The 138826-nt window shown below is 48.7% G+C and overlaps 6 protein-coding genes, 2 long non-coding RNA genes, 1 other non-coding gene and 2 pseudogenes across 33 annotated transcripts; 3 read left to right on the forward strand and 8 right to left on the reverse strand.

Moving 5' to 3' along the window:
* Nucleotides 1–12369: 12369 nt before the first annotated feature.
* On the reverse strand, nucleotides 12370–36640 carry LOC145516646 (uncharacterized). The gene is made up of 4 exons (XR_014061580.1): nucleotides 36171–36640; nucleotides 28628–28751; nucleotides 14969–15095; nucleotides 12370–14436 (listed from the first exon to the last, which is right to left on the reverse strand). It is a non-coding gene; the product is annotated as an uncharacterized LOC145516646 (long non-coding RNA).
* On the reverse strand, nucleotides 16862–17407 carry LOC145516645 (histone deacetylase complex subunit SAP30L-like; annotated as a pseudogene).
* On the reverse strand, nucleotides 24520–27113 carry MUC21 (mucin 21, cell surface associated). The gene is made up of 3 exons (XM_081519348.1): nucleotides 27089–27113; nucleotides 25065–26248; nucleotides 24520–24708 (listed from the first exon to the last, which is right to left on the reverse strand). Exons 1-3 carry the CDS (start codon nucleotides 27111–27113, stop codon nucleotides 24520–24522), a joined length of 1398 nt encoding a protein of 465 aa, XP_081375474.1.
* A 5386-nt stretch (nucleotides 36641–42026) lies between the features above and the next one.
* Nucleotides 42027–50931, reverse strand: MUCL3 (mucin like 3). The gene is made up of 4 exons (XM_081524274.1): nucleotides 50850–50931; nucleotides 43459–44159; nucleotides 42679–43200; nucleotides 42027–42170 (listed from the first exon to the last, which is right to left on the reverse strand). The coding sequence occupies exons 1-4, from the start codon at nucleotides 50929–50931 to the stop codon at nucleotides 42027–42029; spliced, it is 1449 nt and encodes a 482-aa protein (XP_081380400.1).
* SFTA2 (surfactant associated 2) lies at nucleotides 42134–60544 on the forward strand. 2 transcript variants are annotated; one of them, XM_081518229.1, is made up of 6 exons: nucleotides 42139–42195; nucleotides 49094–49271; nucleotides 52866–52915; nucleotides 59614–59847; nucleotides 60099–60187; nucleotides 60325–60544. In XM_081518229.1, the coding sequence occupies exons 4-6, from the start codon at nucleotides 59787–59789 to the stop codon at nucleotides 60409–60411; spliced, it is 237 nt and encodes a 78-aa protein (XP_081374355.1). In that variant the 5' UTR covers nucleotides 42139–42195; nucleotides 49094–49271; nucleotides 52866–52915; nucleotides 59614–59786; the 3' UTR covers nucleotides 60412–60544. The 2 variants fall into 2 exon arrangements, with proteins under 2 accessions (XP_081374353.1, XP_081374355.1); XM_081518227.1 differs by lacking the exon at nucleotides 49094–49271 and having other exon boundaries at nucleotides 42134–42195.
* Nucleotides 60545–61365: 821 nt separating this feature from the next.
* Nucleotides 61366–61468, forward strand: LOC145519230 (U6 spliceosomal RNA). The gene has a single exon (XR_014063647.1). It is a non-coding gene; the product is annotated as a U6 spliceosomal RNA (small nuclear RNA).
* A 2527-nt stretch (nucleotides 61469–63995) lies between these two features.
* Nucleotides 63996–76130, reverse strand: VARS2 (valyl-tRNA synthetase 2, mitochondrial). 14 transcript variants are annotated; one of them, XM_081522564.1, is made up of 30 exons: nucleotides 76014–76130; nucleotides 75295–75531; nucleotides 75079–75160; nucleotides 74862–74962; nucleotides 74461–74518; nucleotides 74280–74346; nucleotides 74093–74190; nucleotides 73119–73200; nucleotides 72831–72950; nucleotides 71989–72100; nucleotides 71204–71292; nucleotides 70613–70703; nucleotides 70271–70398; nucleotides 70054–70157; nucleotides 69788–69869; nucleotides 69429–69505; nucleotides 69248–69323; nucleotides 68862–68967; nucleotides 68607–68677; nucleotides 68351–68476; nucleotides 68032–68136; nucleotides 67800–67868; nucleotides 67608–67686; nucleotides 67383–67510; nucleotides 67099–67251; nucleotides 65864–66070; nucleotides 65064–65175; nucleotides 64744–64919; nucleotides 64444–64572; nucleotides 63996–64326 (listed from the first exon to the last, which is right to left on the reverse strand). In XM_081522564.1, exons 6-30 carry the CDS (start codon nucleotides 74337–74339, stop codon nucleotides 64222–64224), a joined length of 2685 nt encoding a protein of 894 aa, XP_081378690.1. In that variant the 5' UTR covers nucleotides 74340–74346; nucleotides 74461–74518; nucleotides 74862–74962; nucleotides 75079–75160; nucleotides 75295–75531; nucleotides 76014–76130; the 3' UTR covers nucleotides 63996–64221. The 14 variants fall into 14 exon arrangements, with proteins under 14 accessions (XP_081378690.1, XP_081378682.1, XP_081378679.1 ...); XM_081522556.1 differs by having other exon boundaries at nucleotides 74461–74577; XM_081522553.1 differs by having other exon boundaries at nucleotides 74461–74582.
* Nucleotides 76131–76274: 144 nt separating this feature from the next.
* Nucleotides 76275–83933, reverse strand: GTF2H4 (general transcription factor IIH subunit 4). Of its 2 annotated transcripts, none has more exons than XM_081522642.1 (14): nucleotides 83714–83933; nucleotides 82953–83095; nucleotides 82582–82686; nucleotides 82102–82233; nucleotides 81744–81840; nucleotides 81563–81651; nucleotides 81018–81129; nucleotides 80804–80872; nucleotides 80520–80603; nucleotides 80149–80281; nucleotides 79829–79959; nucleotides 78695–78742; nucleotides 78440–78518; nucleotides 76275–76593 (listed from the first exon to the last, which is right to left on the reverse strand). In XM_081522642.1, exons 2-14 carry the CDS (start codon nucleotides 83090–83092, stop codon nucleotides 76421–76423), a joined length of 1392 nt encoding a protein of 463 aa, XP_081378768.1. In that variant the 5' UTR covers nucleotides 83093–83095; nucleotides 83714–83933; the 3' UTR covers nucleotides 76275–76420. The 2 variants fall into 2 exon arrangements, with proteins under 2 accessions (XP_081378768.1, XP_081378769.1); XM_081522643.1 differs by having other exon boundaries at nucleotides 83605–83786.
* Nucleotides 83934–91073: 7140 nt separating this feature from the next.
* On the reverse strand, nucleotides 91074–106723 carry DDR1 (discoidin domain receptor tyrosine kinase 1). Of its 10 annotated transcripts, none has more exons than XM_081522571.1 (20): nucleotides 106691–106723; nucleotides 105032–105236; nucleotides 104317–104438; nucleotides 102129–102255; nucleotides 101936–102038; nucleotides 101496–101724; nucleotides 100003–100150; nucleotides 99630–99738; nucleotides 98952–99138; nucleotides 98595–98841; nucleotides 97596–97691; nucleotides 97341–97492; nucleotides 96385–96550; nucleotides 95524–95634; nucleotides 94229–94473; nucleotides 93927–94054; nucleotides 93540–93755; nucleotides 92862–93096; nucleotides 92165–92314; nucleotides 91074–92065 (listed from the first exon to the last, which is right to left on the reverse strand). In XM_081522571.1, exons 4-20 carry the CDS (start codon nucleotides 102211–102213, stop codon nucleotides 91925–91927), a joined length of 2748 nt encoding a protein of 915 aa, XP_081378697.1. In that variant the 5' UTR covers nucleotides 102214–102255; nucleotides 104317–104438; nucleotides 105032–105236; nucleotides 106691–106723; the 3' UTR covers nucleotides 91074–91924. The 10 variants fall into 10 exon arrangements, with proteins under 10 accessions (XP_081378697.1, XP_081378694.1, XP_081378695.1 ...); XM_081522568.1 differs by lacking the exons at nucleotides 104317–104438; nucleotides 106691–106723 and adding exons at nucleotides 106013–106115; nucleotides 106442–106667; XM_081522569.1 differs by lacking the exon at nucleotides 104317–104438.
* LOC145518388 (uncharacterized) lies at nucleotides 105397–117949 on the forward strand. The gene is made up of 3 exons (XR_014062849.1): nucleotides 105397–105474; nucleotides 107409–111008; nucleotides 116950–117949. It is a non-coding gene; the product is annotated as an uncharacterized LOC145518388 (long non-coding RNA).
* A 485-nt stretch (nucleotides 117950–118434) lies between these two features.
* LOC145518391 (large ribosomal subunit protein uL30-like) lies at nucleotides 118435–119456 on the reverse strand (annotated as a pseudogene).
* Nucleotides 119457–138826: the final 19370 nt, after the last annotated feature.

Below are 138826 nucleotides of genomic sequence, written 5' to 3' on the forward strand. Positions count from 1 at the left end.
CCTACCTCACAGAGACTGTGTGAGGATCAAAAGAGACCAAGTGTGTGAAAGTGGCCCAGAGTGCCCATAGACATGTCATAAACCTCAGGTCAGTTACCCTCTCTCCCTTGGGAAGATTTTCTGGGTCTGCAGCAGCTGAGGGACCCACCCTAGGCTTTGGGCTCCAACCCAATACATACCTCTATTAAAGCACCTTACAATGGAATTGTTGGTTTTCTTGTCCTCAAGGGCAAGAACTATGTCATTCATTTCTGTTAGTCTGACATCCTTGTTCTCAAAAGAATCCCTAGAATCTACTGGACACTCATTAAAGGAATTTTAACTTCTTTGTGTTTCCGATCAAGACCAAAACTGAAGAAATATCATCAAAAGCAAGCATGTGTTCATTTGTTTATTCCAAAATATGTTTATTTCATCAACTCTAAAAAGACACTGAGTTTAAGATACACCATTACTCATGTCCCACTAAGAAAGAAAAAATGCTGCCAATTGAAGTAGGACATACCGCCAATGGTAAGACATGTCTCCCTCTTCCTTATTTATTTGCACCTCCTTTCCAGTGTTCTATTTTAATGTCAAACTGAAATTTCAATTTAAAATGATTTGTTTTATAATTTTGAGCACACACACAGATAATAAACCCCCCAAAATGTAGTAAAGAATTAATATGGGAGAGACAATTAGCTAAGTGTTCTGAAGTTGTTCCAAAAGTGGGGAGGAGGGTGGTATATAGATTTTGTATTTTTAGATTCAGGTATTTGTTTATGACATTATTAATTGGAAAATTTTTGTTTGCTCAATACAACATTGATCTAATGATAATTTCATTTAATATTTTTTAAAGGAAAACTGTCTGTTACCTTAATAGTTTGTTTAGAAGTAGAATATGGTATTTTTTATTTCATCACATTTTGGTGGAGATTTTTGGTACTTTTAGATTCAGCACTTATGTGTGGTTACAATTTAAAATCTTAAAGCTTCTGCTGTCTCCGATATCTTACTATTTTTTATAGGAACTTTCATTAATACTAGACAAAGGCAAATACAGCAGTTAAAGGAAAGAGCTTGAATTGAAACTTTTTTTGAATTGAAACTTTTGAGATGAGACTAACTACTCTTTTTTGGGGGGAACTGAGGTATAGTTGAGATACAATATTATGTAAGTTTCAAGTGTACAACATAGTGATTCACAATTTTTAAAGGTTATATTCTGTTTAGAGTTACTATAACTATTGGCTATATTCCCTGTGTTGTATAATATATCCTTGTTTTTTTATTTTATACATGGTAGTTTGTACCTTTTAATCCCCTGCCCCTGTCTTTCCTCTTCCCTCTCCCTTCTCCCTGCTGGTAACCACTAGTTTATTCTCTATGTCTGTGAGCCTGTTTTTGTTGTTGTTGTTGTTATAGTCACTAATTTGTTTTATTTTTTAGATTCCACATGTAAGCCATAGCATATGGTATTTGTCTTTCTCTGTCTGGCATTTCACTTCTTATATTGCAAGTCCATCCATGTTGTTGGAAAAGGTAAAACTTTATTCTTTTTTATGGTTGAGTAATATTCCATTGCATATGTATACCACATTTTCTTTATGCATCCATCTGTTGATGGATTCTTATGGCGCTTCCATATCTTGGCTATTGTAAATGGTGCTGCTATGGACATTGGGGTGCATATATCTTTTTGAATTAGTGTTTTGGGTTTTTTTTTTTAATATATACTGAGGAGTGAAATTGCTGGGTCATATGACAGTTCTATTTTCAGTTTTTTGAGAAATTTCCATACTGTTTTCCACAAGAGGCTACACTAATATACATTCCCACCTACACTGTACAAGGGTTCTCTTTTCTTCACATCCTTGCCAACATTGGTTATTTGGTTCTTTTTGATGACAACCATTTAGATTATGTTTAAAAGTCTAATGTAATGGGAGAGAATGAAGAAAATGATTATTGAATGCCAACTGTTATTTCTTATATTACTCTCAAAATTCCTATTCTCAAGGAACTAACATTCTAGTGGAAGGAGATATACAGTGAACAATGGGAGGAGATATACAGTGAAATTAAAACAGAGATTCAACTTGCGAACTTCTATTGGGATGCTCCATAAAGGAAAAAAGTATGGTGATGTATAGACTCTAGAGTTAGGGGTTTTAGACAAATCATAGAAAAGGTCATGACTAGATTAGAAAAATAACTACGTGTTATTAAGGTATCAAACAACACCTTCTGTAGGGAGAATGTTGAATCACTACTGCTGGACAACTTCACCAAACATTCTCGTTTGTAAAGACAGGAGACCGGGCTGGAATGTGGACTCACAGACATTTCTGTGAGGGGTGACACACCCAAGCAGGCATAAATCCTGTTCAGGCACAATTCTTTAAGGGGTGTGCTTGCTCGGTCTCCCCAGTCTGGGCAGCACAGTAACAGCATCTGGCAGTTGGGGTCACCTGGATTTTGTACTTCTGTGTAACAATACCTAAAGAAAGACTTTCTCGAAACATTGGGCTTTATAAAGAAGAAAAGAGGATTAGCTGAGTGAGGCTGGACTCACACTGGATGAACTGTATACATTCACTAAAGAGACGACATGCATAGATACATGGAATAAATGACAGTGTCACGGCAAGTGTGAGCATAATATGACGTGGAAGCCGCTACCAAGCCTTGTAGGCCAGGGTCCCAGGAGTGGTCAGGGAGGGATTTCCCTGACTCTTTGAGTTTTCCTATTTGTCCTTCGGGATGTTTCTGCAGCATCTTCACCGTGTCCTTTTCTACCTTCAGTACTATCCAGAGACCAGATGGCTGTGCATCTCTCTGTGGGCCCCTGTCCCAGCAGCACCTTGCGAGGTGGTCACATTCTGGGGATGGAGGCTAGATGGTAAGATGAGAGAGGTGGACTTGGCAAAGCCCCTGCGCTTTTGGCAGAACTGCTGACCCAGAGGGACATGGGTGTCTTGGGGGTAATTGATATGGGCCAGTTGGCTCTAAGAGTTTCCTTTACCCTGGGTACCCTTATGCCATTATCCTACGTAGTGATACAACCCCAGGATCTGTGGAAGCAGCAAACAGAATGAAAATTGAATTTCCCTCTAGTCCACCTGGTACTCAGTACATACTTGATGAGTGACTAGTCGGCTTCATCCTGTAGACGACCGTACATCCTTGAATGTGGTGCTCTTGAGAGAACAGAAAGCTGTATCCCTCAGCTAGGTGGACCGAGATGAACAGACAGAAAGGCATGGAGTGTTTGACCCATGCTGGGCTCTTAATAACTGTTTTGTTAAAATGACTGGATTTAGATACATGACCTAGACAGAAACAAGTATTTGCTTCATTTCTTTGATCAGACTTAATGAATATCTTTTATATTTGAGTTATGTGTATCTTCCCCAAATAGTTTTCACATCCAAACCTGGTAGATAGGTAAAGGTAATTTTCCTGAAGACATAAACATGGCCAGAATTAGGTGATACTCAAAGTGGACTGCATTGTTCTGAGTGTCCCTAACATGCTCATTCTCAGGGCTGGCCACCTTCTTCATCTGGTGGTTCCAGGGCTCTAGACGGGGGAAGGAGAGTGGAGGCCTGAGAACACATATTCACACTTCGTGGGGTCCTGTAGAGGCTGAGAGGAGTCTGGTTTGCTCAAGAACCAGCCGTAGGCACTGCTGGGATTCTCCTTATGGTGCACTCCGATCCATGACATGGGGATGATAAATAACTCTGGAGAATGGATTTAACGGCTGCAGGAAATAATTTTTCTAGGGAGAAAGAAAGTGGCTTGTTTTTAAGACTTTGTTCCTCTCTTAATCCTGGTGGTTGTGGTTTATAAAGACCTTCCAACTCATCTCTATGACTCCTTCCTATTTGTCACTTTCTTCAGAGCCTGGGACTTACTGCAAAAGATGCACAGGTTCCAAAAACGCTGAAGTCATGTCAGCAAAATAAAACTATTTTGATCAGCGGATTTGGGGGAGGTATAGAAACACAGATGATTCTTGTTTTTTAAACTTTTTTGGTCAAATATTTAAAAGTTAAGAATTAAGTAAGTTTGGGAATACAAACTTTCCTTTTATTTCCTGTACCCCGAGTCTTTGGAATCGTCTCTTGTTTTCAGTCTCTACAAGAGGTTAAGAAGGTGCGCTTGCTAGTGGCCACTCAGTGCCAGCACTCAGAGGCTGGTTTGGAGGGAGGAAAGTCTCCCCCAGCCTGGAGCAAGAGTATCTGAATTTTCATTGTGAGCCACGTGATCAAAAGGCCACTTGTTTGTAATTCTAGTGACGTCAAGAAGGGCTTCCATCTACTGATGAATATTGAACGTGACTCATGCATGTGTCAAGTACATATGAACGCTTTCATTCCTGTTTTCCTTTTGTCAGCCATCTTTCAGAACGCCCTAGTTTCACAGTGTGCTTTTGGTAGAATTAAACATGAACACCTCAGCTGAATAAAGCATTATGTTTGGCTTAATTACACAAATGGATCCTGGGCTATGAGTTTACCTCTTGGGACAGAGGTCAAGTGCACACTGGCATCAATGACCAACAGGAATGAATGAGGTTTTAATGACCTGCGTGAGCTGGCTAATCATGTAAGCCACCCCTGCTGAGATTCCAATGTGAATTTCATCCTTTAGTCAGGATGGCCCCAAAGGGCTGGCCCTTCTATGTCCAGCAGAGGCCACAAGTTGAAGGCTTGGATTTTAGACCAAAGGTCAACAGAAAGTCTCAGGGCTGGCACAGAGTCCTTTTATCTACTGTTTTAGAAACAAGGCCCCTCAGAGACAGAAAAACATCTAGAGCTCCCCTTTGAGCACTGACACCCATTGTCTCTCCAGGACAGAGTAGCCCTGCTCATAAAAAGCCCTACCCAATCTTGGTTTTGAAAAAATCTTCAGAATTCCCCAGTGGGTAGCAGTTAATACAAAGTAACATAATTTCTGACATGAGTGGATGTCTAAAATGCTTCCATTTTCTCCTCTTCTCTTATCCCTGCCCCAATTTCTCATCTTGTAAAAATTTACAAATTTTTGCATCTGTACTTACGTAATAGTTCAAGCCTTACTCCAGCTCACTTTATGTCTTAATATATTTGTGCTCTTATGGTCTTCTTTCTGGGCTCTTTTTCTCTCTCCACACTTTCTTCCCCTTCCCTCCACTCTCCTTTTCCCTCTGTCTCTCACACTTCCCTTTCTCCCTCAGTTCTGCCCTCAGTTTTTAATGCTTCCTGCTCCTTTTTCTCTCCATCTCTGTGTATCTCTGTATCTTTGCAAAGCTCACTCTCTGTAGGTTTTCTCACCTCTGACGGTTTTTTATGTTTCAGCCCCCCTTGCCCACCTCATCCTCCTCAGATGCTTTCATTCCCATAATGTCCTTCACTTTTCAGGGCCAAATACTCACCACTAGGAAGCCAAATCCAACAAAGAGTGCAACAGTGACAGCGGTGGCAGCCAGGGAAATGAGGATGATTTTGATGGGTGTCAGGAGCCCAGGGGGTTTCACTGCTGTTACTGAGTCTGTTCCCTCTGGTTGAATATCTGGATGTTTAGTGGTGTAGTCATCTGTGGTCCCTGGGTCTAGAGTGCTGTAGTTCTCTGTGGTCCCAGGGTCTGGTGTGGTGTAGTTCTCCGTGATCCTCAGGTCTGGAGTGGTGTAGTTCTCCATGGTCCCGGGGTCTGGAGTGATGTAGTTGTTCGTAGTCCCGGGGTCTGGTGTGGTATAGTTCTCCGTGGTCCCAGGGTCGGAGTGATGTAGTTCTTCGTGGTCCCTGGGTCTGGTGTGGTGTAGTTCTCCGTGGTCCCAGGGTCTGGAGTGATGTAGTTCTCCGTGGTCCCGGGGTCTGGAGTGATGTAGTTGTTCGTAGTCCCGGGGTCTGGTGTGGTGTAGTTCTCCGTGGTCCCAGGGTCGGAGTGATGTAGTTCTTCGTGGTCCCTGGGTCTGGTGTGGTGTAGTTCTCCGTGGTCCCAGGGTCTGGAGTGATGTAGTTCTCCGTGGTCCCGGGGTCTGGAGTGATGTAGTTGTTCGTAGTCCCGGGGTCTGGTGTGGTGTAGTTCTCCGTGGTCCCAGGGTCGGAGTGATGTAGTTCTTCGTGGTCCCTGGGTCTGGTGTGGTGTAGTTCTCCGTGGTCCCAGGGTCTGGAGTGATGTAGTTCTCCGTGGTCCCGGGGTCTGGAGTGATGTAGTTTTTCATAGTCCCTGGGTCTAGTATGGTGTAGTTCTCCATGGTCCCGGGGTCTGGAGTGATGTAGTTTTTCATAGTCCCTGGGTCTAGTATGGTGTAGTTCTCCATGGTCCCAGGGTCTGGAGTGATGTAGTTCTTCGTAGTCCCTGGGTCTAGTATGGTGTAGTTTTCCGTGGTCCCGGGGTCTGGTGTGGTGTAGTTCTCCATGGTCCTGGGGTCTGGAGTGATGTAGTTCTTCGTGGTCCCTGGGTCTGGAGTGGTGTAGTTCTCCGTGGTCCCGGGGTCTGGAGTTATGTAGTTCTCCGTGGTCCCTGGGTCTGGAGTGGTATAGTTCTCCGTGGTCTTGGGGTCTGAAGTGATGTAGTTTTTCGTGGTCCCTGGGTCTGGAGTGGTGTAGTTCTCTGTGATCCTCGGGTCTGGAGTAATGTAGTTCTTCGTAGTCCCTGGGTCTGGAGTGGTGTAGTTCTCCATGATCCTCGGGTCTGGAGTGGTGTAGTTCTCCATGATCCCTAGGTCTGGAGTGGTGTAGTCCTCTGTGATCCCCAGGTCTGGAGTGGTGTAGTCCTCCATGATCCCCAGGTCCGGTGTGGTATTATCCTCTGTGATCCCCAGGTCTGGAATGGTGTAGTCCTCCATGGTCTCTGGATCTGGTGTAGTGTAGTCCTCTGTGGTCCCCAGGTCTGGAGCAGTGTAGTCCTCCATGGTCACTGGATCTGAAGCGATGTAGTCCCCTGTGATTCCCAGGTCTGGAGTGGTGTAGTCCTCCGTGATCCCCAGGTCTGGTGTGATGTAGTCCTCCATGGTCCCCAGGTCTGGAGTGGTGTAATCCTCTGTGATCCCCGGGTCTGGTGTGGTGTAGTCCTCTGTTGTGTCTGGATCTGGAGTGGTGTAGTCCTCCATGATCCCCAGATCTGGAGTGGTGTAATCCTCTGTGATCCCTGGGTCTGGAGTGATGTAGTCCTCTGTTGTGTCTGGATCTGGTGTGATGTAGTCCTCCATGGTCCCCAGGTCTGGAGTGGTGTAATCCTCTGTGATCCCCGGGTCTGGAGTGGTGTAGTCCTCTGTTGTGTCTGGATCTGGTGTGGTGTAGTCCTCCATGGTCCCCAGGTCTGGAGTGGTGTATTCCTCAGTGATCCCCAGGTATGGTGTGGTGTAATCCTCTGTGATCCCTGGTTCTGGAATGATGTAGTCCTCTGTCATGTCTGGGCCCTCAGTGACATGATTCTCAGTGGTCCCTGGGCCAAAAATGACAGGACTTTGGGACTTCTCTGGTGGTCCACTGGTTGAGAATCTGCCTGCCAATACAGGGGACATAGGTTTGATCACTGGTCCAGGAAGATCCCATGTGCTATGGGGCAACTAAGCCCGTGTGCCACAACTACTGAAACCCTGGCAGTCTAGGGCCCATGCTCTGCAACAAGAGAAGCCATCGAACCACAACTAGAGAGTAGCCCCCAATCTCCACAACTAAAGAAAGCACACACTCAGCAAAGACCCAGGGCAGCCAAAAATTAAATTTAAAAATGATAGAGTTTTGTCTTGTGTTTGAGTCTCCAGGGCTGGTCTCTGGGTCTTTAATGGAAACATTTTGGCTTGTTCCTACTCAAAAAAAAAATTCTTCTAATGTGAATCATTGATGGTCGATCATCATCTGCTTTGTTTAATAGTCTTTGTTTAATAGTCTTCACAGCTATCTCACCCTTACAAATAACACATCTCCCTATATAGTTGGACTAGATTTATTTGAGTTAAGGATCATCTGATATTTTAGATTTAATTCTGATAAAACATGTTCCAACAACATGCTTGACAATATGGCATATCTAGAGCTAAGTCATGTCCTTAGAGGATCTTCTCATCCAGCCTTTGATTCTGCCCTCTGTAGTTCTGGTCTCTTCCTAAACTTCACTTCCCCTATTGGTGTTTCAGCAATCTGGTTATTCTGACTCCAGGTTTGTATGTGTCTCCACTCATCCAGTTATGCCTGGGTCTCTGGTAAACAAGTGAGACAGGAACCATGATTTTTACTAGAGACAGAATTCAGGTCATGGTTTGGTATATGATTTAGAATGAGGCAGACCCTGGGTTACATCTGGGGCTGAAGTGGCAAGATTGAGGGCAGGTAATATTCAAGGTGGTTTGAGGTGGTGTGTGTGCTCAGTTGCTGAGTCATGTCTGACTCTGCGACCCTATGGACTGTAGCCTGCCAGGCTTCTCTGTTCATAGAATTTCCCAAACAAGAATACTGGAGTGGATTGCCATTTCTTCCTCCAGGGAATCTTCCCGACCCAGAGATCAAACCCAAGTCTCCTGTGTTTCCTGCATTGACAGGCAGATTCTTTACCACTGAGCCACCTGGGAACCCCCATTTTGAGGGTAGGAGGAATCATAAGGGGCTGTGGATATGGCCTGGTTGGTGTTGACAGCAGCATTGATCTGGGTACAAGTAGATGGAAGAGGTGAATCTTTCCACCTCCCACCACGCCCACCTGCAGGATATCAGAACTGGGAGATCATGCAGCCTACACGGCATACATTTTGGAGTGCTGGGTTCCTCTGCTCAAAACAATTCCTCCCTACCTCTTGCCAATCCCTCCGATTCCTCAAAAAGGGCTCAAGTGTTTCATTTCCCAAGGGGAGTTGAAATACAGAAACTTAACGTCTAAATAATAAAAAACAGAGCATTTCCTTAAAAGAGGATATGGGAAAGATAATGAACAGGCCCATTGGAACCTGCTCCCCTGACCGGGAACTGGGGGCAGGTAAAGGTCCGGAGCTCCCCAAGGTTCTCCCACCTCTTCCACACCCTCCCTCCAGGCAGGCCCTGCCTGAGTCCTAAGAGGTTCCTTCTCCAGGAATCCAGACCCCCAGCTCTCCAGATCCTGGGGAACCTTTGCACTCTTCTGTCCTAAACAGTTCACTCACCCAATTCCAAACACCTGAAGACAAGCAGCAGCAGGAGAAGGGAGGGAGCGGGCCTTTTCTTTTCTTCATCTCAAGAGAATCCACATGGGCTGGAACCCAGGATGCCTTCTCCTCCTTCCTTCTCTCTATGTTTTCTGTCTTTCCTTCTCTGTAAGTGCACAGCGGGTATGGGGTTTATATATGCTGCTACCAAGGAATCCAGGATGTCTGGGTCTTCCTTCCTCCTTTCGGGGAGCAACAGCCTGCTCTTTTACTGTCAATCAAAGGAAGAAGAATCTGACGAGGAGTGGCGGGGTGGAAGAGAGCTGTCCTAAGTGCAAGGAGATCTCGGTGCTGCCCAGAGCCCCGATTTGGGCAGTCACAAGGGATCAAGCTTGTCAGTGTGAGTGGCATCGCTTTCTGACGCAGAGCCCTAGACAGACACCATGAGTTGGTGCTCAGGGAGGGGCTTGGACTCCCTCTTCCACAGGTGGGAGTGGTAAGGTTGGGGTGACCATGGAAGGTTAATGGCAGGCCTGCTTGAGGGATAGGGCATGGTGAGAAGAGAGCAGGACATCCGAGGGCATTCATAGAGCACTCGGTCCTTACCAAAACGGAGGATCATTGATGAAGGGGGAGAAATACCCAATCTCTCTATCTTAGAACTGCCTTTGTCTCTCAATCATTCACGAAAGTCCTTTCCAATAGCTCGTCTCCCACCTGCAGATTCATCTCCTTGCTCCTATTGCATGCCCCCAGCCCACCAAGCTTTCCTCAGTGACTAGATGAAATTAGTTCACCTCCAAAAGTTCCAGTTGTCTTTTAATGAGAATGGCCATGTTCCTTCCTTTTCTGACTCCCACCCCACCTCGTTCAGTGTTGTCCAAAACGGAACTGTCCTCATTCAGAGGCAGGAAGTTTCCTGACGTTTGTGAGGCCTGTCTCTTTCCCAGTGTCCTCTTAGGTGGAAGAGGAACTGGGGAATTACAGGAGGGCTGGGACCACATTCCCCTGTCAGAGGGCAGCTGAGTTCCTGAAAGTCAATTTAACGAATGGTCGGTTTACCAAATTTAATTGATTATTCAACTACTGATTTTATTTGAATGGATTAAATATTTTCAAAGAGAATACTATTTAGATGAATTAAGAAAGTATTCCTGTATGTCTACTATAACTAATGAATATATTTTAAAGGACTATCATAAGGAGTTCAGTTCAGTTGCTCAGTCGTGTCCAACTCTTTGTGATCCCATGGACTGCAACACGCCAGGCTTCCCTGTCCATCACCAACTCCCAGAGTTTGTACCTCTTGACTTATTTTTTAAGTCAAGAGGTACAATTTGCATTTAGTAAGACCCACCTTTTTTCATGTATAGATCTGTGAGGCTTTGTGCTTTATTAAATTTTTTTAAATTTTGAGATAATTTTAGACTTACAGGAGAGTTTCAAAGATAGTAATGAGAAATTTGAAATTAAAAGACACTTGCTCCTTGGAAGAAAGGCTGTGGCAAATCTAGACAGTGTATTAAAAAGCAGAGACATCATTTGCCAGTTAGAGGTTCTAATAGTCAAAGATATGGTTTTCCCAGTAGTCATGTGTGGATGTGAGAGTTGGACCATAAAGAAGGCTGAGTGCCAAAGAATTGATGCTTTTTAACTGTGGTGCTGGCGAAGACTCTTGAGAGTTCTTTGGACTGCAAGGATATCAAACTGTCAATCCTAAAGGAAATCAGTCGTGAATATTCATCTTCCTGACGCTGAAGCTGAAGAAGCTCCAGTACTTTGGCCACTGATGCGAAGAGCCGACTCGCTGGAAAAGACCCTGATGCTGGGAAAGATTGAGGGCATGAGAAGGAGGGGGAGACAGAGGGTTAGATGGTTGAATGGCATCACCAGCTCAGTGGACATGAGTTTGAGCAAACTCCAGGAGTTGGTGAATGACAGGGAAGCCTAGGGTGTTGCAGTCCCTGGAATCAAAAAGAATCGGACACGACTTAGTGACTGAACAACAAATACAATGATAGAAACTAAGAAATTAACGTTGGTATAACACTACTCACTAAATTACAGAACTTATTCAGATTTCACGTGTTTTTCCATTGATGTCATTTTTCTGTTCCAGGATCCAATCCAGAATTCCACATGGCATTTATTTATAGGTCTCCTTAGTCTCTTCAAATCTGTGACAGTTCCTCTGTCTTTGTCTTTCATGATGTTGACACTTTTGAAGAGTATCATCATTTTATAGGATATCCTAAAACTTTTTTTATTTTTTATTAGATTATAGTTGATTTACAATGTTGCATTTGTTTCTGCTGTTCAGCAAGTTGTATCAGGTATACATATACATATACCACTCTTTTTTAGATCTTTTTCCATATAGGTCATGTCATTACAGAGTATTGAGAAGAGTTTCCTGTGCTATATAGTAGGTTGTTATTAGTTATCTATTTATATATATATATATATATATATATATATATATATATGTAGTAGTGTGTTTATGTCAGTCCCAGTCTCCCAATTTATCCCCTACTTTCCTCCCTAGGAACTGTCAATTTGTGTCTTCCTATTAAGAAGGCTCTGGCAAAGGTCCAGACTTTTAGAGAACCACGGCAAAAGCCAAGTTGATGAAACAAAGGTGAGTGATTCATTGACATGAGGAAGGGTCAGCGAATGTGTGTGATGAGCAAGTTGCACCAGAATCCTTAACGAGGCCTTGGCTTTCAGCATCATTGGGTGCTGACTCATGGACTTTTTGTCCCTGTTCTGAGACCTGGCTTTGCAGGAAGTGCCAAGAACTTGGCTCCTGGCCGCGGAGGCTGAGCCCACCCTTGCAGAAACTGGGAGCACACTCTCTCTGCCCAGGACGGCTGCTGGGGCTGCGAGCCCACAGGCGAGACGGGCTGACTCACACCTGTCTTTCCGGTGAAGAGCAGACCTGTGTTGCCAGGGAACCAGGCAGTGTGCCACCTCTAGGGGCAGCCCCATTAGCAACACCTTCTCTGCTTCACTATCTGTGTGAACTCGTGCTCTGAACTCGACAGAAACTGTTTTCTGATTGTGCAACACAAACCTGTGAAACCCAGCACTTTCTCCCCCCACCCTTTCCTGATTCCATTCTTCCATCAGCCTGGAGACTTTCAGGGAATGGGGAAGAAGAGGAGATAAATATACAGTCTGGATTTCACTCTAGGGATTCGAGAGCTGGGAGAACATAGGGAAGAAGGGTCTTTAGGAACCTTTATTCACAGCAATGTATAAACACACACCCACAGTGTCTGGTTCCACATATATTAGATGCATTTTTCAACAATTCAGTCACAGCTACAGCCTCCTTTTGTTGGAAGAATCAAGCTGGGAAGGAGGACTTTCAGAGGCTGAAGAAAAGTTGGGAGGAGCAGGAACAAGAGGGCACTTAACCTCTAGATCCAGGTCAGCAGCCTCTCTGCCCCCGAGGACTCTGGTTCTTCTGCCTTCAAGGACGCTCAGGGCCACGCTAGTCTCCCAGTCAGCTCCCTGGCTGCAGGAGAAAACAGCTCTCCTCTGAAGTCAGTTACGGTCGCCCTGGACCCTTCTGGGACTTCATAACAGCTGTAAGGGCACAGCAGTGGGGGCGGCAAGAGATCTACGTTGAAGAGGTTTCTTAGGTGTGGAGAGTTTCTCTAGAAGACAAGAAGCTGAGTAGTTTCAGAGTCTTGTCCCCCTCCTCCAGTGCTCACCCCCTCCTCATATTTCTTTGGCTCCCGTCTTCCCCTCATCACTTTCCTCTGAATGTCTTGGCTTTTTGACCCTCTCTCTTGCTGACTCTAACCTGCTATTTCTGTCTTTCCTGATTTTCTTATCCCATTATTCCCGCAGTCACCCTGCTGTCTCTTGCCTAGTTCCTCCCTGACTTCCCTGCTCTCTTTCCCTCAGAAAAAAAGGGGTTTCTTACACATCAGACACTCACAAAATAGAAGAGAATCCCAGTGAGGAGAATCACAGTCATCGCAACTGAGGCCAGAGTAACTAGGACGACCTCCCCTGGCCTCAGGTGTCCGCTAGGGTTTTCCTCTTCCCTTGGCGGAGCAGTACTTGAGCTGGTGACACTGGAGATGGTAGTGGTTGTGTCAGTTCCACTGGATAGTGTGGTCAATCCAAGGGAGGTGGTTGTAGTGTTAGCAGTAGAAGTTACAGCTTATTAATAAAGGATGGCTGGTTAGTTCCATTGGAAGTTTTGTTTGATTCTGCAACTACTACTACCACCAACGGCAATAATGTGTGTGTGTGCGCGCACACATACACACGTGCTCAGCCACACAGTCAATAGCAATAATAACTATCATTTATTGAATAATGACTATATTCCAGGTGTTGTTCTAAGTGCCACATATGAATTGGTACTTCAAATACTCACAATACCTCCATGAGATAGGAACTTCTAACACTCCCATTTTGTAGATAGAGAAATTGAGGTTTAGAGAAGTTAAGCCTGGTCCCAAGTTAGACAGCTAGCAGGTCATGGAACAGGAATTTAAACCAAGGCCGATTGACACTAGCTTCAGCCCTTAACCTGTGTATTCCACATCCTAGGTCACATGACCTGGGAAGTCACATGACCTGAGGTCACAGGTATTATTCCTTCTCTAACTATCCATGATACTTTTCAGATAAGGAACATAAAAGAGCTAGTTGAAGGGTCCATGTGTGTATACACGTGTATATATTAAGCTACTCTCCAAACAGAATTGTACCTGTCTTCCAGGGGAGAAATAATCAAGTGGAGGCTTGGGAGGGGAAATAGTATGTATTTTCACTACTATCAGGTAATTCTTATGCACACAAAAGCTTGGGAGCTGCCAGGCATGGGACCCCAAGTGACCTTGACACTTGGCCTGGCAGAGAACTTGCTTCAGGTAGCCAGAAATGATAAGATCTCCCAGGATTCTGGGAAGGGACCCAACTTCCTTACTTAGTGAGTGAGCGTTAAGATGAGGCTTGTGCTTTTTCCCTCTATTTCATGTCTCTTTCCTAACCTGTTCCGATTTTCCATCCCAACAACAACCAAGCTCTTGGCCTCCCAGGTGCCTATATACCCTCACCTCATCTATGGCTCTGTTCTCCTGCTGGGATGTGGTTTTCTTCCTCTTACTTATTCCTTTCATAGTATCATCTGGACTAACATAAATATCACAAATTTAGATTTAGAAGAAGAATCCCAAAATTCCTTGTTAATGCCTCCGATTAGGGTTATGATCAGGGTCAAGAGGAAAAAGAGGAATTTCCTGGCGATCCAGTGCTTAGGACTCTGTGCTTTCAGTGCCAAGGGCGTGGGTTCAATCTGTGGTCAGGGAACTAAAATCCTGCAAATGCAAAAGAGAGAGGGGGGGGGGAGAGAGAGGGAGAGAGAGAGAGAGAAACTAAGTGAGAAATTGAGATGAGAAGTTGGCCTATGGAGAGGGAATAGATTTTTTTTGTTCAGGGGCATAAACAGATGAGTCAAAGTCACAATGGGGCAAATTCTAGAAAGAATTCAATCTGTGTGAGTGTGGAACACTTACAAGCTTAATTAGAGACTAGGTGACCACCGTCTGGGATGTTGGAAATGGGTTCCTGCCTACTGCGGGTGGTCAGACATTAAGATACCTTCCAACTCCAAAGCATCTGTCCTTAGGGTTGATTTATTATAGAGGAAATAGCCCAGACTTCTGGGCAGAAGAGTTGTTACTGGGAACAGAATAGAGAGCAAAGGCTAGGTTGGATGGAAGAGAATAAAGCAAAATATCTGTCCTTACTTCTTTGATGAGAATGAGAGCCAACAGGCGGAGTGTGCATGCCAGGACTGGACAATATTTTCCCCAAACCTTAGTCAGACTTCAAGATTATATCACTCACCATTTCCTAAAAGTAGTAGATGAAAGAACAGCCAGCATTCAAGGGAAAACGCTTTTTCCTTCATCTTAAGATACTCTGCCTGCCACGCCTGGAACGGAGGTTTCCTGAGTCCCAGATGTGATTAGGCCTAGAATGGAAAGAAAAAATTCTGAGATTCTTCTTTCTAAAGAATCTCAAGGTGGAGATCTGAGGCTGGAGTGCTGGGAGTTTGGGTCTCCAAAGAATGGGTCCTCAACCCAAGGAAAAACACCAGTAGGGGGCACCTGGGGCTGCAGACTGGATGCCTGGTCCCTTAGGATTCCGCCACAGAATGTCACCTCTTACTTTCTCTTTCAAAGAAGGTCTTTATAGTATCATCGGGGCTGGGCAGGGGCTGGGTACCTGACCTGTTGTTCTTCCAGCTATGGGCAGGTAACAGAATATCTGAGCTCAGAGAAGAGGGCTGTAGAGGCCAGGAGATGCATGAGAATGGAGGATGACGTGATCCCCTTAGGCAGGGCCTGGGGAGGAGCAGGAAGTTGTACAGTTCAAGGGGATCAAATTGTCATGGTGAAGGGAACTCCTGTGAGGCACAGATGGGGCTAAAAATCTGTTCAGCTCAAGACCTTGCTTCCTGGGGAGAAGTCCTGAGTAACTGGGATGACTGGGCAGGGCAGAGGGTGTAAGAAGAAAGACTTGATGAACAGAACTTAGTTGGGAGGACACATAAAATGAGATTCACTGTCACTGTGAATCTCATTGTCCAGTATCATCCAGACTAACATATCCGGATGATATGTTAACTTATCCACCCCAGGAACTTCAGTTGGTTCTTCTCATCAGTGCTGCATGCCAGACAAGCGGAATGATCAAAGAAATTACTACACTTAGGACAGTGCCAGTTTGCCAGGGAGCTGAGGGCACATTACCACTTTGTTTAGACGGTAGATGAGACCAGCAGAAATGAAACAAAGACAGCTGGAGGAGGAGGATAAAACAAAGACAGTAATGGGGCTAAGGAGATTGACAGTGCCTTCATTCACAGTTCATGGCAAAAAAACCGGGAAGGATTCTATGGGAGTTTTAATTTGATATTATGTGTAATCAAAGCAAGCTGTCTCCACCTGCTCCAGCCACGGAGGTTTTCTGGTAGAGGAACCATTTCAGATTCTTTTTTTTATGGGAGGCCGGGCATCTTATGGGATTTTGTTCCCAACCAGGGATCAAACCTGAGGACTTGGAGTGAGAGTATGGAGTTCTAACCACTGAATCGCTAGGGAATCCCCCCATTTCAGATTCTTTAGATGTTTGGGTGAAAGAATATTCATTGCCTGTGAAGCTGGAGGGAAGTGAGCTGACAAGCAGGAGATGTATATTCACCCCACGAATATTCAGTGATTTCCTACTATGTGTCAGACTTCATACTCCAGTAAACAAAACAAATTTGTGTTATTTTGGAGCTTATATCTAAGATAGAAAAGAACTGTGAATGACTGAGTTTTAAAAGCAGGAAGAGAATGGGTTGTGGTAGAAAATGAGGTATTGGGTGGGAGGAAACAGATTCTAGGATGTCCTAGGAAAGGCCTTGGTTGTTGATCTGCCCACTGTCTGTGATGGGAAGTCCCATGTGGGGATGGATGAAGAGTGTGGTCAGTAACAAGTTGGTACTGGGATCTCAGGTAAAAATCCCAGGAACACTTCTAAGTAGAAAGATGATTTTTCTCTACAACATATTGAAGTAACAGGACTTGTCTTACTGCGCAGGTTTACTGATATATTAGCTGGTTTTCTTTTTTTCATCTTTCAAACTTTTTTATTTACAATAAAATTTAGCAGTCATCATGGACTTAAATGGAGCAGATGCCAGCTGTGTATTAAGCATCATACTTCATTCCTTGAAGGTGTGTTTCATCATCACTCAAGCTGCTTGCCACCCTCTGACTTCTGGTCCAGTCAATTCTTGTTACTCTTACCATGTAGATGAAGAAAGTGAGGGTCTCCATTTCATTCACAGGTATGTTCCTGAAGTGTTGGCTGACAGTTTCTGCTAACTGGGCCTTATTGAAGCCTGATCTGGTCTGCAGTTTGTAGTGTCGTTTATAACGTTGTAGAGTGTTCACCTGCAGCTGGAACAGATCAACCTCAGGAGTGTCTGTGTCGTGCTCAGGAGAATCTCCGCCATCGTCACTTGGCTTCATCTGCCTTTTATTTTGTACACTCTGGATGAAATTTTTGTGGAAATCGCGAACATACAGGTGCCTTACGCTCTTGTTGATGTCCAGCTTGAGTTTCTTCTGTGAGATGCTCTTCTGGACTCTCCTTGAAGGAGGCGTTGCCCTCGGGCGGGACCCAGCGCTTGCCGCCCTCGATGAGGAGGCAGCTCAGGCGGTAGCCCTGGGCGGCGGCGGGGACGGCGGGGGGCCCTTCACGGCAGTTCTTCTCGGTGCTAAAGCCGTTCATCTCCTCGTCCCGGGCCGGCCTCTCTGGGGGAAGGTCCCCTAGGCCACTCCGTAGCCGTGCTCCCCGAGGGGCAGGTCGCCGAGGCCCCCCGCACAAGAGGGTCCCAGAGCCCGTCTCCAGCCGAGGCGCTGCCCAGCCCCACTCGCGGGAGGCCCGGCCCCGCGCCGCCGCGCTCCGGCTCCTTCGGTTCCCCAATCGCGTCTCCACCGAGCCCCTTTCTGCCTGCTCGCAGCCCGGGGGTGGTCTCCCGCGTCTTGCAGGGCCCCCCCGGGAGTCTCCCTGAGGCGCCTTATGCCAGGGGCCCTGAACCGTTACCCTTCCGGGGGACGTCCAGGCGGGCGTCCCAGGAAGCAGCTGCTCCCCGAAGACTCCGGGCCCTGGTTGCCAGAGGGTTCTGAGGGCTCACCCCACCGGCTCCCCCCTTATTTCAGCTGCGAGGCAAACTCGCCGCCGAGCAGCTCCCCCGGGGTGGCGCGGCCTCCCTGCGCGGCGCCTGGCCGCGAACCCGTGGCGCCCGGTCACCTGCTACTCGTCTAGCCGCCCCACCCCTGCAGCGTCTCGGTTACACCCTGAGGCCCGAGTCCAGTCCCGAGGCAGTGCCCGGGCCGGCCGGCCTCCGCCCGCCCAAGGCTCCGCACCTTAGCCGTTTTTATGAGTGACATTTTTCTCATCTACTTAACAGGGATTATAATTTGAACTTCATGGGGTTGCTGTGAGGACTAAATGATGGTATACTAAAAAAAAATCGTAGAAGTCACTCAGAAGAAAAATGATAGCAAAACAAACACAAAGTTAAAAAGATAACCATTTCATCTAGATACAACATGCATTAATAAACTTTTATTTCTTAGAGTATGTTTATTTCTTAGAGTGGCTAGTAATTTTCTTCTTCATCACACAACGTCTGGAGGAGACACAAGAAGGGAGGCAGACCCTTCTTAAAGACAAAGTCAAGCTCTGGAGGGCACTGAAATGAACTGACTTGAGGAAAGATGGGGAAGCAGTGACCATAAGAGTTGTTACTGTGCCCATCCCAATACCCAGTCAAGCAACTTCCTTGATCCTAGAATTCTAAGTTATGAGGAGAGCCCTGGGAACATACTTACTTGACATCATTGCTAAGCCTGATGAAGCTATGAGTCTCTTCTGAAACAACACTCTGCTCCAACACTGTAACTTTGGTTGTCAGACATGAGAAGGCTTTGCTTATTCTTGTCCTTGACACAGGCTATGACCTGTGGCTATTCCCTGGGAGCATTCTGGTCTTCCATCATGACTCACTCCCTCATCATGGTTCTTTGTCTTCACCTCTATGATCCTCTTCTCCATTGAGGTTTCCTCCCTTAAAATGTCTCCCACTCCCCAGCATCTATGGCCATGCCCTCTCCAATGACTCCACTAAGATCTGCTCTGTGGCTGTCACTGGTGTGTCCTCTTCCATGGTTTTGTTCGTGGCCCCAAGCCTGTGGTTTTCATCATGGCCTCTTCAGTAGAAACCCTGATGACTCATTTTCACAATCACCTTCATGACTGTGACTCAATTCATGGGCCACATTGTAGCTTTCTTCATGGCCAAGGCCACAGGCCCCTCCATGACTCAGTTTATTGTCAAGGCTGCAGAACAGTGGGCCCAGGCCAAAATCATGGGTATAATAAGTGTTTTTCAGAGGCAGAAGAGTATCCCTCTAAAAGAGAAAGATGTGAATATTTTAAGAGAGTAATCCTCTCACATTTCACAATCCACCTGGTTGGTTGACTAAAATCACAAACTCTCACTTTTTTTCAGGTATTTATTTTACTGAAACTGAACTTGAAATTAACAACAGTAAGCAAAGCAAAGCACAGCAAATGTATTGTAGAAGATCTAGATTAAAAAGTCAGAGGTACAAAAATGAATGGTTTGTCCTTTTCCAAGTTTTTCCCACCTTGAGGACTTTTTAAAATTGAAGTATAGTTAATTTACAATGTTGTTTCAGTTTCAAGTGTACAGCAATTTGATTCAGTAATATATATATATAATATATATATTATACATATTCTTTTCCAGATTCTTTTCTATTATAGATTATACTGTATTGTTATTATTATAGATATTGAATATAGTTCCCTGTGTTATACAGGAGGTCCTTTGTTGTTTACTTTTTTTTATATATAGTACCATGCATATGTTAATCTCAAACTTCTAATATATCTCCCTCCCCCTGACTGTCTTTTTGGTAACCATAAGTCTGTGAGTCTATTTCTGTTTGGTAAATAAGTTCATTTGTGCCATTTTTTAGGCTCTATATATTTAGGATTGGCTACTATGAATAATTTCAGCAGGCTTGGGCAATAGGGGTGGTCTTTAGTTGTCTGGTACCTGGCTCTTGGTGATGGTGGTTTAGTCTCTCTGTTGTGTCCAGCTCTTGTAACCCCGTGGACTGCAGCCCACCAGTCTTCTCTCTCCATGGAATATCCCAGGGAAGAATACTGAAGTGGCTTGTTATTTCCTTCTCCAGGGGATCTTCCCAATCCAGGGATCAAGCCTGGGTCTCCTGCATTGCAGGTAGATATTTTACTGACTGTGCTACCAGGGAAGCCCCAAACCAAGGAGTCTTCCCATTCCAGGGATCAAACCTGGGTCTCCAGCATTGGCAGGCAAATTCTTTACCACTGAGCCACCTGGGAAGCCATATAAGTGCTATCATATGATATTTGTATTTTTCTGTCTGACTAACTTCACTGAATATGATAATCTCTAGAACCATCCATGTTGCTGCAAATGGCATTATTTCATTATTTTTTTTATGGCTGAGCAATAATCCATTGTATATATATATATACCACATCTTCTTTATCCATTTATCTGTCAGTGGTTATCTTCCATGTCTTCCATGGAAGTTTTCTTCCATGTCTTGGCTGTTGTAAATAGTGCTGCTGTGAATATTGGGGTTCGTGTATCATTTTGAATCAGAGTTTTCTGTGGATATATGCCCAAGAGTGGGATTGCAGGATCATATGGTAACTCTTTTCAGTTTTCTAAGGAACCTCCATACTGTTTTCCATTATGGCTGTACCAATTTACATTCCCACCAACAGTGTAGGAGGGTTCTCTTTTCTCCTTCATTTAATATTTGTAGACTTTTCAAAAATATATTTATTTATTTAGCTGCATCGAGTCTTAGTTGCAACACATGGAATCTTCATTTCATCACGTGGAATCTTTTCTTGTGGCACCTGGGCTTAGTTGCTCTGCGACATGTGGCATCTTAGTCCACCAACCAGGAATTCAACCTGCACCCCCTGCTTTGGCAGGCAGATTCTCAACCACTGGACCAACAGGGAAGTCTGCACCTTGGAATTTTCTGCACCCCAGGGAAATGCACCATAGTAATATAGGGGCTGGAAGGTAAAGGGTGGGTGGCTGTAGAAGGGGAACTAGAAAAGTATAACTAGCTGATGCTTTGACCACAGGCAAAAAAACCCCATATGGAAGTTGAAAATTGGGAAGATGATTCCCACCTGTTAAGACACCCCACTCCTGCATAACGCTCTTTAGAAGCCTTCATATACCTCCAAGAGTATGCACAGACTCCATTTAAAGATCATTGTGCTAGGCCAGCAGTGCGAAAGTGCTTAATCCCATCCACTGCCTAGACCTCTACTTGGGTCAAACCTGCTGGGTGAGCTGGGGTTTTGTCAGGTTAAAATGTGTTTCGATCATGTAAGTGGATCCCACCATGAAAGTTGAGTCATGATGCTTCTTAACCCTACATACACACTCCAGTTGCTGGGAATAATGAGATGTTCACAGCATAACTATGTGAATTAACCACAAGCTGAGTTACTCACTATGGTGCCCTCCCTTTTCATTTCTCTCTATCTTGAAGTGCCTATTGCTGTTTATCTTTGGAAATCAAAATTTTTAGTCACAAGTTATGCCTGCTGGGTAATATTTTTACAGCTTTATTGATATATAATTTATATCGCATATAGTTCATCTGTTTAAAATAGATATATTAATGCGGTTTGCAAAGTCAAGTGGGCTTTAGGAAGTATCACTATGAACAAAGCTAGTGGAAGTGATGGAATTCCAGTTGAGCTATTGCAAATCCTAAAAATGATGCTGTTAAAGGCTGCACTCAATATGACAGCAAATTTGGAAAACTCAGTGGTGGCCACAGGACTGGAAAAGGTCGGTTTTCATTCCAATCCCAAAGAAAGGTAATGACAAAGAATGTTCAAACTACTGCACAATTGTACTCATCTCACACACTAGCAAAGTAATGCTCAAAATTCTCCAAGCCAGGCTTCAACAGTATGTGAATGGTGAACTTCCAGATGTTAAGCTGGGTTTAGAAAAGGCAGAGGAACCAGAGATCAAATTACCAACATCTGTTGGATCATCAAAAAAGCAAGAGAGTTCCAGAAAAATATCTATTTCTGCTTTATTGACTATGCCAAAGCCTTTGACTGTGTGGATCACCACAAATTGTAGAAAATTCTTAAAGAGATGGGACTACCAGACCACCTGACCTGCCTCCCAAGAAATCTGTATGCAAGTCAAGAAGCAACAGTTAGAACCGGACAAGGAACAACTGACTGGTTCCATATTGGGAAAAGAGTACATCAAGGCTGTATATTGTCACCCTGCTTATTTAACTTATATGCAGAGTACAACATGAGAAATGCCGGGCTGGATGAAGCACAAGCTGGAATCAAGATTGCTGGGAGAAATGTCAATAACCTCAGATATCCAGATGATAACATCCTTATGGCAGAAAGCTAAGAAGAACTAAAAAGCCTCTTGATGAAAGTGAAAGAGGAGAATGAAAAAGTTGGGTTAAAGCTCAACATTCAGAAAACTAAGATCATGGCATCTGGTCCCATCACTTCATGGCAAATAGATGGGGAAACAATGAAAACAGTGACAGATTTTATTTTCTTAGGCTCCAAAATCACTGCAGATGGTGACTGCAGCCATGAAATTAAAAGACGCTCGCTCCTTGGAAGAAAAGCTATGACCAACCTAGACAGCATATTAAAAAGCAGAGACATTACTTTGCTAACAAATGTCCATCTAGTCAAAGCTATGGCTTTTCCCATTGTCATGTATGAATGTGAGAGTTGGACTATAAAGAAAGCTGAGTGCCAAAGAATTGATGCTTTTGAACTGTGGTATTGGAGAAGACTCTTGAGAGTCCCTTGGGCTGCAAGGAGATCCAACCAGTCCATCCTAGAGGAAATCAGTCCTGAATATTCATTGGAAGGACTGATGCTGAAGCTGAAACTCCAATACTTTGTCCACCTGATGCAAAGAACTGACTCATTTGAAAAGACCCTGATGCTGGGAAAGATTGAAGGTGGGAGGAGAAGGGGACGGGAGAGGATGAGATGGCTGGCTGGCATCACCGACTCAATGGACATGAGTTTGAGTAAACTCCGGGAGTTGGTGATGGACAGGGAAATGTAGCGTGCTGTGGTCCATGGGTTCGCAAAGAGTCGGACACGACTGAGCGACTGAACTGAACTGAACTGGATGGGGTTTAGTATATTTACAGTCATTAATAAGCCCTTTCAAACTGCAGACTAAATTCTTTCTTCCCTCTTGTTCTTTTACTCCCTCTGGTCTATCTCTTCCTTTTTTCTCTGTTTTGAACTTTACTACTCATGTGGTAGTCCTCCTGAATCAATCCTCTAAGTGTCTTCCATTTTCTGGGTGACTTTCTCTGATTTGTTGTGTCTAATTGAGCTACTTTTCCCACTTGATCTTCCAGATAATTAATTTTATTCTCAGCCAGCTTCCTTAAATTTGTCTATTACAATTTAAATGTGAAAGTGCATGTTTTGCAATTTTTAATTATTTAAATGGACTACCTTTAAATAATTCCCCAATCACATTTATTTTCACATTTTTCACATTATACTTCCCCCAGTTCACACCAGTGGGAGGCAACTTTCTAGGGGGTTCAACTCAGCTTCTCCTTCTGGTTGCTGGGTCTGTTTAGGTAAGAGGATGGGGGTGGTGGTGGTGGTGGGCCTGCGTATGGCTCATCATGGCCTCATTGATTAAAATCAACTGTCTGGTTTGCTGACACTTGAGAAACCCAGTGAGTGGTGGAAGGCAGAGCAGTTCCCACTGTGAGTTGGGGTGAACCCACCAACAACTTGCTAGTTCTTTCCTGAGCGCTCTGTCCCAGGTGGAAGCCCTGTCACTGCCTCATGGATTCAGAGCCACTAGTCTTTTTCAACACAGCTCTTCTCTGTCTTCCAAGACCTGTAGGATCAGGTAGCCTTCTATCCTAGACCTTGAAAGGGGTATGTGCAGTCCCTGTGGAAGGGGAATTCATGAGAATCTCGGCTTTACCCCAGATGTTCCTGCCATGAGCCTCTTGGTAAAGTCAGGAAGTCTTTCCCTCAATAAAAATAGGAAGCACTTTCTGCTTCCAAAGGCAGCACTCTCAGAGGGAAAGTATCAACTAGCACCTTTACTCTGACAAGTAATCCAAGTCAGAACAAATGTAAATGGCCTGGATACCGCGACTTTGAGTGACGCCGCCCTGCCCACAGGAAACCACTACCTGTCATGCTCTGGATTCTGCATGTGCTATAATGTAATCTCTATGAACCACAGGCCTAATCCCATGAGCCTGTAGGATCCTGGCAGCTGCCCTCCTTTCTCATCTCTCCCAATTCAGTTCTGTCAGTCTGGGAGAGTCTTGTGGACATAGGGTTACTGCTTGGGGCAAAAAAGATTAGAAAAAGGGGACAGATATGAATAAGGTGTCCAAATTTTACCACGGAGATTCTGAATGCCAAGTGGATTCCAGCATGGGGTTCTCTCATACAACTGGGAGATTCAACTCAGCGAGGCAGATACCCACTCATGTGCACACACAAGTTCTCTCTGTGATTTAATTTCATGTGTTTATTTCTTAGCTTAAAGACCAACAGACTCTCTTTCCAACATCTGGTAAAAGCAAGAGAGAAAGAGGAAGTGTCTTCCCCAAGCCTGGCAGAGACCCAAATGAAGCTGGGAAGAGGCTCCTGGGGCTGAATGAAAAGACACTCAGATCTCTGGTCCCCCAGGCTGGCTTTCTCTCTGAGGAATGTGGCTCCGTGGCTTCAGCCGCTCAGAACCCACTGTGACTTTCTCTCATCTTCATGGTTACTGAGGATATGGGTCTGTTCCAGCACCTGGCAGGGCTCCACCTAGGCCTGTGATGGGCTCCCTGATTCCCTCCAGGGCCCTGGCCGAGGTTGGGGCCATGGGGGCGGTAGACAGCTGTGTCAAGGACATTTCTCAGGGACAGGGAGTTTCTCTAGAAAAAGAAGGCAGAATCCTTTCAGAATTGGGTCCCCCACCCCCAGCAAGCCTTCACCAGGGACTCTTGCTGGAATCTTCTCCCCCTTTAAACCATCTCCCTCACATGGTAGTTCTTTCACCAGTCTTTACAGTCTTTATTTCTTCTTTTGCCCTCTTTTCCCCACAAGTCGATAGTTTCCTCTGCACATTGATTAGTTCCTCTAACTTGCTGTTTCTCTTTAGAACCTTTCTCCTGATCTTTCTTTCCTCCCTACTCACCCCTAACTTGATGGTCCTACTATTCACACTTCATTTCCTTATGTTCCTGCTACTCCTTCCCCCCAGGCACTTTCCTACGTATTAGGCACTCACCACGCAGAAGAAGAGCCCAACAAAGAATCCCACGACCACTACAACTGAGACCAGAGTGATGAGGAAGATTTCCCATGGCTTCAGGGACCCACTGGGCTTCACTTCCTCCACTGGAGTTCCAGCACTTGTGCTACTTTTGTTAAAAGTTGTGTGTGTTCCAGTCGTAAAAGACGTATCAGAGCCTCCTGTGGTTGCACTGGATCCAGTTTTGGAGGCCATGCTGGTCCCACTGGAGGCTGTGCTGGACCCAGTATCAGAGGTTATGCTGGACCCTCCAGAGGTCCCACTGGATCCAGTGTCAGAGGTTGTGCTGGCCCCTCCAGAGGTCACATTGGATCCAGTACTGGACATTGTGCTGGCCCCTCCAGAGGTCACACTGGATCCAGTACTGGAGGTTGTGCTGGCCCTTCCAGAGGTCACGCTGGATCCAGTGTCAGAGGTTATGCTGGACCCTCCAGAGGTCACATTGGATCCAGTACTGGAGGTTATGCTGGACCCTCCAGAGGTCATGCTGGATCTAGTACTGGAGGTTGTGCTGGCCCTTCCAGAGGTCATGCTGGATCTAGTACTGGAGGTTGTGCTGGCCCCTCCAGAGGTCACACTGGATCCAGTACTGGAGGTTGTGCTGGCCCTTCCAGAGGTCACACTGGATCCAGTGTCAGAGGTTGTGCTGGCCCCTCCAGAGGTCACACTGGATCCAGTGCTGGAGGTTATGCTGGACCCTCCAGAGGTCACGCTGGATCCAGTACTGGAGGTTGTGCTGGCCCTTCCAGAGGTCACACTGGATCCAGTGTCAGAGGTTGTGCTGGCCCCTCCAGAGGTCACACTGGATCCAGTGCTGGAGGTTATGCTGGACCCTCCAGAGGTCACGCTGGATCCAGTGTCAGAGGTTGTGTTGGCCCCTCCAGAGGTCATGCTAGATCCAGTGTCAGAGGTTGTGCTGGATCCTCCAGAGGTCACACTGGGTTCAGTACTGGAGGTTGTGCTGGATCCATTGGAGGTCCCTTGGGATCCAGCATTAGTGGCTGTGCTAGGACTACCATGGGTCGTGCTGGATGCAGTGTTCGAGGCTATACTAGTCTCACTGGAGGTTGCATTGGATCCAGTGGTGGCTGTAGTGGGTTCACTGGAAGCTGGGCTGGATTCATTGTTGACAGCTGTGCTAGTATTACTGGAGGTTATGCCTAATGATAATTATAAATGATGACATATATTGAGCATATATGCTTTCTGCTCAATGCCTGGTTAAATTCATTGCCAGGATAATTCTATTTAATGTTTCACTACAGCCCAATGAAATAGATATTATTATCATCAACAGCTAAGATGAAAAAATTGAGGCTTAGAAATGTCGACACTTGCCCAAGTTTATACAGCTAGTAAGTAGTAGAACAGGAATTTGAACCCAGGCTATTGAATCTGCATTTTTAGCCACCAAGCTAAGTCATCCTCCACATCCACCTCTAAAACCAGGGTTACATGACCTAATTTCACTGAGAAAGAGCTTATTCCATCAACTGCTGTACAATATTTAACACAGATAAAAAGTATTATAAAGGAATTGTAGAACCCAGGTGAAATGTACATATTGGTTAATTCATTTTTAAATTGGTATAGCTTCTTTCTTGAAAAATATTTCTGAGTGTTATTCAGAAACTATCTGTATCAGAATTATCTGGGAAGCTTGTTAAAAATAAAGATTTCTAGGCAAACCACTCCAGACTAAATGAATCAGAATCTGAGATGGGACTAGGTATCTGGGTGATTATATATGTATTCAAGTTCCAGGAGCTCCTTATCACAAGGAAAGATTAGAAAAGAACAAGTTATATATAGCTGAAATATAAAAGATCTCCCAGGATGAAGGTCTGCAAATCAAAATCTACAGGTACAGGGAAGCATTTGCATCTTCCTGAAGGCTCAGGTGGAGTTAAGTTTGTGCCTGTATTTTGCCTCTCTACCTTGAAGGACAAAGACACTCAGGTTCCCCAGATAAGATTTATCTCATTTCTGGTTCATTTTACCACTAACTTGGACCCGAGTGCCCATCACTTCACCCCACACAGGTGTATTTTTCCCTCAAGCTTATTTGAACTAACATAGGATTAGAAAGAAAGCACTAAGTTGTGTCCGACTTTTGGGATCCCATGAACTGTAGCCTGCCAGGCTCCTCTGTCCATGGGATTCTCCAGGCAAGCATACTGGAGTGGGTTGCTATTTCCTTCTCCAGGGTAACTTCCCAACCGAGGAATTGAACCCAGGTCTCCTGCAGTGCAGGTAGATGCTTTACCTACTGAGCTATATAATATATGATTAGAATTTAGCTCTATTTGGGGAGAGCTCTGCTCCCCCCTGAAGTCTGCAGTGGAGTACAAATTGGAGTTTATCAGAATCATGAGTAAAACTAAATAAGAAACTGAGATGAGGACTTCCTTGTGGTCCAGTGGTCGAGAGCGTGCCTGCCAATGCAGGGGCACAGGTTCGATCCCTGGTCTGGAAAGATTCCAGGTGCCACAGGGCAACTAAGCCAGCCCACTTACCACAACTAAGCCAATGTACCACAACTACTGAAGCCTGTGTACTCCAGAGCCCTCAAGCCGCAACAAGAGAAGCCACCACAGTAAGAATCCTGAGCACAGCAACTAGAGAGTAGCCCTCGCTTACTGTAACTAGAGAAAGCCCGCTCATAGCAAGGAAGACCCAGCACAGCCAAAAACATATACATACATAAGGTATAATTTTAAAAAGCAACTGAGATAAACAAGAGTAGGGGTGATATGTAAAAGAGGAAATGGATTTGATCTGAGAAGTTTTGAACAGAATAGATGTGTCAAAATTCTATGAGGGCTAATTTTGATTCAAAATGATGAACTCTCAGGGAGTTTCCTGGTGTCTAGTGGTTAGGATTCAGCACTTTCACTGCCGAATGGCTCAGGTTCATTCCCTCTTTGGGGAACTGAGATCCTGCAAGCCATGTGGCACAGCCAACATAAAAATTAAAGGATTCTCTAAGAAGTCATGCTTCCTAGTTGCACAATAGAAGATGGCCCAAGGAGTGTTTAATAGAGTGTCAGAAGTGTGGAACAGAGTGGGAGTTAGTTTTGACTCTTAAAGCCTTTTCTCCTTGGTCTGAGGCTGACTTAGGCTGATTGGGGAATCAGGGTTAAGGACAGGAGAAAAATTAAGTCTATAGAATATAGAAGAGGGATATTTTTAAATAAGTCAATTTTTCTTGTTATTAGTATTTAGCCCTCTAGCCATACCTCATGGATTATTGCCATTTATAGATGCATAAACTGAGGCACAAAGCAGCTAACTAACCTAAAGTATGTAGGTAACAGATGGAGCCATGATTCAAACATTGACAACTGGAGACCAAAGTCCACAGTTCTAAGCACTGTGCTTGACTGCCTCCTGGATGATACCTTATTAGACTGAAGTGATTGGAGTGAAATGACCCTCAGTCTATGGAGGAAAACCAGAGCTGTTCCTAGTGGTGATCATCATCTCCCACAATCTCTCAAAAGTTCACAGACCACCCACCTTTAAAGAAAAGCACTCACCATGTTGTAATAGTAGGAGATGCAACAGTAAGCAATACTTAAGGTGAATGTTTCTTTTCTGCATCTTGATCTTCTTCTTCGTGGCTGGTAAACAAGGTGCTTGGATCCCAGATGTGGCCAAGACCTAGAAGGCAAAGAACAGTATCTTGAGAAAGGAGAGTTCAAGGTGGAGAGATAAAGGCTGGAGCTTCCAAGAGCTTAGGTCTCCTAAGTATATGCTCTTGGAAAGAATCTTGAGCTTGAGTGGTGGGAGATGAGATGCCTGGGCTACTTAAGCTTTCTTCACACGATGTTGTTGCCTCTTTCTTTATCATGGATAAGCTGCAGGGGCCTTTATAGCTTCATATAGGTCAGGGAGGAGTTGGAAAATTGACCTGTTTTTCAACCTATGAGCAAGTAACAAAACAATACTGAGTCTGGGAAGGAATAGACTGGGGGTCAAGAGGAAGGTGAGAAAGGAGAATGATATGATCACACTAGGCAGGACACTGGGCTGGGTTTGAGCAGGAAGTAGAATTGGATAAGGAGATCAAGATTGTTCGAGTGGAAGGGACCCACCCTTGAGGCAAAAAAGGGGTCAGAAACCTGTTCCAGTTCACGACTTTGTTTGCTAGTCACGAAGTGCTGTGTGTCTGCTTTTAACATAAAAGAAACCCTAACAGACTGAACTGAGGGGGCAGGACCCGACATCTCCAAGTCAAAAAAATATGAGACTTCAAAGAGAGTAGTAACTAGGGATCTGGGCTCCTGGGATACAGGCAGAAGACAGATGGTACATTGCTGAGTATGCAGTAGGCACTCAACAATGCACAATGACTGAACAGGGAAAGAGAGACCCATGGGCAATGTAGTTATCTTTGGGGTCTCTGAAGCATGGGGGATGAGGGTGGGAGAGAGTGTTGAATATGCAGGAACAAACTACTTGTCATATTCATAACAGGTGAAGGGGTAGATATAGGCCCTCTCTTTTAAAAATTTTATTGAAGTATAGTTGATTTACAATGTTGTGTGAATTTCTGCTGTAAAGTGATTCAGTTACACAGATATATAGATTCTTTTTCACTATGATTTAATATAGTTTCTTGGGCTATACAGTAAGACCTTGTTCTTTATCCATCCTATGTATAATAGTTTCTATCTGCTAATCCCAAACTCCCAATCTTTCCCTCCCCACCCCCAAGGGCCGCCTTTTGATTCTCAACCATAGGGGTTCCCTTCTTGTTTGTCTTCAGAGTAATTCATAGGAGCATTTCCTCCCTGGGGCCCTTCAGATGTTCCTTCTCATCAGCCTTAATGAAGCATCTCCCAGGAGGCTATAGCATGGGAACCACATCAGGAGACCTCAACTCTGTTGGGGGAGGGAGACACATGGTCACTCAGCTACAATAAGCTGCAAGAGAGACTGAGATATATAGTCCTTTGCTGGGTGGACATGTGCTCAACTAAAACTTGAGAATTCTATTGTCAAGGATGGAGATTGGATATTAGTAGACAACCATAAAGCTATGACAATACATATGATATTTTGTGGATCTGATCCTGCTATTTGTTTTGTTTTCTTTCTTTCTGGCTTTCACTTGTGGTACCTCATTAGTGCTTTGAGATTTATGACTATAAGTTTATTTTTCTTGTGTTGTTATGTGTGTAAGTCCTCTGAAACCCAAAACGAGTTCTGACCATCCACAGTGAATTTGCATGTTTTTGCCAAGCACAGGGAGGCAATACCACTTGAACATTCCTTTAAATTAAATCATAGGCTTGAGCTCTTTTGAATTACCAAGGTTGCATGATTTGGGGCTGCACCCGTGTTAAGTATTGTGTACAAATTATTTCTCAAAAGGTACTTCCCCATCCTTGCTTTCACTTCACTGAGTTTAGAGGTGGGCAATTTTGCTCACATTTCCTTAGAGGAGGAGTGGGTTAGATTTTACACTCTCCCTGAAGGTTTCAGTTTTATGTGAAGGTCTACCGAGAGAGTCCTTACTTGGGTCAGTCTGACTGAGGCTGTGCTACCGGAAGCTTAAGTTCACTGGTTGGGCAAACGTTGGCTTGAGTATTCCCCTTACTCCTTGGGTTCCTACTTTAACTTTAGTCTTTCCTTTTAGCATTCCTTATTGTCCTGCTGAGTCACTGATACATCTAAAAAGAAGTTTAGTCCACTGTCTTTAGTTTTTCAGCGTATATTAAGTCAAGGCAGCGAGCCCATTATAGAGCCAGACATTTAAGTTTTCATTGGATTGTTCTGAGAAATAAATGATGGTGTATTTAAAGGCACAGCACAGTGTTTAGTGGGGGCTTCCCTGGTGGCTCTTTACTGCTCAGGAGGTAAAGAATCCACCTGCCAATGCAGGAGACGTGGGTTTGATCCCTGGGTCAGGAAGATCCCCTGGAGAAAGAAATGGCAACCCACTCCAGTATTTTTGCCAGGGAAATTCCATGGACAGAGAAGCTGGGCAGGCTACAGTCCATGGGGTGGCAAAAGAGTTGGACATGACTTAGCGACTAAACAGCAGCAACAGTGTTTTGTGCATAATAGGCAAGCAATAATAAAGGACAAAGGAAAAGCATAGATATATAGATGCTAAGTGTATTTTGAGATTTTAATTGTAGCACCTGGCAGTGATTTTCTCCTTACTTGTCATATAGCATTTGGAAAAGAGTGGAGAGTGAGAATCTCCCCCAAAATAAAGGAGACATGGAGGATATGGGTGGGTCAAAGATGGCTTTCTGTCTACCCCGTTTGTATGATTTGAAGCTACAAACCCAAATGAAGACTGTCATGCAATTACAAATTTTCAGGGGAGGTTTTTACCTCCCTCCACTCAGTGTCAAGTTTAGAGAAAAACATTTGTCTCAACCGCCAATATGCAAAGTGGGCAATACAATTTCATTCTAGTTTAACCACAACACTGAAGCTTTAACCCTTTTAGGTCTCAGCTTTCTTTAGAGTCTCCTGTTAGACTCCACACCTTATGTAGGTCCTGGACTTTGTTTCCTGTACCTTAAGTGCAAAGAAGCTGTGAGAAGGTAAGTTTAAATTCACTAAATATGATAAATGCCTTCAATATGAAGGTTGGTTCAAAGCTCTCCTCAGCCTCTCTGAGTCTCTGTATTCTCTTGGTTGTTGATCTAAATATTACTTACTATCTATCCAGCTGATTGATAGCTTCTACCCAGGTGACTGACACATTTACAAAGATTATTTTCAATATTTTATCCAGCAATGTTTGTTTCTTTCATTAAGAGGGGTGGTTAATGCATCCTGTCCACTACCTTGCCAGAAAAGTAGAAGTTCTCAAAAGATTGTTTTGAGATTACAAGTTTCAAACTTGTTAAATAATAGTGCATTTAAAGTTACTTAGTACAATGCTTAGCACGTAGTAAGCACTCAGTAACAAAGGGGAAAATGTGGGGGGAGAGAAAGAATGCTCAAACAGATAAACAAGGAACAAGTCATCTTGCCACTAGAAATACGAGTTGTGTTTTTTTAAACTGTAATATTATCCTTCTTCCTGCCAGTCATATTGTGTCCTGAGGAAATAAAAGACAATTCAAAATTGAAAAAGGCACAGGTGATTACTTGTGCATTACGAGAGCAAAGAGAAATTGGTGCACTGTTGGTCACTGTGACTTCTTAAGAGGTTCTGAACTATGGTGAAGCTTTGGAAGTATCTTAATTTGAGTTCATATCCAAATATGATGAGGCTGCAGGTCTTCTCCAGAACACTCTCTGTATTTCTGGCTGTCCTGCCTCTGTGACCTCTGTCTTTTCTCTGGCTCTTGTTTTCTGTTTTTTCACCTTGCTCATGACCATCTCCATGGCCAATTTTCTGAAGACCATTGGAAGCCCATCTCGACCCATTTTATAATCACTCCCCTCTCCTCTGTAACCCCCTTCTTCTGCGATATTTCCTTTCCAAAGCCTCCCTCATATCCAGTCTATGTCCACACTCCCCATTCCTCTTAGTTTTCCTTGGTGGCCTTGTCTGTGATCAACTTTATGCCCCTCGTCATGGCTCCCTGCATGTCTTTGACTCCCTCCAGGATTCATACCATAACCACCTCCTTGGTTGTTGTTCAGTCACTCAGTTGTGTCCAACTCTATGCAACCTCATGGACTGCAGCATGCCAGGCTTCCCTGTCCTTCACCAATTCGTGGCACTCTCCATGGCCTACCCTGTGTCCAGAGCCTATGCTCCTCCATGAACCAGTTCATTTTCTAGGCCATGGAACATTCCAGAGCCCAATCCTGAGTTAAGGTCCAGACCAATGCCAATTCTGTGGTCATGGAGGTTGTAAATGCCTCTTTTTTATCAGGGAGATAGAAATGTCCTTCTAGGGGCTCCCCTGGTGGCTCAGTGGTAAAGAATCCACCTGCCAAAGCAAGAGACACAGGTTCGATCACTGATCCAAGAAGATCCCACATTCTGCGGAGCATCTGAGCCCGTGCCTACAACTATTGAGCCTGTGCTCTAGAGCCTGGGAGCCGCAACTACTGAAGTCCGTGCATCCTACTAGATTCTGTGCTTCACAAGAGAAGCCACTGAAATGAGAAGCCCGAGCACTATAACTAGAGAGTAGCCCCTGATCTCCACAACTAGAGCAAACCCACACAGCAACAAAGACCCAGCACAGACAAAAATAAATAAAATTATCTTAAAAGTTCTTATAAAAGAGAAAATATATATTATTAAAGTTAAATCCTTTTCTTGTAGATCATTAAAACTTGGATTGCCCAAAATCACAAATTTTCTCTTTTTATCCATTCTTTGTGTGTGTCTCTCTTCCTCTTATTTATTTTTTTCAGCATCTCTGAGAAAACAGCCTTCCTGATTACTGCAGTTACATATTCTCTATGTGAATGCTACTATCATTGCTCTCTCCCTTGGCAAATCCACAGCCAAGAGTAGAGTCTCCCAGAAATAGGGAGGCTTTCATTGTGTTTATCAGCCAAGAAAGTCACATGTTGATGAGGGCAGGTAAAAACAGAAACTTATGAGAGTTCCTAAATTAGAAGTCAGAATAATACTTAGTTGGTCGGGCAGGTATTGCCAGGGAGTAGACACCAGAAACTACTCAGATGCTAGGAATGTTCAATATTTTGAATGGGTTAGTGGTTATTCGGGTGTGTACACATTTTTAAATTAATCAAGGTGTACACTTGAGATCTGTGCACTTCTTGTAAGTTACACTTCATTTTTTTTTTAAGATAAAGGAACTTTATCTTAACGTTCTTTATCTTTTTATCTTTTTTTAAGAACTAAAAGTTGGAGAACCAACTTTAAACACTGAGGTAAGAGCACAGACTCTCCTGTGAAGCAGACTTGGGTTAGAGCCCCAGTTCTGTCACCACCTCACCCTGTGATCTTCAACAAGCACCTTTAGTCTCTGGCTCCAGTGTCCTAGCCTGTAAAATGGAATAATAAGAGTACACGCCCCAAAGGTGGGTAAGCAGAATTAAGGAGAAACAACGCTTTCTTGCACTTTTAGACATGGACCTCGCACCTAGTACACAGTTAATAAAGTACTAGTTATTATTATTACATCTTTACCTTAAACAATTAGAGGATTGTCCGTGGCTGGTAAGTCACATTTTGTTCTCCCCTTTGGGAGGGATCAGAGAATCTGAAATAAGTAATGCAAGTAAGTTGAGTATAAATTATGCCAGCCATTTGTGGCTGGTGTGTGGATTTTTCATTTATTTATTGTGTATTTACTCTGGCTCATCCTACACACGTTAAAGTCTACTTCAGGAATACATACTGCCAAAAAAGGAAAGTATATATTATATATATATCTTTTTACATTTTTCATCTGCACTGGATCTTCGTTGAGATGCACAGGCTTCTCTTTAGTTGTGACTCATGGGCTTATAATAGTTAACCTGTGGCATGTGGGATTTTAGTTCCTCGACCAGGGATTGAACCCACCTCTCCTGCATTGGAAGGTGGATTCTTAATCACTGGACCACCAGGAAGTCCCCAGAAAGTATAAATATGTTTTTAAAAAATAAAACAAGAGGGATATATTAAAGGGTTAAAACTAGGATGGAGAATAGAATGCAGAAATGCCTTCTGCCACTGGCCTGCAGCTGTCACTCCTCTCCCACCCCCAGAGAACTGTAGGGGGCTTTAGACTTCCAAATAGGTCAGCTCTCAAAGCTCAGAAACCTCTCCTATACAAGAAAGAATGGGTGTTTCTGGGGCTCTGTCCTTGCAAAGGGTTTTTTCTTGTTATCCTCCCTTAGTGTGTCCAACTTATTTGAGCTGTGCTAAGAGGTACCCCTGGTGGCTCACACAGTAAAGAATCTGCCTTGCAGCGCAGGAGACCTACGTTCGAAGCCTGTGTCGGGAAGATCTCCTGGAGGAGGGCATGGCAACCCACTCCAGTATTCTTGTCTGGGAAATCCCCTGGACAGAGGAGCCTTGTGGGCTACAGTCCATGGGGTCACAAAGAGTCAGACATGACTGAGTGACTAACGTATACACACACAAGAGGCACCTACAAAAGTGAATTGCTTTTCACTTAGGTAAAATCATAAAAATGGGAAAAGAGCCCCTAACTCTCATCCTAGGAATTAGCACGTGGGGATATCCATGATAGTGAAAAATCTGTTGGGGGCCAAATGTTCATCCCTTTCTAAAGATCCTTTTTTTAGTGCATAGTTCCAGCTTTTTTTTTTTTTTTTTACTGCTAAATGTTATTTTATGTAAAGCTTTATAGCCACACTCTTGGATGTACGTGTTCAACATGAATGGCAGCCGCACTTGAGGATCTACCTGGGAGTACCAAAATGAAAATCACAGCCAGACATCACCTTAAAATTACCGGGATTCGGACGTAGAGAAGGCATTTTGAATTTATACTGCTTCATACTCCATTCTAGACTTAAACCCAGATCTGTGCATAAAGGTCAGGTCATATCAGTTGTTAAAATATTAAAATACTTCTCTACTAGTTGATAAATAACCACTGCACACAGCCCCCTGAGCAAAGTCCCTCCAATCAAAGACCTTCTCTCAGGACCCCAGAACTTGCCACAGTCAGTCAGAGGAAATAACCCTGACACAGTAGGATTCTTCTCAGGCTCTGCACCAAAACCAAAGCCTGTGCCATTCTGCTGGTAAATATTTTAAATATTGCTCCTGAAAGGAGAAATGGAGAACTTGAATGGGCTGGATTTTAGATAAGATCAATTTAAGAAATGCCCCTTTTTATATGTGCTTTGGATCCTTTACAAAATCATAGTGGAAGATAGACTCTATTATGAGTCTACTGTCTCATTACAGAATTTATGTGATAAATTTCTTGATTTCTTTGAGAGTGCCTTTTTTCTGGAAATGCAACTTGCTTCTCAGGAAATCTCTTGTGTCTTTAGTTTGGCAGAAGGAATACATTATAGTGTAGTTGTCTTTTTGCTTTGTCTTTTAGGAATTCCAGAATTAAAATTAATACTCAGTTTTAGATCCAGCTATTTTTTTAAAAAAGATGTGCTTTCCTTTATCCTCGCCTCTATCCACACCACATAGACCCATGTACTTACCTCTCTCTTGGGCCCCCACTTCATCTTTGTTTTCTTTTTTTCTACTTCTTGCTCTATAATCTATCATTTATATTTTCTGTTTTGCTCCCTCTTGTGGCCTTTGTATTATGTTATGTGAAAAAGTAAAAATCTGACGGAGAAGGTAACAGTCTATCTTACAGTTCACCAGGCTGGGATAACAATGTGGATCAAACCAGATGCAAAGATCAATGAAAAGAGTATTTTTCCCAAGGACAAGCTGCAGCTGTGAAGCATCAAAACAGCCCCCTTCTTTGAGTGGCTTATTCACTTTCGATGATTTTGCCAATGAAAAATTTAGTTCTGTGAAATCATCGACTATCGCAAATTTGCCATTTGAAATTTTATCAGTAGGAAGGAAATAGCCCATTCTTATCTGGAGAATCTAAGTTACTCTGCCATAGAGAAGCAGCCTGGAATTCCTACCCCAGGGGTGATGAGACTTTCTGAATAACATTCCAGGTCTCTTTGTAACTTTGTAGTTTCCAAGGAAACCCGGTCCACTTCACAGTCTCCGGTTGCTGTGGATCCTTGTACACACAGTCCTGCTTTGTTCTAAGCTTATTAAAACTGCTTCATTTAACTTGCACCCAAACTCCATGCCTTCCTCAACACTACAGTGCCTCTTCCTTAGTTGGTAAGAAGCTCCTTAGTCCCTCTAGTGTACAGTCTCCTTTGGTGCAACAAGTCAATAAATCTGACTTAGTGAGACTACAAGTTTGCTCCTGCTGCTCTCGTGTTGATGAGGCTAGCATTTGTGTGACTTGCCACACACTGCTTTCTTGTTCTGAATGTCTTACTGGTCCCATTTCTATTATTCTGTTCCCATTCATGATCCATCTTCTACGTGGGTCCCCCCATCTCCATGCACAGTAATTCACCAGACAAAACTCAGTCCTGTGTTTGTCCAACTCAGCCACGGCTGCAGCCAGAGAAATGAGGGTGATGCCTCAGGGCTGCAAATATCCACTTGGTTGAAGCACATGTGTTGGCATGTGGTTCACACTAACTGTGTTTGTGCCCGTGCTGACAGGGCTTGTTTCATGGGAGATGGTGCTGGTTCCAGGGCTGGTGGTTGGCTCATGGGGATATCCTGTCCTGGTGGTCCTAGTACCCAGCACTGTGGTGGTGGATGATGCTCCAATAATAGATGTGCCCAGGCTAGAGGTATATGGAGCATCGGGGCTATCCCAGGGGCGGTACTGCTGGTAGCAGGAGATGTGGAACCCACTCCAGGAGCTGGGGTGACAGAGACGGAGGTATCTGGGTTTTGTTGCAGGGATCCTAGTGCCTAGGAAATAAGTCACCCAACATGATGCACTTGTAGGGGAGAAAATTAATGGAGAGGCAAGTGTCCTTAGAGCAGAGGGGCTGACTCTAACACAACTGTGGTGCTGGTTTGAGGGGAGGTGTTCCGGTGGGAAGAGAGACAGTAGAAAGTGATTCTCCCAAGGCCACGGTCCCCAGAATAGAGGCGAGTGTCTTACAGAAGAGGAGGTAGAATACGTGCATGGATGGTACTGTGGATGGTGGAGGCAGATGATTGAGGAAATGTGACCGTGGCTGATGGAGAAGTGGGAGATCCATTCAATTATGGAAGTGGCCACCCACAGAGAAGAGGGTGTGCTGGGATAAAAGGAACAGGGTCTGGTACTCTTGTGATCTAGTCACTGGGTATAAGGATAGTGCTGGAGGAAGAGACGACAGAATAAGATTTACCCATGGGTGAGGCAGTGGTCACGACTTGGAGCAGAGGTGATATAATTGAACACAGTCATGGTGATCAACAAAGTCAAGCTGAGTATGCTCCAAATCGATGTGACCCACATGAAGAAGACGGTGACCCCAGGGACTAGGGTGGGAGGAGGGGGAACTCAGACAAGGAGGGAGGACCTGATACAGAAGAGGCATTAGAGATGGTGGTGTCTGCAGCAATGTTGTGTTTAGATGAGAAGTGGCTATGCTGATAGAACAGTCTCAGTCACTGGAATAGCAAAAGGTATCAGAACAAAGTGGGTAGAATCAGTTCCATTATGAGTGCTGATGGTAAGTGCAGAGAGGTTTTTTTACAGCAAGTGCCAGAGTATGAAAAAAAAAAAGTTTTGGTCTGGACTAGAACAAGTCTGGTAAACTCTTCCTGTAAAGAGCTGGATGGTAGATTTTTAAGCTATTTGGCCACAGTCTCTGTCATAATTATGCAAAGTAGCTGGAAGGCAGCTATAGATGTAAACGAATAAGTGTGACTGTGTTCCAGCACTTTATTTGGAAAGACAAATAACAGGCAAGATTTGACTTGTGAAGTATCGTTTGCATCCCCTGGATCAATTCCCCCTGGGGTCAGTATTTTGAGATGGCCGCAGTAGTTTCAGAGGCCTGGGTGGGCACAGATTCCACAAGGGTTGCTGAGGCTATGGTAGAATCTGTGGTGGGTGGTCCCAAAGCCTGTGGTGGTTTCATTGGTCGTGACTGTGATGGGCACAGATGCCACCATGGAGGCTGTGATGGTCTCAGTGGGCACTGTGGTAGCTGTGGAGGGCACAGAGGTTTTAGTGGAGACTGCTGTGGTATCAGAGGCTGTGTAGGCAGCTGTCCTGGTCTCAGGGTTGGTGCTCTCAGAAGATGTGGTCCTGATGGTGGAGGCTGTGGTGGACACCGTTGTTGCTGCTGAGGCCAGGTAGTCTCAAAGACTTTGCAGGAGCTGGGTGGATTCAGAGATCAGAGTAGAGGGTGCCAGAACTTTCCCGGTGGTCCAGTGGTTAAGCCTCTAGTGCTTTCAGCACAAGAGGCTGGGGTTCGATCCCTGGTCAGGGAACTAAGATCCCACAGCTTTCCCGCACAGCCCAAAACCAAGTAGAGCAGGTCGTGGGCACAGATGTTACATGGAGGTTGCGGGGCTCTCAGAGACTGGCCGAAGCCAGGAGAGGGGACTCCCCCGAAACAGCCCCCTGCTCGCCTTCTCCCTCGTCAGAGGGGCTTCAGGGCGGTTGGAGGGCATCGGCCAGCGTTTCGCAGGGGGAAGCGAGAGTAGTGAGTCCGCAGCCAGGGACTGTCGCCCTCTGGTGTCGCCCTCCGCCAGACGGTGAGCCGGATTCGGGCTGACGCTGAGCTCTGTTAGGGAGCGAGTTTCGCAGCCGCAGGTCAAGTGGCGCCTCCAGGGAAGGAGGGCTGCGTCCCCGCCTGGGGAACCCGGCGCCCCGGCTGCTCAGGCTTCCCCTCTGCCCTTGCACCCGGAGCCCCCTCCAGCCCTTGGGGTCTTGGGCGCCCCCGGCCAGGGCAGTGCTCTCCTCTCCCCCGGGACTGGGGCCCCAGGAGCAGGGGCGGCGATAAGCCTGTGGGCCGAGAGCCGATTCCCTGGCTTGCCACTTAAGTAATTTTTCCTAACCTGAGCTCCAGAGCTTGTTAAACGACTTGTCCTTAGATTTTCAAGTGATCATTATCCTGGGAGAGACAAGTGGGAAGGGAGACATTCAGGGCTGCGCCCTGGGGCCCATAGTCTCTGTTTGCTTTGGGGAGATGAAGAATCTCCCCCACTCCTCCAAACACGTGCCCTTTGAGCCCCAGTGCTCCATTTTGGTGCCTTGAGGGGGAGGCATTGGTCGGGTTGGCTGTTTTGCTTTATTTTGTTTGAGTTCTTTGATTAGGTTCCGGGCTGGGAAAATTCAGTGTTTAGGGTCTGGAGTTAGGGGGTATCTGCTTTCCTCCCAGGGCGAGTGACCCCCTGTCCTGGCAGCTGTCACATGATCAGTCACCATCTGCCAAGAGTCTGGAAACTCGGCTGCCTCCTCCTTTTTTGCTACAGCACCCTAGCCTTCTCTGGGAACCAGACGTCCCTCTCTGCCTCCAGGCTCTCTCCAGGCACATATGTTGGGGCTCCCTCTGCATCTGGCTTGCCTGCTTTTCAGAACCCACATTACGGATCTGCAGCGGGAGATGCAGAGAGCTCCTCAGGCCTGAGGGCCCTCCCAGCCCGGAGCTGAGTCCTGGCAGATGATCCAGTGACAGGAGGATCCAGACCAGGAGTGGTGTCCGTGATGGCCTTCCAGCCTCCCGCAAAGGGGGTTGCCAAAAAGCTGCCCATGACCCTGCCACTTGATTCTGGACGGAGTCAAGTTTGGAAGGCCTTTGGCAAACTAGAGAGCCTTTCTCTTGCCTTTCTCTCTCACTCTTGCCTTATCCTCTTCTAGCAAGGGTGAGACCCAAGGCTACTTGGATGACGGGCAGATGTTCTGTCGGGACCTACGTCTGGACACAGAATGGTTTTAGAGCAGGGCTGCTGTCTTGACGAGTACTGGACATGGCAGATGTGCATAAATTTGGGCTTAATTCATTGGAGTCTTATTTTATTTTGTGTAGTACTGCCTTGTGATAACTCTTATTGAATTACTTAATTCCTACTTTCCTGTTTTGGTGTCTCAGATGAGAGCAATGTCTTATATTTCTTTGTAATCCTCAACAGAATGTATAATAGGTACTTAGAAATACTTGCTTACTAACCCATTTTCTCCTCATTTTGTCACCATGCAAATGAGCCAAGCATGAATTCAGGCTGGCTTTTCTCGAAATCCAGGAACGAGCCATTTTAGGAGCAATAGAAATTCGGCCTTCTCTTCCTCACCCTCCAAAGAATCCCTGACTTCCAGCCACTCCTGCTCAATGTTCTCTGCAAGGTCACAGCTAAAGCCAGGAACATGTCAGGACTTTCTCCCAACTGATAGTCCAGTAATTATTATGCTTTACTTTATAACTATTTTACACTTTATTATAGAAAGACCAGTGGATAGAAAGAAACTATCTGTCATCAGCTGACTCTCCTTCTGCCCAATCGGTAATAGATGAAAGAGCTTTAATAAATTGGAGAGAAAAACCCAGATGAAATGTCTGTAAGGAGAAAAATCAGAATCTGGGGTGAAGGTGTGAGGAGAGAGGCTAGGGGCAGTAGAGAAGATGGGTGACTCTTACAGGAAAAAGCCAAGACTTTGGGGCTTTAGGGGAAGAGACGGGAAAATAAATGATGAGTAGGGAACACTGTCAAGGAAGGTCTGGGATGGGGATCCATGGAAGAGACTACAGGCCAAACAAATATCCCTCCCTGCATGCCCACCTACAACCTAGCAACATGATGCCCACTAAGACGTTTAGAAAAACTAAGGGATTCAGAAGGAAGAGGGATAAGCCATCTGGGTGGGAGATATCATTCTGTGGGATGATCTTTCCTGGAATTTTTCTGAGAAAGTAGAGGGTGGAGAAGGAAATCCTCTTTTCTTCTCAGATCCTATTTTTTTATTTAATAAAAAAAAAATCAAGGGCCCTGGGAGCTGAGAGACAAACCTGTCCACACACAAACTCTAAGTGAGAGGTGGAAATAATATAGGTTGGTCCTGAAACCCAGAGGCTCTATCTTTTGACTCCCCTTGCCCATAATCCTGACTCGGTCAGGTCTGGAGCATTGCTTTCTTAGGCTTCCCAGCTGTGCTGCCCCTCCCAGGACTCAGAGTCCTATATTGATCTCCACGCCATACATCCATCAAACACCTTTTCATTTTCAGATCATCATCTTCTACAGAGAACACTCGATTGTGTTATTCATTCTTTCTTTTCTATACCCCAAACTCACATCCTTTTTGCTGATCACCTCGCACCTTGACTGGTTTAAATAAGAGCATAGCAGTTGAAGTGTTAGTGTGTTAACTCTCAGTACGTTGCCCTTCTTGGAGTCCAGGAAATAGGAACTGTGGGTCTCACTTGTGGGACTCACAATTGTGGGTCCCTGTTATGGGTCTCACCCAGGAAAGGGATAGGTCATGGAAAATCTGGGGGTGAGCGACTTCTGAATGAGCATCATAGGCCAGGGGTCTGGGATGCGCCCAGAGTCTGTTGCTCCATCAGGTACACTGGGTAGGAATTGGAGCCCCCAACATTCTCTGAGTCATTATTCTCAGTGTTCTGGATCAGTGCACGGCGTGTTCGAGCCAAGTAGGAGGCCTGTGATTGGGAGGAGAAAAGAGAAGTGAGTACCATCTGCCATGCCTTTTGCTTTTATCAACACCCATAACTCAGGGCCTCGATTCCGTTCTCCCTGACCTTGGACTTTTGACTTGCTCCTTTCCCAAGATTCCATTCAAACCCTAATCCTTAATTCCAGTCCCAGATTCAGTATAGAGTTCCAGACTTCATTTCCAGTTTCCTCTTCTGTCCTATTTTCTTTATCCGAATGCTGCCTATTCTCACCCCCCGACTCTGTCTCCAACCCCTACATTTTCCCCGCTTCACAGCTTTTTTTTCTCAGTCACTGCTTGCTTCCCAATTCCACTTTTCATGTCCCATGCATCTATTTTTTTTCCATAGTTTCCACCACCACACTCCCTCTATTATCTTTTCCCACACCATGCCACTTTTTCTTGACTTATCATTCCCTCCAGTTCTGATCCATAACATCATCTCAACTCCCTGTTCCATAGATTCACCCCCACTGGGCATTACTCTCCCTTACCAGGACAATCAGGCCGATGAACACCAGAAGGAGAATCACACTCAACAGGATCACGACCACTATGGCCCATGCGGGGAAGGAATCACTCCCTTCCATTTCTCCCTCATGGACCCCTCCTTGTGACTCATCTTTGTTCTGCTGTGAATGGCTCTTGTTGTCGGGGACTTCTGACACGATCGACCTGGGGGGTGTAAAGGAACCTGTGGGTACATGCCGGGAAGCCTCAGTGTTACTGGTACAAGGAGATTTAGTGCTGATAGATGCGTCTCCTGTGACCTTCACTGGAGGTCTTATGTTCTCTGTGGTTGCTGTGTTTTTTGCTGGATTTTCTGTGAATTTTACTGGAGCTTTTATGGTCTCAGTGACCGATGTGGTCTTTTCTTGATGTCTAGTAGATTTTGCTGAACCTCCTGTGGTCTTATAATGGGTCCATGTGGTCTTTCCTTCATGCTCTGTGGGTGTTTCTGGGGTTCCTGTGGTCTTCTCATGGCCCCCTGTGGTCTTTCCTCCATGTCCTGTGGACTTTACTAGGGTTCCTGTGGTCTTCTCATGGCCTGATGTGATCTTTTCTCCGTGTCCTGTGGGCCCTACAAAGGTTTCAGTGGTCCTCTCGTGGTTTGATGTGGTCTTTCCTTCGTGTCCTGTGGACTTTTCTGAGGCTCCAGTGGTCTTCTCATGGCCCCCTGTGGTCTTTCCTCCATGTCCTGTGGACTTTACTAGGGTTCCTGTGGTCTTCTCATGGCCTGATGTGATCTTTTCTCCGTGTCCTGTGGGCCCTACAAAGGTTTCAGTGGTCCTCTCGTGGTTTGATGTGGTCTTTCCTTCGTGTCCTGTGGACTTTTCTGAGGCTCCAGTGGTCTTCTCATGGCCCCCTGTGGTCTTTCCTTCATGTTCTGTGGACTTTTCTGGGGTTCCTGTGGTCCTCTCATGGTCCCCTGTGGTTGGTTTCTTTTGGTCAGTCAGTTCGCTTGGTTTTTTTGTTGTCTTTTCAGTAGTCTTGTTTGAGGTGGTACTTAGTATTACAGCTTTGGTTGGTTTGCTTGTCACTGTCGATCTGCTTGTTGTGCGCTTAAGACAAGAGGTCTTCTTTCTGTTGGGTACTGGAGTTGTATGTCTTTCCCCATCTGACCCTTTATTTGTATTAGTGGTGTCATTAGATTCAGAAGCACGTTCTTTCCGGGTAATTGGCCCTTTTCCTTGTTTGCTGGGGTTATGTTCAGAAGCAGGAGGAGCAACTTGAGTTGTGGAGCTTTGGGAGTTGTCTGCAGCCTGGTGAACCAGTCTGGAGCGGTGCGTGATAGTGCATTGGTGCTTTGGCTTATGGGTTTCTGTAGATTTCAGGGGGTCTGGAGAGCTGTGTTCTGAGTGAAGAGCAGTGCGGTTAGAGGCGGCAATGGAAACAGGGCCTGGATCCGGAGAGAACAATTGATCAAATGTTGGGGATTCACCAGCTTTTCGGGGTTCTTGAAGTGTGGCAGCACCTGTGAAGGGAGAGAGACAAATAAGAAACTTCCTCCATGCTCTTCCCTGCTTCCCTTCTCACCTCATCTGTAGGGCTCCCTTTGTTATCCCAGATGTGTCTCCCTAGCCAGTCTCTTTGGATTACCCTGCTATCTAATTCCCGTTCTCACCTCCAGTCTCTGGACCTCTGTGGCTGTGCTTTCAGCAGGAATGCTGTCTCTCTCCTCTCCACCTCTGCTCCTCACTCCTCAATTTCAGATTTTCCTAGCTTTATGGCCCTTTTCCTGATCTTTCTCGGCAAATAAGCTCCAACTTCATCTCAGTGCTCAAAAAATTCTTTGTTAGTTACTCTTTCCTGCTACCTTCAATGTGACATGCCAGTTGTTTGTGTGACTGTCAACCTCTACCTCGGCTTCCCAGGTGGCACAGTGGTAAAGAACCCACCTGCCAGTGCAGGAGATGCAAGAGACACGGGTTCAATCCCTGGGTCGGGAAGATCCCCTGGAGGAGGAAATGGCAACCCACTCCAATATTCTTGCCCGGAAAATTCCATGGACAGAGGAGCCTGGTGGGCTACAATCCAGGAGTTGAGTAGAGTTGGACACAACTGAGTGACTGAGCTTACAACCTCTACCCCTGTCCTGTTTATCACATCGTAAGATTTTGAGAGGAATTATTGACTTGTATTTTGCTCTGCAAGTGCTGCGCTAGAGTTTATATACTTATGGAACAGAGTTGTCTTTCCATGGCAGAGCTGAGCAGAAAGGAAATAAATGTCCTAATCTCCTCCATCTTTCTATAAGAGTCCAGCTCCATTCCAGATGTAACTGTGTAAGAGACTAAGTAAGACCTCTAGCAAAACCTCCCACGGTAAGTAGACACCAGTGACTCACGAGAATATAAAAAGAAGGACAGAGCGTGGGTAGAGAAGGGGGCTGTGAAACTGTCATTTTGGTGATGAAGGTTGATCTGTATCCCAGGAAGCAGAAGAGAGGACTCAACCCTTATGGTTCCCCACTGGGTCCCCCTTCTCATATACCTGAAGCCCTCTGAGACAGATGAAGGTGGCCTTTTTGAAAGAAAAAGAGATTTACTTGGGGGTCCTAGGAGGTGTGAACGAGGCAGATGGATTGGCAGGGACTGAATATGTTTAAGGACAGGGTGTGAACCCCGTCAGTGAACAGATATGGGCCTTAATTCCGTGGAAGAACAACCAGTGGAGACAGAGGAGATGTCTCTGATATCTAGCCAGGAGAGTAAGGGCCAGGAGAACACTGAAGAATGAGATAGCATCGTTACATAACTGAGATTTCCAGGCTCTGTTAGCTCAAGGTGGCAACCCGAATCTGGACACACTCCCAATCACAGGAAACCACAATCCACCCACCCACCTGCTGACTGCTTAGAAGGGCTGACGGTTGACGAACTCAGTCCTTGAAAGAAATACGAGTGGACAAGAAGGGGTCAAGAGTGGGAGGGAAGCCCAAGTCCCTTGATGGGATTCGAGGTTGGGGAGAGAGAGGAGGGCTGAACCATCAGGCCCTCACTTCACTGGCTGGAGTCATTCTCCAACTTTCTTGGCAGCAATACTGATCATGTGTGTATATGTGTGTGCTCAGCCGCTCAATTGTGTCCAACTCTTTGCAACCACATTGACTGTAGCTGGCCAGGTTCCTCTGTCCTCAGGATTCTCCGGGCAAGAATACTGAAGTAGGTTACCATGCCCTCTTCCAGGGGATCTTCCTGACCCAGGGATCGAACCTATGTCTCCTGTGGTTCCTACATTGGCAGGAGGGTTCTTTACCACTGAGGCACCAAGGGAAACCCATGGCTATCATTAATTGGGGCCCTTCTTGGGGCCAGGCACTCTGTCAGTTGCCCCATAGCCATTCTTGCTGGGTTGTCTTCTAAGGTAATTGATCTCCCAGCTCCCCACAAGGCATCTCAGAAACTGTCAATGTCCCTGTTTCACAGCAAAGAAACTTGAGTTTCTTGGAGAAATGATGACTTGCATACAATGGTGACTTGGCCATGGCAATGGCCAACCTTTCCGAAACACTTACTGAGAGACAGGCAGGTCTTATGAAGGAGGACATGTATGAACCCATTTACTTTTTACAGCAGCTTTTTGAGTTTGAGAATTTATTATCCTCTCCTTTTTATAGATGAGGAAACAAGGTTAAGAGAGGTTAAGTAATCTCCCCAAGGACACTCAGCAGATAAGAGGTTAAGCCAGAACTGGAACATATTCTGGGCTCCCAGGCCCAGGCTCTTACTGGTGAAGACCACACTCAGTTCAGTTCAGTTCAGTCACTCAGTCATGTCCAACTCTTTGCAACCCCATGGACTGCAGCATGCCAGTCCTCCCTGTCCATCACCAACTCCTGTAGTTTACGCAAACTCATGTCCATTGAGTCGGTGATATAGCCCATAAGTCAGCCCAGTCTCTTGGGGAAGGAAGAACACTGACGTTGGTGGGACCCCTGAAGGATGCTGTTCACATACTTGTTCATTTAATCTTCACCATGAACTTGTGAGGCAAGTATATGATCTTATTATTTTACAGGTGAGAAGAGAGTTCAAAGAGGGTGAGTAGAGACAGGCAAAGACAGGCTTTTCACTACACCCCAGATGCTTTTAAATGTGATAAGGGATGACTAAGTATCCACGGAGTGAAGAAATAGGCAGACAGGCAGTTCAGAACAGCCAATTCCACTAGCCTTAAGGAGTCAGAGGACAGGATGGAGTCCAGGGGCTATCCCTCACTAGGTTTACATCTTCACTCTGGCCATTTAAATGCTCTGAAGGCTCATGTCCTGAACAGTAAATAATGATGTCAACCTATCAGTTTACTGTGAAGACTACAGGAAGTATGGAGCACTGATGATTCTGAAGTGTAGAAGACTCTTTAAAGTGTTTGTTGAATTTGAATTGTAGTCTTTGAAACAATCTCAGACTTTCCTCTATTCTTCTCTTGGTAGTAAGAGAAGCCTGAGCCTGTGGCCTTGCCCTCCAGCCTTCTGCAGCCCCAGATGTCTCTCCTACCTGCCCTGGTTTCTACACCTCTGTGCCTACCTTGACCACACCTCAAAATGGCAGCGCCCCACATTCCTAAGCTGCTTCCTGTTTTATCAACATAGCACTCATCACTTTCTAATGTATAAGAAGTGCAGTTTACTTCCTCCAGTGGCAGGGACTTTTATGTGTTTTATTTATCACTATGTCTTTAGCTTAGAACAATGTCTGGCCCATAGGAGGCATTTCATAAATATTTGTTGAATAGATAAATGAGGGAATTTTTTAAGACTGATGAAAACTTTTCAGAAGCCATGCCAATAGCTTTTTGTTCTGCATATTAAGTAAAAAACAAAAACATAATTGTGACCTCCAAAAGTTGGGAGGCCAAGGGTTAACTTCTGCTGTGTTAAGTAATGGAGCCCTGAGATGAAAAGATGTTGAAAGAATACCTCTCACTCACCAGTTTTGGGATATTGGTTGTTTAACCACAGGAGCCACATAGTCAATAACTAGACCTACATAACTAGATTTTAGAATTCCAGATCTACATCACACAGCTGTGGAACAATTGATTATAAAATCTGGAGCTGAAGCTCAAGGCAACCCATGGTCCTGAGTCTTGAGGCAAATCAGTGACTAAATCTCCAGGTTGAGATGACCGTGTCTTCTGCCCAGTAGATCTACCATTAGCAGCAACTTGCTTTTCCTAGGAAGTTTTCACCATGAGATATTCATTTCACTGACTATAAAAATGATCTGAAGAGAACTGTTTTGGTCACTGAGGTATAGACAGAGAGGAAAACCTGGCTTTAGCACAAGACACTGGAGGTAGTTACTCAGCCTGGATAAATGAATGAAAACAAATCTTACAACATCAAAACTGTGTATACAGTTCCAAAGGTCTGTTACATCTGCTTCTTTCACTAGTTTGAAAAGAACATGGACCTCCTACTAAGTAACTTGTGCCATGGAGTCTCTGTATTTCTGATGTTTCTTGATGTCCCACCCCTCAAAAATGGCTTACTCCATTTGCTTGCTTGTTAAAGTGTCTATATAGTTTAAGCTCAACATGTGACCTAAAACACAGACATAGTAAAAAGATAAAAGAGAAATACACTCAAATATTTGACCGGGCAACTGCGGTTTATTAGAAGAGATTTTCTTTTTCTATTTTTTCCCATTTTCCAGTTTCTAGGATGAGAATATATTATTTTTGTCATAGAAATTAAATCAAATGACACTTACTGTAGGAAAATGTCTTTTTTAGATTCTCCCCAGGACCTCAGCCCCGTCTGTGCTTTCTGCAGTGATGATTTAATCTAGATTCTGCACCTGTGGTTCTGTGGTTGCATGATGCAGACTCTGGGGTTCTAGGATCTAATTATCTGCGTCTGAGTATTGATTGGTCCTGTGGGTAGACAGGGCGTACCCCAGAGCTGCGGGCTAAAGGTCTTCATCCACTCCTCTTGACACTCTTCCCTCCCCACCCCGGCTTCACTCTCTGCTGGACACAGTCATGTCCTGGCCCTGACTCACACTCCACTTCCACCCTGACTCCCTCCCAACCTCACCCTAGCTTCAAGCCCTCCCCACCCATCACCTCCTTGTTCCACTCTGCAGGATCCGAGCACCCAGGGGCCCTTCCTTCCCCACCATCCCCTCGGTCCCAGCCAGCCAAGCTCTAGCGTGGCCCTCTCCCAGACCACACCCACAGAGCCCCGCGTCCTGCTCCAGAATTCAGATTTTAAGTGTGCCCTGCGCCTGTCCTGTGCCCTAGAGCAGGGGTCCCCAACCTCCGGGATCTAAAGCCTGATGATCTGAGGTGGAGCTGATGTAATAATAATAGAAATGAAGTGCATAATAAATGTAATGCACTTGAATCATCCCCAAACCATCCCCCCTCACCATCCGGTCTGTGGAAAAATTTTCTTCCAAGAAACTGGTCCCTGGTGCCAAAGAAGTTGGGGACCGCTGCCCTAGGTTAAATCTCCCTCAGAAGTGAATGTAAGAAAAATAAGTGAATGTGTGCAGAGCTGATTTGAAACTCATTCCCTCCTGCCTCTACTGGATCCTCTCCCTGGGCAGAAGCGTGACGGAGGGCTGGAGAGCGGCAGGTAGGACAGTCAGCCTAAAGGGAAGGGGAAGAGAAGGGGGGTGAGGCCGGGGCTGGAGAGCGGCAGGTAGGACAGTCAGCCTAAAGGGAAGGGGAAGAGAAGGGGGTTGAGGCCGGGGTGGTGGCTCAGGGCGGCTCAGGTGCCTCTGAGGTGGGGGGGAAGGGCCTCCAATCATGGCACTGCTGAGACCTGGTGGAGACACAGAGAGATTCCTCGGCCCCTGCTCCTACTGTCCACCATCAGCCCCGTCACCTGCCCCAAGCCCCTCCAGCCTCAACGTGATCCTGAGCTCAGGAAAGGAGAAACGTCACCTTCGGTCAAACACTATTGGAAGGAAAAACTGCTGCCTCCCCTGCCCCATAGTGTCCATACTCAGGCCTTTCTGGGCCCTGGTTTGGGATCATCAAGGCTATTACCATGAATGACTCTATGCAGTATGTAGAGAGTCCTCTGAACCTATTTCTGCCAAGTGTCTACCTTGTAAAGACCCTCCTCTGAATTGCCCAGGCCCCTCTAAACCGCCCCTGTGTTTGGGCATCTCTGCTCCCCAGTTTCGGTCGCAGAACTCTCTCTTAATTAAGTGAACTAATTTTGCAATTTCACTTTACCTGGTGAGGTCTATTTGGCGTGTCAAACTTTTCTTTTTAATTTTTATTGGAATATAGTTGATTTACAATGTATTAGTTTCAGGTGTGCAGCAAAGTGAATCAGATATATCTCCACTCTTCTATTTTTTTTAGATTCTTTTCCCATACCGGCCATCGTCAAACTTTTCTATATTCACTTTCTTCCCAAAGCCTTGGGATGTTTCCCAACTGTAAAATGGGGATAAAACCACACACACCTTATCGAGTTGTTGTGAGGATTAAGTAAGTAAATGTAGATGAAATGCCTAGAATGACACTTGGTGTGTAGTATCCAGTTGGCCAGGTGCATCCTCCCATTTTACAGAAGCCCAGACTAAGTACCTGGGCCAGAGCCAGGGCTGGAACGCAGGTCAGTGCAGAACAGGGAAAGAAATGCTCTTTTTGCACCCTGAGGACAGTGGCGGGAATGGCGTGGCCCGCCTGTCTCTGTGATTTTAGACAAGCATTTTACCTCTCTGAGTCTCACTTTCCTCACTATAAAATGGGATATCATTAATCACCTCAGGGGATTTGAGGACATGAAATGAGATGAAGTACTTTGAACACCTGTGAGTTCGTTGCACAGAGCAGATGCTCAGGGAGTGTCAGATCCCCACTGCTGCCCGCCCAGGACTGCCAGCAGCCAGTGTCTTCATCCAGACGGGAAGAAGCCCCCCTCTGGTGTCTGCAGCCTTGCAGGCCACGTTTTAGCAGAGCTAAGCAGAGCATAGGCTGTGTTTCGTCTCCAGCATGCCCCTCAGCTGGCGAATTTGAGCAGTGTACACCCTAGACAACCGCATGCAGCAGCTCGGAACCCACCCCTCTTCCCACCACATATTCACTCGCTGTTCCTTTCTGTGATTGGTCAACCATATGCATGCTGAGAAACAACTCCTCTCTGTTTTCTATGCCCCTGTGTGATGGTGACCCCTCGCCTCTGAGGGCATCTTACCTGCCTCCCGAGAGGTGAGAAGGAAGAGGAAGAAGCACTGGAGGCCAAAGACGGAACAGATGCAGTGGGCTGGCTGGGCCATGTCGGAGCTGGATGGCTGCTTGAGGCCGTGGGTTGGGGTCCCCTCAGCTTATATGGGCCCAGCTTTGACGTCACGGGGGCTGGGGCTCCTCAGGCCGAAATCTTAAACAAATGGAACCGCCCCGCCTCACAGGGGTGCCCTGATAACGGGAGACCACAGCGGCTTCGTCATGGAGAAGGGAACATGGGTGTCTACCCAAGGGGTGGGATCTGGGGGCAGGGAAAGGCAACTGGGAGGGACCGACTCCTGCCTCAGCCCCAGCAGAGGTTGCGGGGGTTGGGTGGGTGGCGCCCGGGGTTCTGGGCTGGTGGGGAGCAGATAGTGGCTTCTAGAAGGACTGAGATCTGGCTGGGGTGGGATGGGGAAGGAGACGGTTGGATGCCTGGGTTCTGGGAAGAGATTCAAATTCTGATTCTTCTTCAGCTGCACCCTCCCCTTCCCACTTCTCTTACGTATGTCAGCCCAGCTCTCCACACCCCTTACTCACACATGGTGGCTCTTTTTGCCCTGGGTGGAGCTGCCCATGAGTATGAGGTGAAAGAGCAGAGACAGGGGAAAGCCCTCCAGTGGCCGGCTCCTGCAAAGACAGGTGCTTCCAGGTGTCCAGAGATGACACACCAAGAAGTGGGGACAGTGGGGACGGAGACAAGGCAGACACGGAACCCCAGGGACTGACATATCCCTCAGCAGGTGTGGTGGCCGGTCCAGGCCACCCAGAGGCAATGAAGCCAGGGTCTTTGGCAGAGATGCTCAGCAGACAGGGGCCCTGCCTTCATTCCCTGGCTCCCTCCTCTCCCACCTCAGCCCAGCCAACAGCAGGCCCGCCGCTGTCTCTGCCCACAAGCCCCCATTCACCCCTAAACAGAAATGCAGACGTCTCATGTCTAGGAGCTCCCTGGAGTCTCCCCTATGTCCTGATTCCCTGCCTGAAGCAAACGTTAACTCAGAGGTTGTTAAAGTTCATACACTGCGCTCCCAGGAGACAGTGCCTGGGGCTGGCGTAGGGGGAGGACAGGCTCCCTGGGATTCTAAGGAGAGAGGAAGCTGTGAGTCTGGGTGTCTTAGGTCACCGCTCCTATGGCTCACTTAATTTGTTCATGGTGGGTCTCCTCTACTGGGGAGTCAGCAGCCTGCCGGCGAGGTCTTTGCCATGATCGCTGCTGCAGCCCTAGCACCAGGGCCAGGACCTGGCACATGGGACGCAGTTAATCGTGTTGACTCGACTGAATGGAGTGCAAGCCAGGGCTGGCTCCTACTTCTAGGGGCGAGTGGAGCAGGCAGAGCGGGTAGAGGGGGCTGGACCCGGAGGGCAGGGCGCCAGGTCTCTGGGGCCGCGGGGCTCATGGGAGGACTAGAGGGCCGAACTTGTGAATCCATCTCAGCACTTGGCATGATTGGTCCCTAGGACCTAGGCAGGGCTGGAATGGAAGGGAAGAGGAGAGGCCAGCTGCTCATTAACACAATTAATGGGAGAGTAATTAGGCTCCATGGAGTGAGACCAAAGCCTGACTGCTCAGAACTGGGCAGCCTGCCTCCCAGGCAATGCGTCCTGTAGGGTGGGGAGACTGAGGCAGAGGTAGACCTCCTCTGCCTCTCCATCTGGACCCGGGAGGGACTGAAAATCCCCCTTTCCACTAATCTGCCCCACCCCCATGCTTTTCTCCAGGGACCCAGGCTTCCAGGAGAGTGGTTCTCAACAAGGAGGGGGCAACTTTGCCCCTGGGCACATGTGGCAATGTCTAGAGACAACCTTGTCCCACCTTGGAGGGGGTTGTTCCTGGCATCCAGTGGGTAGAGGCCAGAGGGACTGCTGGCCATCCTACAAGGCACAAGATAGCCCCACAGCAAAGAACTCTCCAGCTCACATCAGTGGTGCTCAGGTTGAGACTCTTTGCCTTCGCTGTGTAAATAAACACCCCCCCATTCTCTTTTAGCCACAACGACCCCCAGAGGACACACACATCAGAAGTGGAGGAACCTAGAGGTATGTGCAGGCTGCTGATGTCAGAAGAAGCTGTTGTGTCTGAGCTATAATAGGTTGTGTGTGCATGAGGGCTGTCATGTCCGACTCTTTTGCGACCCCATGGGCTGCAACCCACCACTATCTTTCGTGCATGGGATTCTGCAGGCAAGAATACTGCAGTGGGTTGCCATTTCCTCCTCCAGGGGATATTCCTGACCCAGGGATCAAACCCGTGTCTTTTGCATCTCCTGCGTTGGCAGGAGATTCTATACCACTGCACGACCTGGGCTGAGAGGGTCACAAAACAACCCTACCAGCTACTGATGTCTGAGCAGTTCTAGGTACAGAGAGACATGCTGAGCACCTTACCTTGTTGTAACCTATGAGGCTAGCAATGTCAGCCTCATTTTACAGCTTGAGAATGAACAAGCTCGGTTCAAGGAAGTGATTTACATGCCCAAGGTCACACATCTGGCAAGAGGCAGAGTCCAGACCTGGCCGGTGCCTGTCCGACAGGCCCACACACTTGGAAAAATACACAATGCCTGGGAGACCAGGGGAGCGCTACTGTTTTATTTAGCAAGAGTTGTGTCCACCACCCACCTGGAGTGGTCTAAGCAGGGGGCGTCACAGAACAGGGTTCCTCACCTGTACTGAGGTGAGAGAATTGAAGGTCTCAAGAGGGTCAGGAGCCAGCCCAAGGGGGCTCCTTATAGAAAGGGGGACCCCATCCTGTTCCCCAGGGGTCTCAAGCAAAGTGTCCTCAGCTAAGTTCTCTGATAGTTGGGGAAGAGGATGGGAACAGGAAGAAAGGGTGAGGAGAGGAGGTTCCAACTGCCCAGATTGGGATTCCATGAAGGCTGGAAGACCCCTGGAGACCATGGTGCCCTGGTCCTTCCTTCTACAGATGAGAAAACTGCATCAGAGTCTTGAGTGACTTGAGTGAGTCTGCTCAGGGAAGGAAGGAGGAAGGCCATCGGGAGAGGGGCATAGGCGATCACGGCTGTGCCCCTTCACTTGACAGAGTAGTGCTGGCTGGTGGCCTCGTGATGGCAGCCATAAGGGGTCACAGAGCCACAACCACACCCCATATTCACCTCCTTCCGGAACTCGCAGGCCTGTGAGATGAGGGATGGATAGGAAGGTTAACTAAGCTGCCCAGCCCTCAGCTCTCCTCATGGACTGCGGCCTCCCTCAACAACTCAGGTTCTCAGAGCTCCTCTTTCTGCAAAAACAGTAATGATAATGAACCAGACTAATTTGCTGAGCACTTACTATGTGCGAAGCACCTAAGCGATTTACATGTGTAAGCTCACTTTACCCTCCAACAGCCCTTTGAGATGGATACTACCAATATCAGTGTCATTTTATCCAGGACTCAATTACCTCATCGTAGAATAAGAGACAATAATATTGCTTGTATCACAGGGCTGCTGTGAACTAAAATATGTGCAATACCTGGCACAGAATAAGTGCTATTTAAGTGTCAGTTATTACTTGTTGAGTAACATGGAACACAGAGAGGCTGAGTAACTTGCATGAGGTCACATAGCTGTAATGACAGAGCCAGGATTCAAAACCCAAGTTATAATGTAATTCCATGAAGTTGACTCTACACTGCCTAGAGCTGAATGTAGTGCCTCCATGGGCTGGTCAGCCTGCAGCATTCCCCTGCCTCTCTTTCAGTGGCCCCAACCCCCCATTCCTGCTGAATCGATGTTTCCTCTCAGACTGTGGTCCCTTTTCCCCCTCATCTCTCCCTAAGTGTGGTAAGCTGTCATTTTCCTCTGAAGCCTCTGTCCTTCTGGGGCACCAGGGCCAGCCCCACTGGCCTCAGGGACCCACACATTTGGACCACAGCTTCACTCACCTTTTTGATACCATACAGTAGGCTGACAATTGCTGCCACCAAAGAGAGAGTGATCAACACGATGGCCCAGTCGGGGACAGAGCCCTTCTCCTGTGGCTTCGGGCCTGAGGACCAGAGGGGGACAGTGACCAAGGCAGGTGGGACCTCCACCCCCCGACTCCCCACTGCCTTCTGTAACTATGCATCTTTCCTTCTGTGACTCTGAGACCACGTTGCTCGGTGGAGTTCTGTCTTGTCATCTTGGGAACAGAATTTCAGTGGAGGGGGTTTTAAAGGGCATCACTCCAAACCTCACTCACTTCTTCTCTAACACCTGTGGACGTGTCTGTCAGTCTCTAAAGTCCTCACTGACATCCATGCCTCTCCCTGTCTTTCTTTATCTTCCTCCATATCCCAGGCGGTTGTTGTACCTCTCTCATCTGCAATGCCTCTGCACTCTGACAGTTCCCTGGTAGGTCCCTCATCTTATTCAGAGGCTGCTCCCTCTGCCCTCCTCACCACCCCCCGCCCCGACTCTGATCTTTAAGGGGAGCCAGAGCTGATTCTCTTGTTTTCCCTGTACTAATTTCCTGCCCTCAGACTGCCTGCTAGGGAGACTTGGATTGAACGGGAGGGAGGAGGGAGACAGAGGGAGAAGGAGGACAGGATCTTGGGAGGGGATACTTGTTGCCCTGCAAAGACAGGGTGGGCCACGAGGAATAAACTCGAAAACCTTTTGAGGAAGCGATCAGGTAACAGCCATCCAGCTTCTGGTCTGACCAGAGGCTTGAGGAGCACTGAAACCCTTTGAAGAACTGGAGACGTTCTTAGGTGTGCTCAAAACACAGTAGAAAGCAGGCCTTAAGCTTGTCCCTACAACGGCAACCCACTCCAGTGTTCTTGCCTGGAGAATTCCATGGACAGAAGAGCCTGGTGGGCTACAGTCTATGAGGTCGCAAAGAGTCTGACACGACTGAGCGATGAACACTTTCACACCTTCGCACTCCTCTCCAGGAGCTGGGGTGCCTGCCAGTCAGTGACCCAATGCAAACAAGAGCGCCTTACTGGTCAGGACGCTGAGCCCAGAGGAGGCGGTGGCCACTCCAGCTGCGGAATAGGAGGTGGCTGCGGAACCGCCTGAGACAGCCACACCTGGTGTGGAAGCCCCAGGCATGGGTAAAGCAGTTCCAAGGGCTGTTGTTGGGGAGACAGATCCTAGAAGGGCAGAGGGGAAAACAGGTGGAGATCTGAGTGAGAAAAGAAGCATCAATTCCATCCAGTGCCATCTCAATTGAAATCCTGGCAAGTGTTTTGTAAATGAAAAGAAACGGACTGAGAAAAGCTAAGACAGTCTTAAAAAAAAAAAGTGGAAGGCTTATACTACCAGACCTTAAGACTGGCTGCAAACCTGCAGACATTAAGGACTGTGGCCCTGGAGTAAGAATAGACAGAAGAGAGCCCAGAAATAGACTTGGTCACTTTACTTTCAATAAAGGGACTCACACATTTCAATGGTGGGGAGAGAGGGAGAGTCTTTGAAATGAATGGTTCCAGGGCAACTGGTTATCTGTAAGAGGAGAAAAGGGATCTTGACCCCTACCTCACTCCATACACAGAAATTAATCTGAGATATGTCATAGGTTTAAATTTGAAAGCTAAGATTCTTAGATTCAAAGATTCTAAATTTGAAAGTAAAGCTTCTGGAAGAACGCATCGGAGAATATTTTCATGACCTTGAAGTAGGCAAAAAAAATGTCTTAGGTGGGATATAAAAACACTAACTACAAGAGAAAAAGTTGATAAGTTGAAAAGCAGAAGGGGGGCCTTTGTATAGCCACCAAAGCCAGGACTGCTTCAGTGAGGTTCTGGGAGCTAACGATTTTTTCGTGGCTGAGCAGAGGAAGCCCCCACCCAGAGCTGCAGGCAAAACCAAAGAGCTCTTCAGAGATGGACTGAGCAACAGAAGTGTCACCTGGCAACGCTGATGCTGCTCCTGATGGGCTCCCAGAAATGGTCGGAGTTAAAGTCTGAGGATTACAGGGCAAAGCCCCACGTGTTGAAGAAACTGTAGAGAAACTCACAGAGACAGTGGGGAGACCAGCAGAGGTATCCCCAGAGACAGTAGAGAGGCCAGCAGAGACAGTAGGGAGACCTGCAGAGACAGTAGAGAGACCAGCAGAGACATCCCCAGAGACAGTGGGGAGACCAGCAGAGATATCCCCAGAGACAATGGGGAGACCAGCAGAGACAGTAGGGAGACCTGCAGAGACATCCCCAGAGACGGTGGGGAGACCTGCAGAGATAGTAGGGAGACCAGCAGAGACAGTAGGAAGACCTGCAGAGACAGTAGGGAGACCAGCAGAGACATCCCCAGAGACAGTGGGGAGACCTGCAGAGACAGTGGGGAGACCAGCAGAGACAGTAGGGAGACCTGCAGAGACATCCCCAGAGACGGTAGGGAGCGATGGTGGGGAGACCAGCAGAGACGGTGAGGAGACCTCCAGAGTTAGCTGTCCCCGATGGGATCAGCTGAGCTGCTGGCAGAAGAAAGATGAGAAGATGGAGTTAGAAGAGCTGGCCCTCTCCCTGGATCCCGAATCCACATCTTGCCCCCTCCACCCTCCATGCTCACCGTAGCCAGCCAAGGCCTGCAGGCCCAGGAGCAGCACCAGTGCGGTAGCCATGATGCCCGCTGAGATGTGCTTCCAGGACCATCTCCCTGGCTCTTTAAAGGCTTTAAGGCCCTATTAGAAGGCTCAGGAGAGCCAGGTGTGCCAGGGCCTCCATCAACACCAGGATCTTCATTCCCAAGGAGAGGCCACCCAGCTGTCCCCAGGGGATTAACCTGTCCCAGCCTGATCCCAGGCAGCACTGGGTGAGGGGGAGAGTGAGTAAGAGCCTGAGGATTCTCCTTCCAGGCTCTCAGACTCTTTCCGGGTTCGGGATCTAACCCCCAGGTCAGAGTCAGTCCCCAGTCCGGACCTTCTCTGAAGGGGAAAGATCCAGGTCTCCTATCCCAAGGTCTTCGTGCTCCTAGAAATATGACCATGGCGGGGTGAGGTATGTGAGTCCCTCGGGGATGCAGCAGGTGGAGAATGACTGACAAAGCCCGGAGACCTCATCTGACTCTTAGGAGAGTCCAGGGCAGGGCAGGAGGGTGAACACCTGAACCAGCCCTCCTTCACAGTGGCTGCAGCCCACAGAACTTTCCGTTCCTTTGGTGGAGAAGGGGTAATGAGAGGAGAGGGGCACTAGGCAAGACAATCATCTGTTCAGGTGCGGTGGGATGAGCAAGTTCCGAACCTAGCTCTGAATCCACTGCGCTGGAATCTACCACTCTCGGGCGAGTCATGTGACCTATCAAAGTCTTCACCCCTAAAACTGGGGTAAGGCAGTACCTACTTCAGAGGGCCATAATAAGCATTAAAGGAAATAGTGTTTCTAAGGTGCCCAGCACACAGCAGCCTCATTTATGATGACATGGAAGGAGGAGCGCCTGCTGGGAAAGACAGAGGCACGCTCCCACTCTCCTCTTAGGAGGACTCAGATACCCCAAAGCACCTCTCCGTGTTCCCTCTTCCTCCCCGCTGCTCCTGCCTCCCATGTCTGCTGACCCTTTTGTCCATGAATTCCTCCCACTCTGGGCTTCCTGCTGTTCAGTACACATCTGAGAGCCCCTGGGTTGCTCGTTATTTACATTTATGGTATAGACAGTGTCTCCTCCATTTCTCCATCTTACTGCTTTTGGTCCTGCTTTTGGCTTTTCTCCCTGACTCTGCCCTGTACCCTCTCTGTCTCCATCCCTCTGCTCAGGGGCCCACTGGTTTTGGCAGGAAGGGAGAGAAGACCCATAGGGAGGCAACTAAGATGATAAAAGGGCATATATCCTTGTGTATTCTAGAGGGTTTATGTGACTAGTTTGTCAATCTGTTGAGCTTATCCCTGTGTCTGGCATAATGACAGCCTGGTCTATCTCTAATCTCTCTGCTACTGACTTACTATGTGACCTTAATAAGTCATACTCCAGTACTCTTGCCTGGAAAATCCCATGGATGGAGGAGCCTGGTGGGCTGCAGTCCATGGGGTCGCTAGGAGTCGGACACGACTGAAGCGACTTAGCAGCAGCAGCAGCAGCAGCACCCTCTCTGAGTCTTAGTTTCCTATTTTTTAAAGAAAGAGGGTAGGGACTTCCCTGGTGGTCCAGAGGCTAAGACCACGCTCCCAATGCAGGGGGCCTGGAGTTTGATCCCTAGTCAGGGAACTAGATCCCACATGCCGCAACTAAGACCCGGTGCAGTCAAATAAAATAAATAAGAAAGAAAGAAAGAAGGTAAACTAGACAGGTTCCAAACTCCCTCTACATCGTCCTTGTGTTGGCCATTCTGAGTGATTTGGGAAAGGGCTTTGGCTGGGAGGATGAAGGGATTTCTTTTGCGTGAGTGCACAAAGCAGGATGTGGGGGGATATTTGATGAAATTGCGTCTCTGCCCAAGTATCCAGGATACGTTAGAGAGACTAAAACAAAATATTCGAAAATGAAAGTTCCCCCTCACCCAGAAAGTCACTGCAGCTGAGGGAGCAGGACACGGGTTTGGGAAGGACTCGGTGTAATCTACCCCTCCCTTTCGGGCCCACATTCCTGAGCCCTTGGGTGGCATGGCTGATAGAAATTAATCGCAGTTAATAATTAATCCCTAAAGAGCAATGAGAGGCCCAGGCGTGGGTGGGGCCCAGACACCAGCACAAAGTGACGCCTTCCCAACTTCCCTCCGTGGGGCACCCACTCCCTCTCAAGTTTTGAGACAAGGGGGAGAAGTGGGACATGGGATTGAGGAACAGCCCAGTGAATGGCCCTCTCCTGGGTCCTCAGAGCCTTATTGAGAGAACTGGAAAATCCAGTTGCCCAGCCCCACTCCCATCGCCCCACACGCACCATTGCTCGGGACTGAGTGGGGAGCAGGAAGGCAGGCCCGGTGAGGAGAGGCCAGCGGGCCTTCAGACATCTCTTCCGTCCATCTGAGAAGCGAGAGGGGTAGAGCCGCAATGGGGGCTGGGCTGCCCCTCGTCCTCCTTCTGACCCTCGTTGGCAGCTCACAGGGGACAGGTGAGTCTGGAGGGCTACACACCTGGTCCCCAAGACAAGAAGAGGCTGAGAGGGGGGTGAGAGAGAGAAGGAGACACCATAGTCCTGAGGTCCTGAGGGCTCAGGGCTAAACTGCAGCAAGAGGGTCTGGAAGGGCATCGTATGGAAGGAACAAAAGACCTCGGGTTGGGGTGGGGCAGGAGGGGCGCCCGAACCCCTGAGGGAGCCTATTCCTGGCAGCTGGGTCCTCAGCTGTGCATCTGGATCCCTAGGGCCGGGAATGACTTTGCAACTGAAGTTGAAGAACTCCCTTCTGGCAAATTCCTCCTGCAATTCCAGCTTCGTGGACTTCCTCCAGAAGGTAGTCCTTTGGGAGGGAAACAGAGGGGGCTGTGTGAACTTGGAGTGCGTTCCTGAGTCGGTCTGGGCGGCTGGCCACCCCCAGGTGTGAGTGAGAGCCATCTTACACCTCGCCCTCTGGCCCTTTGTCTCCCTCAGTTCTGCCTCCTCCTCCACCTCCCCTTGGGGACCAACGTCACCCTGCATCAAGCAGGGTCCACACACCACGTCACCTGCAGAGTCTGAGAGCAGTCGAAGGCCTGTGCCCTTCTCGGCTAGGGCATCCGGTCCCCGGGGAGCAGGCACCATGCCTCAACCCTGTCTTCCAGCAGGCCCTCACCCTGCTAAGTGGCAGTAAATATGCTGAATTCAGTGACCTGACTTTGTGGGTTCATGAGTGGAGGGGCTGGCAGGAAAAGGGAACTGGATACTCAAGTCTCTGACTCTCCCTTGTTAAGCAGAGGGTTTCCCCAGTGGACATGCTCTCTCCTAATACCATGCCAAAGGCCTACTTGGGGACACACACATACACACACACACACACACACACACACACACACACACACACACACTTCAACTTGAGTTCCTCAGAGTGCCTGGGAATAAAGGAAAGGAACCTTTACTGAATTCCTGCTTTGTTCCAGGCAAGAGGCTTTCCCATGTCAATGCTTGCAGCAGGTTCCCCTGTAGCATAATAGATCTCATTATCCCATTTTACAGATGAGGAAATCAAGGCTTAAGAGAGGGTAAGTCACTTACTTGAGGTCCATTAGCAATGGAGATGTCTGACGCCAGACAAATGCTTTGGCTTAAGCAAGATTTTAATTTCCTCTCCCTTTGCTTATGCTTTGGGGCTGGGGGCTCAGGAACCTCAGGCAGGGATGTGGGCAGAACATGCTCAGGGATCCACACAGGTCACTCAAGGTAGCAGGTGAGATGGGGGACCGTTGATGTGAGAGATGACGGGTTCAGCTTGTGAGAGGATGGCCAGCCTGGCAAAATACGTGGGGAGACAACATGGGTGCCTATGGGAACGTGTAATCCCACAGGCCCACGCTTATGTCCTAGATGAGTTTCTTATTCTCCTAGAACTTCTTTTTTTTTTTTTCCTGCTCTGGGTATTAGTTGAGGCATGTGGGATCTAGTTCCCTGGCCAGGGATCAAACCCAGGCCCCAGATTAGAAGCTCGAAGTCTGGTGCTTGCTTCGGCAGCAGATATACTAAAATTGGAACGATACAGAGAAGATTAGCATGGCCCCTGTGCAAGGATGACACGCAAATTCATGAAGCATTCCGTATTTTTATTCATGTTGAGGTTTGACAGAAAACAACAAAATTTTGTAAAGCAATTATCCTTCAATAAAAAAAAGATTTTAAGAGCCATTAAGAAAAAGCTCAAAGTCTGTTAAGACTGGACCATCAGGGAAGTCCCACAGTGTCCATTGCTTTACCAGCAAAATGAGGATAATGGTAGTACCTGCTTCCTTGGATTGTCCTAAGGATTCCATGGATAAGCTACCGAGGACACTTGCCATGGTAGCTGTCAGATAAATGGGTCTGGATGGTAGGAACTTTTATTAGGGTGGAAACCTGGTCCCAGTGTAAAAGTTTTAGTCCCCTAGGGCTCTTCCTTCTCCCGCATTTTTTTTTTTTTTTTTTTTGGCTGCACGGCACGCAGGAGCCCAGTTCCCAGATCAGGAATCGAACCTGGTCCCCTTGCAGTGGAAACAGAGTCCCAACCATTGGACCACCAAGGAAGTCCCACCTCCTGCTGTTCTTTTTAAATTTTTTTTAATTTTTTTTAATTTTTTATTTTTTTTTGTTTTTTTTCTTTTTTTTTAATTTTTTTCTGTTTTTTTTATTTTTTTCTGTTTTTTTTTTTTTTTTTCCTGCTGTTCTTAAGGCAGGCACTCATCTTAACTCCACACTCAAGATGCTCTTGTCTTCTTACTGGCTGACTCTAAATGCAAGCATGCAGCCCAGACTTAACCATGAAGGGCTATTGGTATGATTGCTTCCTGCTCTCCGCAGTACCTGTCCTACCAACCCGCTCCCACCCTGCACAGCACCACCACCATATGAAACTAGAGACTGACTCCTTTGGAGCAAGAGAAAGGCAGCAGTTCCAAATGGAGTATCCCTGAAGATAAGAAAGCATAACAAAACAAAATGTCTTTCATTTCCTTGACAACTGTCCCGGGACTATTACCCCTGGAGGAGAGGTAGCTGGGGGCTCTGTAGGACCCCAATATTTCATGACTGACCTCTAGGCTGCACTAGTGGGCAGGTAAGTCAGGTGAATAGACCCCAAACAAGGGATTGAATGTCTGGATCTCCAAAAGGATGGAGGAGCAGACAGTGCAGTTTTTGTTGCTTAATTTTTATTTATTTTACACGTGGATTTTTCTGACTCTCTCTGCTAGAATCAAAGTGAAAAAAAACTGAAAGTGTAGTCAGTCAGTTGTGTCGGACTCTTTGCGACCCATAGACTGTAGACCACCAGGGCTCCTTTGTGCATGAAATTCTCTAGGCAAGAATACTGGAGTGGGTTGCTATTCCCTTCTCCAGGGGATCTTCCCAGCTCAGGGATCGAACCTGGGTCTCCTGCATTGCAAGTAGATTCCTTACCATCTGAGCCACAAGGGAAGCCTGAATCGAAGTACAAAAGAGCAAAGATTTTTGTTTCTCTCACTGATAAATCCAAGGGTTCAGAATAGAGCCCAGCATGTAATAGGTGCTCAAGAAAAAGGAAGGTGCTCATTCCCTCCTTTTCGTTCCCCTCTGGTGGGATGTGGTATACTGGTGGGAGCATTCCTTAGACCCAGAGTTGGGAGGAGTGTATCAAGATGGCAGGAAAGTAAGATCAAAAGGATACGGACTCCTCCACTGCAGAGTCCTGCACTGCTTCTGCCCAGCAAAAGAAACACCTATCTCGTTTAAGCCGTTATCTTTGTTGCTTTTTAAAAATAAAAATAACTCTTATTTTTTAATTGGAGTATAGCTGATTCATAATATTAGTTTCAGATGTACAACATAGTGATTCAATATTTTTATAGATTAGCCACCACTATCTCTGAAGCTTGGTTACAGCAGGCAGATAACTGGCACGTAACTTACTGGGCTGAACTCCAGTAATTCCAGTTGACTCTGCTGACTAGTTTTTATTCCCTGAGCAAGTCTCTTCAACTCTAAAATGGAGCAAACACCCACCACATGAGGTTCTCAGGAGGAATAAATGGCACCCCAGAGGATCCAGCCGGAATAGGCCCACCACATACAGTAGGTTCTCAGAGCTACTGGACAGAATGTCACTTGGGTGGCAGGCCCCTGAATTCCACCAAGGAGACAAGGTGTGTGAGGTGGCTAGGTGGGTGTCTACATGTGTCTGTGTACCCGTTGAGGCTGGGCGGTGTGTCCCTTGCACTGTGGTCTCAGGTACACAGAAGCGGGAGGAACTCAATCCCCAGCACAGCCTGTAGCTCCCCAGGCCTATGGGAAGTTCCCCATCCTCTCAGCACCTCTGGAGATAAGGCCAAGAAGCAGGGAAGCTCCCTTTTGGTGAGAAGCAGAGCAGGAAGAGCCTGCAGAAGTCGGGCCACTGTCAGTAAGTGCAGGAAGTAAGTGGAACCCGGGTCACTGTGCTCAGTCAGGCCCTACCCGAGAGCGCCTCTCTCCTCCAATGGGGGAGCCCCCGCCCAGCACCCACACTCCCACCACGGCCCAGAGCACTAGGAGGCCGCTCCCCTTTTCCCAGACCAGAGTGTCAGGACCAGCCAAGAGGCGGGAAAGTCATGGCTAAGGGAAAGGATAAAAGGACCACAGCAGCCATGTTTGGGATTTTAAGTTTATCTGAGTGTCCTCCTTCCCAAACTTCCAGGTGGGACTTCGGAGGAGGGAGGCTAGGGCAAAAACATGAGCGTCTCGAGGTCACCCAGTCATCTGACCAAGCCAGTCTGTTTCCTCACTAACAAAACGAAGGGGCTGGACCACATAACACCCCGACGCTGTCCGGTCTGTCCTCAGAGGCCTCAAAGGTGGGTCTGGGAGGGAGGAAAGTCATGGGGATGGTGAGCCCCCAGGGCTTGGAGACGCATCCATCAGCTGCCGGAGGTGAGAGGCCGCCTTGTCCAGTTTTGACAATTCCAACTGGAGGGAAGAAAGCTGGGCGAGGAGAGAAGTGGGTGAGAATGGAGGCGGGGGACTCACCCCGCCCTGCGTGCCCCTAGCCCTCATTCCCTCAGGGAGTCTGGCTTCCTGAGTGGCCTCCCCCAGCCTCACCCTCTGCTGCCTCTGAGTCTCCGCCTCTCCCTCTGATGGGGGCCGGGCTAGGAGGCCATCAAGCTGCTTCTGCAACTTGTGTCTTCGGGCAGCCAGCCGAGGTAGATGGGTCTGGGGGTCTACCAGGCCCTGTGGAAGAACAGAGGAAGAAGGCTCAGACCTCTGCCGTCCACCCAACACTCCCTCCCACTCACCCACCACCATTCCAAGACCCCTCCTCACTTTTACAGAACCCACCCCTTGCCCTCCTCCCAACATCCTCTCAGCCCCTTCCTGTCCCCTCCAGTCTCCTTTGCTCACCTGCAGCTCCATATACGCCTGACTGGTGTCACTGAGGGGGGCCTGGACCCAGCCCGAGGGGGCTGCTGCACCAGGGGGTAGAAGGCCCACCGCCCCACAGTGGCCCAGGGTGCCCAGTGGCTCCAGGAAGGCCTCAAAGAGGGCCTGCTCGCCCGGCTCTGAGCTCTGCAGCAGCACTGGGGAGGAACGGGGGCTGTCAGGTGGAGGGCCCAGGTCCTCCTCCCACACCTCCTAACTCTGGGCCCTGCCCTCCAAGCTCCTCCTCTTCCCCATCAGACCCTCCCGTCTGCAGGGACTCAGGAGCCTGGGGCCCGCCTCACCTCGGGGCCGGGCCTTGGTGAGCTGGTAGGTGGCGCGGAGAGCCCTGAGCGCCTGTACGGACTCCTGAACCCGGGAGAAGTGCCGCTCCAGCTCAGGCTGCTGCCAGTGCTCCTGGAGGTGTGTGCATCCAGGGTCAGTAAGTGGGCCCCCCGAGGCTCGGTCTCAACTCTCCCGGCTCTGACCTCCACCTGCCCACCCCCATCTCCTTAGAACAATGAACTGCTCTCTCTACCACACACACAATTCACCACCTCAAGGAACGGAACACAGCAAAAACTAGGGCATCATCTAAGAAGGTCTTGGACAATGTTTAGACTGAAGATGACAAACAACCAAAAATATGTTATAATTTAAAAGGTATTATTCAAAGCCCCCCAAAACCAAGTAAGCAAAAAAGAAACTTGGTTAAACTTGAAAATGATTTTTGGGTGAGTTTGTAGCATTTGAAAGCTTAAAACCACACTAAGATTTTTGGGATATCCTATTAAAGATCTAATCCTCATCACAGCCATGACATGTACTACTACTGTCCTCGGTTTAAAGATGGAGGAAATTGACACATAGTCACACAGCTAGTGTCAGTCTGGTGACAGCATCCTGCTCTTAACCACTTGCTAATACTGCCCCCGACACCCTAGAGTTATTCCAGCCCTGCAAGAACAATCTGTCTTCCTCAAGACTCCACGGGAAAGTACAGACCAGCATTGTCAATGACCCCACAGCAGCAAGCACTTCTAGAAGACTGGCCCCCGAGTCTTTAGCAGTAATCCCACTCCAAGACTCTACAGGCGTGACTCACCAAGCTGCGGGCACTCGGGTAGGGGGCAACACAGATGCTGGGGGCAGGGGGACCACCAGGCCTGGGGGGCAGCCTCTGCCAGAGCTCTTCAGCCAGGAAGGGCATCAACGGGGCGAGGAGGCGGAGACCGACATCAGCGCAGAAGAACAGGACCTGAGTCGGCTCCAGGGGACGGGGTGAGTGCGACAGCACCGGCTTCACAGCCTCCTAGGGAGGAAGCCAATGGTCAGGGGGCAGCCATGGCCACCTCCTTCCTCCACACACTCGCCACCCTGCCAGTGGGGATGCTGTAGGTAAACGGGAGCACCCAGCATCTCTGAGACCATAAGCTGTCCCCAGACACAGTAGGGAATATGTGACAAGGGGAAATCTAGGGCAGAGACTCAGGGGTGGGTGAGGAATAAAACTGTCAGGGATGTTTGTATTTAGAACGAAAAGCATTGAGTTTTGTGTGGGTTTTTAACCACAGAAACAGAAATTTTTTTTAAAAGTTGAGAAACAGAAATCTAGGACCGGGGTCCTCTGCCAACAGTGTCAGCATCACCTGGGACAAGAAATGAACACTCAAGCCACCCACTCCCCAATCTGCCTGACTGAGCTACTCTGGGGGTGGGACCTGACACTCCACGGTAAACAAGCCCTCACTTTGAGAGAACCCCTAGGTCTAAAGACTGGTACTCTCGCTCCCTGTCTGCTCCCAGCCCGCGTAGGGTCCAAACGCAGCAATTACAGGAACTAAAAACAATCTTCATCTACAATGAGAAGAGCCGACTCACTAGAAAAGACCCTGATGCTGGGAAAGATTGAAGACAAAAGGAGAAGTAAAGTGAAAGTCGCTCAGTCGAAGGAGGCAAAGGATTTGATGGTTAGATAGCATCACCAACTCAATGGACATGAATTTGAGCAAACTCCGGGAGATAGTGAAGTACAGGGTAGCCTGGTGTGCTGCAGTCCGTGGGATAGCAAAGAGATGGACCCAACTTAGCAAGTGAACAACAAGGTTCCCAACCCTGTGTTGTCAGACTCAGTTTTCTAGAGGTGTCCCCTCCTCCTCCCCGCTCCTCAGGTGACAGGTAGGGAACAGTGCCCAGGCCAGTCCCAGGGAAGAGGGGAATTAGGATTTCTCAATCTCACCTCTCTTCCTATCCTGAGGGAGGAATTAAAAACCCAGTTGAGAGCTCTCTGCCAGGGGACAGGAAGCAGGGCTGCAGGGGGACTGCCCCTGCCTCACTCACCAAGTAGACATCGCAGAAGTTGTGCAGCCAGAAGTGGTGCAGGGCGTGGGTGACGAGCGAGAGCTCGCGGGTGAGGAAGCCCCGCTCGCAGTCCTGGGCCGTGCGGGCCAGGCAGCTGAGGATCCAGGCATCCATGCAGGAGGCGGGGGACAGCTGCGGCAGAAGGGGCTTCAGGTTGGGATGGCTCGATTCCCACCCCACCGCCTCCTTCCCTTCCAGATGCCTCCTCCAAGGCTCAGATGTCGGACCACCCAGCTCCCAAGCATCTCCTCTTTCTCTCTTACCTCCTCTACACGTTGGGGTATGAATTCCTCCCCAAGAGCATTCAGGATAAAGCGCAGGGCATTCCAGATCTTATTGCAGAAGTGTCGGAAGCTCAGGACCTCAGAGATGGACAGGTGCAAGTCGCCCCCTGGGAGGGAGTGGAGGAAGGGTGGCGGCTGCAGGGGAGTCCTTGGCCCCGCCTCACCACACAGAGGCCGCTCCACGCTGACCTCACCCAGGCTTACCCAGGGCCCCGTGGGAGCACAGGGTGAATCTCAGAGCATCTGTCCCACACTCGGGGATCCCATGAGGGAAGTCCTTTCTCTGCAACAAGAGAGAAAAGAGGGGTGGCAGCTGCCTGTGAGGCTGCAGGGCCAGAGAGCGGGTTGCAGAGGGAACTGGTGGCCATGAGCTAGAGGCTGACAGGTCAGACTTACTTGTGCCACAGCCGCGATCGCCAGCTCTGTGGGGTCCAAGTTTCCATCCCTCAGCTTTTCCTGCAGTACCTGGGGTGGGTGAGTAATTCACTGGCCTCAATGGAAGCCCCTGTCCCTACCAGGGTCCCTCTCACTGGCCCTTCCCAGCTCCAGCCCTCCCGCCAGCCCCTCCCTTCAGCTCCCCTTCCTTTATCTGGAAAACCCCATCCCTCTTGGGACCCTCCATCCTGACCTGCAGCTCCACCCCACTGATGATGTCCCGTGGGTCCAGCACGTTCCCCAGGGACTTGCTCATCTTCCGGCCCTGCCTGTCCCGGACCATGGAGTGAAGCAGGACCTGGGGGCATGGAGGGGGTCAGAAGTGGGGCCTGAAGAACTTTCCTCTGGAGGGCTCTTGGCTGTCCTCCAGGATTAGGGGTTAGGCTGGAAAGTGAATCAGGACAAAGGAACTGGGAACCCAGAAAACCCCATACGAGGGGTTAGAATGGAGGACAAGGCTTGGAGGAGACTGGGGAGTCTCAGAGAAGGGCAGGGCACCAAAGGGTCATTACCTTGCTGAAGGGGAGCTGCCCTGTGAGCTGGGTCCCCAACATGACCATGCGGCCCACCCAGAACAGCAGGAGGTCACTGCCCGTTTCCAAAAGTGACAGGGGGTAGAAATGAGCCAGGTCTGGGGTCTAGGAGGAAAGAGATAAACAGTGAGAGGCCCAAGCCTGGGGCCTCCAGCTCTTCATAAGACCCTCTGAGGGGCCCTGGGGGTCATTTCCTCATCCCCACCTTCACTTTCTTCCTCTCAACCCACCTCACCTCTCGGGGCCAGCCCAGGGCAGAAAAGGGGAAAAGAGCCGAGGAGAACCACGTGTCCAGGACATCAGGGTCTGGGAGACAGAACGGGAACAACTGGAACCTCAGCGTCAGGACGCGGCCCACTGCTGCCCACCTCTCCAGCCCGACCTTCACTCACAGAGACCACGGCTCTGCCCCATTCCCAGCTTCCCCGACCCCACCTTTTTCACCTCAGTACCTGCTCCCTCCCCTGCCCGCCTCCGGTGGAGTACCCACCCCTCTCCAGGGTCAGCTCCGCCCCTGGTCTCCCTGTTAATTCTGCAGCTACTTCTCTGGCTTCAGCCTCTGTCCGCCCGACCACCCAGCAGTCCTCCATATCACCCTGCGGAAGTAAGGAGTAGGGGGCAGTGAGGGAGAACAGCACGGGACAGGTGTGAGACAGCGCTGAGTGTTCATGGTCTCCGGTGGGCTGAGAAAGGCTGGCGCCCTCTGGTGGTGAGATGAAGAAATGCCAGCTCGGCTCACACAACAGAGGTTCACTACCCCGAGATCAGAAGCACAGCAGGGGCAGGGAGCTGGGACCAGCGCTGGAAGCCCTCTGACTCCTGTGCTGAGGCTCTTCTGGCCAAATCCAGCCCTCCCTCCTGCTTTCTCCTACTGACCTTTGCGTGTTCTTCTACAACCAGGTAGGCTGGAATCCGATGGCCCCACCACAGCTGCCGGGAGACACACCAGTCCCTGCCGAGAGGATGCGAGTGATTTTTTTCTTCCTTTTTCCTATGAGTGATTTCTTAGCATGACCAGTAGGCCCCCTCCCCCTCCCCTGAGAGCTCCCCTTCTCACCCGATGTGGGAAAACCAGTGCTGCCAGTTCTTCTGGTGGAAGGAGGGACTGAGCTCCAGGGTCCCCAGCTCCACGGCCTGGAGGGGAAGAACCTTTAGATTGGTGGTTCCCTACCTGCACCCCCGATCCCCATGAATGGGACCAGTGGTCTCTGAGGTGGTTCTGAAACTCAGAAAGAACCTCCCAAGCCTCCTGAGAAGAGTCTGGACTTGAATGAAGATGCAAGCCAGCCCTTTCTGGGCACCCTGCCTCCACCCCCACAGATCTCCCCTCAACGACCACAGCTAGAGAGGGCCCCCAGCCTCCCTGTTTCTTCATTCCAGCCCAGGCCCCAGGCCCTCCCCACACTGCAGCCTCACCTTGGCGGCTCGCTCCCCCATTTCCCGGCAGCGGACAAACCACTGGCTCTTCAGTAGGTATTCTACCACGTCCCCGGAACGGCTGAAAGGGACACAGGACCCGACTCTGTGCCAGGCCCTCAGTGCCGAGGATGCGGCAGCCAACAACATGGACACAGAGCTCGTATTCTAGCATGACGGGTGCACAGCCCATCCTGCAGTCACTCTTAAGCTTCGCCCATCCCCTTCTGGGGGCAGTCAAAGGAAAGGAGTGAAAACAGGCTTACCTGCAAATGGGCAGCACCATGGGGTGGTTCTGGAGGCCCCGGAACAGGCCCCGCTCCCTCAGTGCTGACAGAATCTTTTCCCGGGCCACAAATCGGTGAAGACCCTGTGGAAAAGTAGCAAAAGTAAAGCTTAAAGGCTGCTAGAAAAATAAGAGAGTTGGGGAGGGGAGATGGGGCAGAGGGTGCCCCCAAAGGATGGGGTATCACTGGGTATCACCTGCAGCCAGTCCTCACAAAGGGTGGTCATGGTCCCATCCTCCGCAATGACACTCCGGGGGCTCAAGCCGTGTCGGGCCCCCAGCTCAGCATCGGCAGGGCTGTGCGCTGGAGTCACCTTCACCGCCCCTAGGGGAGCAGGACTGCCGTTAGCACTGGACCCTGACCCTGGCTTTTGCTTTTCCAGATGTGTCACCATCGCCCACGCTACCCCATCCCTCCCTCTCATCCCCCACTATCCACTGAGACTACCCTTCCCCTACTTTCTGCCTCTTCCCGGTTCTCTCCCCTCCCCTCTCTCCCAGAAGCCCTGACTTCTTCTCTCTCCCCTGCCCCCACTTACCTGTGCCCAGGTGTGGCTGAACAGTGCAGTCTGTGATAAGGGGGAGAAGCTGCCCCGTTAAGGGATGACAGAGTTGTCGCCCATGTAGATGCTGAAGGGAAGGGAGAGGATCAAGGACAGACACATGTGTCGGGTGGAAGGGTCTGGGCTGGGCATGAGAACCCTGGGAATATGAGGGTGAAAACCAGAAGGTAAAGACCTAGAGCAGGGCTCAGTAAACATTTTCTTAAGGGGCCAGAGTGTAAGAATTTTAACCTTTGCAGGCCAGGAGGTAAATTCAGTCTCTACAACTCCACTCCACTGCCATGGCAGAGTTAGATAACATGATGGAGCTGCAGACGCTACATAGGGAACGAGGGTGGCTCATACAGAAACAGGAGATCTGGCCCACGGGCCACAGTCTGCCAGCCCCTGAGGTGAAGTGTAACATCAGGGAGAGAAGGGAGCTGACTCAGAGCCACTGGAGAGCTGAGATGAGGGAAATTTCAGGAAAAGGAAGAGGGAGCAGAGAGGAGGAGCTGCCATCCTAAAAGGAAAAGAAGAGAAAGTATGGGGGTGGAAGGCCAGGCCGCAGGGAGCACTGAGTATTACCGTGTAGCGGGAGTCATCAGGATGGACCGCCACAGCCACATCTCCAGGCAGTGTCTCTGGCCTCGTGGTTCCCACCACAACCTCTGCGTCTGAAGACAAAATTCAAGCACTTAAAGGTGGTCCTCGCCCTCACCTTGTACTCCTGACACAGCTAAAGTCAGGAGAACTGGAAAAAGTGGGAGGCAGGGATGGTCAAGGTAGAGCAGGCCCTCAGGGAGTAACTGGAGAAAACTAGGACCAATGTCTATAGGAGCCCGGGGTTTCTGCTAAGCTAATGACCAGAGGCCTAAGGGGATGTCTGGTGCCACAGAATTCCTCAACAGCCTGCTTGGGAGACAAGAGTAGAATATTAATAAATATAACTAGAGTCTTTGTTTGGTGCCCTGATCATAAATGCTGTGCCTTCTTGGAGGCAGCACCAGTCCCTCCAATAAGAAACCTCTGACTATTCCAGCTCATCCATCTTCCCTTCTCCAAACTCCTGGGAATACTTACTGTTCAAACCACACTTCAGAACTGATCCTTTGTCTCTTTCGGGGGTAGCAGCCTGCTGTGGAATTACACTAAGCTCCCTCGGGGCAGTGACTGCGTGCACTTTTCTTACATGGCCCAGGATACCCAGGGTGAGTATCACCAGGATGCAATACTTCCAAGGTTCCCTATGCCCCTCCAACCAAGTCACATGGAAGACAGGCTGGTGGGTTGCCTCCACCAGCCCAAGGTGGGCTCAAGAAAACAGGGGAAGCAGAGGTTAAGTGGGTGACCCTTCCAAGGACTACCCTCACCAGGCTCTCCATCCACGAGGAAGGCCACGGAAAAGAGGAGGCCAAAAGACACGGGGGTGGGGCAGCCAGGCAACTGAAGCTCCGTGCAGCCAGGGAGGGGCCGGCTCTCCACCTGGGGACGTGGAAGAGGCAGGGTCAGAGAGCAGCCTCTCTGCAAGGCTCACACCTGGCTTCTCACCTCTACTCATCCATGGCCCGGGCCTCCCTGCCAGCCATCAAAAAGCCACTCAGAGGACCTGGGAGCCACTTCCTTCTTCTCACCTAATCCTTGTGCAGTCACAGTTAAAGAACATATTCACTGGACTTCTCTGGTGGTCCACTGGTTAAGAACCCACCTGCCAGTGCAGGGGACACAGGTTTGATCCCTGGTGTGGGACGATTCCACATGCTGCAGGGCAACTAAGCCCATGCGCCACAACTACGGAGCCCTCGCTCTAGAGCCTGTGCTCTGCAACAAGAGAAGCCTGTGCACCGCAACTAGAGAGTAGTCCCGGCTTGGCGCAACTAGAGAAAGCCAAACACACAGCAATGAAGACCCAGCACAGCTAAAAATAAATAAGAAAATATTCACTGAGTACTTAAACCACACACAGGTATTGTGCCGACTTCCTTCTAGAGTTCTCGCTGAATTCTCACAACACCTCCGTGATGCAGGCATTTCCATCACCCCTGATTTTAAAGACTGAGGAAACTGAGGCTGACAGAGACTAACAGCCTGCCAGGAGCCACATCACTGGGAGGTGGTCGGACTCAGATGTGAATCCAGGCAGTCTGGCTCCAGAGTCCAAGCTCTCCCCCGGGCTCAGAGCTCTCACAAACCCGCCTCTCCTTCTTTGCCTCACCTCAATATCCGAGATGGCGGAGCGTAAGGCACACGACCAGTTGACCAACTGCCGGCTCCGGTACAACAACCCAGCTTTGTAGAGCCGCGCGAAAGCTTCTGTCACAGCCACTGAGGAGCCCTAGAATGACCTGAGTGTCCACATCCAACAGCCTCTTCTCAGTCCACCCCCCCGCCAGGGACCCAGGCATCCCCCTGGCCACCCTAACATACACAGCAACCCGCTTCCCCGCACAGAACTCTGAACACCTCCCTGACACCCATAGGGAGCACAGCACAGAACACTCACGGTATCCATGGTAAAGCACTCTCGGTCCCAGTCCAGGGAGGCCCCCAGCGCTCGGAGCTGCTCACAGATCTCGCCACCTTTCCTGTGCCCAGAGAGATTTGGGTCAACAAAACATGTCCCAGACATCAACTATGTCCTGGGCCCAGTGAAGCCCCAGCAGTGCTGGATGCTGGAGTGAGTTTGACGCTGATCTAGCCTCAAGAAGCTAATGGAGACACACAGACCCAGTACGGGGCCTTCCATATTGAAAGAAACATAACATTTCTAGTAAAAGGGGAAGGGACAGCTGATTTGTGGGAAACACAAAGAAGCTTTACAGAGAAGACAGCATGTGATAACACAACTGGAAGAAAAAGGGTAATTTCAAGCAGAAGCAAACTGGGAACAGGTAAGGAGAGATGATGAAATCCAAGCAAAGGAAGATGGGATAAATGGAAGAAAAAAACATATATATATACACATGCATATAAAATATGGGGGAGCATGTGCATGCTTAGTTACTCAGTCATGTCCAACTCTTTGACACCCCGTGGACTGCAGCCTACCGGGCTCCTCTGTCCATGGAAATTTCCAGGCAAGAATACTGGAGTGGGTTGCCATTTCCTCCTCCAGGGGATATTCCCTAACCAGGGATTGAACCCGTGCCTCCTGTGGCTCCTGCATTGGCAGGCAGATTCTTTACCACTGAGCCACCTGGGGAGCCCATATATGTGTATGTGTGTGTGTGTGTATATATATATATATATGCACTTACACATAAATATATGCATTTTAACATATACAATACACAACACATGCATACACACAAAGCTTGGAGATCCCACCAAATGCTAAGGGACTTCAGAGCTTATACTCCCACAGGAAGTTAGAACTGAATGGGAAAAGCCCTTGACTACATGTTAGGAGAGAGGGCCTGGGAAGCCAGGGTCCAAACCTGCTGTCTCAGCCCCTCCTGCCCTGCTCTCCATACTCACTCCTCCTTCCACTTCCACACCTCCCTAAGGAAGTCTTCCCGGCTCAGCTCATGTCTCCTCACTCCTCGCTCCTTCCACAGCTGTTTCTCCACCACAGCCTACAGTAAGATGAGGGGGCAGAGAATCAGGTCACTTTGGGGGATGAAATCTCTCACTCAAGAAAAGGGACGAGTGGCAAAAGACATACTTGGGTGGCAATCCCTGCATGATCTGAGCCAGGGACCCAGAGCACCCGATCCCCACGCATCCGGTGCCTGTGAAAGAAAAACCCTCATGGGAATCCATGGCCTTACGTGTTCATTTAGCCTCATCCCTTCCCAATTTCTCTTTCCCCTTCAAGAACTCAAGCAGCCCCGTTCCCCTCTTACCAGCGCACGAGAGCATCCTGTATGGCCACGGTCAGCGCATGCCCAATGTGCAGGGAGCCTGTGACATTAGGGGGTGGGATACACATGGAAAAGGTCTCCCCTGTGGCCTGGGGCAGCCTGGCCTAGAAGGAAAGAAAAGTCAAAGGGCAAGAGAGGACTGGATGTTCCCTGGGGAATAGCACCCTCTGGTGTCTCCAAAGCAGAAAGAACTATAGGAAAAAGTCCGGCAAGTAACAGGGAAGAGGAAAGCCTTGAGACACCAGGGGGAGAAGACAAGCTTTCCCTGCTTTTTGGCAGGCTCTGCAATGAGGTTGGCTGTGAGCTCCAGACTCGTGCCCACCAACCTTAAGGGCCGTTCTGTCCTGGGGACCATTTAGCACTCCTCCCTGCCAGGTACTAACCTGATATTCTGGTTTGAAGAAGCCCTCTCGCACCCACCAAGGGTACCAGGCAGCCTCAACATACTGGGGACTGTATGCAGGAGGCAGGGGCCGGGAGACATCTATGGAGGCAAAGGAGAGCCCCACTAACTCCTGACTTCTGTTCCCAGGTTGCATTTCAGCAGACCGAATGGGCAGCCAAAATGTGAGGGAAAAGGCCTTCAAGTTTTCTAGTTACCTTTCTTTTCTCCATGTGCTGTGGGGATTTCATACAACACTCTCTCCTTAGGGGTCCAGGCCTTACTGGATTCCGCAGGTGACTGCAGAGAGGAGGAACCAGAATGCGGGCTGCAGTTTCAGGATACCTCAGGCATCTGGAATCCAGCCAGTCTCTCCTCCAGTGCTCTCCCAAGATTTCTCAGAGAACCAAGGACCAGCTGTGGGGACTCCTAACCTTGCTTTTGGGGGCTATCCCAGCCTCCAGCGATGCCTGCTTCTCTCGCAGGCGCTTCTGTTTGGCTTCACGGTTCCTCCGGGAGATGGCTGATCCATCGGGCTCCGACTGGGTGGAAAGGGGACGGGACCTGGGAAGGCCCCGTGAGGGCCTCAAGCCCCAAAACGGTGGTCGAAAAGAGGTCAGAGGCAAATGAGGCATCAGGAGTGCTTGGCAAGGGGCCAAAGTCTGTTCCAACTAGAGCACATTGGGAGGGTATGGTGGTGCGGGAGGGTCACACCTCCCAAAGTCCCAAAGTCACAGCCTCTTCCCCCCAGCCGCTCCCCGCCTCCCTCCCCCGCCTCCCTCCAACACTGTCGATAAAGTATCTAGCCCATCCCTCACGACCCTCCCTCTGTGAGGACTAGAGTCGACAGGGTCTTGGAATTATCCAAGCGCTCTTCCGGGACAGGGTAAGTCTCAGGCCTTCAACCTATTCAGCTGCGACGTGGGGGTGACCGCGGACACAGAAGAGGGGAAAGGACTCGGGGATTCTGGCAGATGATGGACATCAGAGCCAGCAAGAAGTCCCACCAGGATCACTACTTGTCCGCCTGCTCAAAAGCCATCTGCACTGCCCCCAGCCCGCGCGCTGATCCGCCTTCCCGCCCGACCCACCGCCTGGGTCCTGATCCTCCAGCACCTCCCATTCCCCGATCGCCGGCCTGCTGCGCGCTCACCCGGTGAGCCCGCCACTATCCCAGGGCGCCCCGCGGCTGGAGGCGTAGGGGGGCGGCGGCAGGTGCCGGGGAACCAGCGAACCCGGCCCAAACGTGACGCGCGAACCCCGCGGCGCTGGGAGGCGGAGCCCCGCCCGGGCGCATGCGCACTAGCTGGCCTCGGCCACACCTCCTCCCCGTCACAGACCAATGGCTGTCGACACAGAGACGAGCGCTCGCGGCGCGGAAAGAGAAGGCTTCCCAGGGAGGTGGCGCGGGTCGTGTGGTTCACTTTCACAACTTTATTAAACTAGAAGAATCCCGACGTGTGAATTAAAAAAAAAACAAAACACCTGAGTTCTGAGGCCGCGCCAGCCTCCACGCAGCCCGCTTTCCCGGGTGCGCCCCGCCCAGGTCCAGTCCCGCACTCAGGAGTTGTGCTTCTGCCGCTTCCAGAAGCGCTTGACGTCGCTGTGCCCGGCCGGGGTCACCACCATGAGCCGCTTGGCCGAGTTCTCGAACACCAGGACGCCCAGCTCCCGCGCGTGGGCCAGCAGCAGCTCAAAGTCCACTTGTGACAGGAACTGGTTATACAGGACGCCTGGGGTCCGCAGGTCAGGGACAGCGGGGAGAGAGAGAGGAGGTGAGAACGGGAGGCGGGAGCCCCTCGACGGCAGCATCAGGGAACCAGCGGTATGGGCTTGCCACCCACCACATTTAAATCCTAACACTAGCATGACCCAGCCATATTCAGGAAGGCAGTATAATACAGTAAGAAAACCCATTGCTTACCAAAACCAGAGAAATTATCCCTATGAATTATCCCTCAAATCCTAAAAGATGATGCTGTGAAAGTGCTGCATTCAATATGCCAGCAAATCTGGAAAACTCAGCAGTGGCCACAGGACTGGAAAAAGTCAGTTTTCATTCCAATGCCAAAGAATGTTCAAACTATGGCACAATTGCACTCATCTCATATGCTAACAAAGTAATGCTCAAAGTCTTCCAAGCCAAGCTTCAACAATACGTGAACTGTGAACTTCCAGACGTTCAAGCTGGATTTAGAAAAGGCAAAGGAACCAGAGATCAAATCGCCTACATCCATTGTATCATCGAAAAAGCAAGAGTTCCAGAAAAACATCTACTTCTGCTTTATAGATTATGCTAAAGCTTTTGACTGTGTGGATCACAACAAACTGTGGAAAATTCTTAAAGAGATGGGAATACCAGACCACCTGACCTGCCTCCTGAAGTATCTGTATGCAGGTCAAGAAGCAACAGCTAGAACTGGACATGGAACAACAGAATGGTTCCAGATCGGGAAAGGAGTACGTGAAGGCTGTATATAGTCACCCTGCTTATTTAACATATAAGAGTACATCATGAGAAATGCTGGGCTGGATGAAGCACAAGCTGGAATCAAGATTGCTGGGAGAAATACCAATAACCTCAGATACGCAGATGACACCACCCTTATGGCAGAAAGCGGAGAAGAACTAAAGAGCCTCTTGATAAAAGTGAAAGAGGAGACTGAAAAAGTTGGTTGGAAACTCAACATTCAGAAAACTAAGATTATGGCATCTGGTCCCATCACTTCATGGCAAATAGATGGGGAAACAATGGAAACAGTGACAGACTTTATTTTTTGGGCTCCAAAATCACTGCAGGTGGTGACTGCAGCCATGAACTTAAAAGATGCTTGCTCCTTGCAAGAAAAGCTATGACCAACCTAGACAGTATATTAAAAAGCAGAGACATTACATTGCCAACAAAGGTCCATCTAGTCAAAGCTATGGTTTTTCCAATAGTCATGTATGAATGTGAGAGTTGGACTAGAGAGAAGGCTGAGCGCCGAAGAATTGATGCTTTTGAACTGTGGTGTTGGAGAAGACTTTTGAGAGTCCCTTGGGCTGCAAGGAGAACAAAACAGTCAGTCTTAAAGGAAATCAGTTCTGAATATTCATTGGAAGGACTGATGCTGAAGCTGATACTCCAATACTTTGGCCACCTGATGCGAAGAACTGATTCACTGGGAAAGACCCTGATGCTGGGAAAGACTGAAGGCAGGAGAAGGGGACGACAGAGGATGAGATGGGTGGATGGCATCACCGACTCGATGGACATGAGTTTGAGTAAGCTCTGGGAGTTGGTGATGGACAGGGAAGCCTGGTGTATGGCAGTTCATGGGGTCACAAAGAGTCGGACACAACTGAGCAACTGAACTGAACTGAATCCCTTCCAATTTCCCTCTTCTAGATGAATCCAAATCACACTCATTTGAGAATTTATTTACTGCCATCAACTCATCCCAAAATAAAACAGGCATGAGTTTACTAGCCCATGCAGTAAACAAAAAATAAAAAGCATGAACAGCTTTTTCAGCTTACCAAGACTGAACTGTCCTTCTTCTGGCCAATGACCAAAAAAACCCACCAAAAGCCACTCACCTTCAGTGAACCGGAGTCTGTCCCTTTCCAGCTCCCAGAGCCGAATCTGGTCCGTGATGGTGGGAGGCAGCACTGGTGTCTACAGGGGCAAAGGATGGCCCTTGTAAGATTCAGGAGCACTGCTCCAGGCAGCCCTAGCCTTCCACCCATTCCCCAGATTTGGATGTCCATTTCACTTTTCCATCACTTCATCACCAGGTACCAAGAGCTCTCAGCCTCCTGCAGCTGTTTGTCCCTCCAGCCTCCTGTTTGTACCTGTTTAAGCATCACTGGGTGGGCCCTTGTCCTTAGGAAATGGATGATCTAGGGAAACAGACAAGAATTGGGATCAATGGCAGTAAATAAATTCTCAAGTGAGTGCAATTCTCATTGCACAGAATTCTCAAATTCTCAAATAAGAAAGCAGGAAAGCTACCTGTCTCCTACTGTCACTGAACATCAACTGATTGTTTAAAAATTCATAGGCATATGCCTATCAATTCAACACATCCCAGATAAGCTGTTGTCCTCAGGTGTTGCTCCCATTGGTGATGTCTGCTGCTCCTTCTTTGGCATATTTGCCCTTTCCATAGTTTTTTGTGTTTTTTTTTTTCCTTTAAAGTAACAGCAACTATTATTTTTGAGCACTAACTGCATGGCAGGCTCTGAACTAAATGCTTTACCTCTATTTCACTGACTTCTTTCAACAACCCTATGAAGTGAAAGTTGCTCAGTCATGTCTGACTCTTTGTGACCCCATGGACTATGCAGTCCATGGAATTCTCCAGGCCAGAATACTGGAGTGGGTAGCCTTTCCCTTCTCCAGGGGATCTTCCCAACCCAGGGATCGAACCCAGGTCTCCCAGGGATCGAACCCAGGTCTCCCACATGGCGGGTGGATTCTTTACCAGCTGAACCACAAGGGAAGCCCAGGAATACTGGAGTGGGTAGCCTATCCCTTCTCCAGTGGATCTTCCTGACCCAGGAGTCACGCTGGGGTCTCCTGCATTGCAGGTGAATTCTTTACCAACTGAGCTATCAGGGAAGTGCTGATAGCTGAAGTGAGAACCATCAGAAGCCCTGAAGCGAGAACTGTCATTATTTCCGTTTTCCAGATGAGGAAATTGAGGCTCAGAGAAACAACTAGGCCATCTGTGCAACTACGAAGTGGTGATGCTGAGACACAAATCCAGAGTTATAGCTCCTCCTTATGTGTCTTTTCTGTAGGAGGGTCTACCTCTCCCCACACTGAGAGCCTTGACTTCTCATGATCTGATGCTCACACGTAGACAACTCACCACCACCTTCTGTAACAGACCCCATGCTAGACTTCTGGAAGGTGACCACCCCATACCCCACAACCCAAGTGCAGCCTTTCTTTCCACCCACACCTTCCCCAAGCAGGGATACCTGCTGGGCTGTGATGCCACTGGCAATGGCCTGCTGCACACTCTCCCGGGTCACCTGTGCCACCACCATGTTGGGGAAGCGATAGAGCATCTCAGAGAAAAGGGCAATGAGGGCGATCTGCAGCTCCGACTCTGACCAGAAGATAGGAAGAGGATTAGGAGGCTTCCCACATCTAGGCTCCCCCAAGCCTCAGACAGCTCTATAAACCACCAAGTTATAAGTGTACATGACCAGAAACTGGCAGTCCCTCCTGCTTCTTTCCCCTTTTTCCTCCCCTCCCCATCAGCCTGCTCTCCCAGGGTCCCTCTGTCCAGCCTCACCTGTGTAGGCATACAGTCGGTAATTGGTTTCCACAACAATGAAGCCTGGCTGATGTGCGGTGCCCCCAGCCCCAGAAACACCTGACGAGAGATTGATGGCCAGGCGTGTGGGGTAGTAACGCCGAGATTTCCTCTGAAAAGGAGAAGGGAAAGGCCACAGGCCCTGTCTTAGGATCACTGTCCTACATCTTCCTCCTGAAACATCCGATTCCTCCCAGTGCCGAGGACCTCAGCTCCCAATTTCTAGAGAAGTAGTCAGTCCTGGCAACTGCCTCCTGTGACTGCCTCCCGAGACCCCACTCTCCTTTAAAGGCCAAGGCACCATCCCACCCCACCTCTTCAGTAGAGGCCATGTGTCTGGGTGCTCATACCTTCCTCTGGAAAACAAGCCCAAACTCACGCAGATGTTGCAGAAAGTTCAACAGAGAATCACTCATACCTTCCACAGAGTAATCCTGGGGAAAAGGAGTGGCCAGCTGGGGTCCAAAACACATCCCATTCTCCCTTTCCCAACCCCATACACTCACTCCCTCTTTTACCATCTCTGCATATTCTTTGTTCACTCTTATCCTCCACTGTATTGCCCCATTACTTCATTTCCCCTTCCCATCTCTCTACTCTCTTCCCATCTCGCCCACTCAAGCCCCCTGCTTACCTTGCCCAGAGTGGAGAAGCTGAGCTGGAAGAGGAAGGAGAGAATCTCCACCAGGTCCATGCCCCGACTCTAGGGAGGAATGGGCAGAGGTAAAGGGGGAGGGGTGGGAGGGAGGAAATGAGAGAAAATCAGGGAACAAAGTCTGCAGGCAGCAGTCCCTCAGTGGGTCTGGGGAAGAGTAGAGCATGCTGGCAGGCACCCCTGACCTGCTCACCTGGGCTGTCTGCAGATACTGCAACATAAAGTACCAGAGCTGGGCTGGGGTGTCCAGCAACAGGAACTGGAAGCCAGCAGAGGTAATGCAGGGTGGCTCTCCAGGTTCGGCACTGGAGACAGAGAGGGATCATGGCAGAGGTGTGCAGAGAAAGGCCACTGTCCCACCTGTGTGCCCACGTTTTTTTTTTTTTTTGGTTTATCTCTTGCCATATTCTGCTCTACTCTCCTTTTAAAAATATTTATTTGGCCATGCCAGGTCTTAGTTGTAGCATGCAGGATCTTCCATCTTTGTGGCAACAAGCAGTATGTTTAGTTGTGACATGCAAACTCTCAGTTGTGGCATGTGGGATCTAGTTCCCTGACCAGGGATCGAACCCGGGCCCCCTGCATTGGGAGCATGGAGTCTTAGCCACTGGACCATCGGGGAAGTCCCTCAGCCCTCCTTTTTCAGTCAGCCCCCTCCAATCCTGACCCAAGGTAGACTCAATTTAGCAGGGACTCAAGGACGTGGCAAAACAGCCGTTGTACCTCCGGCTTCCTTACCTCTTCATGAGCCCAGCCTGGCTGAGGAGCTGAGCCAAGTCCTGACTGACGGCTGCACTGGGGGATCCCACCATGAAGTGCAGGACCACCTGAAGAACGGAAGAGAACAGAGTCGGATGCCTTAAAGGCTGTGGGAAGCAGGAATACAAGCAGAGACACCCACAGAGTCCCAAGTCCTCACCTCCCATCGCTCCTCGGCGTACTTGTCAAGTGAGGGGACGTCCCGGGCATGCTTGTCTGGTCCCAGCTGACTTGTGTCATCAGACCAGGCCTTGCCCCTATGCCAGGATGGCCAACAGTAAGGAACCCTACCTGTGTTCCCCACCCACGCTTCTGCCCTTTTTCCACCCTCATCCCCAGGGACTGTGAGTGGGAGACATTTCCTACACCATGTAGCTCCATCTGGTCCAACTTACTCCTAAAGGAGCTTCCAAAAGTAGAGCCTGCAAGGTTGCAGAGAGGCCCCTCAGGAGCTTCCCAGCCAGCAATTCAATCACTATGTCCCCTATCTAATTTAGGAAAAGATGGAAGTGACATACCCACCCAGAAGGGCAATGCGGAGGTTTTGGCGGAAGATGGGGTTGAGGATGAGGCCCTGGAGACCACCAGGGAGCAGCTGGGTGTGCCAGATACGGAGGCCGCTCAGCAACCCTGTGCTTTCCTCCTGAGCTCTGGAACAGAAGCAGAGAGGTGAGAGAGATGACTGGAGAACAGAAAGGAGACCCACAAAGGCGTCAGTTTCTGCCTTTTCTAAACTGGTGGTCCTCGGAACACAGTTTCACAGAGTGAGATCAGTGTCTTAATGCAAATTTCTTTACTGTAAAGCCCACCAGAGCCTTGTTACAGACATCACAACTCTCCGAGAGGCAAAATACAGTAATGAAAATTTCCCAAATGTGTTTAATTACAAGTTTTTGGTGTCCCCGTTAATAGTTCCTAGAAGTGTTCCAAGAACAGCAGTTTGGGAAGCCTGGCTGTTGAGAAATTTGTATCTGGCTAAAAATGCAGGAGAGACTCACTTGCTGAATTCTTTCTTCACCCACAGGGCTACAGCAGCTTGCGGCAAAGCCTGCTCCAGAAAGAGCATCCGCATCACCCAGTTCTTAGCCAAAGATGGGAGCTCCCTGTAAGTGGGGAGAGGGACAATGTTAATATCAGAAACTGTCTTAGAACTGCATCCCTGCCCTCCACAGCCTCTCAAACATCTCACATTCACCACCCCCCAACTTTTACCTGTCTTGCTGCCCCCACATCCTCCATCTGGTTTGGCCTGACACACTTTACTCTCCAAGCCCACCAGTGCTAAGCTTCTATCCACAATAACTTATTTCAGTCTGCAGGCCCCATTACATTTCCCCACCATGGACCCTACCATGAAAGGGGTCCTCACCTGAAGACAGCCAGGCAGGTGGCAGGGTGCCCATACAATCGATCCAATACTCCAGGGCTCAAGCCTCCTAGGAATTCCTGCAAATTCCTGCATTGTAGGTGTACTCGATTCAGTCCACCCCTAGAAGGGGTGCTCTCCATCACCTGAGAGATGAAAGTGTTAGTGTACCCCCACAAGCCATGCCATTGTCGCCCCTCACCTTTCTAATTCTGACTCCCGATCCACTGGCCCCCACACAAACTCATCTATGGTTTCCTTTTTCATGTCACTCACCTCCTCTTGTTTCTCCCAATCCTGACCAACCTCCCCTCTTTTCCTGTCTTCTCGCCTCACTTCTGGCCTAAACGCCAGTCTTCTCTCAATTTCTAGATGACAGAATTGTCAGTTGTCCCATATTTGCAAAAACATTTGATATTTCAATGACTTGTCTCATCTTAACCTAAGCAGTAACAAAGATACTTGTTTGAGCCCAACCCTCTTTCGCTTCTGCCTCTCTTGGTCTGATCAGCCTGTAAGTTCCAAATCTGTATGTTCTTCCCGTCTACTTCTTGGCCCCGCCTCGTGCTGAGCAAGGCAGTAACTATTTTTCCCCTCCATGTCTCCCAAATCCAATTCCACTTCTTTCCTCTTCCCTCCCCGAAGGTCAGCTCACCCCATTCACCCTGATCTACGCCGCACGATATCCCAACTTTCCTCCCAGTCTTCGCCTCTCAACTCTCTCCCTCATATCTCCGCCACCCCTTCTCTCCCTGCACCCTTACCGTAACTCAGTGTCGATCCCCTCCTCGGGCACTCCGAGTCACAATCCGTCGCTGAAACGGAGCCAGTGGCTCCCGGGAATAGGAAAAAGGATGGCGGGAAATGACAGGGAAAAAATGGGAGAAAGACGAAGAATTTCACCGACTGGAGTCCAAAGTGGAGGATTCAGAAGAGAAGGGAAGGCGTGAAGAAGTGGGGAGGAAAAGAATCGGCGCTGCACTCGTCCACAACAGGGCATGCTGGGAACTGGAGTCTTGTCCTTCCTCACCCGGGAGCAAACTGAGGCGCGTCTGACTACAACTCCCAAAAGGCACCGCGAGGAAGCCTAGGGGAGAGAGGCTAGGTTGTACTTAAGAGAGCCGGGAGCATCAGTGGCTGCTTCGTTCCGCCTCCCTTTCCACCCACTCGACTAACGGCGAGTTTAACTGACTGAACTGCAGTGGGGACTTTGGGAGTAGAAATACCCCGAGGGCTTCCCGGCGGAGATGCAGAAACTGCTTGGTGGTGAGGCGCTTACGTGTAGAGAGGCAGGAAACAGGGTTCCTTGAGCTCAGTTGCTTCCCGTAAAATTGGAATAATGAACGTTCCAGAGCATTTTCTCGAATTAGGAGTTAATTCAATCCATTGCGCCTTCCTCGGTACCTAAAGTGAAGTCTGAAGTCGCTCAGTCGTGTCTGACTCTTTGCAACCCCATGGACTGGGACCTGCCATGCTCCACCATCCATGGGATTTTTCCAGTCAAGAATACTGAAGTGGGTTACTGTTTCCTTCTCCAGGGAATTTTTCCGACCCAGGGATCGAACTTGGGTCTCCCGCCCTGCAGGCAAACTCTTTACCGTCTGAGCCACCAGGGAAGCCCAAGTCCTCCACAAATGTTCTCATGTCTTGCATGCTTCCACCCACCTCCCCAGTTCAGTTCAGTCACTCAGTCGTATGGACTCTTTGCGACCCCATGGACTGCAGCCAGACTTCCCTGTCCATTACCAACTCCTGGAGCTTACTCAAACTCATGTCCATTGAGTTGATAATGCCATCCAGCCATCTCATCCTCTGTCGTCCCCTTCTCCTCCCGCCTTCAATCTTTCCGAGCATCAGGGTCTTTTCCAGTGAGTCAGTTCTTTGCATCAGATGGCCAAAGTATTGGAGTTTCAGCGCTTCTCGTTTAATTAGAAGATCCTAATAAATGCAGTTTTTAAAAGAAAAATTGTTTGGCCTGATTTCATTTATGAAACTATTATGGGGTGAGGGAACTCCTTCAGTAAAAGCCAGAGCTACATGTTCCCCCAAATTCCTGTAAGGCAAGTTTTATTGGGAAGATCCCCTGGAGAAGGGAATGGCTACCAAGTCCAGTATTCTGGCCTGGAGAATTCCATGGACTGTATAGTCCATGGGGTCGCAAAGAGTCAGACACCATTGAGCGACTTTCACTTTCAAGTTTTGTTATTCCCACTTTGCAGACTAGAAAATGGAAATTCACTGAGATTAAGAAATTTGTGATTGCGATCAGACATCTAGAAAGTGCTGGAACTGGGATCTGAAGTACATTTGCGAGTGACCAGGAGTCAAATGGAGAAGGCAATGGCACCCCACTCCAGTACTCTTGCCTGGGAAACCCCATGGACGGAGGAGCCTGGTAGACTGCAGCCCATGAGGTTGTGAAGTGTCGGACACGACTGAGCGACTTCACTTTCACTTTTCACTTTCATGCACTGGAGGAGGAAATGGCAACCCACTCCAGTATTCTTGCCTGGAGAATCCCAGGGACGGAGGAGCCTGGTGGGCTGCCGTCTATGGGATCACACAGAGTCGGACACGACTGACACGACTTAGCAGCAGCAGCAGAAATCAAAATGGTAAGACTAAGCCTTTGTTACACTTTGTAGCCAGCCCATGTGTGTTTTGTTGTTCCATTTCTTTAGCAATGTTTAAAATCCTCAAAGAGTGACACAAAACTGGCAAAGCTTCTTTATGACAGACGTTAAATAAGGTTAAAGGACAAATATAATCTTTATTTTTGGGGGCTCCATAATCACTGCAGATGGTGACTGCAGCCATGAAATTAAAAGACGCTTGCTCCTTGGAAGGAAAGTTATGACCAACCTAGACAGCATATTAAAAAGCAGAGACATTACTTTGCCAAGAAAGGTCCATCTAGTCAAACCTATGGTTGTTCCAGTAGTCACGTATGGATGTGAGAGTTGGACTATAAAGAAAGCTGAGCACCGAAGAATTGATGCTTTTGAACTGTGGTGTTGGAGAAGACTCTTGAAAGTCTCTTGGACTGCAAGGAGATCCAACCAGTCCATCCTAAAGGAGATCAGTCCTGGGTGTTCATTGGATGGACTGATGCTGAAGTTGAAACTCCAGTACTTTGGCCACCCGATGCGAAGAGCTGACTCATTTGAAAAGACCCTGATGCTGGGAAAGATTGAGGGCAGGAGGAGGAAGGGGTGACAGAGGATGAGATGGTTGGATGGCATCACCGACTCAATAGACATGAATTTAGGTAAACTTTGGGAGTTGGTGATAGACAGGGAGGCCTGGCGTCCTGCAGTTCATGGGGTTGCAAAGAGTCGTACATGACTGAGAGACTGAACTGAACTGATAATCTGGGAAGAAATGGTTGATAAAATAGCCAAAATACAAAGAGCACGTATTGCTCAAAAGCAGTAAGAAAAAGAAAAAATATAATAGAAATACTAAGAAATAACAGGCAGTAAACGGAATAAACACAAGTGCCTTGTAACCAAATGAAGAAACTCTCAAAAGTGATTCTTTGCGACCCCATGGACTATACAGTCCATGGAATTCTCCAGGCCAGAATACTGGAGTGGGTAGCCTTTCTCTTCTCCGGGGGATCTTCCCAACCCAGAGATTAAACCCAGGTCTCCCACATTGCAGGCGGATTCTTTACCACCTGAGCCGCAAGGGAAGTCTAAGAAACTCTCACCTTCACTCTTAATTGAAAGTGAAAGTGAAGTCACTCAGTCGTGTCGGACTCTTTGTAACCCTCTGGACTGTAGCCCCCCAGGCTCTTCTGTCCATGGGATTTTCCTGGCAAGAATACTGGAGTGGGTTGCCATTTCCTTCTCCAGGGGATCTTCCCAACCCAGGGATCGAACTCAGGTCTCCCTCACTGCAGGTAGACTCTTTACCATCTGAGCCACCAGGGAATTCACTCTTAATTAAGGAAAAATAAATTAAATAAATAATGTCTAGTTAGCAATGATAGTAATAATGACAACCTCACTGTTGGCTTCAGTATACATGAGCACTTGACCATAATTCTTTCGTGGAAAGTTGACATAGGCATACCCTTCTAAGGGTAATTTGGCAGTATGTACCAATGGTTTTAATGATTACCCTTTGACCTAGCAACTCCCCATTAGGAAGGTAGCATACTGAAATTCTCCCACATGGGTAGAGAGATATACATGCAAAGATGTTTACTAAACTGTGTTTATTGTTGTAGCCTGAAAACATTGGAGGCAGCCCAAATGTTTATCACTGGGAGCTGGTTAGATAAAATGTGGGTCATTGAAATATAGAATACCAGGCAACACTTGCAGAGGAGGTCACTGCCTCCTGGCCTGAACTGTGGACCACCTATCATGACAGGGAGAAAAGGAGATTACAAAGTGGCACACCTAGTCCAATGCCATCTTTTAAGTAAGCATTTATGTGTGTGTAAAACTGAAATAGGCCATATGCTTCATTTTGATCAGAGCAAACAAGGGGAGCTAGGTGGACTGGATCACGGTTCCCTACAATGTAGGGAAAACTAAGTCTGCACTGTTCAGAACAGGAGCTGCTAGTCACTTGTGGCTATTTAAATTAACTAAAATAAAATTTTTAATTCAGTTTCTCAGTCACATTAGCTGCGTTTCAAATATAGCTGCATGTAGCTAGCAGCTACCTATTAGACAGTGCAGTTGTAGACCATGATCACAGAGTTCTCTTGGAGAGCCCTGCTTTAAGGGATGCAAGGGATCTGATGTCTGGCTGAGCACAGGCTGAGTTCCTAGAACTGGCCTTCAGGAAAAATCAGCCTGGGCTCCTAGGAGCTGCGATTATGGAAGGAGCTCTATGACTAGGGCTATCCACCCTCTGTATGAAAACATCCTATGATGGGTAATGGAGAGCTCATGTCTTCTCCCCTTCAGGCGTCCTAGAAAGAAGGAACAGAGCCAGGAGCTGACAGGCTGTTCACCATCATTTTTTCCATTTCCCAGCTGTGCTGCCCTTGGCATATTGCTAACCTAACCAAGGTTTTTCTTCTCTGCGAAATGGCAATAACTACTTCCTGTGATGAATCAACTAAGATATAAAACTCCAGAAAAACATCGACTTCTGCTTTATTGACTATGCTAATGCCTGTGTATGGATCACAATACACTGTGGAAAATTCTTAAAGAGATGGGAATACCAGACCGCCTGACCTGCTTCCTGTGAAACCTGTATGCAGGTCAAGAAGCAACAGTTAGAACTGGCCATGGAACAATGGACTGTTTCCCAATTGGGAAAGGAGTACGTCAAGGCTGTATATTGTCACCCTGCTTATTTAACTTTTATGCAGAGTACATTATGAGAAATGCTGGGCTGGATGAAGCACAAGCTGGAATCAAGATTGCTGGGAGAAATACCAATAACCTCAGATATGCAGATGATACCACCGTTATGGCAGAAAGCAAAGAGGAACTAAAAAGCCTCTTGATGAAAGTGAAAGAGGAGAGTGAAAAAGCTGGCTTAAAACTCAACATACAAAAAATGAAGATCATGGCATCTGGTCCCATTATTTCATGGCAAATAGATGGGGAAACAATGGAAACAGTGACAGACTTTCTTTTCTTGGGCTCCAAAATCACTGCAGATGGTGACTGCAGCCATGAAGTTAAAAGATGCTTGTTCCTTGGAAGAAAAGCTATTACCAACCTAGACAGCATATTAAAAAGCAGAGACATTACTTTGCCAAGAAAGGTCCATCTAGTCAAAGCTATGGTTTTTCCAGTAGTCATGTATGGATGTGAGAGTTGGACCATAAAGAAGGGTGAGTGTCAAAGAATTGATGCTTTTGAACTGCGGTGTTGGAGAAGACTCTGGAGAGTCCCTTGGACTGCAAGGGTATCAAAACCAGTCAGTCCTAAAGGAAATCAGTCCTGAATATTCATTGGAAGGACTGATGCTGAAGCTGAAACTCTAATACTTTGGCCACCTGATGGGAAGAGCCAACTTATTGGAAAAGACCCTGATGGTGGGAAAGATTGAAGGCAGGAGAAGGGGACAACAGAGGATGAGATGGTTGGATGGACCTGAGTTTGAGCAAACTCCGGGAGATAGTGAAAGACAGAGAAGCCTGGCGTGCTGCAGTCCATGGGATGGCAAAGAGCTGGACACAACTGAGCGACTGAAGAACAGCCTGGCACATAGAGGGTGCTCAGTAAGTAGCACTGTCATTATTTTCTAAAAATTAACTAAAAACGTGTAAATTCATACCTGTAGTAAGTGCTACAAAGAAGAGCCATGTGCTCTGAGAGCATCAAGAGGCGATTTGACTTGGTTGGGCAAGTCAGGGAAGGTTGCCGAAGGACAAACAGGAGTTAACAAGGCAAAAACAGTAGGGAACTATGTTCCAGGTGGAGGAACACCAAGCTACAAATGCCATGTGGCAGGGAGGACTGTGTTCATTGGAAGGACTGAAAGGTGGCCAGTAGTGGACAAGGCAGGGGTAGGGGAGCAAATTTGCCCAAGAAGATTTTGTTCTAGGTTAAGGTCCATGGGAAGCCATTAAAGGGTTTGGAATAAAGGAGTGGGTTTATATTTGCACGCTTAAAGATCACACTGGCCGTAGGGCTGTAAACAAACCAGAGAGGAACAGAAACAGATCCTGGGAGATTCTGTGGTGGTCCAGGCAAGATGGAGGTAGCATGTGCCCCGATGGGGATGGAGACAGAATGATGAATTTAAGAGGAATTGGGGAGCCAAGGCAACAGAGCTTCTTGGTAGACTGGACTTGGGAGATGAGAGTAGGGGAAAAGGGGTGTAAGGATGATCCCCAGGTTTCTCTCTTGTGCAGCTGTCAGAGAACCACAGACGAGCAGCAGGTTTGAACCTGCTGAGACTTAAATTCAAATGAACCCAAGGTGATTGCATAGGTCTAGAGCTTAAGAGTTATAAGGTCAGAGGTTTGGGAGTTCTTTGTCCTGTCAGTGCTTATCTTAAATTGTGGGTCACAGTGATCTGAACTGTGTAGGTTCCAGCAGGACTCAGATCTGTGACCTGGAACCCCAAGGGCCTATTAATACAACCTAAGATTAAATTATCTTTATTGTCACTCTCATTATCCAGTTGGCTCACTTTGTGAATGTCATCAACTGAGACCCAGGGTCTTTATTTCACATGAACTGCCATCAAGATGGGTCTGCCTTTTCCAATACTTGCAGTGAATTTTGTTTTCATTCCAACCAAATTTGAACTCTGTGTTAAACATTTTCCTGGTGGCTGTGGTTCATCCTTCCAAGCCTCTGAGATCATTTATGCTCTTGGTTTGGCTCTTAAACCAATTCACACCTGTTGGGTTATTTGCATCCTTGATCAGTCTAATCCAGGGATTCTCCACCTGGGGCTTCCAGACCCAGGAATCCAAAACATGGAAGGGAGTTTCCTAGAATTTCAGCAAGAAAAATATTACACCTCTATTTTTATTGTCCTCTAACTGAAACTTAGCATTTCCTCCAAGTATGACTATGAGCAAAAGCCCCAGTATATTAGCAGTAACTGTGACTTGTCACTGATAGACACCATGGCTATTTTCATATCCCACTACAGCTGTAGAAATCTCGGAATTTCATTTATGCTCATTACTCTTTTGAAAATGTCAGTTAATTATTACATCTGCTGCTAGGTCTTCTTATTAAATATTTTTTAAAGCAGCACACATTACTATATCTTTTATTAACATTTTAGTCAACTTTCAATTGCTTTCCTGTTTTATATACATGTAGTCATAATTGTATATTATATGTGTATATATATTACATATAGGTATGTACATATATATGTAATATTTTTTAAATGGGTTTTAAAACATAATTCTGAGGAAGAATCAGTAGACCTCTCCAGACTGCCAAAGGGGTCCATGGATCAGGCCTCCCTCTAGGCCTCCTGCAGACCTCCGTATTCATGTGGGACCTTAGGTCCCACAGGCAAGGGTCTGGCTTGTGCAGAAACAGAACCCTCTGCTGGGCAAAACATGTTAGGAAATGGAATGGGGAGAAGGAAAAAAGGGGGGAAGGAAGAAAGGAAATGGGTTGTGGGGGAGCGGGAGGCAGATTTCAACAAAACCCCAAGAAGCCCACTCGCAGCTGTGGAAAACTCAACCTTTATTATTACCTGCCTAGTGCAGGGGATTAAAATAGCATTGAGCTAGATCCATATATTAGTGTAAAAATCTGTGTCTCTCCCCCCCAAAAATGTACAAACCCCAAGTGATTATAGAAAAACCAATGTGGCAGCTATGATAGAGATGTCCAACCCCAGGGCCACAGGCCGTTGCTCTCTGTTTCCCCCCTAATCCCAATACTTATTCCACAGAAACATACAGGCTTGGAGAAGTTCTAGCTACAACACGGCAGGTGGGAGGTGGGGAGGCGCAAGGGTGGGGGTAGGGATCACCCCCAAGTCCAGTGTTTCAGAGGATGGGGGAGGGAAAGGCCAAAGCTGAGGGCAATTCCAGGAGGAGATACAAGGGAACCCCCTTCTCCCTTTCTTGTCCTCCTCACTCCCCAAATTCTCAGCCAGTGGGGTCCAGTGTGTGACGGAGAGAGAGAGGCTGGGGGCAGCCTTCCCTCCGGTACCAGTGTTGTCCAGTGGGGCCCAGGTGTGCCAGCGGGCCAGGTCCAGTGTCTGCCCTATATCTTCTCCCAGCCTCCCCCAAGGGATGGCTCAAGGAGGTCAGAGAGGATCCCATCCACAGGGCCAGCTGGGTGGGTGGCAGGGGCTTCTAGGAGAGGAGCAGGAAGGAGGCATGAGAGCGTGTCCGGGGAAGGGAGGGCATCAGCTCCCTGGCAGGCCCAGCCCACCTTCGGCCACACTGCCTCTCAGAGGTGAAGGGAGGTCGGGAGGGGGAATGGAGTGGGGGTGCCATAAGCTCCTCTTGTTTAGTGCCACTGGCCTCCCCTGAATCCTCCCCGAGGTGGGCGGCTGGGTGTCGTGAGTCACACCGTGTTGACCGCATCTTCTGCCAGGAACCGATGCAACTGGGAAAAGGGTGGTCGCTGCTCAGGCTCCCGGCTCCAGCACCGGAGCATCAGCTCATACAGACTCAGCGGGCAGGCCGGGGGCCGGGAAAGGTACACCTGCATTGTGGCGGCGTGGATGAAAGGCAGGCAAATGGTCTTTAGAGGCTCTGGCCCTCCCGCCCCCCCGGCCCCATCTTCCCTCCCCTCTGTTCTCACCTGCCGGCCCTGGTCCCGGAAGAACTCCCCCGCGTTTTCGATGACTTGCTCATCGGTGAGCTGCCCAAAGGGCTGGGCCCTGCAGAGCATCAGCACCTCCCATAAGGTGACCCCAAAGGCCCACACGTCACTGGCGGTCGTGAACTTCCCCTGGTGCATGATAAGGCAACGGAGGCAGAGAAAGCCATCAGACAACAGAGACGCTCCTCCTCTCCCCACTAGGACCCCATGTCCACTCGGCATCACCACCCCCCACACTCACCTGACTCCCTCCCCACCCCCGACACTCCACCTCCTTAGCTGGCTCTCTTTGCCACCAACCCCACTCCTCTCCTCTGGCTCTGCCTTCCTTCTCCTGCTCTAGTCCTCGCCTCACCTCTTCCTGTTTCTATCCATCTTTCTTTTCATTTTCTGGTCCTGATTCCCAATCTGTCTCTATCTTCCTTTCTCTCTGCTATCCTGACTCCATCTCTCACACTCGATCTTGGCTCCTGGACTGTTTCCCATCACATCGTAACTCCCTGCTTCCTCTAGTCCCTTGACACCTTATAGAGCATTAGCCCAAACTTTCCCTTTAGTGATGAGGAAGACTGCAGTCCAGGGAAGGCAGGGGACTGAACGAGATCCCAGAGCTCCGAGTGGCAGTCAGTGCTGCCCCAGCCTCCCCTCCCTGCCCGCCTCTCTAGGGGCCTCTCACCATGAGGATGCACTCCCAGGCCATCCACCGGATGGGCAGCACCGCCCGGCCCTGCACGCGGTAATAGTCCCCGGCGTAGAGGTTCCGGCTCATGCCAAAGTCAGCGATTTTGATGGTGAAATTTTCCCCAACCAGGCAGTTCCTCGTGGCCAAGTCCCGATGCACAAAGTTGAGTGTGGCCAGATAGCGCATGCCCGAGGCGATCTGGGCTGCCACGTGCAGCAGCATTGGGTAACTGGGTACGGGAGCCGACAACAGAGGGTCATGGGGCAGCCCTAGACTCGTGCCCACCTCACAGATTGCTGGGAGATGAAGGAGAGCCCGCTTCCCAGGACTGGGTTCTCCCTCCTCCTGGTGTGGAGATGGAAAGTCCAGGTGGAGGCCCACTCAACCTTTCTTTACGCTCACCTGACCCCAAAGAAGTACCGTGTTTATTATGCTCCCCAGTCTGCACTCGGGCAGTGAGGGAGAGAGAGCACAGGGAAGTTCCTGATCTGCACCACCCTCACTGGCGTCATCTCCGGCCTTCCTGCCCCTCAAGTTCTAGGTGAACACGGCCACGTGTGTCTCACCTCAGGCACCCTCCTGGAACCTCTACCTGCCTGCCCACCCCGTGCTTCCCCTTTCCCTCTAAGGTGGGGCGAGGGGAGCAGATGAGACCCCCTTGTGTGTGTGTACCTGATGGTGGGCCCCTGGGCCGCCTCCCTATCCCCGGCCCCCTCCGTCGCCTTGTCCTCTAGCTGGTGGGCACTGAGGAACTGGTTGAGGTCGCCGTTCTCCATGTAATCAGTTATCATGCAGAGCGGGTCGTCCTGCACACACACGCCCAGCAGCCGGATGATGTTTGGGTCCTTCAGCCTCGACATGATCTTCACCTCCTTTAGGAAGTCATTCCTGGAGAAACAGGGAGAAGGTGGCAGGACACCGAGGGGCTGCCCTGCAGTTTTTAAAGTAGCACCCCTGCCCACTAGTCCCCAGCCACTCTCCCCACTGTTGGTCACCACCAGGTTTCTGTCTCAATCACTCCTCACTCTTCATCTTCCATACGCCATCCCTGGTCCTCACCTGGCGTTCTTCGTGGCATCTGGCCGTAGGATCTTGACCGCTACCAATAAAGGGTGTCCCTTGCGCACATTGAGGGGGAAATCAAGACTGACTAGATCTTGAGGGCTCTCTACCTCACACAGGTGCACCTGGAGGAAGAAGGTGATTTGCTAGGAGGTCACGAGGTTCACCAAGGTGACAGGGTCAACTGGGACAACACAGTCACAGAGGACAGGCTCCTGGCCAAGGGGGAGGCCTGGGTATGGCTTGGAGCCCCAGAGAGAGGCAGACACTGCAGATGGCTGGAAAGGAATCCTACTTACCTCCCCAAACTGGCCCTCACCAAGCTTCTCCTTGAAGCGGAGCCTTGACCGAGGGAAATCCACTCTGGGGGGCCCATCCCCAGCTGCCCCTGGGGGCAGCGCGGGCACAGCATAGGTGTTGCCCCCAGTGACGCCCTGCAGGGTGACAATGTCAGCCTCGGCATAATGGGGGACGCTGTTCTGGGGAGGTGGGGGCAGAAGCGGGGCACCTGGCTTCTCAGGCTCCATATAGTCCCCACTGCAGGCTGGAGAGGTGAGGGAAAGAAGACAGAAAGAGGCATCAAGAACAGCCCCTGAGAGCCAAGGTTCTCCACATCCCCTGCCGCCCAGAGGCCCCACCCCCTGCCTCCTAGGTGGGTGAGAGATGGGGTCTACTCTCTGCCTCCTGGTATTCCACCCAGCAGCCTCAAAACAGAGGAGGCGCCGGCACAGGATAAGAGCTGCTACAGAGCTTTCAAGGCAGTGGAAATGGATAAGCAAGGGTCACAAACTCGTGTTCTCTAGGGATCCCAGCACAGTCCAAGACCATGAAAAAGTCTTGGCTGAAAGTGGAATTCCTCTACCCACCACTAGAAGAAGGATGGTCCCAGCCATCTGGTGACTCTCCAATTTCCAAACCCTTGTCCCACTCACTGCCAGCCACTGCCATTCACATTGCTGGGCTACCCCCTGCTTTCATCCTTTCATCCTCCCTACCATGGTTACCCAAGCCCTCCCTGACCCAACACGCCAAGCTCAGAGACAAGGAGAGACAGGGGCACACGGAGGGAGAGGAGAACAGCGCCTCACAGCCCGCACAACATGGAGTCTACAGACAGGAGAGGAAGCAGAGCTGTCCCTGCTTAGCCCTGGGGGAGGGGCGACAAGAAGGCAACACAGGGGAGAGGAGGAACAGACGGGAAGGGCGGGGACATGAGCAGAGAGAGGACACATGGGGGACAGGGCCTCCTTGCGGCTCTAGAGAGAGGGGAGAGTGAAGGAGGGGTTACAGAGAGCCTGGAGCCACCGCAGCAGCATCCTCTTTGGCTCTGGGAGCTCAAGAGATGGGCGCAACAGGAGAAGGGGAACCCAGCTGAGAACCAGGGAGCTTTCTACTCCTCAGCTCAAGGGGGCAGCCTTAAAAAGGAGCAAGCAGCAGCAGAAGAGAGCTGTGGGCATCAAAGCTTCCTCCTTGGGAGCTCAGGAGAGCAGAAGAGGCCACAGTGGGGAGAGGAGGGAGAGCAAGGTCTGAGGACTTCCTCTGCCCCAGTAGAGGTACCGGGAGCCTGGTGGAGCCTAGGGGTGGAGGGGCTTACCCTGGGTGTTGGTGGGTTTGGCCCAGGCGGGTGTGGGGGGGCCCGGGCCTCGAGGGGGGCGGGCGTAAGTGGCCAGAAGGAGACGGTAGGCTGGATTGGAGAGCAGCAACGCTGTCGGGAGAAGGAGGTGGGGAAACACAGGGAAGGGGTGAGACTCAAGGCTAGACAGAGGGTGGGGGGAGGGGAGACAAGGGGAAGGGATGAGACTCAAGGCTAGACAGACAGGGAGACACAGCATAGGGCAAGACTAGGGCTGATGAGCACGAATGTACTAAGAGACAGAGACGGTGTAAAACAAGGATCTGGAGAGTGCTGGATAACTGGACGGATAGGTGATGGATGTATGAATAGATGATGAACGGATGGGTAGATGGGTGCATGAATATATGTGGATGGATGGAGAGTGAGTGCATGGATAAATGATGAAAGGACAAATAGATTACGAATGGTTAATGAACGGATGATGGATGGACGAATGGATGCATGAGTATATATGGATGGATGGACAAACAGATGGAAAGTGATAGAATGGATATATAAATACAGACAGATGGATAGAATGAACATGGTGAGTCTAGGAGAGGAGAGGAGCCAGGAAGACACAACGAGAGGACACAACAGAGAAGAGCGTGGGATGTGTGTGGGACACAGTAACAGGATGAGTGCACTGGGAACTGTGGGAAATTCCTGAGGGAAGTTATGCGGTAGGGACATGAGTAACATAGAGGGCTGGGACCAGGGACACAGAAATAAGAAAAGGAGTTGAAACTGGGAAAGACAGTTTGGTAAAGGAGAGAGGAAAGCATATACTAGGAAGACAGGCAGAGGATGGAGGTGGGACTGGAAAAAGGCAGGTCTTACCAGAGCTGTTGGGGACACTGGGAGCAGAGTGGGGTGGATTCCCACGAGGCCGCGGCTCCTGATAAGGGGGTGGCTCTCGGGGGCCTGGGCGGTTGTTGATGAGGATGGTATCCCCGGGGACAGAGAGATGAACCGTCAGCTCCTCTTCTAATACCCTACGCTCGGCCTTGTCGTGGGGAACAGGAAATGTTAAGTGGAGCTACTGCTCAGCTGTTTGCTAAACGCTCTACCCGTGTTCCCTCCTTCAGTCCTCACTACAAGCCTATAGTCGTGTCTACTATTACTCCATCTCACCGGTAAAGAAACAGGCTCGAGTGCATTTAAGTCCCACAGTGGGATTCTAACCCAAATCCTACCAGTTCATAACTATCAACTTTAACGTGTTATCACCACCACTGGACTCTCGCCCAGAAGACGTGGGCAGGGGGTGTGCCCCACTTCTTCCAGTCACCCCTCTAGCTCCACTCGCCACCTTTTCCCACTGGCCTTCTGCCCCAAGAGGTTGATGTGTGGGCCACATCAACGGGCTGGGTCGGGTTGGCCGGAGAGGGGCCCCAGCAGGAGTCTGGAGAACAGGCAGGAAGTGAGGTCAGGGTGTTTAGCCTCCCAGCCTCGCCCCAAGGGATGGACCCAGGTGAGCCGCCCCCTGGAACCCAGGTCCGTTGGCGGTCTCAGGTGCCCTCTCCACCCTCCTCCTAGATTCCTCCTGGGTTCCAGTCACTGCCTCTTCCTCTCACCCACAGGCCCAGGGATGGGGGCCGCGCTGCGGTGAGCAGGCCCTAGGAACTGCACTACTTCTCCTGATTTACATACCCCCTGCCCACGTCTCTCTATGTGGGCTCCTTACTAAGCCTCCCTCTAATTGTTCTCATCTGACTGCGCTCTCTGGTTCCTGCTGGACCCGAACTAACACTGGAGCCCCACTCTCTGCCCCCGCATCCCACCCATCCCCCCACCTTGCTGAGGAGCCGGCGCCAGTGCAGCCGCCATAGCATGAGGGCAATGATGAGCAGCAGCAGCAGGATGATGGCCACCAGGCAGCCAATGAGGATGGCGGTCGGGCTCCCCTCGGCCTTGGCCACAGGCTGCTGGCCCCTGGGCTCCAGCTCTGGCAGGGGGAGCACAAGGGTCAGGACCATGGGAGACCCCCCCACCCGTGCTGCGGGGGCCCCAGGAAGGACCCACATGCCTTTGAGGGGGCCCCAGCTCACCCAAGCTGCTGAAGTTGGTGGGAGGGGGGCCGGGGGGCCACCAGGGGGCTGGTGGGAAGGTGCCCCCCAAAGCCAGGGAGGAGTCATTCACAACATCTGGGGAGAAGGGAGAAAAAAGAAGGAGTCAGATAAGGGGGCAACCAAAGGGAGGCACACATGCACGAGAGCCCAGGAATTATCTGTTATTTGGTTAGAAGCAGGAGCAGGGCTTCCCTGGTGGCTCAGCAGTAAAGTATCTGCCTGCAATGCAGGCGACCAGGGTTTGATCCCTGGGTCAGGAAGATCCACTGGAGAAGGGAATGGCTACCCACTCCAGTATTCTTGCCTGGGAAATCCCATGGACAGAGGAGCCTGGTGGGCTACAGTCCATGGGGTCTCAAGAGAGTCAGACACGACTGAACAACTAAACAACAAACAGGCAGCAGGGCTGATACTCAGTGTAGGCAGCAACCCACTGGGATGGGTGGTAGAATAGCATCCTGGAGGGTTGTGGCTGTGGTATGTGTTTACCTTTTAGTTGCTGGGTTGTGGGGAGAAGCTGGATTCAGGGGGAGCCCAGGGTGGGGCTCAGGAGGCTCAGAGAAGAGGCTACTTCTCAACCAGCACAGAATATTTCAATATTTTAACAACCACACTTGTCATACTGCTCACCATCAGTCAAGAGTGAGGCGCTCATAAAGGAAAGACCGAGATAGGGAGGGAAAAATGGGGAAGAGGGGTTCAAATTAGTTAGGGGCCCCTGCTGGGATCAATCCCTGGGTTTGGAAGATTGCCTAGAGAAGGAGATGGCAACCCACTCCAGTGTTCTTGCCTGGAGAATCCCATGGACAGAGGAGCCTGGTGGGCTACAGTCCAAGGAGTCGCAAGGAGTCGGACTCGACTGGGCGACTAAGCACAGCCCTGCTTGGAAAGGCTCGTCGGTGCCAAGAGTGGCTATTTGGGGTCACTATGGGTTAGCAATCCCAGGGGCCTGGAACTGGGCAGAGACCAGGGGCTTACCGGAGACGAAGGAGATTTCGCTGAAGAGTAGCCAGGGCCCCGCAAAGAGGAAGCGGCATTGCAGGAAGCGGCCCATGCGGCCGCCCAGGGGCACTGACACAGTCCGGGCTCTGGGGTCCCCCAGGCTGCCCCCTAGAGCATGGCGCACGGGCTCCCCCTCCCAGGCCATGGCCGGGCCCCTCTTGAAGCGACACTCCACCCCACCGGGCAGGCGGGCTCCCAGCGTGTGCATGTTGTTACAGTGGACCTGGGGGAGAGGGAGGAGGGACCCAAGGTCAAGGCCAGGAGGGCCCAAACAGGCACCCCAGGGAACCCAGCCTGGTCTCAGAGCCTGCCCTGGGAGCTGGTCACACCCACCTGCATGGCCTGGAAGGCCCTCAGCCGGTCAAACTCAAACTCCATCTCCACGTAGCCACTGGGGAAGCTGTGGTTGCTCCAGCCCACATAGTCGTAGCCCGGCCAGACCCGTAGCTCCTGGCTCTTCCTAAAGTCATCCAGCCCCACCACACCATCTGCCAGCTGGCCCAGCCCTCCGTACTGCAGCCTGGCAAGCGGGGCCGAGGAAGAAGAGGTTGGAAGAGAAGAAAGTGTCACCTCTCTGGGTGCTCTACAACCCTGCCTCCCAGTGATCTGGCCAGCCCCCCACCCCTGTCCCAACCTCACACAGCTCTCTCTTCTCTGCACCGGGGGAGGGGAATGGGGTGGAGCATCTTGCAGTCACATGCTACACAAAGGCACCGCCTCTAAGGGACACCCCTCAACCCACAATGTGTGTATTTACTGTGGCAATTTACAATGGAGCTAAGTGTCTTCGCAGAGGCAGGCCGTTTCCTAACTCGCACAAAGTATCACATGAGCTATTGGGCACCCTGCTACCACTCAATCCTGGTCCTGTCCCTGGAGGCCCCACCCAAGCCATCCCTCTCTGCAGTTCTGCCCTCTCCCTGCCCAGACAGCTAACCAACCCCCTCCCGCACCCACCTCGTCCACCCTCCCACCCCAGGCTCTGTGTCTTGCGGGACTCGCTTCTCTCACCCGCCAACAGTGTGCGTGGTATATCCATCGTAGGTGGAGTCATTGAGGTGCACGGCCTCAGATAAGTACATCGTCTGCCCCACAGGGGCCGTGTAAGACAGGAGTCCATCTGGGGTGGGGGTAGGAGGGGCGTTAGGGGCACAGAGCCTCCAGCCTCCCTCCCCCACCCTGTGTCAGGCCTGGGTGGGTTTCAGGCCCCTCTCTCAAGTGCTGCCATAGGCCACTGGCATGGTGGAGGCAATGCTTGCCTGTCCCCTCCTCACTCAGAGGGACAGCTTCCCAACAGGAGAGAGGATCCTGGATGCCCTTCTCCCCGGTCCCCGCTCCCCTATCCCCAGGACAGGAATGAATCCTTGGGGGTCTGAACACTCACCCTTCCAGAGGCAGCCATAGAGCTCCACCCGCAGACACACGCTCATGACCCGGTCTGCCCGGGGATAGAAGCGAACCAGTCGGGCCACCATGGGGGGCCCAAGGTCCTTCAGCACCACTCCCCCAGGATCCTCATTACCTAAGATCACCTGTGGGCCAGGACATGGGATGGATGGGAGAAGAAGGCTCCAGATCGGATCTAACTTCCCAGCCACCAGTGGCTTCCTGGCCCAGCCCACGGCGGCCACAGAGAGACCCACAAAGGGTAGCACCGAGCACCTGGGGCCGTGGAGTACAGCCGGGCCTCAGAAAGACAAGGGGCTGCAGCAGAGCCCTCTGACACCCCTCCTAGCCTGAAGGTCTGTCCTGATTTCCAGCATCAGCTCTCCCATCCCTTCCTTGCCTGGCTCCACTCATCCTGTTGTGCCCGGATTCTATTCAGTCCCTCATAGCTCTGCACCCCTGCTCCGGCTTCCCTATTCCTTCACCCCAATCCCTCTGTTCACTCAGCAGCCGCTAGCTGAGCACCCACTCTGCACCAGCCAGGCACAGCCTCAAGGGGGTGAGCATCCATCCCTCCCCTGTAGGTCTGAGAGTCCAGGACGAGAGACAGCTGTAACAAGCAAGAGGTAGCAGGAGGTGGGAAGTCCAAAAAGGCTCTGAGGTGACATCTTAGGGGAGAACTGAATGCAGGGAGGAGAGCCTGGGCACAGCTGGGGAGGGAGAGCTTTCCAGGCACAGAGACCAGCAAGTGAAGGTGTCTTGAGACTGTGGGGTGAGCCCTAGAGTGTTCCAGGAACAGCAAGAAAACCAGCATGGCCTGCATGAACAGAGAGAGGACTAAGGGGTGTGGACAAGAGCCAGCCTGGGCTAAGCTTCTCCACCCAGGAGGGAGCTCAGCTTTTGTGCTAGCAGAGAGGAAAGCCAGCAGAGGGAGTGAGCCAGGCATGAGGCATCTGCTTGGCATTTTCTCAGGTACCCTGGATGTAGCCTCCAGGTGAAGATGACTTCAGGAGAGAAAGAAGCAAGGAGAGCCGTTTGGAGACTACCGCATTCGTCTAAGCAGGGGATGGTGGGGCCTGGCCTGGGGCAGTAGAGATGGAGGTGCTAAGAAGTGAGCAGATTTCAGGAAATATCATGGAGGCAGAACAGACTTGCCTTGCTGATACTTTAAAGTAGGAGGTAGGAAGAAAAGAAGAATCGGGGATAGCATCTTAGCTTACAGTGGTACCATTTCCTGAGTTGGAGAATGCTGGGGGCGGAGCAGGTTTGGGGTGGGAATGGGGATCAAGTTCAGCCTGAGAAGTTTATGGTAAGTTTGAGAAGCCTATTGGACATCTAGGTGGGAAGTGATCAGGTTTGCCACACTTGATGGAGCTCAGGGGAGATGCCCGGGCTAGAGAGGGCACACACTGCAGAGTCATCAGTGTACAGCACACAGCTGGGGCACAGAGGAGAGCCAGCCTTCTCCGGGGCTATCCCTGCCAGCCTCACCTCCTGGCCCCAGCGGTCCCTCCAGTCCATCCAGCGGTGGCCGTCCCGGGAGTAACGCAGTCGGTAGCTGGGAGAGAACTCCTTGCCCAGGCCCCCCGCGTGCCGTCCCTGGGTGCCCACCAGCGCCACCAGGTGCAGTCGCCGCAGGTCCACCTGGAGGTATTCCTCCTCTTTGGGGAACACCGGCCCTGCAGGGCACCAGGCGCCATCTCCATCGCTGCTTTCAAGCCTGGGAGGGGGCAGGAGGTCACAGGGGAAACCTGGCCCTAGGTCTGCCTCTGTCTCCAGTATTTAATCCCCACCCTGACACTTGAAACTAGGGGGGAGGTTGCCATTGGCACTGGCCCTCTCAGAAGCCTCTTGATTTGGTCAGAGGGCTGGAAGCGCAAGCAGCAGCCCCAGGGGTTTCCCTCCGGGTCAGCCCCAGGTGTGCCAGGTACCTGCTGTGGCGAGCAGCGGTGGAGTCTGACCAGGAGCTGGAGGCAGAGATGTCACCATCTGGGATGGTCCGGTCCTGCATGCCCAGGGCATAGCGGCACTTGGCTGGGTGAATACAGGCATATGGAGGGTCAAGGCCCCCGACTCAGTCTCCCAAGCCCCATCCATCAAGGACCCAACAGCCAGTCTCCTCACCAGGGTCAAAATGTCCCTTCATGTCAGCATCTCCAGTTGCCACCAAGAGCAGCAGCAGTAGAAATGAAAGGGCCCCTGGTCCCATTGCTCCAGATCCCTTGGGCCTATGGGGGCAGGGGCAGCATCTCTGCAGGGGACATAATGGGGGGGGGAGGTTAGTGTAAGGGCAATCAGGGAGACTGGCTCACGGCCAACATGAGACAGAATGGACTGCTCTGGGGATAACAGCAGTAAAATGACCACAACAGTCGCTGTTTAACAGCATCAGCGGTATTTTTAGAATGCTCCCCGTGTGCCAGACCCAGAGCTAAACACTGGTTTCCCTCCCCACTTAGGAGACCAGAATTCTCAACCAAGTGGGGGACCCCAGCACCTTCCAATCTCAGTGCCCTCCACAGCCCTGCTGGTCCCTGACCCAACAGCTTCAGCAACACTTGGGCGCTTGGGCGAAATGCAGAATCTCAGACCCACACAATCAGAATCTGCATTTTAACACAATCCTCAGGTGACCTGTGCCTGTTACAGCTCAAGAATCCTAGCTCTTCCTCACTGGGCCCCAGGCAGCTTGCCCCACCCCACCCCTGAAAACCATTTCAACTACAACTCCTTATGAACCCAGGTACCTACCCTCCCCAGCCTCAGTCCCAGGCCCAGAGCCAGACCAAACTATCTTAACCTGTCTTCTTCCCAGCAGAGGTCAGCACTCAGTTCTCCAGGCCCTGGAATTCTTTGGGACCCCTGGCGCCACCCCTCCGACCTTTACCCTCTCTGCCATCAGGCCCCAAGCCTCCTATCCCCTCTGCCTGCTCTGCCTTCCCTTCCTAAGATCTTATCCTATTCCCCCAGTTGCCAGTTTCTGAAGAGGGCTGCCTCAGAAGGAAGAGCCCAGGGCAGAGGGAAAGGCTGAGTTGCCTTGGAGATGAGGGCGGTTCTAAAGACAGGGAAGCCAGGTCACCCCAGGAGGTAGGAGGAGTGGGGGGACACTCCCCCATCCCTTTGTCCTCCTCCAGCTGCTCCCACAATGCTCTAGGGCAGGAATGTAAGAGGCAGCTGAGACCCCACAGCTCTGCTGCAGCAGCAGCTGAGGGGCTACTGAGTTGTGGGGGGACCCGGCTATCAAAGGAGAGCTGGAACCAGAAGCATCACACCTGGTCCCTTGGGTGTCGGGGAGCTGACACCCAGAGCAGACTGCCGGAGCCCCAGGCAGGCAGCCTGGTGTTCCTGGGTGCTGCTCTCCACCCCCACCTCCCCAGGAAACAGCGGGGCCCTTGTTCCCCTGAGTAACCTTCATGCCTACCCCAGATGAGTCATCGGAGCCAGACGGAGCAAGCAAGAGGAGCCTGGGGCAGAGATACAAAGACAGGCAGAGGAAAGAAGGCAGGGGGAGACAGAGCGAGAAACACAAAGCAAGAGGTAAACAGAGCAGGCTTCCAAGCGCAGGGCACAGAGCCAAGCAGAGAAATGCACAGAGAGACGTCTGGGGCAATCTGTTCTCTGACACCCTGTCACCCCACTTCTCTCCACTGGGTCAGAAGCATCAAGGACAAGCCCAGAAGACCTTTCTCAACTCCATCACACCAATTACAAGCCAGGGGCTGGAACACTCTGCTGCAAGCCCATCACTCTCTTCTCCCAACCCCCAACCCCCACTCCAGACAACACCCACAGAGCTCTGTACACACACACACACACACACACACACACACACACACACACGTGGTCACTCAAACTTACGGAGCCAGATGTAAACAATGGGGTTAGATGTAGGGTGCACGCACACACATACACAAAACTCTGTCTCACAGACTTTCAGGACAGTCTCATAAATCCATTACACACACAGACACCCCCCCCAACCCCAGGGCAAACACAGACACTTGTGCGCACCGCACATCAGCTCCATCCACACCTCTGCATTCTTTCAAGTCCTCTTAGTGAATAGCCATTCTCTGACACCTGTGAACCTGACATGATAGACACGTTCCTATGATCAGAGGACAGTGTGAGAGACACACACACTCAGGTCCTCGGGCACAGGATCCCAAGAGAACTGGAGCCCACCCCCTAATACCCAAGGTGACCAGGTCAGAAGGAAGTCGAGAGAGTGGGGAACAGAAGGAAACTTGGGTGGCTGGAGTGACAATTAGAAAAAGCCGTTTCTCTACTTTCCCATAGGCTCAGCTTTCACCTGTTTCCACTGTACCACTCAATTCTGGGCACACCTATGTGCCATCAGCAACAGTGAGTCTGCCTGGTGGTGGAGGTGCTGGAAAGGAATGTCCACCCAGCTGGGGACCTGTAGGGTGAAGGCTGGAGAGGAGGGAATAGGGGAGGGACACTGAGGATGGTGCTCACTGGGCAATGACAGTATCTCCTGGCAGAACCAACTGACCATGCAGCGTGAATGAGCGCCTGTCGCTGGCAGGTGAGGGTGTCAGGCCCTCTCTCTGCTGGGCTAAGGCCAGGCTGCCCAACTAGGAGCTGGCTGGGTGAGCAGGCTTAACAGTGAGTAGATGCCCGCAGAGACTGGCCCAGTGGGAGGACAGGCCCGCTTCTCCAGGAAGCTGGGAGATGATTGGGGGTGCGGGGGGAGGCACATATGAACACCTGTTTTCCTGGGATGCAGTTCCTTCCAGACTGAGTTAGGGGGTCCTCCCTCAAGGCTGGAACACACTTTCTCGGAGGTCAGGGGTCCCCCCCCGCCCACACTTTCAGGCAGTAACCCAGAGCGCTGGGGAGGCGGGCAGGGACTGACTTAGCAGCGCTGGACAACCAAGTCCAGCCCGGGAACGTCCTGCCTCCCGGCCAGGCCCTCATCCTTGGGCCACAGCGCGCCCCTGGAGCCCCGGGTCGCCGCCCTCGCCCCTCCACCTCCGCCGGTGTCCTCCCGCCGCTCTCCGTACCTCTCATCGCTCTTCGTCGCAGACCCGGGCGTCCGACCCCGAAGCGGGGCCTCCTCGGCGGTGGCGGTGGTGGCGGCGGCGGCGGCGGCGGCGGCGGCGGCGGGGCGCGGGGAGGGAGAGGCGAAGGGAGCCAAGAGCCGGGAGCGCGAGGCGCCGGCGGGGCTCGGGTGTCGGGAGGCGGCTCCCGCGAGCAGCTGTTGGGGGCCTGTTCCGGGGAGAGGAGCCAGGGCTGAGGCGGCTCGAGCCCAGGCGCCGCCTCCCCCTCCCCGCTCCCCCGCTCCGCCGGCTCTCCGCGCGCCCGGGCCGCAGCCCTCCCTTCCCCCGCCCGGGCCCGACCGTCCCCGCCCGCCGCTCCCACGCCCGGCACCGCCCTCCGGGCCCCGCGCTCCCCTCCGCCCCGCCACGCCCACCCGCATTCCCCCGCGCGCCGCGGCCTCCCCCAGGTAACCGGCTCGGCGCGCCCACCCCCTCCACCCGCCCACGGCCCAACCCCCGGAGCCCCACAAAGGAGGATCGCCGCAGCGAGGGCCAGCTGTGGACCGCTCAGGGCCTCCCACACTCCCTGCCCCCACGACGGGATGGCCCCCCTTCCCGACTCCCCCCCCCCCCTTCTGGGCTCAGTTCCTAGAGAGGGAGGTGAAGGGGAGCAGCCCCAGGGCACAGGGAAGCAGCGCGTTCCCACAGGCCCGGCGCTCGGTGCAGCAGCCGGAGTTTGAATGGGGGAAGGGAGCGGGGCTCACCTGTCCAACCTGGCCTCCTAGACCTACTCTTTTCACATCACCAGCCTCGGCTTCTCTCTGACCGCTCCGAGTCTCCGGTCCTCTACACCCCAGCCGAGCCTGAGGGCCAGCTCCCTCTCTCCCAGCCCCTTCCTCGACTTCCACCCTCCAGTTCCTCCCCATAAGACCGCAAGGCCCTTCTTCCCAGTCTCTCTCAAGGACCCTAGCGTCCAAACTCCGAGGCCCTGGTTCCCCTGGCTACCTGCTCAAAGCCTCAGCGTCCTCCTCAGGGCAGGGGCCCCCTCAGGCCCAGGCAGCTCTGACCCTGGTGGGGTCGGAGGGTCTGATCGCTGGCAAGGACAGGCCTGGACAGGTGAGCGGTGGGGGTGAGGAGGACAGAGAGGCGAAGAGAAAATCACACAGTGAAAAAGGAGCGGTACAGAGAAGTTGGGTGCCAAGAGACTGAGTAAACAGATCCAGTGTGAGAGAAAGAGTGGAGAGCTGCTGGGTGAGGCGGGCAGGACAGAAGAGCTGTGCGGGGAGGTGTTCCACCCCGCTCAGGGGCTACCTGGGGCCCCACCACCTCTCTCCACACCCCACACCTGCCAATCACCTGCAGGGTTGGGCAGGGCCTCACTCCACTACAGATCTCTGCCTCATTGCACCTCACAGCAGGTAGATAGAAACTCACCCTACGTGCAGACCCAGACAACAGTCCCAAGAAAGAAACACGACGTCCCAGATAAGCACACAAGGGCACTACCAGGAAGAGACGGGCCCTTGGGAAGGCACATATGGGCACGTACTGCGACCCCGGGTCAACCCACAAACCTTAGGGAATCCCAACTGCTAAGGGACTCACTAACAGACAGCCCCGTGGCCACCCGGAGAATTGCCTCTCCGTCCCCTCCCACCAAAGCCCCAGGGTTCCCCGGCGTACCTTCCCCCTCCGGAGTCGGCCGCAGGGGAATCTGGGCCCAGAGAGGCCGGACCGGGGGTGGGGCCCGCCGGAGGTGGGGCCAAGGTTTCCCGAGTAACCTCACCTGGGTGGACTCTAGGCCCCTCCTTCCCGGGGCTGTTGCTCCCGGGAAGCCCCGGGCGGGCAGCCGGGCTGAGCTGCCGCCAGATTCCCTCAGGGAAGGAGCCACAGCCCCTCACACCCCAATGGGACATTCCACACCCCAGGCGCACGCTGACCCTGGCCAGGTGGCATGGCGGTGCCAGACCGAGGAGTCCACTGCAGAGAATCAAAGAAACCATAGACTCCTGAAACCCTTGCTCCCTCTTGTCCCCCAGGAGACATTCCTAGTCGGTGATGCCCACCTCATCCCAGCCCAGAGCTGGAGGAGTGGGAGGGATGCGGGACTGGGGCCCAGTGGAGTCAAGTGACAGCGGAGAGGGGGCTGGAGCCGGCTGGAATGCGAGGCTCTGAGCCGAGACTCTCAGGGGCCAGAGAGGGAAGTCCCAGCCATCCAGGCCCCCAGAGTAGTACCCAAGACCAAGTGTATCCATACACCTAGTGTATCCACACACCCGTCGGTGGTCCCCAGAGCCTGCCCACATCTCCCGAATCACTCCCAACTCCAGTAGGCCCCCATGTCCTCCTGAGCCCCCAGAGGACCCTCTACCCCTCCTCCCTCCATGTCCTCCCATTCCAGGCTTCCCTCCCCTTCAAGCCAATGGCCTCCTGCTGCCCAGGAAAAAGGAGGAACAGCTGGGGAAAATGTGAGGAGAGGCACGTAGGAGAGAGCAGCTCCAGCCCACAGACCACCGGGCCACTACAGGGAAGCCCAGCAGGACCAGTGTGAGAGAGGATGGGCCCTCCACACAAGTCGCTGTCCCCTTCCTGGGAGAGTCAGCTGCCTCTGGGACAAGCAGGCTGGGTCAGCAGCTGGGGAGAGTGAGAATCCTCTGGGGGGTGGAGGGGTGGACAAGGCCCCGGGTGTGAGACAGGCCTTGATGCCACCAAGTCCACTTGGGAAACTGAGGCCCGAGAGGAGGAGGAAGAGATGATGTAGCACAGGGAGAAAGATGTGACAGAGCTCAGCTGTGGGCAGCCTGGGGGATGGAGAGAGATGGGGCTGCGGGGAGAGAACTCAGAGAGCAGGGGATAAACTAGGCTGCGGTAGAGGGGAACTGGGGATCAGAGAGAGGAAAGGGAGAATGAAGACAGAGGGCGCACAGCAGAAAATGGGACGACTGGAGTTTGGGGAGAAGGGCTGGGCAAGCAAGAGAACTGGAGTGGAGGCGGGAAAGGAGGGGGGACGCTCAGAGATGAGGACAGAGAAGAGAGGGGCCTCAAAAGGGGAGCAGATACACCAAGGGGAAAAGAGGCGGCTGGAACCTGGAGATGGGAGAAGAGGAAGATGGAAGCATAGGGATTGAAAGGAAGGGACCTGGGAGAAGAGAAGAGTAAGGGACTGAAAAGGGAAGGGAAAACTAAGGGACAGACTAGGGGGACAGGGGCCCCAATTCCAAAGGTTGAAGCGAATCTGCCTCTGGGTGTCAGGGCACAAGGGTCCCAGAACTCCCCTTGGAAACAGCCTAGCCCTAGCCCATCTGCCACACCTCGGCCCCAACTCTGCTCCCCATCCTTTCCCTCCTCCCCACCCCGTGGGCTTGGCCGCACTCCCCTCCCCCCACCACACCTCCCTCCCTGAGAGGGGAGGGCCCAGCGCCAGTCCCCACTCCTGCCCTCCCGGTTGGGCTCTGGCTTTCTCCCTCTCACCTCCAGCTCAGGGTTCTCCTGGGTCTCAGTCCCCCCCTGTCTCAGGGCTTTGGGGTTCCGGCTCTGGAGCTGCCAAGGCCGCCTGGCTTTGTCCGCCCATCCGGAGCCCCAGGAGCAGCTGCCCGGGCCAGCTGCGGCTGGCTTCGATGTGACCATGGCAACCCAGCCCGCTCCCCTCGCCGAGCCTCCCGGCCCCCGCAGAGAGGGAGGGAGCAGCCAGGCCGGGGAGAAAGGGAGGAGAGGCCGAGGACTGTGGACCGCAGGGACCACAGACAAAGACCCCAGACAAAGGGAGGTGAAGGGAGGCCGCGAGGCAGCGAGGGAGAAAGCAGCGGCGGCAGCCTGAGGCTAAGAGCTTAGGCAACAGGCATTAGGTCCTGCTGTGGGGGAGAATCCAGGCTAGAGGGACAAACAGACAGGAGGTAGGAGAAGAGATTAACAGTGGTCCTTCCGAGGCCTCCTTCTGGGTCCCTAGCAATTCATTTCCTTCCCTCAGGAATTCTCTCTTCCCTTCTGGGGAGAAGGAGAATACCAGCATCCTAGTTGGCTACCACCAAAGTATTATACAGTGAGTGCCCCCCACCAGTTACACCAAAGCATAAGAAGCACCCAGGCCCTATAGTCACACTCAGTTTTCAAAAACAGTCCCACTTTCAGACATATTCTGACTGGTCATCTCTGAAGTACAAACATCAATGTCAGTCAACATGTACTCCGATTCTTGACTTGTAAAATATGCTCCCCAAAGCCAAAGGGGCCTGATTAGGCCTGGAGGGAGTGGAGCCAGGAGGGAGCAGTGATGAGGTCTCACGTGAGACTGAGATGTGAGACGAAGCAAAGTACCAAAAGGGAAGGAGAGAAAGGCAGGCTTTGCTGCTGAGAAGCAAGGATCAAAACTGCCATTCACCATCTAGCTCCTCTGGCTGAGTCCTACAGCCTCCCAGTCTCCTCATCAGAAAGATGGCACAAGTACCTACCCCAGGGTCTGCTGGGATGATAATGTGGGATGGCATACCGGCCCCACTGATGGAGACAACCATCGAAACTCCACTAACAGGATCTCCATCTGTAGCTTTTCTCATGGGTCACTTGGGTCCCTGAGTTCCACCTCCCAATTCATCCCACAGTTATGAAAGGTTTGTGCGGGGCAGGGTTGTAACAGTAAGAGCTGCAAAGGATACATTGAGGAATACAACCCACTCCACATCTTCTGGGCATTTACAGTCTAGAGGGGAACCAGGCAAGTATGCTGCTAAGTCGCTTCAGTCGTGTCCGACTCTGTGTGACCCCACAGATGGCAGCCCACCAGGCTCCCCCGTCCCTGGGATTCTCCAGGCAAGAACACTGGAGTGGGTTGCCGTTTCCTTCTCCAATGCATGAAAGTGAACAGTGAAAGTGAAGTCGCTCAGTCGTGTCCGACTCCTAGCGACCCAGGGACCGCAGCCTACCAGGCTCCTCCGTCCATAGGATTTTCCAGGCAAGAGTACACATGTGTAAAATATGTATTTATATATGTATATGTGTGCGTGCTTGTACATGTACAGAATCACAGAAGACACCCTGACCTGTGCTATAGTCAGAGCTGGAAGGAGCTGTGGGAACCCAGGAGAGGGGTCCTCCTGAGTTCTGGAGGAGGCAAGATCAGAGACAACATCATGGATGAGCTGGAGCTTGAAGTGGGTTTTAAATCAGACAAACCCAGTCTGATTTAATCTGGGTTAAATAGTACCCAAGTCCAGGGTACTTGGGTACAGAAATCAGTCCAGGCCATCCCTGGCCAAAGAGGCTGAGGGAACAATAGCAGAGAGACGTAAAAGTGGGTTATGTGAAAATGCAGCTCTGACTGGAAGACAGAATCTGCCCCTGTAAATCCAGAGAGGTAGAGTGAGGTGGGTAATCTCAGTAGCAGTTTGGTTTACTCTGAAGATGAGGAGGCAGGGCGTTGGGCTTTTGAGCTGGAACACGGCATGGCATGATTAGATGTGAGGTATGTGGCAGGAACATGTCAGATACACAGTGCAGAGTAATGGCTGCGGAGGAGGAGGGAGGAGTTAACACCTTTCTCTTGTACATCTACATTTGGGGTCCCCCATCCCCCCGCAGTACCAGGCCCCCAGCCAGGAATACCATGCGCAAATGGTGAGATCCTACAGAAAAGTACATGCTAGCCACTCTCCCGGAGTCTTCACCGATCACTTGGTTGTCTCCTTGGGATCTCTGAGGTGCATGGGGCAGAGCGCTTCATAAAACGGCAACCAGGCCCGGAGAGGTTGTAACTTGCCTTAGATCTGTGGCGAGTTGCTGCTTCTCACCCAGGATTTCTAGATTCCCCCTCCTCTCTCTTCCAAAAGAGGGCGGGGCGGGGGCCAGGAGGGAGGTGCAGAATGGCTCCCGGAGTGGCCCAGCTAGGCAAAGGCCGCAGCCGCTGGAGTCCTGCCCCCCTTGGAAACGCCACCTTCCTTCAGTCTTCTGTGGACCCCACCGTCCCGGCAATGAACAGGAAGACCACGGGAGGGCGCTCGCCGCACAGGTAACCAACACTAGAATAATTGTGAAAGCCTAGAGGGAAGGAGTTTCAAGCCCGGGCGCCGAACCGGGCGGGGCCGAGCTCTGGAGAGGCAGCCAAGGAGGAGAAAAGACAAAGGCTGAGCGGAAGCTCAGGGTAGCTGCGGGGCTCATTAGGGCGAAATATCTTGACAGTCACATAGCAGAAATATTGTTATTAATCTTCACTTTCTCTTTGCTATCATCCTTTGCCAAAGCCTGTGGCATTCTAAGCAACCCCTGGCCTCTTCCTGATAAGAGCTGATTCCTGAGCCTTGCTAGGTAGGTGCCAGGCTGTGCTCTCGGCACCTGCCTGAATCATCTCTCTTGGCCCTCACCGCAGCTCTGTGATGTGGCATTTTGAGATACTTCCACTCTTACAGGGGCTGAAACAGGATCAGAGAAATCAGGAACTTGCCCACAGATACATACATGGCAACTGGCAGATCTGGTGTTCAAACCCAAGTCCTTTTGACGGCAAAGTCAAAGTTGGATTGCAGTGTCTTAGCTATCGTTATTGGTTCAACTCTAGGGATCTGTCATAAACCCTCACCCCTTCCTTTATCACCCCTGAAGACCGTGGGACATCGTCCTTAACTCCTCTATAACTTTTTTCATCTCCCAAGAATGTTTCTATTCTTAGAAACATTATTTTTCTCATTTGTGCACAAACAGCATGCAGAGATTGAACAATGCCTAATGATTTGCTCAAGGTCATACTGGAAGTTAAGGTCAGCCATAGGATAGTGTTTCTCAAACTGAGGTCCCATGAATTGTCTGCGAAGATTATTAAATCCTATGTTTTTGTCTCATTGGTAATTTTTGGGAAAGTGTTTTAACCCTGTTCTGGATACTACGTAACTGATCTAGGGCCCTGCGTGCTAGTACCTGCATTCCTGTTGTGTGTTTACCTGCTGATGGTCAAGTTAGCACTTCTTTAATTGTCTGGGTTGCGTTTGTACCAAGTGAAGTCCAGGGGGCATGTACTTAGTTATTTGTATAGACACAAGTCGGGGGAGAACTGAGTCATGCAGGCCACACAGTGGGATATTGTGTCAGCTGCAAGAACCAGTTAGGCAGTACCTGTATGTGTTCATGTTGCTAACAGCAACTTCATTTCAGAAAAACACTGTTCATCACATCAAATTGCTGTGCTGTGCTTAGTTGCTCAGTTGTGTCTGACTCTACGACCCCATAGACTATAGTCCACCAGGTTCCTCCGTCCATGGAATTCTCCAGGCAAGATACTGGAGTGGGTAGCCTACCCCTTCTCTAAGGGATCTTCCCGACCCAGGAATTGAACCAGGGTCTCTTGCATTGCAGGCGGATTCTTTACCATCTGAGCTACCAGGGAAGCCCCCATCATATCAAATTACTTTTATTTTAATTTATCTTTCTACTTGTGTTTGTATTTATTGCAGCTTTGTTTTGGGTTTATGACTGTTTAAGTCCTGAAGCATGAAGAGTTCATAGTTAGCTGACTTGCACATATTTGTAATAAAAATAACTTAAGTTCATGAGAATTATATTTCTTCCCAAAAGGTCCCTCAGGGCAGGGCTAAACTTGACCTGGCCCTTCAGGAGTCTCCAAAGGAAAGCTATAGCATTGGAATCTCTGTTGAAGTCCAAACCTTCCCCTCCCCCAAAGATCCAGAGCGAGGAAGTTAGAGCCTGGGACCTCTGGACTTCTGAGAATTGAGGGGAGAACATGGAGATGTGAGAGAGACCACCACGGGCTTGAAGTAGAAAGAAAGGTGAATCGTGAAAGGTGATGCTGGGTAAACAAAAAAACAAAAGGAAAAAAAGGTTCTGGGTTAAAAAGTTTGCCAGAGAAAAGAGCTCTCAGTTAATGTAGTGGCTTTATAGTATCATCAAGGACCAGCTTTTTTTCAGCTGTCTGCTTTCCCATCCTCAGTGTGTCAGGACTCATCATCATAGACTTTGGTTGCCCACCTCAACTGTAGATACTGCATCCTCAGCAATGTCCAGAGGGCTTCCCTGGTGGTCCAATGGTTAAGAATCCACATGCCAATGCAGGGGACAGGGGTCCTATCCCTGGTCCGGGAAGATCCCACATGCTGAGGAACAACTAAGTCCTCGAGTCGCAACTACTGAGCCCGCTTCCTTAGAGCCTGTGCTCCACAACAAGAGAAGCCACTGCAGTGAGAAACCCATGCACTTCAATGAAGCATAGCCCCTGCTTGCTGCAGCTAGAGAAAGCTTGCTTGCTGCAACAAAGACCCAGCATAGCCAAAAAATTTTAAAAATTAAAATTAAAAAAAAATGTCCAGAGGCATAAAATCTTTCCTGGAAGTGCCCCAGCCAACTCCCCATTGAATACCCACCATGTCACACTGGGTCCAAAACCCCACACCTAAATCCATTGTGGCAAGAGGAAAGGCGTGGCTGGCTTAGAGTCATCATAGTAATATAGCTCTTTTGGCTGTGAAGAGACTGCCTTCTCTGAATATATGAAAGGACAACACTGAACCAGTAAATAAATAAAATTTCTAAAAGCTTTGCCAGCAAGAAATTAGGGTGGCCATTTTGTGAGTGCCAAAATTGTCCTCTGCAAAACATGTTCATGAGATTGGACAGGCTTTCTTGAAGGGACTTGCCCACCACACCTAGAGATTTGGATCTTATCCAGTAGGTTCTGGAAAGCGTTTTTAAAAGTTAAGTCTGGGCATGATCAGATTTGCATAATGATAAGTTGCTTCAGTTGTGTCTGACTCTTTGTGACCCTATGGGCTGTAGCCCGCCCAAGTTCCTCTGTCCATGGGATTCTCCAGGCAAGAATACTGGAATGGGTTGCCATGCCCTCCTCCAGGGGATCTTTCTGACCCAGGAATTGAACTCATGTCTCTTATGTCTCCTGCATTGGCATGCAGGTTCTTTATCACTAGCGCCACCTGGGAAGCCCCCATTGCATAATGTTATAAAGAATAAAGGGGCTTCCCAGGTGGTGCAATTGGTAAAGAACTTGCCTGCCAGTGCAGGAGATGTAAGAGATGAAGTTTCGATCCCTGGGTCAGGAGAAGGAAATGGCAACCCACTCCAGTATTCTTGCCTGGGAAATCCTATGGACAGAGAAGCTGGGCGGGCTACAATCCATAGAGTCAAAAAGAGTCAGATATGACTGATGCAATTTAGCATGCATCCATAAAGAATCATTGGAGAAGGAAATGGCAACCCACTCCAGTATTCTTGCCTGGAGAATCCCAGGGATGGGGAAGCCTGGTGGGCTGCCATCTATGGGGTCACACAGAGTCAGACACAACTGAAGCGACTTAGCAGCAGCAGCAGCAGCAGTATAAAGAATAAGATAAAGGCAAAGTGGAATTAGAGGCAGAGTTGCCAGTAATAAGGCTTCTAATTTTTTTATGTGCTTCTAATTCTAAATTATACACATACCAGGAAATAAGAACGGGCAGATGGATGGATAGTTCATCATGCCCTCTGGATCACAAGGGCAGCAAAAACTGCCCCTGTTGGAGACCTTCCACTGTGAACTTCACAACTCTTCAGCCATGGGAGGGGCTAAGCTGAGTACAAACAGAGGACTCTTAGTGCCTGACTTGGACCCAGAACCACCCTGTGTGTGTGGTGGCAGAGGAGTCAATCAGAGGTTGGGGTGGGAGGCAGCCTGTAATGTTTTAATCAAAGGAGGCTCACACGAGTGCTAAATTGTGCCACTATGCTCCTGAAACAGACCACTGTGTCCCACTGAGGGTGCTAAAAGTGATACCCTGAGACTCCTAACTGTCTAATTTTAAGCATCATGCCATAAACTACACTCCCATCTATGACATATTCACAGGAAGGGGGAAGCAATGTCCAAGGGGCATCTCATGCCCCTATCACCTAGATTCCAGAGAACCCATTGGCAAGGGCTTCATAATGACCTGCGCCCTGACTGGAAGGCAAATAGTGGTATAGACAAAGCGGGCTATGTCATCCTCTGGGCTGGCTGACTCCCTCTGCTCATCAGATAAACCACACAACCATGTGACCATCAGCTGAGGCTTGAAGTTCACATAGCTCTGGAAAATAGCATTCTAACTTTGCCTGTCCACTTGCCACTGCCCACAACCGGCGGCCAGATGCAGTGTATTAGTCACCTTCTGGAGGCTTCCTCCAGCCTCAGCAAGGCTCCCACCTGGAGTGAGGTTTGTGCTTCCTGCAAACCCCAGTCTGAGGAGTAGGGATTGGAGGTGGGAGGTGGAGGAAGAAACTTCTGCAGAGATCTGTCCTCCCCATCATGGAATCAGCCTTTTAATTTGTTGAACTGACGTTATAACATCAGTTCCAGAACATTCTACCTGCGGACACAGTGAAAACTTTCAAAATGTGAAAGAATCTCACACTTGATAAAAGAATCACGGGATCCCATTAAGCAGTATCTTAATGTTTCCATAGTGTGTGTTTTCACATCCATAGACACTTCACAGAGGGAAGGACTGAAAGTTTCTGTATTCCAAGCACTAGAACAATTAGAAAGTAAGCAAATGAAAATGAAAATCTGAAATTCTAATTGTTAAAAAAAAAAAAAAAAACAATTTATGTAGCTGGTTTTCCTGGACAGGAAGCTAGATTCCTGGGCTGGTATTCGACTCTGGATGATCTTCAGATGGAGCAGGAACCTCAGCTGGGTGTCTCTGGGATGCACAGCTGGGGGGGGGCTGAGCAGTACGGAAGGCCCAGGACAGAGTGAGAGACAGGCAGGCAAGGGGCTGGGTCTTGCTGTGTGCTTGCTGGGGTGTCCTTTCCTCACCTGGGCAAGAGGGGCAAGAGCACACTTCCTTTAGGTGTCATTTGGGAGCTGAGGAGACTCTTCACCTTCACAGAAAACCCTGAGGAAGGATGGTTCTAAAGGTTTTCAAGGCCAGATCCAAACAGTACCAAGTCTCTGGGGTTTGCACCTGCCGCCCAGGCCTTGGGGCTATCTCTGTTCTAAGTGACAGATGATATTTTGATATGATTTTCTCACCATCAAGATACAGACAAATCCCTTCCTTTCTTTTTTTCCAAAACCCTTTCTTCATCTTAAAATTCCTAAAATGGGCCTCCTGATCCTATTTAGTCCTGGATTTTTCTTCCCTCTTTGTGTATAGAAAGCTCCAGGAGTAAGAATTGGAAATGGGTTGACTATACTGGCATCTGGCATTTACTTCCCTTTGCTATGAACTCCTCACTATTGAGCCATTAAATCTCTGAGTGGGTGAAGAGATCGATGAGGAATTAGTGCTAATCTTAACATGATTGGACTAAAACGTGTATCCCACCTGTGAAGAGAAGTCCCGAGATTCCTTGGGAGTCTGAGGATGAGTACAGTTGATCCCTGAGTGTTAGGCTGTCCCTTCTGGTTGCATCTGGGTATGACTTGGTGCTTGTGGGGTTTGGAGTCCGAGGTAAGGGGTGCCTGAGAGTCTGCTGTGGGTCTTTGAGGCTGAGGAGGTGGGAGGAGGAGGGGGCATAAGAGCGGTTATGACAAGAGGGAACTGAAAAAGTAAAAACATGCAGTGCTTGTTTTGTGCTTCTGTACACTTTTGACCCTGAGGAATCTTCAAGGACTTTTTCTAATATTTATCTTGGATGGATGGAGTCACTCATTCAATAAATATCCCAAACACTGTGTAGGGGTTGGGAATAAACAGTAAATGAGACGAAGCTCCAGCCTTCAAGGGGCTTTCTAAGTTTGTTTTTCAGCCCCCCAAGGACAAGATTGAAATCCCAGGAAAGGTTTCATTGAGCCCCAGGGACCACCCAACGTCCAGCTGTGTGGATGGAGACACAGCTTCAGCCAAAGCAGAATTCCTTTAAAACTGCTGATTGTGATTAGTAAGTCAAAATGGGAAACCTGCAGGATAACATCCTAACTCATTTCTTTCTTCTTTCTTTCATTTCATTTTTGCCTTGATGCACAGCTTGCAGGATCTCAATTCCCCAACCACGGATTGAACCCAGCTACAGCAGTAAAAGTGCTGAATCCTAACCACCAGGAAACTCCCACTGGATCATTTCTTATACAAAGAAAATCATTAAGTGTTTGCTGAAGAAAGGAGACAGTAACACAATGGGAACCACGTGGCAAAAATGTAAATTGCTCCCTGGTGATTGCTAACATCTTGATGATCTGATAAAATGGTGTATAAGGCAGAGCAAACACACCCTTGCAATAAAGCCGGAAATTTCATCCACAGTGAAAGATGCTAGAGGCAGTGCCAGGGTGGGTTGGAGAAAATCAAGACTGGTGTCTGGAAAAATATTTGAGAGGCTATTGAAACTGTCTCAGTGAGCAGTGTTGAACGCTTGAGTAAAGACAGCCGCCAAAGGCAGGTGGGGACAGATGGGAGACAGACTTCCAGGCAGGAAGGACCTATGTAGGGGAGACTGAGGAAGAGGGCTACAGAGAACACCTGAGGCCTGTGTTCTTTCCTTACGTACCATGTTGTCCTGTCATGGAATGAGGACCCGACTTCGGTCCAACTTTTCCACTTTATAACAAAAGGAGGGCGTTAAAACCCAGGAAATGGAAACTCTCATCTATGGCTGAACTGCAGGGTGAAGGAGGGGTCCCAGTGGAAGCCAGGCCTCCTTTCCTGATCCCACCCCTTCTGCAGGTGTCCTTGAGAGCCAGCTAGGCCCTCTTTCCACACCCCTCCAGCAAATCGGAATCCCAGGGCTGGGACCACGGACTATCCCAGGGCAGTGCACAAGCTTCTACTGCTGTTACCTTGATACTGCATTCTGCCTGGACCACACTTTCTTTTTCTCTGTTTCATAACTGCAGTACATGATTGCAATACATTACATGTTCCTACTGATAATTAGAAAGGTGCTGAGTGTTTGGATGAAAAACTGTATGCAAACAAAATCCTTCTTTGTAGGCCCATTAGCAGTAATAAACTGGAATTAATTTGCAAACATCTCATTGAAACTGCAGGAGAGGGAGGACTTTGGAGGCTGCCCTCCAATAAGGGAGGGTTAATGGACAATCGTTGTTCGGTCAACAGTTACTCTGGTAAAATTCGTCATCTTTTATGAGCTTATTTTAGTAAAAATGAAGAATGTTTTTTAAACATAAAAAAATAAAATCTTAAAAAAATTTAACTGTGGTAAAATATACATAACATGAAATTTACCACCTTTACCATTTTTAAATGTACAGTTCAGTAGTGTTAGATTTGTTCACATTGCTGTAGACCATCACCACACCCTTCTCCAGAACTTTTTTCGTCTTTCATGATAGGTTCTGTACCCATGAAACAACCCCTCATTCCCCACTTCCCCTAGTACCCACCATTCTACTTTCTGTCTCTACAAATTTGACTACTACTTCTTTTTTTTTTTCAATTTGTTTCAATTGTTTATTAACTGACCAGATTACAAAAATAATCCTGGTAGATACCTTAGTTCATCCTTCTAATAAGTCTGTTGATCTGGTCTTCCCTGTTGCCAGCATCGTTACCTTCTACAAAATGGGTGGTCTTTTTCTTCATTCCACCTCGTGGAGAAGACAATTTAAAGGGCCACAGGAAGTTGTTTGCTTCTTTGAAACATTTTCCGATGGTATAGATCTCATGAATCAGATCCTCCATGCAGATGATTCTGTATTTCCCAAGAGATCGAGCAATCAATGTGTTGTCTGTCAGGGCAATTCGCATCTTGTTGATTTTGACATAACCACGCTTATAGATCAATTCATTTATAGACTTCAGATTTGGGTACCCCCATGCAATGTATGGCTCCACAATTCTCAGCATGTTAATTGATGCCTTGTTGAGTTTCACAAAGGTGCCATTGAAGATCTGCTGGAGGTGAAGGAGCTGCAGCACCTTTCGAACCTTCGGGCTCACACCGTTGATACCTCTGATTCTGATGACAAATGCCAATTTGGGTTCCGCAGGTACATAGAAGTTGCCGGCTTTTCGTGCCATCCTGCTGCTGCTGCTGCTAAGTCGCTTCAGTCGTGTCCGACTCTATGCGACCCCATAGACGGCAGCCCACCAGGCTCCGCCGTCCCTGGGATTCTCCAGGCAAGAATACTGGAGTGGGTTGCCATTTCCTTCTCCAGTGCATGAAAGTGAAAAATGAAAGTGAAGTCGCTCAGTTGTGTCTGACTCTTAGCGACCCCATGGACTGTAGCCTACCAGGCTGCTCCGTCCACGGGATTTTCCAAACAAGAGTACTGGAGTGGGGTGCCATCGTGCCATCCTAGCCATTTGAATTTCAGTTCTGTACATCTGCCTGTATTCCTTGTGGTAATGCTTAGCTTTTTCATAGATAAGCTTCCTCCTTGCCTTTTGAAGCATCTTTTGGGCAAACTTCTTTCTCAGGCGCTTGATCTTAAGCTCCCGAAATTCTTTCACTTTTTCTAAAGGGTTTCTGGCACAGCAGGAACCTTCTTTTTCTTCTCTTTGGCACCCTCCATGGTTCCAGCTGGGAAACAGGAAGTTGACTACTTCTTATAAGTGGAATCTTAAGTCTTTCAGAGGCAGCTTATTTCACTGAACATAATATCCTCAAGGTTCATCCATGTTGTAGTGTGTGTGTTAGAATTTCCTTTCCTTTTAAGGTTGAATAATATTCTATTTTATGTACAGACCACGTTCTGATTATTCATTCATTCATTGATGGACTCAGGTTGCTTTCATCTTTTGGCTGTTGTGAATAATACTGCCATGAATATGGATGTGTAAATATCTCTCTGAGACTCTGCTTTCAATTATTTTGGGTATATCCCCAGAAGTGGAATTGCTGTATCATATGGTAATTCTGTTTTAATTTCTTAAGGAAGCACTACTCTGTTTTCCACAGTGGCTCCAGGATTTTACATTCCCACCAACAGTGCACAAAGTTCTAATTGCTTAATATGCTCCTCAACACTTGTTATTTCTGTTTTAATAGTAGCCATCCTAATGGTGAAGTGGCATAAAACCTTTTAAGGACATAAGTTTACTAAAGATTTTGATCTCTCCTATCCCAACTTTGCATAAAATCCTAAATTCTTTAATCACAATGTTTTCATTCAAGGAGATTTTTAGGAACATAACCCCCATGGCTAGAGAAGGAATACTATATTGTCATCTTAAAGTCTTTATCAACTAGAAAGGTAAAATTTGAATTCTATTCTAATTTTCTTTCATTATTAGTGAAGTTGAACTTTTCACTAAATTGTTAGTTATGGTTTCTCTATTGTGAATTGTTTGTGTCTGAATTTCTTACATGGTACAAAATAAAATGGAAATAGCTATTGGATGCTATGTGATAGCTACTGTTCTAAGAGCTTCACATGTAGTAACTGAGCAGTTACTGGGTCAGTTAATCTGACCCACCATGAGGCAGGTGCAATTATTACTTTATGGAGGAAACAGAAGCACGGAGAGGTCACGAACTTGCCCAAGGTCCCACCCAGGAAGTATGGATTCAGAGACTGTGTCCTTACTTATAATATGACCAGTATTTTCTTAAGTTATTTGTTTGCTTTTAATTTTTTTCCATCAACTATACAAATGAAAACAAAATTGTGGTTAAATTTATCACTATGCTCCTTTTTTTAACTGGACCATTTAATTCTTTAACCAGCTTAGAACATCCTCTCCTTTTCAGATAATAGAAAATATTTGGATTTTTGGTATATTAGATGTTTCACACATGTATGTATTTTCCCAAATAATCATTTCTCCCCAAAGAGTTATTGAATTATATTTTTTCTTCCATTGTTTTGTGATGGTACTTGTCTGCTAGTCTTTATTTCTTAATTGCTATGTTGTTTTTTTTTTCTAATGAACATTATATGTTCAATCATTTCTTTGAGGATACTGAAGTCTCTTTCTGGTTGTTCTTTTCATCTGGCATGAATCTGTCTCTGGAGTGTTGATGTTGCTGGCTGCCTTCCTCAGTGTTAGTCTTCATGTATTCTGGAATTTTAGTTTATAAGTTCATCTCCAGGTTTTCTCTCTCCCTTCTCTGGTTCCCTAGACCAGCAGAAAATGGGCCTCCAAGACTGCCCTCAGTTTCTCCCATACCTCCTGCTTCATCTTGACCCCTCTCTCTGTACAAATTCCCCTTCATTTACCTTCTCTCAAGGTCTTACACCTCCCCGTGCCTGGTCTGCACTGGCCTCACCCCTCTTACCCCAGGATTAGAAAATCTCTGGCCTCCTTTTATATTTTTGAAGTTATCACAGTGACCTGGCCAGTCTCTTAAGCAGTTTTACTGCAGGGACTGGAGAGTTTCAGAAACTTACAGCAGAGTAAGGGTTAACCTCCAGTGCTAGGCCCCAGGGGATTCCCGAGGCAGTTGGTGAGGAGTGCTGCTGCCTTAGGTAAGGCGCTGTCAGCGTCTATTTGCCTGAGGGTTGACAGGCTTCATGCACAGAACTCACCCAAGCAGAAGCAACAGCCAAGCACAATGAACTTGACCCAATAATAACAAAGTCTTGAAGGTTACATTTTAAGTGCTTTTTTGGGGGGTGGGGGGGATGTTTGGTTTTCAGTTTTGCATCAGGGTGAAAGCTCCTTGGTTTCAGAGACCACGTTTATCTTGTTCACCATGTGACTAGTGCGGACAACGAATTCAGGAAATTTCTGGTGACTAAGAGAGTCAGTGGATGTTGTTTGTCAGCATCCCTGGTCCAGTCCTGCCTGCATCCCAGGCAGAAAGAAGGCTGAATGGTAACCTGGAAGCTGTAGTCATACAAGCTCTGCAAGATCCGGGAGCCTACAGGCATTGCAGAGACATAGCACTAATGAAGTGGATCACAAAAGAGAGGAAAAGCATCTCCCCTCTAAGCATAGATACCCCCACCTCCTGTGGATTTGGCATCTTAAGGGCTCCAGTTAGGTGTGTAATGCTCAGCAGGAGATGGAGACAGTTACCATATACTGGATGACTAGATTTGTGAGACATGTGAGACTTCACTCAGACCCCCAGAAATACTTAGAGAAGGGGACTCTGCAGGGGTTGAAAAGAGAAGCTAAAATTTGGCTTATTATCTGAAGATGACCCTGTTTGCATATCCCAGGTGGCTCAATGGTAAAGAATCCATCTGCCAATGCAGGAAACATGGGTTCGGTTCCTGGGTCAGGAAGATCCCCTGGACGAGGAAATGGTAGCCCACTCCAGTATTCTTGCCTGGACAATCCCATGGACAGAGGAGTCTGGTGGGCTACAGTCCATGGGGTCGAAAAGAGTCGAACACGACTAAGTGACTGAACATGCACACACATAGGCTAGTGAGACCCAGGGAAGCTCAGGCTACACGTTTAACTCAACCTTGAAATACTGCTTGCACCACAGACTAGTGACTACCACTGGGGTGAGAGAGTCCCTTGTTCTTTCGGGGATAGTGGCAGTGACAGTGGCCCAGGCGGAGTCTTGCTGCAGGTGGCCTTGGGTGAAGTGGCTGCAAGTTCAAACAGAAGGAGAATAGAATGCAGTTTCACTAGAGCTTCTGGACATGTTCATTTCTCCATGATGCCCTGGAAGATAAGAGGTAAGTGGTTAGGGTTGTTGTTTGGAAAGCAAACAGACAAGACAAATGAGCTCTTATTCAAGACAAATGAGCTTCAAAACAAAAAAATTTGAATCTCTTCCTCAATAAGAAGGGAATCTTGAGGAAGGGGCCAGTGCTGAGCCAGGGATGTCCCCATAAAGCTGGGACCGTAGGTGGGAGAAGAAAGGGGGTAGCTCTTCAGCCTCTTGAGGAAATCTGAGACAGGCCTTTCCTTCCCTTCAAGCCCAAGGAAAAGGGCTTCATAGTATCCTTCAGAGAGTTTATTGTGTGTTCCCTGCGGTGTGGAGAACAGGGTGAACTGGTGGCTGGCTCAATCTGAAAATCCTAAAAAACAGACTGGCTTGCAGCCCTGATGGTGGAACAAGAGAGGTTGCTGGGCTGAGAGGCTGCCAGCCTTCCAAGATTCCAGCACTGGATTTATGACGTTTCCTGTGGACCAGATGTGAAGCCTGATGCAGTATGATGTTAGATCCTGTCCGAAAGCATTACTCAGAGGGATTTGGTGAGCCTGATGGAGTCCTGCCAAACTCCTAGAGACTGGAGAAAGAAATATAGTTTACTAGCCTGAGCAGGGCACTTGCCCACCTTGAAAGATCAGGGAGTGAGAAATCCTAGCAAAGCGAAGGAGTTGTCTCCGAAAGAATCCACAGAAGTGCCTAATGAAAGGATCAGCTCTGCCTAAAAACTTAGGTCATCTCCCGGGGGTTCTAGTTAAATAAGTCCTCTCCTGGTCCCTTTCAGCCTCTGTCTCTCACCACTCAACCCTATTGGGGTCCAAGGTAAGCTAGCAAGATAATGCAGGAAAGACAGAAGCATGCATAGAGGATGAACTGGATAGTTAGTATACAAGTGCAGCTGCTGGGGGCAAAAGCTTCTGTTAAAAAGAGACAAAAGTTGAAGTGTTTTTCATGGAATGTTTCTGACATAAGGACTCCTGGGCTGCATATGTTAATTCCACCAGGTTGGAGACAGTGGATCCTTCTGTCTGGCTGTTCTGCCATTTGCTAGAATGCTGTTCTCACCTGAAAGGTTGAAATGACCCATCACCACATCTGCTGGGTCCTTGTCCCAGCCAGTGCGAAGAGGGAAAGGGGAAGGGGAGCCCCACCCCCACCACAGTCCAAAGCATTACCAAAAAGTTCCTCACGCACTTTATGTGCTTATGTGCTTGGTCACTCAGTTGTGTCCGACTCTGCGACCCCATGCACTGTAGCCCGCCAGGCTCCTCTGTCCATGGGGATTTCCCAGGCAAGAATACTGGAGTGGGTTGCCATGCCCTCCTCCAGGGGTTCTTCCCATCACTCACTTTACTCAGACCCTTTTGCCCAGAAGTTTGTCACGTGGTCACACCTAGCTTCAAGGGATGCTGGGAAATGTAGTCTTTATTCAGGGTGGCTACAAGTCCACCAAAAATTTGGGAGTCTTAGTAGTAAGGAAGACGAAGTGAATGCACATTGAGGGACAATAGCAGTTTCTGCCACAAAGCAAGAAACAGGAAACGAGAGATCACCACACACTTCAGTTCCCGGTGACAGCAGCTGGTCTGTTTGTGGCACAAAGAGAGGAAGAAGCCTTGAATTTAAACAAAGTTTGAAGTTTTTACTATTACATGAAACCAGACCATTTAATTACTGAATTTTGGAGGAAATTAAGCCAAGTGACCTTTGATTGCATACGTGGAATCTGTTTGTTTCCTTTTTCATATTTTTTTTTTTTGGCTGTGCTGGGTGTTTGTTGGTGCCCACAGGCTTTCTCTAGTTGCAGCATGAAGGGGCTACTCTCCAGTTAAAAGGCACAGGTTTTTCACTGTGGTGGCTTCTCTTGATGCAAAGCACAGGCTCTAGGCACTCAGGCTTCAGTAGTTGTGGCTTATGGGCTTCGTTACTCCACAGCCTGTGGGATCTTCCTGGACCAGGGATTGAACTGGTGTCCCATGCATTGGCAGGCAGATTCTTAACCACTAGACCACCAGGGAAGCCTGGAACCTGTTTTAAATGTCCATCAAGGAGCAGAAGTAGAATGAGTCCCACCAAATGGGTTTAAAGGGACAAAGACAAATGAAAATAAAATTACTTTGTCATCCTCCCTTCTATTAGAGTAGCCTAGGCTATGGTAGTAAAAAAAAAAAAAAAAAAAACCACTTAAAGTTAATATAATACAAGTTTTTTCTTATATAACAGTCTTGAGAAGGTTTGCATTCCAAGAGCAGCTGCCCTCCTCGTGGTCTGTCAGGCACTTGGACTGATAGTGGCTCTGCCAATTTCAACTTACGGCTTCCAAGGTCACCTTGGGTGTCAAGCTCCCAGTCAGCCATAAGGGGGAAGAGAAAGGAGGAGGAATGTGGGAGATTTTCTAACAGAGCAGGCCTGGAGGTTGGTATGTACACTTCTGCTCACATTCCATTGGAGATAACTTGGTCTCCATTGGAGATAACTTGGTCTCCATTGGAGATACCTTGATCGTGTACCAAATCTGTTTGGAAGGGTGTCTGGGAAATGTAGTCTGTGTACCCCAAGAAGAGAGGATTTTGTTGTGTAGCTGATGGTCTCCACCTTTATGCCCCATGATTTTTCTTACCTAGTGTATAGTTGTAACATTGTAAATGGTTATCATGAGTCACCAAAAATCCAAAGCCTTTGGACCAAAGATGATTTCTGGTAGTACTATGCCAGGTCTAGAGAATAAACCATTTAATATGCTGGCTGGAACTTTCCTCTAAGACACTGGAGGAGTAGCAGAGTCATAGAAGAAGAAAGAGAAGGGGACTGGTACAAAGCTTACGGGCGCTGCACCAACAGTATCCATGGCCTCAGGGCAGACTGGGCTCAGGGGCAGGATGCTTGGGGTGGCATCTACACATGGTTTAGAATTGTGGACAGCTCCAGAAGCATGCCAGTAAATTGCACAGCAAATGTGAGAATGGAAAGGAGAATATCATGTGTAGGTGTTAGAGTTCTCTTGACAGAGAGACGGGGAAAAGGGGCCCTTGGAGAGTTCCCTGGTGGCCTGGTGATTAGGATTCCGGGCTTTTACTACCATCTGCCCAAGCTCAATCCCTGGCAAAAGAACTGAGATTCTACAAGCTGTATAGCCAAAAAGAAAAAAAGGAAAGGGATCCACCCGTGAAAAGATGGCAGTTCTGGCTCAGCCCCTCAAATCAGGAACAGTGGGCAAGACCAACTCCTATGATTAGTGACACCAAAGAAGAGAGAACGAAAAGAGGAAGCCTAAAACATTTGCAAGAATGGCCAGGAACCTGAGCCAGGGGTGTAGTGCTCAGTAAAGCTGAAGACCCAGTGCCTCAGAGTGACATCCAGGCAGTGACTTGTGGGGTAGCAGGCCCACTGGGGTGGGGGGAATTGGACCCACTGTCTAATTACTGTTGTGGTCGGGCTTGCCTTTTCCTGGCAAAATATAACGGTGCCATGAACAACTCCCAGTGGACTGAGGAAATCCTGCTTCTCATTGTGATGTCTTCTTTTGTTGCAGAGCACGGGCTCTAGAGCATGCGGGTTTCAGTAGTTGTGGCATGAGGGCTTGGTAGTTGTGCATTGTTAAGCTTTTGCTGGAATATATGATCTTGAACATCACTCCCTCCCTCTAGTTCTTATCAAACACTCAGTTAAGGGAAACAAAATTCACGTAGGATTCCTTGAAGAGTACACAGTCCCTCCAGTTCTGTGGACTGTGCAATTACAGATGTTCGTTGCACTGTGAATTTGGATTGCATTGTTACAAACCTTTACAGAATCTCTTATAATGAATTGTGCTTTGGCATTATGCTGTCAGCTTCTAGGGATGCAATATAAATTGGGTATAATGTTGAAGAATTTATAGATGAAATGATATGATGTTTGGGATTTGTTTTAAAAGATCCCTGGGTGGGGTTGCGGCAGCGGAGAAGTAGTATGGGTAGATTAAGTGAGTATGACCAACTTTTGACAGTTGTTGAAGCTTTGGGATGAATACAAGACTCACTGTGCTCTTACTATTTTTGTGTAGGTTTGAAAGTTATCATCATAAGTAGAGTTTTTTTTTTAACACAGCTCATCTCAGGACTTAATGAAGCTCAGGTTCTTTATGTCTCAGCACAGAAGGAATCCAGTGAGAGGCAAAATGATAGGTAAGTAGATTTATTAATATTTTTTATGAAGGGATTGCAGGAAAATGGGGCACAAGAGGATAGTCATATCCCAAGTCTCAGGCGAGTTCCTGGGATGGGCTGCCAAGTGAGGGTCCTTTGCCGGAGTCCAGCTCCGGCAGCCAGGGAATCGCCCTGAAGGGATGAACGGGGTCGGCGAATGATGCAGCCTCTCACTCATTTGGACTGCATCTCGGCGGAGAAAATGATGCAGTCTCTCGCTCAAAGCACTGGGCTGCATGTTTATTTTAAGCATCAGGTTTTCTTTCATACTTTTACAAAAGCATTAGGTCAGAGGTACATCTTCAGTTTCCCCTCACCCATATTTACTGTCTCCATAAATCATTGTTGTCCTTCAGAGTTCCCTCTTAAGTGTCCTTGTAATAACATTGTAACTCAAGTTTGTCTCTGGGCTGTATATTACATTCCTCAGTTTATTTCTTATCTCTTTAAATCCTGCTATCCCCTAGTAACTTAAGCTCATCATCTCCTAAAAAGGCTTTTAGCTATTAGTATCTCTAAAATACCTAGTTTCCATAAGCTATCGTAAAATATGCCAACACTACGACATACCTTAAACTTTTAGCTTCTAACTATTCTTGATTATTCCTAACCCCTAAACTCAGCAAACTTCTTTTGCCATAAACATTCCCCTTACAGGCAGGTTTCAGATAACAGTGTTTCCCATGGTCTCAAGCTGCAGCCTATGTGTTCATCCTGGAGCATTCTTTGTAAAGATCCTTGAACAAATGTCAATAGTTAACTTTATGGATTATAACATTCTTTCCAGCCAACTCAACCGGAGGAAGGAAAGGACAAGTCAGAATCACAAGACCTAACTCCTTCATCCCGGGACCGTGCCTGCAGGATGAGGAGAGTGGGTGGGGGCCGTGCCTCCATTTTGTCAGTAATGCCTATCGCGGCTCCCGACATCTCCCCCCTTTTTATTTTTTAGATCATAGGTGTGAAACTCAGTAGATAAAGCAGAAACACTTCGGTTGAGTATTCTGAAAAGGCACGGGGCTAATAGACAAATCAGAACCAACAGGCATAAGCACATGGCTGCATTAATCATTATTGTAAAAAAAGGATCCATGGGAAAGATATCCCTCTAGATTTTTAAAAAGGGAATTAGAAAGCCACTGAGAGGAAAAGTCAGACTCCACCTGGTTCATATTCTGGATATCTTGATGTAACTTAGAAATATCAATACTAAAATCTGAGTGATTCCAAACACCTAAAATATGGTTTCTAATGCGTTCCCAAGAATGCACAGAATCATTTACTTGTAGAGGGGTAACGTACATCCATTTAAATTCAGCATGGCACCTTAAAGACAACTTAATTTTTAAATTTGTAATTTCTTGCCCTACAAGCAGCACTGCTTCTTCTAAAGCATTGACCTTATTTTCTATCTTCCTATTTATAATTTCCTGTGTAGCAAGAACTACGGAGACATTTTTGGACAGGTGATCGACAAACGAGGCAGTATGCACTTCTTTTGAGAGGGCAACAGCAAAAACTGTAACTGAAGCAATTATGGCAATCAAGGCAGTTATTTCCACAAACAGAGCTGCAATGAATCTTTTAGGTCGAGAAATTAAGCCATTAAATTCATATAAAACTTTCAATGAATAATCAAACCATTGTCCCTTTAATTTTAAAGGAACCATCAAATATGGTGGTTGCTTTACAATCATCACAGCCTTATAATTACTATAATCATTCCCATCAACACAATTTGATATAAAACAATTCACACATTCAACATTATAAACAGTTTCTCCTTTAAGAACTCTCAAATCAAAAAAAAAAAAGAACTCTCAAATCATTCCGATTTTTGGCCAACAGAAAGGCATAGGGAGAATGCATGCAGGCTCGTACAATATACCTTTGTTCATTTAAAGGTCTGTATAAAATCACAGGTGCCATAGCAGCCAATGCTCTCCATAATTCAGGTTGTATGGGACCTGTTTCATCGAAACTCACTAAAGGAGGAACCCATCCATTAACATGCCACCTAGTAATTGCTAAAGGATAAGGGATAAATGAATCATTCTATATGGATCTATAAGGTTCTTCAAAAATTAAATTCAACCGTTGATCCAAAAGATAGGGGCACCCCCATTTAATCAGAGAATGTCTGGTGGCAACAATGGGAATAAATAACTTTAGGGCATACATGCATTCGTTCCAACGTGGAAAGCCGGAAATTTTGCTTGTACTTTCCCAGGCCTGTAGTCCTTGTTCATCAGAATCCAGGGCGGGGAGTGCACAGCTCGGAAAGTCCTTTGAATGAGGGGCTGCCTGTTTTATGGCATCATATTGTCTTCCTTGCCCCCCCCCCCCCATCAGCAGCTGTAAGGACCAAAAGTCTCTCTTGCCATCGCCTCTGGGAGAATCAGTAAGCATGCCTTTTAAGGAAGTGCTAACACATCCATTCAAAACCGGAGCTGATCCTGGTAAGAAGGAAGGTATGACAAAGCAAATAGGTGGATAAATGGACACGCCTGAAAAATTGAAGGGAGCGCTGACCACTGTTTTAACATTATTAGGATAGATGGAAGCCCCGCCCAAAAGATGAATATCGTTAACAAAAACACGAATGGGCTCATTCATCCAATCTACAGGCTGGAAAGAAGGTGGATTAGGCAAATAGGCCCAATGAACTTTTTCTGAGCTGGAGGGCCTTGGCTGACAAGCCAACACAGCAAGCATAGCCACAAACATTACCATAGGAGTGGCCTCATATCTCCCCCTTTCTATTAATTCTTCAGCCTGCTGAGCGAGGTGTTTCAGCTGGCCCCATGTTGGCACCGTGCTGGAGGTAGTTGCTTGAGTACGATGACGGCGACGAGGTGGAGCAGAATACGGTTGGACTTGATCAGTATGCCTCTCTTGAAGCGTCAGGTGCCTGAAGCGATGTATTAGCAGTGAAGCCTCAGGTGAAGGGTCACCCGCCCTTCGGCGTCTCCTTGGTTCCCTCAAATCCGGACTCGACAAGCTTCTGATCTCCCCATTATCCTTTAGTCCCAGACTCCAGGACTCCAGGGATCTCAGCGACCTCAGCGGTCTCTGTGGTCTTGGAGATCTCATGGGGCTGGACATGTCGAATCAGTCTGTCAGGAATCCAAACAGGAGAAGTGGAGTCCTGCGGAAACACACAAGCATACCCTCTCCCGCAAGTTAACAGCACATCTGGCCCTTTCCACTCTCCGGAGAGGAGGTCTTTCCACTTGACCAGGGGCTGAGTCGCAGCCCCCTCAGGAATCCAGTGTCTCATCATTGCAGTCTGCCCCTGTGTGCCTACGTTTAAATGATTAATTACAAACAAAGCATGGTAAAGAACATGATGTGGAGAGGAATACTTAAATTCTACCTGTCTTAATTTAGCTATCTGATTTTTTAAAGTTTGGTGAGCCCTTTTCACTATGGCTTGGCCTTGGGGACTATAAGGTATTCCTGTTGAATGCACTATAGAAAACTGTTGACAAAATTTTTTAAAGGCAGCAGAAGTATAAGCTAGGGTATTATCTGTTTTTATCTGTTCAGGGAGTCCTATTTGGGCAAAGCATTGAAACAAGTGCTGAATTACATCTTTTGCTGCTTCACCTGATCTGGCAGAGGCTATAATAACATGAGAAAAGGTATCCACGGTGACATGCACAAAGGACAGTTTTCCAAAGACCAGGGTGTGAGTTACGTCCATTTGCCAGAGGGCGTTAGGCCTAAGGCCTCGGGGATTTACTCCTAGTGATAGAGATGGATTGGATGTTGGGCAGTTTGGACATAACTTGACTATTTGTCTAGCCGCCTCCCTAGGGATATGAAACTCATACCTTAAACCAGCTGCATTTTGATGGTGAATTTTGTGAGAATTTTTAGCCTTGTCAATCTTTTCACGTAAGTTTAAGGCAATTACTTTAGTTAATGCATCTGCCAAAGCATTTCCCTCATGTAAAGGGCTGGGCAAGCCGGAATGGGCTCTAATATGTCCCACAAAATATTTCTTAACTCTATGCTTAATCTCTTTCTGTAAATCGAGTAACAAGGAGAAAATAGTAGTCTTATTTTCTGGAATATTAGCAGTCTCAATATGAGGAAACAATCCTACAATATATTGGGAGTCAGTTAAAAGATTGAAGGCACAGTCTCTCAAATGTTGAAAAGACCAAATAACTGCTCTTTGGGCAGATGTCTCTACAGTTGCCTGAACATGGGATTTTCCATTAATAATTGTAACTGCTTTACCATTAGAGGAACCATCTATGAAAACTAAAATTGCCCCTTCTAAAGGTTGAATAGAAAATTTCTTTGGAAAAATCATGGGATGTGTTTTTAAAAAATGCAAAAGGGGGTTTGAGGGTAAATGAAACAAAATTTGTCCCCTGAAATCTATCAGGGCAACTTGCCAATCATCACTATATTGTAAAAGAAACTGCAGTTGATCATTATTGAATGGAATCACTATATTTGCTACCTCTTTTCCAAAAAGTTCCACACTTCTTTTTCTACCTTTCATAATTAATTGTGCCACCAAGCTGGGATAAGATAAAACTATTTTTGGGGGGGTCACTGGTAGATGAAGCCATTCTAATGGGCCTTCTTGCCACAAGCATCCTGTAGGTGTATGTTCTGTGGTGAGAATAATTAAATCCCATCCTCTGGTAATATTAATTCTAATTAACTGATCATTCAAAGCCTCATCCACCTTAACAAGAGCCAACTCTGCCTCACTAGTCAATTTTCTCTTAGAACTGGGATTAGGATCGCCCCTTAAGCAATCAAATAAAGGCTTTAAATCCGAAGTAGTCAGTCTTAAATGTGGGCGTATCCAATTAATATCCCCTAATAATTTTTGGAAATGATTTAAAGTTAGTAAATGATCTCTTCGAAGCTGCAAAGGAGCATGACTCACAGTATGGGTATTTAACACCCTTCCTAAATAAGAAAAAGGAGGATTTACTTGTATCTTATCTGGAGCTATCTTCAAACCCGTTTTCCAAGGCCTCAATCAATTCAGGTAAGATTTGTTGCAATAAGGCTCTATCTTTATGGGCAGCCAAAATATCATCCATATAGTGTATCAAATATAAATCTTTATACTTCCCTCTAACATTTTGCACAGCTTGATGCACAAATTTTTGACACAAGGTGGGGCTATTTTTCATTCCCTGAGGCAATACCTTCCATTGAAACCTTCTATAGGGCTGTTTAAAATTAACTGAAGGAAGACTGAAGGCAAATCTCTTACAATCTTGAACAGCCAGGGGGATGGTAAAGAAACAATCTTGTAGATCTATGACTATCACATTATATTGAAAAGGTACGGCTACTGGGGAAGGGAGACCTGGCTGAAGGGCCCCCATGTCTTCCATAGTTGCGTTTATAGCTCTCAAATCTTGTAACAATCGCCACTTTCCTGATTTCTTCTTAATGACAAAAATAGGAGTATTCCAGTGACCATTAGAAGACTCTATATGGCCGGCCACCAGTTGCTCCATAACTAAGTCTTCAGCTGCCTGCAGCTTTTCAGCTGTTAAGGGCCATTGCTCCACCCATACCGGATCATCAGATTTCCAGATAATAGGATCGGCAGCAAGAGCAACAGCCTCTAGGATAAATTTGAATATCTTAAACCTTTTTTATTTTTGTTAGGAACCGTTTCTAACGGAGAAACAATTCCCTGCTGATCTTTACCAAGCCCCTTGTCAGAATTACACCTCATTTGCAGCATTTGGTTAGTAACTTTTTCATCTGGGCTATATAAAAGCATTCCCATCTGAGATAATATATCTCTCCCCCATAAAGAAAAAGGCAGTGAGGGAATCACATATGGGCAAAAGGTGCCTTGTGCCCCCTTTTCATCTGACCATGTCAAAATTTGTGAGCTCTTAACAACCGAGGGCATTGACCCTATTCCTACCAAGCTAGCATTGGTCAGACGTGTTGGCCAGGACAAGGGCCAGTCTTTTCCAGCAATGCAAGAGACATCTGCTCCAGTGTCTAACAGCCCTGACATTTTATTTCCTTGAATTAAAAGATCTTTCAAAGGCCTTGAAGCTGTAATTTCTTGCACCCAAAAGGCTAGATCACTAGATCCAAATCTTCTGGGGCCCCTAGCTTGAGAAGTCAAGGTTTTTCCTATCTGATAATAAGGTAAAAGCAGAAGTTGTGCTATTCTTTGACCTTTATTAATTTGCACAGTTTTGGTAGGCGGCGAGATCAAAACTTTAATTTCCCCAGTATAATCAGAATCTATTACATCAGGCACCACCGAAATTCCTTGAAGGGAAAGCGAGCCACGCCCGAGCACAAGCCTTAAAATGCCCTCAGGCAGGGGACCAGCCACTCCCACTGGAATTGGAGCTTCCTCACCTTCCCTTTTTGTCTTGGTAAAAACTACTGGAAAGACCATAGAGAATTCTAAGTCTCCCTGTTGTTTTACTTTTTTTTTTTTAAGTCTGGGTGAGGCCCCCCTGAAGGGGCTTTTTCCAAGGAGCACGCTCTGTATATTGTGCATGCGTCTGTTTCAAAAGCTTCTTTGTTTCAGAAAACTCCGTATCTTTCTCAGCCTCAGGCAATGCTCTGGGAGGCTTTGGGGGCAAAGTGGGGAACTCCTGGGCTCTGGGAGGCGCAAACGGAGCCAGCGGCGATCGCCTTAAATCAGAAAGTGATGGATAAATTTTTAAAGGTTTGCGTAGAGGAGGAGGGGCCTTGCTAGGGCGCTCAGCCGCAGCGTCCTGCAAGTCCTTTCCTTCCTCGGGAGGTTGAGCACAGTCTCCCTCCTTTTCTTTGCCAATGGCAAAAAACATAATCTGCGCAGAAGGCGGAAGCCCACCATCCACCATTGCAGCCTCTCCCATAGGCTGTCTAACAGCCTCATGCTGAGGGTCCAGTACGTCCCTAATCATATTCCACAGTGCAAAAGCATCTACCGGAACCTTTTCTGGCCCATGCAAAGTAAAAAACAAATGTAACTGATCTCCAACCTTAGCCCAGGTTTTCAGATTTATGGTGTCCTCCTCAGGAAACCATGGGCATTGCTCTTGGACAGAAATTAGAAGTTTAATGCCTCTATGGGCTAACATGTGAAGTAATATTTCAATAAACATTTAGAGAATACAAAAATTAGAAGTTTAACGCCTCTATGGGCTAACATGTGAGTAACGTTTCAATAAACATTTGTCTATTCTTGGATGCAGAGAGTCCCATTTTCTTAGAGAATATTCTTACTGATTCTGTGTTCTCCTCACCCTGCCTAAACTGCAGAGGGGTCCTGCTGTTGCTGCTGCTGCTAAGTCGCTTCAGTCGTGTCCGACTCTGTGCGACCCCATAGACGGCAGCCCACCAGGCTCCACCATCCCTGGGATTCTCCAGGCAAGAGTACTGGAGTGGGGTGCCATTGCCTTCTCCGAGAGGGGTCCTGGTCACCCACAAACACAATCCTACCCGTCCCGCTTTGCATTTATGAAATTACTTAATTACTTACCTACTTGATTAATTACTTACCCTTCAGGTGTTCCCCGTTCAGGCGCAACTTGCAGGAGTCCAGCTCCGGCAGCCAGGGAGTCGCCCTGAAGGGATGAACGGGGTCGGCGAATGATGCAGCCTCTCACTCATTTGGACTGCATCTCGGCGGAGAAAATGATGCAGTCTCTCGCTCAAAGCACTGGGCTGCATGTTTATTTTAAGCATCAGGTTTTCTTTCATACTTTTACAAAAGCATTAGGTCAGAGGTACAACATCTTCAGTTTCCCCTCACCCATATTTACTGTCTCCATAAATCATTGTTGTCCTTCAGAGTTCCCTCTTAAGTGTCCTTGTAATAACATTGTAACTCAAGTTTGTCTCTGGGCTGTATATTACATTCCTCAGTTTATTTCTTATCTCTTTAAATCCTGCTATCCCCTAGTAACTTAAGCTCATCATCTCCTAAAAAGGCTTTTAGCTATTAGTATCTCTAAAATACCTAGTTTCCATAAGCTATCGTAAAATATGCCAACACTACGACATACCTTAAACTTTTAGCTTCTAACTATTCTTGATTATTCCTAACTCCTAAACTCAGCAAACTTCTTTTGCCATAAACATTCCCCTTACAGGCAGGTTTCAGATAACAGTGTTTCCCATGGTCTCAAGCTGCAGCCTATGTGTTCATCCTGGAGCATTCTTTGTAAAGATCCTTGAACAAATGTCAATAGTTAACTTTATGGATTATAACATTCTTGCCAGCCAACACAATCGGAGGAAGGAAAGGACAAGTCAGAATCACAAGACCTAACTCCTTCATCCCGGGACCGTGCCTGCGGGATGAGGAGAGGGGGTTGGGGCTGTGCCTCCATTTTGTCAGTAATGCCTATCGCGGCTCCCAACAGTCCTTGGCTTCGAGCAGGGAAGAATTCAAGATCAGAGCCATAGAAAAATGAAAGCAGAGATGCACAGTCCATAGAGTGTGGTCTGTCTTAGAAGGCACACATGGCCTCTAAATATGGGGTGGTTAGTTTTTATGGGCTGGAGAATTTCATTGACTAATAAGTAGAAGGATTATTTCAATTATTTTAAAGAGGTAGGAATTTTCAAGCCCACTTTTTGGTTTTTTACGGTCAGCCTCAGAACTGTCATGGCAACTGTGCATGTCGTTGTGTTACTGAAAGTAGGCTTCAGCCAGGCTGCTCGCCTCTCTAAAGACAACACTAGAAGGGCAAGGTTGGTGGGAAGTTTGCTTTATTTTGGAGGCCAGCAGTGAGGGGAGGGGGGAGGGGGGAGGGGGGAGGGGGGAGGCAGCAGGCAGATGCCTGTCCTTGAGGAGAAACTAAAGGTCTTTGACTTTGCTTAATGAGTAAACTGTTATTGCTTTGTCCTGTTTGACTACTTTGCTTTGCTTTCTTATTTCCCTGATTAAACTTATTCTTTGGCTAAAGTTTGACAAAAGGCAGACTGAGGACATGGGGTGGGGACTGGGGTAGGGAAGAACCATATATTACAACGAGCATGTAATGAAGCTCAAGGTCTACTGGAAGTTCAATCTTGCCGCCATCTTGGTCCTAGTAGGTTCTAACCAGATTTTGTCATAGCCTCAGTGGCTATGCCATTCCTTTAAAGGTTGTGTCCTGCCCCCCTTCCCTCCTCTCTCAACTACAGTATACTTTTGATGAGAAACTAAGGGCAATTTTAAGGCTTAGATAAAATAATATTTTTATCTTAATCAATGCCTAGCACCGAGTAATCATTTAGCAAACAACAGTTGTTTATTGTATGATGATTTTATCAGAATTGATTTGTATTAGTAGCCCTGGAATTTGGAGATTTCCTTTGATATTGGGCGGAGAACAAAGGGGAAAGATATCTTCTTTCTGAGAGGTTAGTCATAGGAGGTTTTCTGGGAGCTGACTGGATATATAGAATTTCTGGAAGAAATTTTAAGGTTTCCAGAGTCTTGATCCAGAAGACAAAATTTTAGTATGAGATATTTTAACCAAAAATGCAACAATAGATTAATATTTTAAAATATATACAAATTTATCATATCTGTAAGCCAAAGGAGATAAACCACAGGATCATCTAGATTATTGATAGCTAATAAAACTGAACAATGAATACTATACACAAAAAAAGAATTCTTAGAACCTAGGAATAAAAAGACATTTTTTTAATCATGCTAAAGAATCAACAACCCAGATAATATATACTGAAACATTCCTATGATTAGGTAAATTTCCCACTATAGCCACTATCATTAGCTATTATTTACATTTCCTAGACAACATATCCACAACAATAAAATAATATAAAATTAAAGAGCTTGAATGTATATTGGATATACAGGAAAGGATGAAAAAATCAAAGTATTCTTACTTGCAGCCTTGATTATATTCCTAGAAAATCAAAGAGTATCAACTGTAAAACTAAATGCAGATATGTGGACAATTGCAAAATAATATATAAAAGCAATAGATTTTCTATTTATCAGCAACAACCTGTTGGAAAATATAATTCAGAAAATTCTTATTTACAATATTGATATATAAAATACGTAAGAAACATACTCAAGAGAAACGCATCCATTCACATCCGTGGAAAGAAGATTAAACATTTTTGAAGGACCATAAACATTAATATGAATACCCCAAGTTTTTGAATGTGAATCCTCAATATTGTAAATACATCAATTTTCCCCTAATTATTTTTGAATATAAGATAACTACAATAATAAGAGGACTTTTAATGTAATAAATTTTCAAGATATTTTGGGGAGAAAAAAAAGAAGGAATGAAAGGGTGTCAGACCTACTAGATGTTAAAATACACTGGAAAGACCTGATAGTTAAAATCAAGTCTTGCTGGTACTAAAACCGCTTAACCAATGAAGCTGACTAAAGCCCACAAAGAAATCTAAGTTGTATGTAAAAATTTGGTATATTGGGACTTCCCTGGTTGCCCAATGGTTAAGAATCCACCCTGCAGTGCAGGGGACACAGGTTCAATCCCTGGTCTGGGAAGATTCTATATGCTGCAGGGCAACTAAGTCCACGTGCCACAATTACTGAGCCTGTGCTCTACAGCCTGCAAGACACAACTACTGAACCTACACACCCAAGAGCCCATGCTTCCCAGCAAGAGAAGTCATCACAGTGAAAAGCCCGCACACCGCAACTAGAGTAGGCCCCACTCACGGCAACTAGAGTAAGCCTGTGCAGCAATGAAGACTCAGTACAGTCAATAAATTAATTAATTAAAATTTTTAAAAATAGAATTTGATATATAAAAATTGATAAATGGAAACCTCAATTAAAATAGTCAAGAGGCCAGAAGGGGGAGCTCTCACACCCCATGACAACAGCAAAGCCCAACAGGAAGAAGAAAGACTTCCTCTTCTTCCTGGCAAGAGTTCAGCCAATGAGCGGCTGTCACAACTCAGCCAATGTCAAGCCACCATACTCCGAACTCTCAATTTCTCCAGTGGACTCTCAGTCCTCCCAACTTCCTTTTCCCCTTTTAAAAAGAGTTTTCCTCTCCTTCCTGCTCAAGGACTTGCATTCCACTTGCTGTGGTTATAGGCTCTGAATTGCAATTTTTTGCTGATCCAGAGTAAACTTACCTTTGCTAGGGAAGTAATTGGCAGTTTATTTGTTTTAGGTCAACAGGTATATGGTAAAATATACATTTCAAACGAGTGGGAAAAGACAGTTTTATTATATTACATAACATAAATGGTATTTTGTTTCTAACCATATGAAATACATTAACGATTAGGATTTTCTCTCTGTACTCAAAATCAACTCCATATGAATGTCAACGTGGAAAATGAAAATGTGGAATTGTATAAGGGAGGAAGCCAACTGTACTATATGCTTCCTGGGTTAATCTTACAATGGCTGGACCTTTATTACATCCAATTTCAATTCCTACAATAACTGGAAGCTTGGATCCTATGCTTGTGTGATAAGACACTGGCAACTTGGTTGATTTCTTTTCATAATGCATTTGCTAAACACTTAAGTTTTTGTGATAGACTTCTCAAAAAATGTCAGCATCTCTCATCTCTATTTTATAATGGAGTCATACCACAGTATCTGCAGGGCGTTGGTTCTAGTACCCACAAGGGGTACCAAAATCTGATGATGCTTAAGTCCCGTAGCCAACTCTCTGTATTTGTCAGTTCCACATCCACAAATTCAACCAACCTCTGGGGGTAAACATATCATGTGATCCACAGTTGGTTGAATCTGCGGATGCAGAAACTGAAGATATGGAGGGCCAACTATATTACTATGCAGCCTATGTGTGTGCTAAGTCACTTCAGTCTTATCTGACTCTTTTCAACTCCATGGGCTACTGTAGCCTGCCAGGCTACTCTGTCCATGGGATTATCCAAGCAAGAGCACCAGAGTGGGTTGCCACTCCCTTCTCCAGGGGATCTTCCCAACCCAGGGATTGAACCTGGGTCTCCTGCATTGCAGGCAGATTCTTTACCATTTGAGCCAAGGTTGGGGACACCAATGGAATAGTGTCCAAAAACCAGAGGAAGAGTTTTATGTGCTCTGACATGGAAAGATACCCAGAGGAAGTAGTTAAATTTTTAAAAAAGAAGGAGCAGGATATATATAATATGCTTTGTTGTATAAGAAAGAAGAAAACAG

This window comes from Giraffa tippelskirchi, chromosome 8 (assembly GCF_054371585.1).
Source record: "Giraffa tippelskirchi isolate mGirTip1 chromosome 8, T2T-mGirTip1v1.2.pri, whole genome shotgun sequence".
In the NCBI taxonomy this organism is placed as follows: Eukaryota; Metazoa; Chordata; class Mammalia; order Artiodactyla; family Giraffidae; genus Giraffa; species Giraffa tippelskirchi.

Excerpts from the sequence above, each read along its gene's own strand:
- MUC21 (XM_081519348.1), bottom strand. The coding sequence starts at position 27,113 with ATGGGCACTCGGGTCCAAGTTAGTG. Across the intron at positions 26,249-27,088 it reads CACTCGGGTCCAAGTTAGTG|GCATAACCTCCAGTAATACT; the intron begins GTAAAATGAACC and ends AATTATCATTAG. Across the intron at positions 24,709-25,064 it reads TTGGGCTCTTCTTCTGCGTG|AGAAACTCCCTGTCCCTGAG; the intron begins GTGAGTGCCTAA and ends TTCTTTTTCTAG.
- MUCL3 (XM_081524274.1), bottom strand. The coding sequence starts at position 50,931 with ATGGCCCAGCCAGCCCACTGCATCTGTTCCGTCTTTGGCCTCCAGTGC. Across the intron at positions 44,160-50,849 it reads TCTCACCTCTCGGGAGGCAG|GTGCTGCCACACTTCAAGAA; the intron begins GTAAGATGCCCT and ends CTCCCTTCACAG. Across the intron at positions 43,201-43,458 it reads AGAGGACCACTGAAACCTTT|TCCACAGGACATGGAGGAAA; the intron begins GTAGGGCCCACA and ends ACCCTAGTAAAG.
- SFTA2 (XM_081518227.1), top strand. The coding sequence starts at position 59,787 with ATGGGGGCTGGGCTGCCCCTCGTCCTCCTTCTGACCCTCGTTGGCAGC. Across the intron at positions 59,848-60,098 it reads TGGCAGCTCACAGGGGACAG|GGCCGGGAATGACTTTGCAA; the intron begins GTGAGTCTGGAG and ends CTGGATCCCTAG. Across the intron at positions 60,188-60,324 it reads TCGTGGACTTCCTCCAGAAG|TTCTGCCTCCTCCTCCACCT; the intron begins GTAGTCCTTTGG and ends TGTCTCCCTCAG.
- VARS2 (XM_081522553.1), bottom strand. The coding sequence starts at position 75,495 with ATGCCTCATTTGCCTCTGACCTCTTTTCGACCACCGTTTTGGGGCTTG. Across the intron at positions 72,101-72,830 it reads CCGCCATCTCGGATATTGAG|GTGGAGAGCCGGCCCCTCCC; the intron begins GTGAGGCAAAGA and ends CCACGTCCCCAG. Across the intron at positions 67,252-67,382 it reads TACCCCAACGTGTAGAGGAG|CTGTCCCCCGCCTCCTGCAT; the intron begins GTAAGAGAGAAA and ends CTTCTGCCGCAG.
- GTF2H4 (XM_081522642.1), bottom strand. The coding sequence starts at position 83,092 with ATGGAGAGCACCCCTTCTAGGGGTGGACTGAATCGAGTACACCTACAA. Across the intron at positions 82,234-82,581 it reads GTGAAGAAAGAATTCAGCAA|AGCTCAGGAGGAAAGCACAG; the intron begins GTGAGTCTCTCC and ends CTTCTGTTCCAG. Across the intron at positions 78,519-78,694 it reads ACCCAGTGATGCTTAAACAG|ACACCAGTGCTGCCTCCCAC; the intron begins GTACAAACAGGA and ends TTGCCCCTGTAG.
- DDR1 (XM_081522569.1), bottom strand. The coding sequence starts at position 102,213 with ATGGGACCAGGGGCCCTTTCATTTCTACTGCTGCTGCTCTTGGTGGCA. Across the intron at positions 97,493-97,595 it reads CACCAACTTCAGCAGCTTGG|AGCTGGAGCCCAGGGGCCAG; the intron begins GTGAGCTGGGGC and ends TCCCCCTGCCAG. Across the intron at positions 92,315-92,861 it reads CCTGGGAGTGCATCCTCATG|GGGAAGTTCACGACCGCCAG; the intron begins GTGAGAGGCCCC and ends ATCATGCACCAG.